This window comes from Moschus berezovskii, chromosome 4 (assembly GCF_049115385.1).
Source record: "Moschus berezovskii isolate FMDL1 chromosome 4, NW_MosBer_1.0, whole genome shotgun sequence".
NCBI classification, from domain to species: Eukaryota; Metazoa; Chordata; class Mammalia; order Artiodactyla; family Moschidae; genus Moschus; species Moschus berezovskii.
The window spans coordinates 112962139-113106317 of record NC_142463.1 but is presented as its reverse complement, the minus strand read 5'-3'; the positions used below and the strand labels follow the sequence as shown (position 1 = coordinate 113106317).

Below are 144179 nucleotides of genomic sequence, written 5' to 3'. Positions count from 1 at the left end.
CGAATGCACAAAATTTCTGCCTCCTGCTGCCATTGTCTGGTCCAGGCCCACAGGAATGATTCTGGATCCTCACAAAATCCAATCCCCCTAAAGCTCCTGTCAAAGAGCTTCCTATGGCCTTCCCAGAATGCACCCCACAACTTTCTATGACCTGGATCACAAAGGGGTCTGTGTAAAGGAAAACAGAAGTGAACTTATTTAAATGCAAACAACAAAGAGAAGGATGGGGAAAAGGCATAGGACTTTAGTTTTCAGTGGCGAGAAAGGTCTGATGTGAAATGATAACTCAAAAACCAATTGCATTATTCAGGACTTTTCAGAAAGAAGAGCACTGGGGAGAGGTATGCATATCATAAATGGTACGGTTAGGCCCTTTTAAGGACATACAATAGGCAGGAGGGGAGAAGAGGCAACGTGTGATGGAGTCAGAAGTGCAGCATTCCATGGTGTAGGGAATGGTTACATGTAGAGAAGGGATTGGGCAACAGATGCTTGAAGACATTGATTAGAAGAGTAGGAAGTCACACTTTACATCACTTAGGCACAGAGTAGAAAAAGGAGGCTCTTCTTTGGAGTTTTAGAGAAGCAAGTTACTTGCAAGCAAACCAGGAAATGGCTACAAAGGAGGAAATGCATGTGTCACACAAGAATGCAAGAAATAGGAAGAATCTGCAAGACTGGGTGGACATGTGGAGTCAGAGCTGGAGACATTCTAGACAAGTGTGTACATGCAGTTGGATAAAGAGGGGAAAGGAGAGTAGTAGCCTGAACCAAGGGAGAGAAAAGGCATTGAGAGTGTCTTCAGGTCAGAGCACTGTACTCACATTCCAACGAGAATTCACTAATGTGGTCCTGCACTTCCTGGGTGAATCTGATGAAGTAGACTCAAAACAGGTCCTCCAAATCAGTCATCTCCTCATCACTAAAGTTGCTTTTGGACCAGGGCTTCAGGAAAATGGCAGTGCCTGAGTCACTCTCCAAGTCATGAACCTTCAAGTCATCCAACCAGCCTAAGTCTTGATTGGAACCCAGGTGCTTTTGGCATAGGTCGAAATCCGGTTGAGATAGAAGGCAGTTGGCTCCTGGAACATTGTAGAAGGATGAGAAGAGTGAGGGAAAATGTAGAATCAGTATGGAATGAAAAAGAACCCAGAGTCTGAACAACAATATAGAGCTTGAAACAATTCCCTGCCCCAAAGCTTCTGGCTCCATCCCCAGCCTCCGGAATAGTGAAGAGAGCTTTAGACAGCAAAGCCCAGACCCTTCATGGTAGGTGCAGCGTGCTTTTTATGCAGAAGCCAGAGTTACTCTTACTGCCCTCATTATCACTACCTGGGATGATAAACACTAGTAACAGAAGTGGTAGAAGCAGCATTTCACTGGGAAGCAGAATTTCTAACTCTCAGAACTGGTATTTAATCTCTAATTTCAGCACAACTTTTCCTTGGAATTCTAAAGTGACTTCCTCTTTTCCCTAACTGACAAATCTCTGGCCCACATTGCACACCACAGAAAAACTGTATCTTCCACCGCTCTCTAGACTCCCACTCTGCCTCTCATTTTCACTCCTTGGCCTCAGCCTCCTTTATAGTTACTACCTTGGAAAAGCTCCCATGTGATGTTGAAAAGTTATTTCACCTTCTGAATCTTTTATTTTCACATCTGTTAAATAGGAGGCTGTTGATGGGTGGGCTGTGTTCCTTCCCTGCTCTTTACCTGGGACCAAACTATGGTGGAGGTAATGAAGATAATGCTGACCTCCTTCAAAAGGTCCCATGCATGTACCGCTACACTCAGTGCCCCCAACCCTGCAGCAGGTCACCACTGACCCATGCCTCCACCAAAGTCTCCTGGACACTTATAGGCAAGTCTGGGTCAGTCTCTTGTGGGGTCACTGCTCCTTTCTCCTAAGTCCTGGTGCACACAAGGCTCTGTTTGTGCCCTCCAAGAGTCTGTTTTCCAGTCCTTCAGACTTAGATTGAAGAAAGACTTCAGTCCTTCAGACTCAGATTGAAGAAAGTAGGGAAAACCACTAGACCACTCAGGAATGACCTAAATCAAATCCCTTACAATTATACAGTGGAAGTGAGAAATAGATTCAAGGGATTAGATCTGATAGACAGAGTGCCTGAAGAAATATAGGTGAAGGTTCGTGACACGGTACAGGAGGCAGGGATCAAGACCATCCCCAAGAAAAAGAAATGCAAAAAGGCAAAATTGTTGTCACAGCTATTTCACAAATAGCTGTGAAAAGAAGAGAAGCAAAAGACAAAGGAGTAAAGGAAATATATACCCATTTGAATGCAGAGTTCCAAAGAATAGCAAGGAGAAATAAGAAAGTCTTCCTCAGTGATCAGTGCAAAGAAATAAAGGAAAACAATAGAATGGGAAAGACTAGAGATCTCTTCAAGAAAATCAGAGATACCAAGGGAACATTTCATGCAAAGACAGGCACAATAAAGGACAGAAATGGTATGGACCTAACAGAAACAGACGAGATTAAGAAGAGCTGGCAACAATACACAAAAGAACTATACAAGAAAGATCTTCATGACCCAGATGACCACGATGGTGTAATCACTCAGCTAGTCAGACATCCTGGAATGTGAAGTAAAGTGGGCTTTAGGAAGCATCACTACAAACAAAGCTAGTGGAGGCAATGGACTTCCAGCTGAGCTATTACAAATCCTAAAAGATGATACTGTGAAAGTGTTACACTCAATATGCCAACAAATTTGGAAAACTCAGCACTGGCCACAGGACTGGAAAAGGTCAGTTTTAATTCCAATTCCAAAGGGCAATGTCAAAGAATGCTTACATGCTAATAAAATAATGCTCAAACGTCTCCAAGCCAGGCTTCAACAGTATGTGAGCCATGAACTTCCAGATGTTCGAGCTGGATTTAAAGAAGGTAGAGGAACCAGAGATCAAGTTGTCAACATCCGTTGGATCATCAAAAAAGCAAGAGAGTTCCAGAAAAACATCTACTTCTGCTGTATTGACTATGCCAAAGCATTTCACTTTGTGGATCACAACAAACTGTGGAAAATTCTGAAAGAGATGGGAATACCAGAACACCTGACCTGCCTCTTGAGAAATCTGTATGCAGGTCAGGAAGCAACATTAGAACTGGACATGGAACAACAGACTGGTTCCAAACTAGGAAAGGAGAACATCAAGGTTGTATATTGTCACCCTGCTTATTTAACTTATATACAGAGTACATCATGAAAAATGCTGGGCTGGATGAAGAACAAGCTGGAATCAAGATTGCTGGGAGAAATATCAATAACCTCAGATATGCAGATGACATCAACTTAATGGCAGAAAGTGAAGAGGAACTAAAAAGCCTCTTGATGAAAGTGAAAGAGGAGAGTGAAAAAGTTGGCCTAAAAATCAGCATTCAGAAAGCTAAAATAATGGCATCTGGTCCCATCACTTCACGACAAATAAATGTGGAAACTGTAGAAACACTGACAGACTTTATTTTGGGGGGCTCCAAAATCACTGCAGATGGTGATTGCAGCCATGAAATTAACAGACGCTTGCTCCTGGGAAGAAAAGTTATGACCAACCTAGGGAGCATATTAAAAAGCAGAGAAATTACTTTGCCAACAAATGTCTGTCTAGTCAAGGCAGTTTTTCCAGTAGTCATGTATGTATATGAGAGTTGGACTATGAAGAAAGTTGAGTGCCAAAGAACTGATGGTTTTGAACTGTGGTGTTGGAGAAGAGTCTTGAGAGTCCCTTGGACTGCAAGGAGATCCAACCAGTCTATTCTAAAGGAGATCAGTCCTGAATATTCATTAGAAGGACTGATGCTGACGCTGAAACTCCAATACTTTGGCCACCTGATGTGAAGAGCTGACTCATTTGAAAAGACCCTGATGCTGGAAAAGATTGAAGGTGGGAGGAGAAGGGGACGACAGAGGATGAGACGGTTGGATGGCATCACCAACTCAATAGACATGAGCTTGAGTAAACTCCAGGAGTTGGTGATGAACCTGGAAGCCTGGCATGCTGCAGCCCATGGGGTCACAAAGAGTTGGACACAACTGAGCGACTGAACTGAACTGAAATATTACGCTGCTGCTGCTGCTGCTGCTGTTGCTAAGTCACTTCAGTCGTGTCCAACTCTGTGTGACCCCATAGACTGAAGCCCACCAGGCTCCCCCTTCCCTGGGATTCTCCAGGCAAGACACTGGAGTGGGTCGCCATTTCCTTCTCCAATGTGTGAAGGTGAAAAGCGAAAGTGAAGTCACTCAGTCATGTCTGACTCATAACGAACCCATGGACTGCAGCCTACCAGGCTCTGCCATCCATGGGATTTTCTAGGCAAGAGTACTGGAGTGGCTTGCCATTGCCTTCTCCGGAAATAGGACGCTAATAATAAGCAATTGCTCAGCTTCCAGGCTGTTTTAATGTAAAAGAACTCCTTTGGTTTGTTCACCTATGTCATCCTCCCTCCCCACTGCCTTCAGTCCCCCAGAACTTTGTCATTACCTCTTCCCAATGCCTCACTTGACCCTCTTTCTTATCTCATTCTTCTTACCTGGACTCTTTAATTCCACATTATTGTTTCTGAGAGTGGGTATGTGTTGATCATACACCTTTTCTATATTTGATTCTGGAACCCAAATCCCAGAATCAAATATGATAATGAGCAAAATTCTCTTACACCATAAGAATTTTTGAGATTGAAAATTATATTTACTACTGACATTACTTTGCCAACAAAGGTCCGTCTAGTCAAGGCTATGGTTTTTCCAGTGGTCATGTATGGATGTGAGAGTTGGACTGTGAAGAAGTCTGATCGCCAAACAATTGATGCTTTTGAACTGTGGGTGCTGGAGAAGACTCTTAAGAGTCCCTTGGACTGCAAGGAGATCCAACCAGTCCATTCTAAGGGAGATCAATCCTGGGTGTTCATTGGAAGGACTGATGCTGAAGCTGAAACTCCAATACTGTGGCCACCTCATGTGACGAGTTGACTCACTGGAAAAGACTCTGATGCTGGGAAGGATTGGGGGCGGGAGGAGAAGGGGACAACCGAGAATGAGATGGCTGGATGGCATCACCGACTCTGTGGACATGAGTTTGAGTGAACTCCAGGAGTTGGTGATGGACAGGGAGGCCTGGCGTGCTGTGATTCATGGGGTCACAAAGAGTCGGACACGACTGAGTGACTGAACTGAACTGAACTGCTATATGACCTTCCCTTCAGTCGCTCTTCACCTCTAGCATTTTCAGTAACTAAACTTCATGAGACAAGTAAACAGGAGTTATAATATGTGCAGCTTTATCCAAGTCAAAGATTGCATTTTTTAGTAGGCTCATTAGCAGTAAAACTTCCTTCTCCTTTTGTAACATTTCATAATCTCTACTTACAGTTTGCTCTTTCCTATCAACAAATAAAGTATTGCTAGGTGAGAAACGGAGAAGGCAACAGCAAGCCACTCCAGTACTCTTGCCTGGAGAATCCCATGGACGGAGGAGCCTGGTGGGCTGCAGTCCATGGGGTCGCTAAGGGTCGGACACGACCAAGCGACTTCACTTTCACTTTTCACTTTCACACATTGGAGAAGGAAATGGCAACCCACTCCAGTGTTCTTGCCTGGAGAATCCCAGGGACGGGGGAGCCTGGTGGGCTTCTGTCTATGGGGTCACACAGAGTCGGACACGACTGAAGTGACTTAGCAGCAGCAGCAGCAGCAGCAGGTGAGAAAAGAACCAGTTCAGCAATGTTTGTCCTAAAGTGTGATTTTTCATATTCTCTTTATATGCCTTTGGCAAGTTTTAACAATATATTTATCATTAACTGGAGAAATGTTTGGACTCAGCCTTCTTTATGGTTCAACTCTCACATCCAAACAAGACTTCTGAAAAATCATATCTTTGACTGTATGGACATGTGTTGGTAAAGTAATGTCTCTGCTTTTTAATACATTGTATAGGTTTATCATAGCTTTTCTTCCAAGGAGCAAGCATCTTTTGATTTCATAGCTGCAGTCACCATTGGCAATGATTTTGGAGCCCCCCAAAATAAAGTCTGTCAGTGTTTCCACTGTTTCCCCACCTATTTGCTGTCAAGTGATGGACCAGATGCCATGATCTGGGCTTTCTGAATGATGCACTTTAAGCCAACTTTTTCACTCTCCTCTTTCACTTTCATCAAGAGGTTTTTTAGTTCTTCTTCATTTTCTGCCATAAGGGTGAGGTCATCTTCATATCTGAGGTTATTGATATTTCTCTTGGCTATCTTGATTCGAACTTGTGTTTCATCCAGCCCAGCGTTTCTCAGGCTCTGCCATCCCTGGGATTCTCCAGGCAAGAACACTGGAGTAGGTTGCCATTTCCTTCTCCAATGTGTGAAAGTGAAAAGTGAAAGTGAAGTCGTTCAGTCTTGTCAGACTAGTAGCGACCCCATGGACTGTAGCCCACCAGTCTCCTCTGTCCATGGGATTTTCTAGGCAAGAGTACTGGAGTGGCTTGCATTGCCTTCTCCGGTTGTACTTTGCATACAAGTTAAATAAGCACAGTGACAACATACAGCCTTGTCTCAATTTTTTCCCAATTTTGAACCAGTTTTTTGCTCTTTATCTGGTTCTAATTGTTGCTTCTTGACCTGCATAAGGGTTTCTCACCTGCAGGTCAGGTGGTCTGGTATTCCCATCTCTTGAAGAACTTTCTATAATCTGTTCTACTCCACACAGTCAAAGACTTTAGCGTAGTTAATGAAGCAGAGTAGGTATTTTTCTGGAATTCTCTTGCTTTTTCTATGATTCAATGGATGTTGTCAATTTGATCTCTGGTTCCTCTGCCTTTTCGAAATTCAGCTTTTACATCTGGAAGTGCTAGGTCCACATACTGTTGAAACCTAGCTTGGAGAATTTTGAGCATAACCTCGATAGCATGAGAAATGAGTGAAACTGTAAGTAGTTTGAAATTCTTTGGAATTGCCCTTCTTTGGGATTGGAATGAAAACTGACATTTTCCAGTCCTGTGGCCAGTGCTGAATTTTCCAAGTTTGCTGGCATATTGAGTGCAGCACTTTCACAGCATCATCTTTTAGGATTTGAAATAGCTCAGCTGGAATTCCATCACCTCCACTAGCTTTGTTCATAGTGATGTTTCCTAAGTCTCACTAGACTTCTCACTCCAGGATGTCTAGCTGTAGGTGACTGATCACACCTTTTGGTTATCCAGATCATATTCGTGTAGTTCTTCTGTTATTCTCGCCACCTTTTCTTAATGTCTTCTGCTTCTGTTAGGTCCATACCATTTCTGTCCTTTATTGTGCCCAACTTTGCATGAAATGTTCCCTTGGTATTTTTATTTTCTTGAAGACAGCTCTAATCTTTTCCATTCTATTTTTCTCCTCCATTTCTTTGCATTGATCACTTAGAAAGGTTTTCTTATCTCTCCTTGTTCTTCTTTAGAACTCTGCATTCAGATGGGTATATCTTTCCTTTTCTCCTTTGCCTTTCATTTCTCTACTTTTCTCAGCTGTTTGTAAGGCTTTCTCAGATAACCATTTTGCCTTTTTGCATTTCTTTTTTTTTTTTTATCACTGCCTACTGTACAATGTTACAAACCTCTGTCCATAGTTCCTCAGGCACTCTATCTGTCATATCTAATCCCTTGATCTATTTCTCACTTCCACTGTATAATCCTAAGGGATTTGATTTAGGGCATATTTGAATGACCTAGTGGTTTACTCTACTTTCTTCAATTTAAGTCTGATTTTTGCAATAAGGAGTTCATGATCTGAGCCACAGTCAGATCCTGGTTTTGTTTTTGCTGGCTGTATAGAGTTTCTCCTTTTGTTGACCATGATGGCTACTCCATTTCTTCTAAGGGATTCCCACAGTAATAGATATAATGGTCATCTGAGTTAAATTCACCCATTCCAGTCCATTTTAATTCACTGATTCCTAGAATGTCTATGTTCACTCTTGCCATCTCCTGTTTGACCACTTCCAATTTGCCTTGATTCATGGACCTAACATTCCAGGTTCCTATGCAATATTGCTCTTTACAGCACCGGACCTTGCTTCTATCATTGGTCACATCCACAACTGGGTATTGGTTTTGCTTTTGCTCCGTCCCTTTATTCCTTCTAGAGTTACTGCTCCACTGATCTCCAGTAGCATACTGGGCACCTACCAACCTGGGGAATTCCTCATTCAGTATCCTATCATTTTGCCCTTTGATACTGTTCATGGGGTTCTCAAGGCAAGTATACTGAAGTGGTTTGCCATTCCCTTCTCCAGTGGACCACGTTCAGCTGTAGTCCATGTGATCAGATCAACTAGTTTCCTGTGATTATGATTTCAGTGTGTCTGCCCTCTGATGCCCCCTCACAATACCTATCGTCTTATCTGGGTTTCTCTTACCTTGGTTGTGGAAAATCTCTTCACAGCCACTCCAGCAAAGTGCAGCTGCTGTACCTTACCTTGGACGAGGGGTATCTCCTCAAGGCCGCCCCTTCTGACCTTGAAGATGGAGTAGCTCCTCTCGGCCCTCCTGCGCCCGCACAGCCACCGGCTGTTGGACGTGGGGTATCTCCTCTCAGCCACCGGCCCTGGCTTCAGGCGTGGGGTAGCTCCTCTCGGCCGCACCTTTTTGCGTGGTTGGTTGCACCGGGGCCAGCCTCTCTCGTGTCTGCGTTGCCGGGGCCGGTGTCTCTCGCGTCTGCACCGCCGGACCTAACAGAAGCAGAAGATATTAAGAGGTGGCAAGAATACACAGAAGAACTGTACAAAAAACACCTTCACGACCAAGATAGTCACGATAACGTGGTCACTGATCTAGAGCCAGACATCTTGGAATGTGAAGTCAAGTGGGCCTTAGAGAGCATCACTACGAACAAAGCTAGTGGTGGTGATGGAATTCCAGTTGAGCTATTTCAAATCCTGAAAGATGATGCTGTGAAAGTGCTGCACTCAATATGCCAGCAAATTTGGAAAGCTCAGCAGTGACCACAGGACTGGAAAAGGTCAGTCTTCATTCCAATCCCAAAGAAAGGCAATGCCAAAGAATGCTCAAATTACCACACAATTGCACTCATCTCACAAGCTAGTAAAGTCATGCTCAAAATTCTCCAAGCCACGCTTCAGCAATATGTGAACCATGAACTCCCAGATGTTCAAGCAGGTTTTAGAAAAGGCAGAGGCACCAGAGATCAAATTGCCAACATCCGCTGGATCATGGAGAAAGCAAGAGAGTTCCAGAAGAGCATCTATTTCTGCTTCATTGACTATGCCAAAGCCTTTGACTGTGTGGATCACAATAAACTGTGGAACATTCTGAAAGAGATGGGAATACCAGAACACCTGACCTGCCTCTTGAGAAACCTGTATGCAGGTCAGGAAGCAACAGTCACAACTGGACATGGAACAACAGACTGGTTCCAAATAGGAAAAGGAGTGCGTCAAGGCTGTATATTGTCACCTTGTTTATTTAACTTATATGCAGAGTACATCATGAGGAACGCTGGGCTGGAAGAAGCACAAGCTGCAATCAAGATTGCCGGGAGAAATATCAATAACCTCAGATATGCAGATGACACCACCCTTATGGCAGAAAGTGAAGAGGAACTCAAAAGCCTCTTGATGAAAGTGAAAGAGGAGAGTGAAAAGGTTGGCTTGAAGCTCAACATTCAGAAAAAAAGATCAAGAAATCTGGTCCCATCACTTCATGGGAAATAGATGGAAAAATAGTGGACACAGTGTCAGACTTTATTCTTTTGGGCTCCAAAATCACTGCGGATGCTGATTGCAGCCATGAAATTAAAAGACGCTTACTCCTTGGAAGGGAAGTTATGACCAACCTTGATAATATATTAAAAAGTAGAGACATTACTTTGCCAACAAAGGTCCGTCTAGTCAAGGCTATGGTTTTTCCTGTGGTCATGTATGCATGTGAGAGTTGGACTGTGAAGAAAGCTGATCGCCGAAGAATTGATTCTTTTGAACTGTGGTGCTAGAGAAGACTCTTGAGAGCCCCTTGGACTGCAAGGAGATCCAACCAATCCATTCTAAGGGAGCTCGATCCTGGGTGTTCATTGGAAGGACTGATGCGAAAGCTGAAACTGCAATACTTTGGCCACCTCATGCAACGAGTTGACTCACTGGAAAAGACTCTGATGCTGGGAAAGGTTGGGGGTGTGAGGAGAAGGGGACGACCGAGAATGAGATGGCTGGATGGCATCACCGACTCTGTGGACATGAGTTTGAGTGAACTCCGGGAGTTGGTGATGGACAGGGAGGCCTGGCGTGCTGTGATTCATGGGGTCGCGGAGAGTCGGACACGACTGAGCGACTGAACTAACTATAGAGTTTCTCCATCTTTGGCTGCAAAGAATATAATCAATCTGATATCAGTATGACCACCTGATGATGTCCATGCGTAAAATCATCCCTTGTGTGGTTGGAAGTGTTTCTTTGCCATGACCAGTGTGTTTTCTTGGCAAAACTCTGTTAACCTTTGCCCTGCTTCATTTTGGACTCCAAAGCCAAACTTGCCTGTTACTACAGGTATCTCTCAACATTCTACTTTTGCACTCCACTCTCCTATGATGGAAAGGATATCTTTTTTGGTGTTAGTTCTAGAAGGTCTTGTAGGTCTTAGAACCATTCAACTTCAGTTTCTTTGGCATTAGTGGTTGGGGGGTAGACTTGGATTACTGTGATACTAAATATTCTGTCATTTTTGAGATTACACCCATGTACTGCATTTCAGAGTCTTTTGTTGACTATGAGGGCTACTCCATTTCATCTAAGGGATTCTTGCCCACATTCTTGCACATTTGAATTAAATTCGCCCTTTCCAGTCCATTTTAGTTCACTGATTTCTAAAATGTCAATGTTGACTCGCCATCTCCTGTTTGACCACTTCCAATTTATCTTGATTCATGGACCTAACATTCCAGGTTCCTATGCAGTACTGCTCTTTACAGCATCAGACTTTAATTTCACCACCAGATACATCCACAGCTGGATGTTTTTTTCTGCTTTGGTTCAAACTTTTCATTCCTTCTGGAGCTATTTCTCTGCTCCTCTCCAGTAGTATATTAGGCACCTACTCTCCTGTGGACTTCATCTTTCAATGTCATATATTTTTGTCTTTTCATATTGTTGTTCATGGGGTCCTCAGGACAAGAATGCTGAAGTGATTTGCCGTTCCCTTCTCCAGTGGACAACATTTTGTCAGAACTCTCCATCACGACCCATCCGTCTTGGGTGGCCCTATATGGCATGCCTCATAGTTTCATTGAGTTAGACAAAACTGTGATCCATGTGGTCAGTTTGGTTAGTTTTCTGTGATTGTGGTTTACATTCTGTCTGCCCTCTGATGGATGAGGATAAAGGCTTGTGGAAGCTTCCTGGTGGGAAGTACTGACTGGTGAAAACTGGGTCTTGCTCTGATGGGCAAGGTCCTGCTCAGTAAATCTTTAATACAATTTTCTGCTGATGGGTGGGCCTAAGGCCAAACTATGGTAGGGGTAATGGCAACCTCCTCCAGGACTTATGCAAGCATGCTGCACATGTCAGGACTATTGCACTCAGTGTCTCTGGCCTGGGGCAGGCCAATGTCGACACGTACTTCTGCCAGAGACTCCCAAACACTCACAGGCAAGTCTGGTTCAGTCTCTTGTGGAGTCAGTGTTCTTTTCTCCTGGGTTCTGGCTCACACAATGTTTTGTTTGTGTCTTCCAAGAGTCTGTTTCCCTAGTCCTGTGGAAGTTCTGTAATCAAATCCCACTGGCCTTCAAAGGCATACCCTGGGGGTTCTTAGCCCCTCTGCCAGATCCCAGCTTGTGAAATTTCCTGTGGGTCCCAGAACTTTCACAGTGAGAAAGGACTGTTGTTAAATTTGTTATACCAGAACTCCTTTGGTACTCCAGTTTGTGAGTTGCATGCTCAGTTGCTCTATTCAGTTCAGTCACTCAGTCATGTTCGACTCTTTGCAACCCATGGAATGCAGCACGTCAGGCTTCCCTGTCCATTACCAACTCGCAGAGCTTGCTCAAACTCATGTCCATCAAGTCAGTGATGCCATCCAATCATCTCATCCTCTATTGTCCCCTTCTCTTCCTGCCTTCAATCTTTCCCAGCGTCAGAGTCTTTTCAAATGAGTCGGTTCTTTGCATCAGGTGGCCAAAATATTGGAGCTTCAGCTTCAGCATCAGTCCTTCCAGTGAATATTCAGGACTGATTTCCTTTAGGATTGACTGGTTTGATTTCCTTGCAGTCCAAGGGATTCTCAAGAGTCTTCTCTAACACCGCAGTTCAAAAGCATCAATTCTTTGGTGCTCAGTTTTCTTTGTGGTCCAGTTTTGACATCCTTACATGACTACTGGAAAAATCACAGCTTTGACTAGATGCACCTATGTCAGCAAAGTAATGTTCTGCTTTTTAATATGCTGCCTAGCCTTGGACTGCAAGGAGATCCAACCAGTCCATTCTAAAGGAGATCAGTCCTGGGTATTCATTGGAAGGACTGATGCTAAAGCTGAAACTGCAATACTTTGGCCACCTCATGCGACAAGTTGACTCACTGAAAAGGAGTCTGATGCTGGGAGGGATTGGGGGTGGGAGGAGACGGGGACGACAGAGAATGAGATGGCTGGATGGCATCACTGACTTGATGGACGTGAGTTTGAGTGAACTCCGGGAGTTGGTGATGGACAGGGAGGACTGGCGTGCTGTGATTCATGGGGTCGCAAAGAGTCAGACACAACTGAGCGACTGAACTCAACTGAACTGAGGTTGGTCACAGGTTTTCTTACAAGGAACAAATGTCTTAATTTCATGGCTGCAATCACCATCTGCAGTGATTTTGGAGACCAAGAAAATAAAGTCTCTTACTGTTTCTATTATTTCCCCATCTATATGCCATGAAGTGATGGGACTGGATGCCATGATCTTAGTTTTCTGAATGTTGAGCGTCAAGTCAAATTTTTCACTCTCCTCTTTCACTTTCATCACAGACTCTTTAGTTCCTCTTTACTTTCTGCCATAAGGCTGGTGTCATCTGCATATCTGAGGCTCCACAGTGGGGCTAATGGTGACCTCCTCCAAGAACACTTATGCCACACACTGCAACTCCCAGGACTGCTGCTGCCAAAGTCCTGGTCACCATGACAGGCCACTACTTACCCTCCCACCTCCACAGGAGACACCCAAACACTCAAAGGCAGGTCTGGCTCAGTCAGCTGTGTCCTAGGTCCTGGTGCACACAAGGTTTCTTTTGTACTCTCCAAGTGTCTCTGGAGGGTATGAGGTTTGATTTTAAGTGCAGTTGTGCCACTCTTACCATCTTGTTTCAGGTTCTCCTTTGACCTTGGACATGAGGTATCTTTTTTTGGTGGGATCCAATATTCTGTGTATGCTTTTTCAGCAGCTCATTGAAATTTTGGTGTTCTTGCCAGAGAAATGAATGTGTGTCCTTCTACTCTGCCATCTTGAGGGTATGAGATGGCAAATAGAAAGGGAAATAGAAGTGGAAACAGTGAGACCTTTTTTTGTGTGGGCTCCAAAATCACTGCATACTGTGCCTGCAGACATGAAATTAAAAGGGGCTTGCTCCTTTGAAGGAAAGCTATAACAAACTTGTACAGCATGTTAAAAAAAAAAAAAAAAAAAACAGAGATATCACTTTGCCAACCAAGGTGCATACAGTCAAAGCTTTGGTTTTTCCAGTAATCATGTACAGATATAAGAGTTGGACCACAAAGAAGGTTGAGCACCGAAGAATTGATGCTTTTGAATTGTGGTGCTGGAAAAGACTCTTGAGAGTTCCTTGGACTGCAAGGAGATCAAGTCAGTCAGTCATAAAGGATATCCACCCTGAATATTCATTAGAAGGACTGATGTTGAATCTGATGCTCCAATAATTTGGCCACATAATGTGACGAGCTGATGCACTGGGAAAAAAAAAAAACCTGATGCTGGGAAAGATTGAAGGCAAAAGGAGAAGAGGCAGCAGAGGATGAGATAGTTAGCATCATCAACACAGTGGACATGATGTGAACAAAATTCAGGAGATAGCGAATGAGAGGGAATAATACTAGCATGCTGTAAAGTCCCTGGGATTACAAGGAGTCAGACACAACTGAGTGACTGAACAACAACAAATCGTAGCCATTGTTCCTTGAGGCTCAAACTGCCCCAACTGTGACATGGAAGCCTTTTCACACCAGTCATTTGTGAATCCTTTCAACATACCTTTTTCATTGAGCTTCTCTATACCTTATGGCATGACGAAGTTGTTCCAGACTCTTGAAGAATCTTTCTGCCCCAACTAGAAATCAGCCATTTCTTCAAGGTGCTTTGGTTCCGTTAGTGTGAAAATATGTCAAAGCCATAATGTGAGCAGTAAGTCTTGGTTTTGGGGTTTTTAAGTGGCCAGGACATTTTTAACCCTAAATATTATGATGTTGTAATCATGCTTGCAATTCAAGTTTAAGATTACAGAGTTTAATATTACATCTATCTCACATCAAATTCTCTAGGCAGAAAATCTTGGTTCCAAGTGAACCAACACAACTATATCATCACTTAAACTATATACTATCCACCTGTCCACCACTACACTATATACCATCCACCTGTCCCACTGTATACTATATTTCACTAGCCTATACAAACATGACAGTCTTATAATAACAGTAATAACTCTACCACAAGAAATAAGTTTTCGACAGGGATCCACTGAGAACAAGCCATTCTCTCAAGGAACTCATAAGTAGAAGAAAAAGAAAATATACTGCTGTGTTTTGGGTACAGAATAAAGTGGATCTCTGCATGATACCAGTCAAGGGAGAGTTACTTCCACTCTAACAGTAAGGAAGGCTATCTGGAGAAACAAGCTGCTCAGCTGACCCTCATAGTTAGAAAATCATCCAAATAAAGAGAGTGAAATTATGTTAAAAATGCTCAGCAATTCTGCAAATACAATTACCTCAGCATAATTACAGTTGGTTCAGTTTGAAACATGATATTTCAATAGAAACAACAACAAAAAAAAGTTTTAAATAAGAAGTCAAAAGAATGTTACCATGAAGTTGTATACATCATTTCATTTATTCCAAGGTATATTCTTTCTCACAAATCACATCTATGAAATCTGAGTGGATCCTGCTAGTTATATTGTCTCATAATAACAATTTTCTTTATGTTTCTGCTAGGGTATAAATTATGATTTATCTTACAACCTAAAGGAACAATGATTTGATCAAATATGATGATCATTTGATGAAATATGATGAGATTGACTCCTAGGCTGACAACTTGAGTTTCAGGGTTCCTGAATACTTATTCCAAATGAAAAAGGAGACATGGTCAGGGCTCACAAGATATTCTGATATGACCTGTTAAGAACATAAGCAAAAAAAATGCTCAACTTAAGTGATATTTGTACACTATGTTCATAGCAGCATTATTCACAACAGCTAAAATGTGAATTAACCCAAGTGTCTGTTGAGAGAAGAACAGGTAAACAAAACAACATTTAAAAGGTAAGAAATTCTAATACAGGACACCACATGAATGAATTATGAGGACATAATGCTAGGTAGAATAAGCCATTCACAAAAAGACAAATGATTTCTTTTATCTGAGGTACTTGAGTAGACAGATTCATATAGACAGAAAGTAGAACGGTGGTTGGCAGGGCCTGAGCGAGAAAGGATTGGGGAAAATGGTTTAATGGGCATAGACTTCTAGTTTTTCAAGATGAAAAAAGTTCTAAGGATTGGCTGCATAAAATGTGAATGTACTTAATACTACTAAACTATATGTGTAAAAATAGCTAATGCAGTAAATTTTCCATGATGTATTTTACTGCAGTTTTTAAAAAATGAATTTACTTACAGATGGGAGTTGGGGACAAAAGGCAAATGTTCTAGCAGAAACTTTGAGACTAAAGAGATGTAATATTAGTAGATAAAAAGATTAAAAAATGAAAACTCACCAGCGTCTCCAAAACCATAATGCAAGGCATATTGAAAGAATCAAGGAGGGCACTATTATTGCCACAAGTATCAAGCCAATAGATTTGGGGTGTCCTGGCAATTGGGAGAAGACAAAGGAATGTCACTTCAAACCCATTCTCTAGTTCTCCAGGCCTTCTTGGCCATCTGAGTGTCAACACCATCATTAACTGCTTCTGCTGCATGGGCATCTCTGGTTCCCATTCTCAGATTCCCAGAGGTCTTAAACTCACAGCCACCCTTAGTCTCTCCTTCTTGCTGCATCCCACCCAGACTACAGTGGGACTACTACTACTGTAGTAGTGAAGACTACTCCTTTCTTCTCAATTGTACAGCTTAGATCAGCTGTTCTCATGCCTCTGGCACTGTAGTCCTAGAAATAAATCTCAAACTCTGCCTCTCTGACTCTCTTTCTGTCTCCCTGATTCTCTCTTTCCTTCCCACTTTTCCTCTCTCCATGCCTGTCTTCCTCCCTCCATCCTTCTCTTATCCATCAAACCCCTCCCCTTCCCGAGGCCCTCCCTCTGTTCTTGAGGACCTCCCCCTCCCGTCCCCAGCTGGGCCCCCGTTCCTCCTCACCCCAGTACAGGATGAGGTCCTGGTCTCCCAGACTGCTGTGCCTCACTCGGCAACTCAGGCCAGCCGCCTCCCCAGCCGCCACATCCAGGGTTACTCGCAGATACCAAGTCCAGTCAGCATTGGGCATGACGTCTCCTTGCTGAGTGCCAGGCTGCTCCTGCTCACCCCTCATCCACATCACCTTCACAGGTTTTGGGTAGAATCCTGAGACGTGGCACACCAGCAGTAGGCGGCCAGGCTGGGGAGTGGGGCCACTGGACAGCCAGGCCTCAGGCTTCACTGGGGTAGGAAGGAGCAATAAGAATGTCAGATTATGACTCCAATTCACAGGATAGGGACTGAGAAACCCACAAATTTGGACAGTTACCTCTTCCACTCCTATGGGCACCAAATGACTTATTGATTAATCATTTCTCTAGGTACTTCTCACTTTTGAATTTAAAGAAAGTGATCGGAGAATAAATAGAAGCATCTTGGGGAGAGCATAAGACTAACCTTGCCTCTGCAGTTCTGCCTTCCCTGCATCGAGGACACCCAGGAGATATCGAGGACAGGTTTCTGAGAGGAGTCTTTCAATGATATCGGAGATGCCTTGATACTGATTCATGAGTGCACAAAACTTCTGCCCCCTGCTGCCACTGTCTGGTGCAGGCACACAGGAATGATTCTGGATCCTCACAAAACCCAATCCTCCTAAAGCTCCTCTCAAAGAGCTTTCTATGGCCTCCCCAGGATGCAGCTCACAGCCTGCTATGACCTGGATCACAAAGGGGTCTGTGTAAAGGAAAACTGAGACAAGTTATTCAAAAGCAAACAGGAAAGAAAGAAAGAGATGGGAAAAGGGAATAAGACTTTTGATTTTAGTGGTGACAAGTTGAGAGGTGAAATTATTGACATAAAACCAATTGCAGAATTCACAACTTTTCAGAAAGAGCATTGAGGGGAGGTATGCATATCATCAATGGTGGGGTTAAGCTGTTTTAAGGATGTAGAGTGGGCAAGAGGGGAAAGGGGCAATGTGTGATGGAGTCAGAAGTGCAACATTCCAGGGTGAAGGGGAGGGTTACATGTAGAGAAGGGATTTGGCAGCAGATGCTTGAGGACATCAGTTGGAGGAGTAGGAAGTCACACTTAAGTTCACTCAGGTACAGAGTTGGAAAAGGAGGTTCTTCCTTGGGGTTTTAGAGAAGCAAGTTACATACACACAAATAAGAAATGACCTCAAGAGTGGTCACTACACAGAAGAAAGCAAGAAACAGGAAAAATCTGGGATACTGGGTGGAGGTATGGAGTCAGGGTTGAAGGCTACTCTGGACGAGGGTGTATATGCAGTTGGATAAAGAGGGGGAAAAGGGACCATCATCAGAGGGAGCAGTAGCCTGACACAAGAGAGAGAAAAGTCATTGAGATTCTCTCCAGATGACAGGACTATACTCACATTCCAACTGGAACTCATTGACTCGATCCTGCACTTCCCGAGTGAATCCAATGAGGTAGGCTCGGAAGAGGTCCTCCAGCTCAGTCATCTCCTCATCACTAAAGTTGCCCTTGGACCAGGGCTTTAGGAAAATGGCAGTGCCCGAGTCACTCTCCCAGCCATGAATCTGCAAGTCATCCAACCAGCCCGAGCCTTGATTTTGAGCCCATGTGTTATTGGCAAAGGTTGAAATCTGCTTGAGATAGAAGGAGGTTGGTCCCTGGAACACTGTAGTGATGGAAAGATAAGAAGAGTGAGGGGAAAGTGTAGAATAGGGATAGAATGAAAAAGAACCCAGAGTCTGAACAACAGTACAGAGCTTGAAACAGTTCCCTGCCCCCAAAGCTTCTGGCTCCATCCCAGCCTCCAAAATAGGGGAGAGGGCTGGAGACAGCAGAGCCCAGACCCTTAGTGGTAGGTGTGGCATGCTTTTATCCAGAACCCCTGAACCTGTGCTGGGAGCAGCCAGAGTTATTCTTACCCTCATTGTCACCACTTGGGAGGATAACTCCAAGTAACAGAAGTAGTATAAGCAGCATTTCACTGGAAAGTAGAACTTCTGACTGACTCTCAGAGCTGGTATTTGATCTCTAATTTCAGCAGTTCTTTTTTTTTTTTTTTCAGTACTCTAAATTGACTTCCTCTCTTCCCCAACTGACAAATCTTTGACCCACATTGCACATCTCAGAAAAACTGTTCCTCCCACAGCTCTGAACTCCCACTCCACCTCATTTCCATTCTTTGGTCTTCATCTCCTTTATACTTACTACCCTGGAAAAGCTCCCTTATGATGCTGAAGAGTTATTTCACCTTCCCAATCCTTTATTTCCACATCTATTAAATAAGAGGGTAATACTAAACAATTGCTCAACTTCCAGTCTCTTTTAATCAGGAAGTATTCCTTTGGTTCGTCCACTCATCTCATTCTCTCATACAGCAAATATAGCACTGACAGTGAGGTAGCAGTAACAGAAAGGTAGTGCAGGTAGTCTTGGAGAGAACACCAAATGGATCGGTGTGAGTGGCCACACTACCTTGGTGTACATTCACAGAGAGACCTGCTCCGAGAATGGAGACGCACCAGAGAAAGGGAGATTCTGAGAACTCCAGCCCCCATTTCAGGGAGTCAGACACTGGAAAAGTGAACCTATGCTCTCTATACCACTTTTATCATTACCATTAGTATCTCCTGACTGGCTAAAACTTGGCTAAAGGTACTGACAGACTCACTGGGACACGAAGATGATGTCCAGGAAGTATGGCACTCAGAGCTTGATTTTTACTCTGTACTAATACTATAAAGGCTCTTCTCTCAATGGCCCATGGTACCAAAGTGAAAACCTGAGTGGAAACAAATTATTTCAAAACCTCAATTACTCCAATCAAGAGGATCAGTAAACAAGACCTTGCCTTTATTGGTGAAAATTAGACTGAGATGGTAGAGATAAAAAGGTGAAAATTTACTTCTGATTCCCTTACGTTCCCTACAAAAATAAATACAAGTACCTTAAAGTCTACTCCAAAAGGAAGGAAGACACACACCTCAAGTCCAGAAGTAAGATTTCTGAAAGTCTGAGGACACCAGAGGACCTTCCACTGAAGTACAAAGCAGTTGCCCAAGTGAGCTTGTATCTAATGGTTGCCTGAGGACAGCTACTGTGCCATCCTGGACAGTCTGAGTGGTGGTCATAGTATCTAAAGAGTATTAAAACTGCATACACATGGAGTACGGATGTGAGAATTTCCCGAACAGACAAAAAAGTTTAAGCCATGTAAGAAAACTAAAACCAACTTATTTCACAAAAGTTAGTGAAACTCAGGCTAGGTTTGTTTTGTAAATAGCTCTGACAATCATAAAAGAAAGAGAAGTCAACTACTTAAAAATGGCAAGAGAAATTTCTACTGTAGTAACCAATCATGTAAAAATTAATAACTGCCTCATTTTTACTCTGTAAGTCATTCTGTAATTTCATGTCCCTAAACTTCACATCAGTCTTTTAATTTGGAATCTGCCAATTTGTGAATTGTTTTTATATCCACAATAAGCTCTTACTAAATATTACTCACTGATTTGGTGGTTTTAATTTTTCCATTTCTGGATTTGGGGCATGTTGATAAACTAAACAAAGGAAACTCAAGCAACTGTGTAGCCTGTGCTATAACTTTTTGTTTTTAATGTTGTAATTTAAACCATGTGCCAAAAGTTAACTTCTAGATGTTCAAGCTGGATTTAGAAAAGGTAGAGGAACCAGAGATCAAATTGTTAACATCTGCTGGAACATAGATGAAGGGAATTCCAAAAATAAAAAAGAGTATTAAAACTACATACACATGGAGTATGGATGTGAGAATTTCCTTCTGCATCATTGAGGCTTTCCCTTGTGGCTCAGCTGGTAAAGAATCCACCTGCAATGCAGGAGATCTGGATTCAATCCCTGGGTTGGGAGGATCCCCTGGAGAAGAGAAAAGCTACCTCTCCAGTATTTTGGCCTAGAGAATTCCATAGACTGTATAGTCCATGGGGTGGCAAAGGGTCGGACACAACTGATCGACTTTCACTTTCTGCTTCATTGACTATGCTAAAGCCTTTGACTGTGTGGATCACAACAATTTTTCAAAAATTCTTCAAGAGATGGTTTGAGAAACATGTATGCAGGTCGAAAAGCAAAGATTAGAACCAGACATGGAACAACAAACTGGTGAAAACTGGGAAAGGAGTACATCAAGGCTGTATATTGTCAACCTGCTTATTTAGCTTCTATGCAGAGTACATCATACAAAACACCAGGCTGGATGAAGCACAAGCCATAATCAAGATTGCCAGGAGAAATATCAATAACCTAAGATGTGCAGATGACACTACCCTTGTGGAAAAAGTGAAGTGCAACTAAAGAGTCTCTTGATGAAGGTAAAATAGGAGAGTGAAAAAGCTGGCTTAAAACTCAAATTCAGAAGACTAAGATCATGGCAGCTGATCCCATCACCTGACAACAAATAGATGGGGGAAAATGGAAACAGTGGCAGATTTCATTTTCTTGGGCTCCAAAATCACTGTGGACAATGACTGCAGCCACAAAATTAAGACACTTGCCCTTGGAAGAAAAGCAATGACAAACCTAGACAGCATATTGAAAAGAAGAGACATCACCTTGACAACAAAGATCTGTATTGTCAAAGCTATGGTTTTTCCAGTAGCCATGTACAGATGTAAGATTTGGACCATGAAGAAAGCTGAGTGCCTAAGAATTCATGCTTTCAAACTGTAGTGCTGAAGAAGACTCTTGAGAGTCCCTTGGACAGCAAAGAGATCAAACCAGCATATCTTAAAGGAAACCAACCTTGAATATTCATTGGAAGGATGGATGTTGAAGCTGAAGTTCCAATACTTTGGCCACCTGATGTGAAGAGTCGACTCATTGGAAAAGACCCTGATGCTGGGAAAGATTGAGGGCAAGAGGAGAAACGGGCAACACAGGATGAGATGATTGGATAGCATCACTGATTAAATGGATGTGAGTTTGAGCAAACTGCAGATTTGTGATGAACAGGGAAGCCTGGTGTGCTGTAGTCCATGGGGTCACAAAGAGTCAGACAGGACTGAGAGACTGAACAACAACAACAATGTATGGATGTAAGAGTTGGACTGTTCAGAAGGTTGAGTGACAAAGAATTGATGTTTTCTAACTGAAGGGCTGTCCTTTATCGAGCCCATCTTTGCATGAAATATTCCCTTGGTATCTCTAATTTTCTTGAAGAGATCTCTTCTCTTTCCTATTCTGTTGCTTTCCTCTATTTCTTTGCATTGATCGCTGAGGAAGGCTTTCTTATCTCTCCTTGCTATTCTTTGGAACTCTGCATTCAGATGCTTATATCTTTCCTTTTCTACTTTGCTTTTCATTTCTCTTCTTTTCACAGCTATTTGTAAGGCCTCCTCAGATAGCCACTTTGCTTTTTTGCATTTCTTTTCCTTGGGGTTGGTCTTGATCCCTGTCTCCTGTACAATGTCACGAATTTCCATCCAGAGTTCATCAGGCACTCTATCTATCAGATCTAGTCCCTTAAATCTATTTCTCACTTCCACTGTATAATCATAAGGGGTTTGATTTAGGTCATACCTGAATGGTCTAGTGATTTTCCATACTTTCTTCAATTTAAGTCTGAATTTGGCAATAAGGAGTTCATGATCTGAGCCACAGTCCGCTCCTGGTCTTGTTTGTGCTAACGGTATAGCGTTTCTCCATCTTTGGCTGCAAAGAATATAATCAATCTGATTTTGGTGTTGACCATCTGGTGATGTCCATGTGTAGAGTCATAGCATATTAAAAAGCAAAGACATTACTTTGCCAACCAAGGTCCATCTAGTCAAGGCTATGGTTTTTCCCATGGTCATGTATGGATGTGAGAGTTGGACGGTGAAGAAAACTGATCGCCGAAGAATTGATGCTTTTGAACTGTGGTGTTGGAGAAGACTCTTGAGAGTCCCTTGGACTTCAAGGAGATCCGACCAGTCCATTCTAAAGATCAGTCCTGGGTGTTCATTGGAAGGACTGATGCTAAAGCTGAAACTCCAATACTTTGGCCACCTCATGGGAAGAGTTGACTCACTGGAAAAATCTCTGATGCTGGGAGGGATTGGGGGCAGAAGGAGAAGGGGAAGACAGAGAATGAGATAGCTGGATGGTATCACCAACTCGATGGAGGTGAGTTTGAGTGAACTCCAGGAGTTGGTAATGGACAGGAAGGCCTGGCATGCTATGATTCATGGGGTCGCAAAGAGTCAGACATGACTGAGCGACTGAACTGAACTGAACTGAAGGGCTGAATAAGACTCTTTAGAGTTCCTTGGACTGCAAGGAGATCAATCCAGTTGGTCTTAAAGGAAATCAACTTTGCATATTCATTGGATAGACTGATGATGAAGCTGAAGTTCCAACACTCTGGCCACCTGATGCAAGGAGCCGATGAATTGGAAAAGACTCTGATGCTGGGAAAGATGGAAGGCAAAAGCAGAAGGGAGTGACAGAGGATGAGATGATTAGATAGCTTCACTGATTCAATGGACATGAATTTTCACAATCTCCAGGAGACAGTGAAGGACCCTGAAGCCTGGCATGCTGCAGTCCATGGGGTCACAAAGATTCCACACAACTTAGCTATTAAACAACAACATCAAATCCTAGCCATTGATTCTCTTGAGACCCAAACTGTCCCAATTATGACATGGGAGTTTTTTTCAACCCAGTCGCTTATGAATCCTTTTATCATATATAATTCATTGAACTTCCCTTTACCGTCTGGTATGGCAAAGGTGTTCCAGACTCTTGGAGAAACTTCCTGCTCCAAACTAGAAATCAGCCACTTCTCCAAGGTACTTCGGTTCCTGGTAGTGGGAAAATCGGAGAAGGCAATGGCAAGCCACTCCAGTACTCTTGCCTAGAAAATAGCATGGACAGAAGAGCCTGGTGGGCTGCAGTCCATAGGGTCGCTACTAGTCGGACACGACTGAGCGACTTCACTTTCACTTTTCACTTTCCCACATTGGAGAAGGAAATAGCAACCCACTCCAGTGTTCTTGCCTGGAGAATCCCAGGGACAGCGGAGCCTGGTCGGCTGCCGTCTATGTGGTCGCACAGAGTCGGACACGACTGAAGTGACTTAGCAGCAGCAGCAGCAGCAGTGGGAAAATATTATGTGAAAGCCTTAATCTGAGTTCAAAGCCTTCATTTTAGGGTTTTTTAAGTGGTCAGGACCTTTTTTTAAGTCTTAATATTATGATTTTTTTTTTATTTATACTTGCAATTCAGGTTTAAAACTAGAGTTTTGCTCATTTACTCACATCAACTTTTCCACATAGAAAAATTCTAGTTTCCTGTAAATCAACACAATTATGTACTCACTTAAACCCACTGTATGCTATACTCCATACTATCCACCTGTCTCACTATACACCATATCTCACCAGCCTATACACACAAGATAGCTTTAGAATAACAATAAAAACACTACACACAAAAATATGATTTGGGCCAGAGATCCACCAAAAGCAAGCTCTTCTCTCAAGGAACTTATATGTAGAAAGAAAAGAAAAACAATAAGAACTGTAGTGTTCTGGGTATGAGTAAAGTGGATCTATGCAAGCACAATTGCACTCATCTCACACACTAGTAAAGTCATGCTCAAAATTCTCCAAGCCAGGCTTCAGTAATATGTGAACCGTGAACTTCCAGTTGTTCAAGCAGGTTTTAGAAAAGGCAGAGGCACCAGAGATCAAATTGCCAACATCCACTGGATCATGGAGAAAGCAAGAGAGTTCCAGAAAAACATCTATTTCTGCCTCATTGACTATGTCAAAGCTTTTGACTGTGTGGATCACAATAAACTGTGGAACATTCTGAAAGAGATGGGAATACCAGAACACCTGATCTGCCTCTTGAGAAACCTGTATGCAGATCAGGAAACAACAGTCAGAACTCCAAATAGGAAAAGGAGTACGTCAAGGTTTTATATTGTCACCCTGCTTATTTAACTTATATGCAGAGTACATCATGAGAAACGCTGGGCTGGAAGAAGCACAATCTGGAATCAAGATTGCCGGGAGAAATATTAATAACCTCAGATATGCAGATGACACCACCCTTATGGCAGAAAGTGAAGAGGAACTCAAAAGCCTCTTGATGAAAGTGAAAGAGGAGAGTGAAAAGGTTGGCTTGAAGCTCAACATTCAGAAAACCAAGATCATGCTGTCTGGTTCCCTCACTTCATGGGAAATAGATGGGGAAACAGTGGAAACAGTGTCAGACTTTATTTTTTTCGGGCTCCAAAATCACTGCAGATGCTGATTTCAGCCATGAAATTAAAAGATGCTTACTCCTTGAAAGGAAAGTTATGACCAACCTAGATAGTATGTTAAAAAGCAGAGACATTACTTTGCCATCAAAGGTCTGTCTAGTCAAGGCTATGGTCTTTTTCGTGGTCATGTATGGATGTGAGAGTTGGACTGTGAAGAAAGTTGATCGCCTAAGAATTGATGCTTTTGAACCGTGGTGCTGGAGAAGACTCTTGAGAGTCCCTTGGACTGCAAGGAGGTCCAACAAGTCCATTCTAGAGGAGATCAATCCTGGGTGTTCATTGGAAGGACTGATGCTAAAACTGAAACTGCAATACTTTGGCCACCTCATGCGACAAGTTGACTCACTGGAAAAGACTCATGCTGGGAGGGATTGGGGGTGGGAGGAGACGGGGACGACAGAGAATGAGATGGATGGATAGCATCACCAACTCGATGGACATGAGTTTGAGTGAACTCCGGGAGTTGGTGATGGACAGGGAGGCCTGGGGTGCTGTGATTCATGGGGTCACAAAGAGTCGGACACGACTGAGCGACTGAACTGAACTGAACTGAACTGATGCAAGATACCAGTCAAGGGAGGGTTACTTCCACTGTAGCACTGAGGAAGGCTTTCTGGAAAAATAAGCTGCTCAGCTAACCATTATAGTCAGGAAATCATCCAGGCCAAGATGGAGAAATTTTGTTAAAAATGTTTGGCAGCTCTGCAAATACAATTATCTCAGCATAATTACAGTTAGTTCCATTTGAAACATGATATTTCAGCAGGCAGAAGCAAAAAAAAAAAAAAAAGTTTTAAATAAGAAGTCAGAAGAATGTTACCATGAAGTTGTGTACATCATTTCATTTATTCCAAGGTATATTCTTTCTCACAAATCAGATCTATGAAAACTGAGAGGATCCTGCTAGTGATATTGTCTCATATCAATAATTTTCATTTATGTTTCTGCTAGGATATAAATTATGATTTATCTTACAACCTACAGAAACAATGATTTGATCAAATGTGATGCTCATTTGATGAAATATGATGAGATTGACTCCTAGGCTGACAACTTTAGTTTCAGGGTTCCTGGATACTTATTCCAAATGGAAAAGGAAACATTCAGGACTCATCAGATATTCTGATATGACCTGTTAAGAACACAAGCAAAAAATTGCTATTCTTAAGTGATATGTATACACTATGTTCATAGCAGCGTTATTCACAACAGGCAAAAGATGACTGTTGAATTAACCCAAGTGTCTGTTGAAAGATCAACAGGTAAAAAAAAAAAAAAACAATTTTTAAAAGGAAAGAAATTCTAATACAGACCACCACATGAATGAATTATGAAGACATAATGCTAAATGTAATAACCATTCTCAAAAAGGCGAATGATTCCACTTCTAGAGGTACCTAGAGTATAGAGATTCATATAGACAGAAAGTAGAATGGTGCTTGGCAGGGCCTGAGGGAGCAAGGATTGGGGAAAGTGGTTTAATGGGCACAGACTTTTAGTTTTTCAAGATGAAAAGAGTTCTAGAGATTGGCTGCATAAAATGTGAATTCACTTAAGACTACTAAACTATATGTGTAAAAATGGCTAATGCAATAAATTTTCCATAATGTAATTTACTGCAATTTTAAAAAAACTAAATTTACCTACAGATGGGACTTGGGGAAAGTTTCTAGTGGAAATATTGAAGCTAAAAGGGCATAGTATTAACAGATAAAATGGAGGGAAAGAATAAAAGGATGAATAGAAAAGAAAGATTAAAAAATGAAAACTCACCAGCGTCTCCAAAACCATAATGCCAGACATATCGAAAGGATCAAGGAGGGCACTATTATTGCCACAAGTATCAAGCCGATGGATGCGGGGTGTCCTGGCAATTGGGAGAAGACAAAGGGATATCACTTCAAACCCATTCTCTAGTTCTCCAGGCCTCCTTGTCCACCCGACTGTCAGCACCCACTGTTCCCTGCTTTTGATGATTGGACATCTCTGGTTCCCTTTCTCACATCCCCAGATGTCACATTCTCACAGCCACCCTCAGTCTGTCCTTCTTGCCCCATCCCACCCAGTTTATAGTCCTTCATTCTTACCTATTCCCTGCCTTAGATCAGCTATTTTCATGCCTCTGGCACTGTAGTCCTAGAAATAAATCTCAAACTCTATCTCTCCTTCTTTGTCTCTCCCTTCCTAACTCTCCCTGTCACTCTTTCTTCCCCCTCTCCTTCCCTCCCTCCATAGCTCATCCATCAAGTCTCTCCCCTTCCTCAGGACTGTCCTCTGTTCTTGAGGACCTCCTCCTCCCGTCCCCAGCTGGGCCCCCGTTCCTCCTCACCCCAGTACAGGACGAGGTCCTGGTCTCCCAGACTGCCGTGCTTCACTCGGCAACTCAGGCCAGCCGCCTCCCCAGCCGCCACATCCAGGGTTACTCGCAGATACCAAGTCCAGTCAGCACTGGGCATGACGTCCCCTTGCTGAGTGCCAGGCTGCTCCTGCTCACCCCTCATCCACATCGCCCGCACAGGTTTTGGGTAGAATCCTGAGACGTGGCATGCCAACAGTAGGCGGCCAGGCCCAGAGGTGGGGCCACTGGACAGCCAGGCCTCAGGCTTCACTGGGGCAGGAAGGAGCAGTAAGAATCTCAGACTATGACTCTAATCCAGAGCATGGAGACTCAGAAACCCACAAATTTGGATAGTTGCCTCTTCCACTCCTATGGGAATCAGATCATTTATTGATTAAACACCTCTCAACTTAGGTATTCTCCACTTTTGAATTTAAAGAAAGTGGTGGGAGGTAAAATAGAAAAGTCTTGGGGAGGGAACAAAACTAACCTTGCTTCTGCAGTTCCGCCTTCCCTGCATCGAGGACACCCAGGAGATATCGAGGACAAGTTTCTGAGAGGAGCCTCTCAATGATATCAGAGATGCCTGGGTACTGAGTCATGAGTGCACAAAACTTCTATCCCCTGCTGCCACTGTATGGTGCAGGCACACAGGAATGATTCTGGACCCTCACAAAATCCAATCCTCCTAAAGCTCCTCTCAAAGAGTTTCCTATGGCCTCCCCAGAATGCAGCTCACAGCCTTCTATGACCTGGATCACAAAGGGGTCTGTAAAGGAAAACAGAGACAAGTTATTTAAAATGCAAACAACAAAGAAAAGGACGAGGAAAAGGCATAGGCCTTTGGATTTTAGTGGCAAGAAAGGTCTGAGATGTGAAATGATAACTCAAAAACCAATTGCAGTATTCAGGACTTTTCAGGAAGAAGAGCATTGGTTAGAGGTATGCCTATCATAAACAGTGGGGATGGGCTCTTTTAAGGACGTACAGTGGGCAAGAGGAGAGAAGAGGAGCAATGCGTAATGGAGTCAGGAGGGCAGCATTCCAGGGTGAAGGGGAGGGTTACACTGGGAGAGGAGAATAGGCAGCAGATGCTTGAGGATATGAATTGGAGGATGGGGAAGTCATACTTTAGTTCATTCCATCACACAGCAGGAAAAGGAGTTTTTCCTAGGTTTTGAGAGTGGCAAGTGACATACACACAAAACAGGAAATGGCTACAAAGCAGGAATATCATCTATTACACAAAAGTGCAAGAAACAGGAAGAATCTGGGATACCGGGTGGAGGTAAGGAGTCAGGGTTGGAGACTACTCTGGAGAGCTGTGTGCATGCGGTTGAGTAAAGAGGGAAGGAGTGGACCATGATCAGAGGGAATAGTAGCCTGACCAAGGGAGAGAAAAGTCACTGAGAGTCTCTCAAGATCAGAGGACTGTACTCACATTCCAACTGGAACTCACTGACATGGTCCTGCACAACCCGAGTGAATCCAATGAAGTAGACTCGGAATAGGTCCTGCAGCTCGGTCATCTCCTCATCACTAAAGTTCCCCTTGGACAAGGGCTTCAGGAAAATGGTAGTGCCCAAGTCACTGTCCCAGCCACGAATCTGCAAATCATCCAACCAGCCTGAGCCTTGGTTTTGAGCCCAGGAACTGTTGGCAAATGTCCAAATATGGATGATAGGGTAGGAGTTTGACCACTGGAACACTGTGTTGGTGGAAAGTTGAAAAGAATGAGGAAAAACGTAGAATCAGGATGCAATGAAAAAGAACCCAGAGTCTGAACAACATAGAGCCTGAAACAGTTCTCTCCCAAGGCTTCTGACTCCATCCCCAGCCTCCAGAATAGGGGAGAGGGCTGGAGACAGCAGAGCCCAGACCCTTAGCGGTAGGTGCGGCATGTTTTATCCGAACCCCTGCACCTGTGCTGAGAGCAGCCAGAGTTACTCTTACCATCTTTATTGTCACCAAATGGGAGGATAACCGCTAGCAATAGAAGAGGTAGAAGCAGCATTTCACTGGGAAGTAGATCTTCTGACTCTCAGAGCTGGTATTTAATCTCTTGTTTCTGCAAACCTTTTTCTCAGTACTCTAAAATGACTAAATGGAGAAGGAAATGGCAACCCACTCCAGTGTTCTTGCCTGGAGAATCCCAGGGACGGGGAAGCCTGGTGGGCTGCTGTCTATGGGGTCGCACAGAGTCGGACACGACTGAAGCGACTTAGCAGCAGTAGCAGCAGCAGCAAAATGACTTCCTCTCTTCCCCAGCTGAAAAATTTCTGACCCAAATTGCACACCTCAGAAAAACTGTACCTCCCACAGCTCTAGACTCCCACTCTGCCTCTCATTTCCATTCCTTGAACTCAGTCTGCTTTATACTTACTACCTTGGAAAAGCATTTTTCCAAGGTAGCAAATGATGATGAAAGGGTATTTCACCTTCCTAGCTCTTATTTCCACATCTTTGAAATAAGAGGATAATATTAAACAATTGCTCAGCTTCCAGTCTTTCATCTAGAATCCCTTTGGCTCTACTTATCTTGTTCTCCTTCCCCATTGCCTTCTCACCCCTGGCACTTCATCATTACCTCTTCCCAATATCTCAATGGCCCTTCTTTCTTATCTCATTCTTCTTACCTGGCTTTTTAATTCCATGTTAAATTTTCTGTGTGTGCATGTGTGTTAACAATCACTGTCTTTTTTATATTTGATTCTTGGACCCAAGTCCCAGAATTAAATATAATAAATAGTTTATATTCTGAGCAAAATCCTCTTACACCACAGGAATTTCTGAGGTTGAAAATTACGTTGGCCAATGGTATGTCACGTTCTTTTCAGTAGCTCTTCTCCTCTACTACTTTCAGTACCCAATCTTCATGAGACAAATAAAACTGCAGGAATTATGCCCCAGCTTCAGGCCAAGTCAAAATACCTTTTTGTAGTAGGCTCATTAACAGTAGAACTTCCTTCTCTTTCTCTAATATTTTATAATCTCCGTCTATATTTTGGTCTTTCCTATTACCAAATAAAACATTGCTATGTCAGCAAGTAACTTGGCATTTTTTCACCAAAAGTTCAGAGATGTTTGTCTTAAGATGTCATATCCTATGTCCTCTTTATATACATTTGGCAAGTTTTAATAATACATTTAGCATTCACTGGAGAAATATTTGGACTGTAATCAGTATGTTGGATCTCAGGATAATTCTTGGTTTTCTCCACTCAGGAAAAATATTCCAAATTTTTGGATATATATCATCTACATTTTGAGTATAAGGAGAGGTTTTCACTAAGTCATCTTATTTACATAGAAAAGAAGATACAAAATGAGTCATAAAACATTCTTTTTTCCTGGAAATAAATCAGAATAAACTTCACCAAGATTTTCACTACATAATTATAAAATCAAGAATAAAAAATTCCAAAGTAAGGAAGTTTGAACAATATTCCCAGAATCCAGTACATAGTATAATCTAATTCAGTTTTTGTGTAACAACCACAGACAACAGCATTCACACAACATTCACTGCCTGTACATCATGACATCGCCTCATTGTTTGTTCTTTGTAACCATTGAGTTGGACACTCAAGATTCAGTTTATACAACCTACTGTAGATTCACTGGCAAGAACACATTTTATGTATGGGCATAATGAGTAGGTAATTCTCTCATACAGCAAATATAGCACTGACAGTTAGGTAGCAGTAACAGAGAGGTAGTGCAGGTAGTCTTGGAGAGAACACCAAATGGATCGGTGTGAGTGGCCACACTACCTTGATGTACATTCACAGAGAGACCTGCTCCGAGAATGGAGACGCACCAGAGAAAGGGAGATTCTGAGAACTCCAGCCCCGATTTCAGGGAGTCAGACACTGCGAAAGTGAATCTGTGCTCTTGTACTGTTGTTACCATCACCATTAGTATCACCTACTTGGCTAAAACTTGGTTAAGGGTATTGACAGACTCACTGCAATGTGAAGATGATGGCCAGGAATAAGGGCCCTCAGAACTTAATTTTTGTTCCACGTTAATACTATAAAACACAGTCCAGTTTTCTTGGTCTCCCCTAGTGGCTCAGATGATAAAGAATCTGCCTGCAATGCAGGAGACCCATGTTCGGGTCCTCGCTCAAAAGCCCATGTTGCCAAAACAAAAACCTGAGTGGAAACAAATTATTTCTGAATCTCAGTTACTCCAATCAAGAAGCTCAGAAGACAATGTCCTGTCTGTATTGGTGAAAAGCAGAGTGAAAGGGTAGCGATGAAAAGGTAAAAATTTACCTCTGATTCCCATAAGTTCCCTACAAAAATAAATACAACAAACATCTTACAATCTACTCCAAAAGCAGGAAAAGCATACACCCTGGGTCCAGAATCAAGATTTCTAAGCCTGAGGACAACAGAGGACCTTCCACTGAAGTACAAGGCAGGTACCCAAGTGAGCTGGAATCTAATGAGCTGGAAGCTACTGTGTGCTGTCTTATAGAGTCTGAGTGGTGGTCACAGTATCTAAGAGTATTAGCATTAAATACAAATGGAGTCTGGGTTTGAGAATTTCCTGAGCAGACAACATTTAAACCATGTAAGAAAAACTAAATCTGGCTTATTTCATGAGTGTAAGTGAAATTCAACCTAGATTATTTTTTGTAAATGGCTCTGACAATCATAAAAGAAACATAGTCATCTTCCTAAAAATGGCATGAGAAACTTCCACTGTAATAACCAATCACTTTAAAAATTAATAACGTCCTCATTTTTCCTCTGTAAGTCATTCTATAAATTCGTGTCCCCAAGCTTCACGTCAGTCTTTGAATTTGGAAGCTCCCTGTTTGTGAACTGTTTTTATATCCACAATAAAGTCTTACTGAATATTACTCATTGATTTGGGGGGTTTAATTTTGATATTTCTGGTTTTTTGGCAAGATGTTACACTAAACAAAAGAAATTGAAGCAAATGAGTAGCCTGTGGTATTACTTTTTGTTCTTAATGTTGTGATTTTAACCAAGTGCTAATAGTTAACAGTAGACCCAAAAATGACCAGTATATTTTGACCTACTTATTTATGTATGCACTCTTTCATTTTTTTTAACAAGTACTTATTGAGTGCCTATTGTGTGCACATATAATAGCTCTACACTACCTCCTCACCACCCAAATTGTCATCACCCACCCCAACTTAGGGTTTCCTTTGTGGTCCAGATGGTAAAGAATCTGCCTGTGATGTAGGAGGCCCGGGTTCGATCCCTGGGTCTAGAATTTTCCCTAGAAAAGGAAATGGCAACCCACTCCAGTATTCTTGGCTGGAGAATCACATGGATGGAGGAGCCTGGTGAGCTACAGTCCATAGGGTCCAAAGAGTGGGACACGGCTGTGCACTAACACATCCCACATTATGCCAAACTTGAAAGTGAATTCACAGACTCCCTTTTAGCTCAGGAACATTGCTTGGCTTAGTCTTGTCCAGGATTCATAGATTCTTTTTTTTTTCTTAATATATATATTTTATTGAAGTATAATTCACTTACAGTGTTTCATGTACACAGCAAGGTGATTCAGTTATACATATACAGATATATTATTTTTGAAATTATTTTTAATTATAGGTTATTACAGATATTTACTATAGTTCCCTGTGCTATACAGTAAATCTTATTGCATATCTATTTTTTAAATTAGAAATCTACCATTCTATTCATACGAAGTCAAACAAGTGGAAACAAAATGTCATCAATTTTTTAATTAGGCAAAAATTCATGCTTTCTAAATTATATATATTATGCACATTATTTATATATATGCATGCAAAAGTTTTTCTACTACTCTTGAAAAAGGTTTGACACAATAAACTGTGGAAAATTCTGAAAGAGATGGGAATACCAGAACACCTGACCTGCCTCTTGAGAAACCTGTATGCAGATCAGGAAGCAACAGTCAGAACTGGACATGAAACAACAGACTGGTTCCAAATAGGAAAAGGAGTACGTCAAGGTTGTATATTGTCACCCTGCTTATTTAACTTATATGCAGAGTACATCATGAGGAACGCTGGGCTGGAAGAAGCACAAGCTGCAATCAAGATTGCCGGGAGAAATATCAATAACCTCAGATATGCAGGTGACACCACCCTTATGGCAGAAAGTGAAGAGGAACTCAAAAGCCTCTTGATGAAAGAGAAAGAGGAGAGTGAAAAGGTTGGCTTGAAGCTCAACATTCAGAAAAAGAAGATCATGGCATCTGGTCCCATCACTTCATGGGAAATAGATGGGAAAACAATGGAAACAGTGTCAGACTTTATTTTGAGGGGCTCCAAAATCACTGCAGATGCTGATTGCATCCATGAAATTAAAAGACGCTTACTCCTTGGAAGGAAAGTTATGACCAACCTAGATAGTATATTAAAAAGCAGAGACATTACTTTGCCAACCAAGGTCCATCTGCTCAAGGCTATGGTTTTTCCCGTGGTCATGTATGGATGTGAGAGTTGAACTGTGAAGAAAGCTGATCACCAAAGAATTGATTCTTTTGAACTGTGGTGCTGGAGAAGACTCTTGAGAGTCCCTTGGACTGCAAGGAGATCCTACCAGTCCATTCTAAAGGAGGTCAGTCCTGGGTGTTCATTGGAAAGATTGATGCTAAAGCTGAAACTGCAATACTTTGGCCACCTCATGCGACGAGTTGACTCACTGGAAAAGACTCTGATCCTGGGAGGGATTGGGGGTAGGAGGAGAAGGGGACGACAGAGAATGAGATGACTGGATGGCATCACCGACTCGATGGACATGAGTTTGAGTGAACTCCAGGAGTTGGTGATGGACAGGGAGGCCTGGCGTGCTGTGATTCATGGGGTCTCAAAGAGTTGGACACGACTGAGCGACTGAACTGAACTGAACTGCTAGTCTACCTGTTACTACTTTATATGCAATTTATCTCTCCAAAGATTTTCCATCTTTTCTTCCATTATTATATAATAAACCATCTTAGACTCTAGAGTTTCTATTATAGTGTGCATATCTCACAATTGTTTATTCATTTATCACTGAGGTGACACATAACAAAACTTACTAATCTTAAAGTGCACGATTCAGTGGCATGCAGTATACTACTATGCTGTGCAACCACCAGCTCTAACAACTTCCAAAACATTTTCTTCACCCCAAAATATCATGTACCCATTAAACAGTGACAATCCCCCCATTTTTCCTTCACCTCAAACCCCTACCAAAAATCTTTCTGTCTCTATGGATTTACCTATTTGAAATACATCTTATAAATGGAATAGCATATTATGTATCTTTTGGTGTCTAATTTCTTTCACTTAGCATAATACACTGATCATAATATTTTTGGAGTACCCCAAGGCTGCATCATGTATTACTCCTTCATGCTTTTGGGGGCTGAATAATAGTCCATTGTGTATACATAACTTTTTTTGTTTGTTTATTCACTCATCAATGAGAAGACATTTGGCTATTTCCTCCTATTTACTATTCACTACTGTGAACAGTGCTTTTATGTACCTCCATGTACAAATATTTGTTTGAACATCTGTTTTCAGTCATTATGGGTATTACACCTAGAAGTGGAATTGCTGAGTGAAACGATTTCCTCAGTGTCTAATTTTGTGTAATATTCAGTTTTCCATAGCACCTGTACAATCTTACATTCCCACAAACAATGTGTGAGGGATGGAATTTTAGATGGGTGGATAGATACATACATACATATATAATAGATGCATACCACATTAGGGGTAAAAATTAACATTTTAAAATATACATTATTAACTATTCAAAATAAAAATATAGTAATAGAGAACTTTTAAATGCTCTTTGCAATTCTCTTGAACATCTGACTTAGTAGAACACAGCTATATTTCCATATCTGCTGTCAAATACAATCTGATGTCCTATAGTCTCTGGAAAACAATGTACACTAAAATAACATCTTGGTGTAGGTATAAAAAATAGCTTTGAACTCATGTCAGGAGCCGGCAAGTGTCCCTGAACAAACCTCAGGAACAACTGACCTAGATCTGGTACTTCTTTAGGGGATGTGTGAAGGTGTCATGTCTTCCAAGTTAGAATATTTCTAAAAAAGATTCATTTTAAAAAACTAGCTCATTACCCTGAGGTAACCAAAGGCAGAATGAGTACTTGATTCTTTCCATATATTTATCAATTTTCAAGATAATGAATTGTTTACACCGCTTCCTAGGAGAAAAATGGGTAAGCTTTTGCATTATTGAACACTCATGAATTTCAGCATATTAAAAATACTTGAATCTATCCTGGCCATTGTTTTTCTTGAGGTTCAAACTGTCCCAGCTGTGACATGGGAGCCTTTTAAAGACAGTCACTTATGAATCCTTTCAACATGCCTTTATCATTGAGCTTCCCTTTACCTTCTGGTACAGCAAAGTTGTTCCAGACTCTTGTAGAAGCTTCCTACCCCAAACTAGAAATTAGCCATTTCTCCAAGATGCTTTGGTGACTTTCAATGGGAAAATAATATGTGGAAACCATAATCTGAGTCCTAAGCATTGGTTTGGGGGACTTTGAAGTAGCTAGGACTTTTTTCTAAAGTCTATATATTATGATTTTTTAATTTATACTTGCAATAAATATACTTTATACTTTTATGTATATTTCAAGTTTAAAACTACAGTTTTATTCATCCATCTCACATCAACTTCTCTTCTCCACAAAGAAAATCCTGGTTCCCAGCGAATCAACACAATTATGTACTCACCTAATCTCACTATACACTATACCATCTACCTGACCCACTGTACACTATCTCACTAGCCTATATACACATGATAGTCTTAGAATAACAATAAAAACCCTACCACCAAAAATATGATGTGGGGTAATTTAAGACTTGTTTTCTTACCCTACAGTGTATCCCCTGGAGACAAATAAATTTTTATGCTTTAAATCACCCTTCTGGGTGTGTTACAAACGTTTTAAGCAGTTATGCTCCTTGTTGCATTTCGCTTTAATTTTTAGGAATTGAAACTCTTTTCGTTCAATTTATCATGTTATTAAATGTCTGTGTGGAGCAGGACATCCTGAATATCAGAGTTAGGAGCTCAGTAAATCCTTTCTCCAAATATTGATAATAATAGTTGGACAAAATTTTCAAAATAACCAATTTTAGATTTCTAGAAAATCACCAAAGATACGAAACAAAAGCTATTCCAAGAACTACCTGAACCTCAGCAAGAACAATGGGAGGGGCAACTTAACATGGGGTTGTTTCCATGCTTTCCTTGACTTCTGGATACAGATATTTGGCAACCTCTTTGAGCTCCAAACACCTCCAAGAACCAAACGCAATTTAAGCCCCACCCAAATCACTCACAAGCATCAGATCTTATCTTTATTGAATCTTCTTGTCATTAGCAAGCACTTAGTTTGCGATTTTAGGAAGCTATAGCTATTAATGCTACATGTTAACCATATTTTCTGCCTAGTGACCTACTCTTAAAATGCCTCTGTTTTTCTCTCTTGTAATTGACTCAAGGCCATGTTACTGAGTTCTGAGCAATGAAATGCAGTGTGCTGGAGATGTAGCTTCCTCCAAGCCTGACTATGTAAGCAATGGCGGCTGATCATCTTGCCATGCAGTGCCAGCCTGCAGGTCACCTGTTCCAGATGGTAGATACAGGAAAAAGGGCTGTCCGGCCTACATGAGGTTTGCTTGCATGAGAAATATACTTTGTTGTCTTTAGCTTCTAAGATTTTCAGATTTATTTACAACTGCAACACAACTAGCTTTACTGGTTAATATTGTTACCAAACCAAACTTGGGTCCACTTGTCCAACTCACAGTAAAATCAGTCTACTGACATTGAGTGAAATGGTGAAGGAAAATACAGCATTTATTGCAAGGTGCCCAGCATGAGACCAAGCAAGGAGAGAATGGGCAACTCATGCTCGAAAGACCTGAACTCCCTGAAGGCTTTCAAGGAATGATTTTTTAGAGACTGAATGAGGGAGGAGGTCTCCAGGTGCATGATCAGCTTGTGCACACCCTTCTGACGGGTTGATGATGAGGTAACTGGGTGGCATTTCAGCAATTAAAATCATCAACCTCTGGTTCCAACTAGTCTGGGATTTACCTGTTGGTGGTCAGCCTGCAGTTAACTTCTTCCACCTGACAAACGTTTGAGCATCTGCAAAATTGCACAAGGATATGGTTTGGAATATTATCTATGTCCCTTGAGGAGGAATTAAAGGTTGTTGACTTTGTTTTATAGCTAAACTATAATATTATCTTGTCATGCTTGACTATTTTCCTTTGTTTCTGCATTTCCTCACTTCTCCAATTAAGTTTGCCCTTGGGAATTCAGAGACGGCCTAGGAGGCGAAAGCTTTTCTACAGACAAAAAGCAGAGAACACCCGGGTTGTTCGCAGAAAGGCCTTGCAGGGTCCTGCTCAGTTACAACATTATAGAACCCAGTAACTAGTATTGTTTCCCTCCTCCTGAATTCAGAACCAAATGAGATACAGATACAGAGGATGAGATATGTGGATCTTATGTCAATTTAATTTCTGGTAGACTTTCTAGAGAATTTTCCTTAAGTGTGTAGTCCAAGTAATCTTGCTGGCACTGAAAATTGAAGTGTCCTTACTCACTCTTATAAATTGCTTTTGTTCAAGCCCCAAAATCCACATGTTGAAGCCTTAACTTCCTTATGGCTATATTTAAAAATGAAGCCTCTAAGAAAGTATTGATAATTGAGGTTAAATAATGTCCTGAGTGTGGGAACTTTTAAGAAGAGACACCAGAGAACTCTCGCCTTCTCTCTCTCCCTCTCTCTCTTTCTCCTCTCCCTCAACCCCGCTCACCACGTGCACTGAGGAAAGGTCACATTAGCACATATCAAACAGGTGGCTGTCCATAAGCAAGCCAAAAAGAGAACCTTCACCAGACTTCTCAAGAATTATGAAAAAATACGTCTGTGGTTTTATGCAACCCAGGTTGTGTGTTTTGCTATGCAGCCTAGGCAGACTAATACACTCATTTAGTCCAGGCAATTCTGGAAAATCTCCAAGCACCCCCACCTGAGGGTCTGTTTCTGATCAAGTCGTGGGATGGAGGAGAGACCAGAGCTGCCACTTCTGAGAGCAGCTTGGATCCAGAGACAAAGAGCAGGAAGAAGCTGTTGAGACAAATCACAAACCCAGTTTCTCTCCTGGAGTCACCAGTGAGCTAATTCACTCTATTGTCATGGGAAAGAATAGGAATAAGAAAAGAAACAAAAATATTTAAGGGAAATAAGATGGCATCAGCTCCACCCCCTGACATGACAATACCCATCCACTCATCCAAACAGAAACCTAGAAACCTGCATTTTTTGAAAACTTATCTCTCCTTTACTCTTCACAGTCACCACGGCAGTTGTCTCCATAATCTATAAAAGATGCCCCTTCCTCTCTAACCTCACTATTGTTTAGTTTTGCTTTCATCATACGTGACCCAGGTCAAGGCCACGACCCCTTATCTGGACAATGCAATCTAAACCCTCTCTCTATCTCTTCAGCCCTCTGGTCATCCTTGCTATAAAAAAAAAGCAAACCTCATCATGTCAAGGTCATGCTTTAAATAGCTCATTTACTTTCATAAAAATAATCCAAACTCCTATATATGTCAGTTTTATACACAAAGGTTCATATATTAATGTATCATTACCCAACAAAAAGGGCTGAGGCTTCATATCAGGGAACATTTATAAACATATATGCAAGAGTTTGAAATCTGTATGAAGGGGAACAGAGAGAGAACGAGGTGGTTATATAAGCTCTCTAGGCACACATGATCCCCACAGAATAATCTGATATGGGTGGGACATCCTGATTAAAATCCAACCTGGGACTTCCCTCGTGGGCCAGTGGTTAAGAATCCACCTTGCAGTGCAGGAGACATGGTTTCAACCCCTGATCAGGGAACTAAGAGCCCACATCCTGCAGAGCAACTAAGCCCGCACACCACAACTAGAGAGTCCATGCACAGAAACAAAATATCCCACGTGATGCAACGAAGACTCACACACCACAAGGAGGAACCAAGGTAGCCACATAAGCAAATAAATATTAAAAAGAATGCATCCTGCCTAAGGGTCCTTGCCCATCGTGGGGGATCCCAGTGCTCTTCCTCTGTCACCAGCATTCCCCACGTTCCCTCTTCTCACCCCATTGGTGCCTAGGCCACTGGTGTCCTCACGCTCAGCTTTGCCTGGGCTCTTACCTGGCCCTCCACCAAGCTCACGTCAGTGGGTGGTTTCCCCGCTAGAGATCATTGTCCTCAGCACTCCACTGTCACGTGCCCACCCCACAATGTCACAGTCTACTCCAGCATCCCCTCTTTGCCAGCAGAAACCTCACCCTCTGCCCACTTCCCTGCTCAAGAAACCACACTTCCTCCCATAACACATGCCTTTTACCGGTCTTTCATTTCACCATCAGCACTTCTTCAAGTGATTCTCTCCCCTTCCTGGCTTCCAGCAGCAGTCTCTGCTTCTGTTCTGGGTCCTCCTGCCTCTCACATCTACAGCAGTGGGAAGGGTACCACCCTGAGATCCAGGATAAACTTCTTACTAGAATACACTGATTATTGCCCAGGGTCTCAGTGTCTCCCACTGTAAAATGACTGCACTAAAAGAATTTTACATTCTCCAATTCCGCTTCAAATCTAATATTTTTTGACTTGGTTTGTATTTACATTTATTTTTATTTACATAGTCTTTTCTTTCTCTACCTCCTGGACCTCTTTTCTATGGTTCTATAATATTCTCTATTTACCTTTAACCTGAGTGCCCTGGACCTCTTCTCTCTTTTATCACCACTCTTTCCTATCCAATCCATTCTAAGTGCTGCCCACCACCTTGGTTAAATTTTGAAACCTAAAGCATTGCCTTATCACTGGACCTTAAGTTTTCTTTGTGTAAATATATTAACAACAGGCAAAATGCTTTTTTTATAAAATAAAAGCCAAGAAATGAACAAGAAAAAACTACCACAAGACAGAGGTATATCAAGTAAGCTATAGCTTTGTAAATTATTAATACATGCATATGCTGACCTCACAAGATGAATAAAATCTTTAAGAAGGAACTCAAATAAGACATTGAAGATAAGAGTGGGAAATGGAAGCTGACACTTAGGCTTCCCAGGGCATTGTCATGAGTTGGTTCCCAAGATTTATGTCTATAGTAGCCACATGGGTGAGGAGGTAACGTCTTGAGATCACCCCCCCTCCCAAAATGAAAGTTGTCATGGGACATTTTGGGGCTTCCCAGGTAGGACTAGTAGTAAAGAACCCAGCTGCCAATGTACAAAACATAAGAGTCGTGCATTTGATCCCTGGGTTGGGAAAATCCCCTGGAGGAGGGCATGGCAACCCACTCCAATTTTCTCACCTGGAGAATCTCATGAACAGAGAAGCCTGGTGGGCTACAGCTCATGGGTATGCAAAGAATTGGACATGACTGAAGTGACTGAGCATGCACAGAATGCACAAAACCTTTTCTAAACAACCAATTAAAAAAGAAAAGCAATTCTGATCAACTTATGCTAAACAACAGATTGAATTACCTTGCCATGCTCTCTAAGTAAGATGATAATTTTTATATTTCCTTATTTCTTTGGATGATATATTACTTCTGGTATTTTTTCAGCTTTTTTAAAAAACTGAAGTACAGTTTACATAAAACTGTATATAAATCACAGGCATATGATATAGTGATTCAGAATTTTTATATGTTATACTCCATTTGTAGTTATTATAAGATATTGGCTATACTCTCTGTGTTGTACAATATATCCTTGTCAGCCTTTCAAAATAAAAAGTTATTGTCATTTCTGTTGTGTCTTTTAAACATTAAGTATCTCATAGCCAATTTTTTAAAAGGTTTCAGAGCCTTCACTTGGCAAAAGTAAACACAGAGCTGAATTCAAGGGATCCATAACCAACACAATTTTTTTTTAATTTTTCTAATATATGCTGTCCTTGCTTTATGCAATTTCAATATATAAAGATTTCAGCTACCATGGTTTATTTAAATAATGCCAAATCCCCAACAACATGGTTCAAATTTCAGTTACCACAGTATATTAAATACTAGTAATTGAATAAAGCACACACTTTACTAGTAGCTCTTCACTCTGTGAAAGACAGTGGAAATAATAAATGTGCAATCAGTAACCAATGACATCAGTGATCAATCACAACACTTCTTTCAAAGCTTGTCAGTGCCTATTGATTCCACACACAGATAGCAAAGTGTATACAGTTGGCCCCGGAATTATGTGATTTGAGCTACATGAGTCCACTTACAGGTGACTTTTTTTTCCCGTTAATACAGTCTACAGTACTACATGATCAGAGGTCAGCTGAATCTGCTCGTGTAGAACTGTGGTTTTGGAGGGCCAACTGTGAAGTTATACATGGATTTTCAACTGCAGAAAGAGTTGGCCCCCTAACTCCAGATTGTTTAGAAGTCAACTGTACCTACATTATTTCCTTGTATTCCAATAATAAATCCATGTGACATTTAGATGGACAAAAATAGAAAAAAGAAATCAGCCAACATAGATGAAAATGAAAATGCTAGAAGTGAGATTTGAATTGAATCTAAATGAAGCCACAGGAAATATAGCAGACCTGGGGAATGTTGATACCGCCCCTGGTTGAGAAATTATAGATATGAACCTAAAGGAACTTAGTGAAGGTAAACTTATCAACATAAATGAGGAAAATAATTGTGACAATAGGATGAAGGTGTCCCAGATTAAGTGATGCCTACAGAAAATTTCACATTTGAGGAACCCTCAGTGTACCAAAAAGTCAGTGTTAATTGGAAACTGATCCATTCTTAGAAGGAATTGTGAAATTTCACCAAGGCCACATGCCATAACTAAGACCTAGTGCAGCCAAATAAATAAATATTTTAAAAATTTTTAAATTGCTTGATCTATAACATCTACCATAATTTCAATTGATGGTTTCATATTTCATCCCCTAAATAATGTGCTACTATGATATTTGTTGTAAATATTAGTCTTCCGCATAAATGTTCTATCATACTGATAGTGTTGGCATAATTTATGTAGAATCTGCCAAATGAAGTGAATGCTAATACATTTTCTTGGATGGTGCTCTGAATGCTTGATTTTGTCCTATCAAGCATTCAATCATGCATATTATGTATTCATTTACAGCATGTCAATATTTTCAAAATAGTCATAGCCCCACAGCACTTACAGTTTCATAATTGATCATATTTCATTTTTATTCAAAAATTTATTATGTATTCAAACATTGTTAAGGAATTTTAACTTCCTTTTGCTATTAACATGATAACTCTGCTGATCATCTACTCATTTCCTTTATTAGATAATTTTTTCATCACTAAAAGATTTTCAGTATAAATTTTTAAATAATAATAAAGTAATACATATAGAGTTTTAGAAAACAGAATCTAGTTATTTTTCACCAATTGAAAAAATTATATCAATTGATGTTGCAGAACCTCCTATCTTTTCTTTATATATATATTTATTTATTTATATATATATATATATTTATCGGAGAAGGCAATGGCAAACCACTCCAGTACTCTTGCCTAGAAAATCCCATGGATGGAAGAGCCTGGTAGGCTGCAGTCCGTGGGGTCGCTAAGGGTCAGACACGACTGAGCGACTTCACCTTCACTTTTCACTTTCCCACACTGGAGAAGGAAATGGCAGCCAGCTCCGGTATACTTGCCTGGAGAATCCCAGGGACGGGGGAGCCTGGTGGGCTTCCGTCTATGGGGTCACACAGAGTCAGACACGACTGAAGTGACTTAGCAGCATATGTATATATATGTATGTATATATATATATACTGACTATAGTCACTATACTGAGTGGTGAACACTACTCAGCCATAAAAAGGAATGAAATAATGCCATTTGCAACAACATGGTAGGAACTAGAGGTTACCGTACTAAGTGAAGGAAGTCAGAAAGAGAAAATCAAACATGGTATGATATCACTTACATGTGGAATCTAAAAATGACTCAGATGAATGTATCTACAAAGCAGAAACAGAATCATGGAAATAGAGAACAAACTGTAGCTACCAAGGTGGAGAGATGGAGTGGGAGGTTGGAGTTAGCAGATATAAGCTTTTATATAGAGAGCTCTCCGTTCTATATATAAAACAAGGTCCTAATATATAGCACAGAGAACTATATTCAATATCCTATAATAAATATTTTTAATATTGCATATATATGTATAGCTGAATCACTTTATTGTACAGCAATAATTAACACAACATTGTAAGTCAACTATACTTCAATTTTAAAAAGAAGGAGGAATTGCTTTTATTTAAGAAAAAGTCTCCTATCTTTTCTTAATCTTTTTGCTGAGCTTTCAAAAATGTACCCAATCATATAGTTCATTGATATATCACAAATAGAGCACATCTATATAATGTAATTCAGATCAACATGTAGAATATCACTAATACCTAGGAAGATTCCGTATGTCACTCCTTACTGCATCTCTCATTCCTAAAGGTAACCACTATTTTGACTTTTAACATCATAATTAGTTTTTCTATCCCACTGTAGTATCTTCTGCCTAAAGAATATATTTCAACATTTCCTTTTCTAATAACAAATTGCTTCAGTTTGCTCTTGTCTAAAAATAAGAACAGTATTTACCTTCAGTTGTTTTTTTTTTATTTAATTTATTTGAAGGCTATTGACTTTACATTATTGTATTGGATTTTCCATACATTGACATGAATCTGCCCTGGGTGTACATGTGTTCACCATCTTGAACGCCCCTCCCACCCCCCTCCCCAGCCCCGAGCATCCTGTATCATGCATCAAACCTGGACTACCGAGGAAACCAGAATTGAAAGAGACACATGTACCTTCAGTTTTGATGGATAGTCTCACTTACTACAGGATTCTAGATTTTCAATTTCATTGTCTTAGAACTCTGAAAACAGTATTGTATGCAATTCTGGCCTCCATTGTTTTCTTTGAGAAGTCAGATGCTAGTTTAGTGATAGAAAACTAGTCTCTAGTCTCTGGCTATTGTTAAAATATTCTTTGTTTTTGGTTTTCGGTAGTTTTACTGTGATGTAGTTGGTATGACTATACACAGGAGGTGATGAATAGATTCACAGATTAGATAAGTCTGGTAGACGAGTGCCTAAAGATGTTTGGATGGACCTTTGTAACATTGTACAGAGGCAGAGACCAAAACCATCCCAAAGAGAAAGAAATGCAAGAAGGCAAAGTGGTTGTCTGAGGAGGCTTTATAAATACCTGAGGAAAGAAGAGAAGTGAAAGGCAAGGGATACAGGGAAAGATATACTCAACTGAATGAAAAGTTCCAGAGAATAGCAAGCAGAGAGAGAAAAGAAGGCCGTCTTAAATGACTAATGCAAAAATTAGAGAAAAACAATAGCATGAGAAAGATTAGAGATCCCTTTAAGAATATTGGAGGTAACAAAGGAATATTTCATGCAAGGATCGGCATGATAAAGGAAAGAAACCATAAGGACCTAAGAGAAGCAGAAGATATTAAGAAGCTGTGACAAGAATACACAGAAAAACTATACAAAAAGACCTTAGTGGCCCAGATAACCATGATGGTGTGATCACTCATCTACAGTCAGACATCCTGGAATGTGAAGTCAAGTGGGCCTTGGGAAGCATCACTACAAACAAAGCTAGTGGAGGTGATGGAATTCCAGTTGAGCTATTTCAAATCCTAAAAAATGATGATGCTATGAAAGTGCTGCATTCAATATGCCAGCAAATTTGGAAAACTCAGCAGTGGCCACAGGACTGGAAAAGGTCAATTTTCATTCCAGTCCCAAAGAAAGGCAATACCAAAGAAATCTGTATGCAAATCAAGAAGAAGCAGTTAGAACTCAATATGGAACGATGGACTGGTTCGAAATTGGGAAAGGAGAGTGAAAGGGCTGTATATTGTCACCCTGCTTATTGAACTTCTATGCAGAGTACATCATGTAAAATGCCAGGCTGGATGAATCACAAGTTGGAATCAAGATTTCCAGGGGAAATATCAACAACCTCAGATATGCAGATGATACCACTCTAATGGCAGAAAATGAAGAGGAACTAAAGAGTCTCTAATTGTTCATGTATCCAATCAATTAATATCTTGACTGAAAAAAAAAGAAAGTGAAAAAGGAGAGTGAGAAAGCTGGCTTAAAACTCAACTGTCAAAAAACTAAGATCATGGCATCTGGACATATCTCTTCATGGCAAATAGAAGGGAGAAAAGTGGAAGCAGTGACAGATTTTATTTTCTTGAACTCCAAATCACTGCAGACAATGAGTACAGCCATGAAATTAAAAAACACTTGCTCCTTGGAAGGAAAACTATAACAAATTACTCTGCCAACAAAGGTCCATATAGTCTAAGTCCATATGATTTTTCCAGTAGTCATGTACAGATGTGAGAGTTGGACCACAAAGAAGACTGAATGCTGAAGAATTGATGTTTTCAAATTGTGGTGCTGGAGAAGACTTGTGAGAGTTCCTTGGACTGCAAGGAGGTCAAAAACAGTTAATCCTAAAGGAAATCAGCCCTGAATAGTCATTGGAAGGACTGATGCTGAAGTTGAAGCTCTAACACTTTGGCCAACTGATGGAAAGAGCCAACTCATTGGAAAAGACCCTAAGGCTGGGAAAGATTGAGTGCAGAAGGAGAAGGGGGTTACACAGAATGAGATGGTTGGATAGCATCATTGACTCAACATGAACTCCAGGAGTTAGTGGAGGACAGAGGAGCCTAAAATACTAGTCCATGGGGTCGCAAACAGTAGAATATGACTTAGTGACTGAACAACAACACTTGTTATGACCTTTTTGTTGTTGTTGTTCATTTTCTCCTCCTTCACTGGAATTCTTGATCCCATTTTTCTATTTTGGAGAGTTCTCACCTATTATTTCTTCTCTACCATTTTCTTCATTCACTCTTCAGTCACTTTGTGACCAGCTGTGCATATATTTGACCTTCATATGGTATTTCCTCAGCTGCATACTTTGTCTTTTCTGTATTTTCTACCCTTTGTTCCTTCAAAATTCATTCTAGATATATTCTTCTAATCTATCTTCCAGTTCACTAATTCCATCTTTAATGAGGTCTTATCTGGTATTGGCTTCCCTGGTGGCTCAGACAGTAAAGCATCTGCCTACAATGCAGGAGACCTGGGCTCGATCCCTGGGTTGGGAAGATCCTCTGGAGAAGGAAATGGCAACCTACTCCAGTATTCTTGCCTGGAAAATCACATGGTTGGAGGAGCGTGGTAGGCTACAGTCCATGGGATCACACAGAGTTGGACACGACTGAGCTACTTCAGTTTCAGATATCTGGTACTATATTCATCCATTTTTTAGCTACTATCATTTTATTTTTCTATTACAGAATTTTCATTTGCTTCTCTCTAAGAATAACTTCCATTTAGCTGCCAAAACTCTCAGTCTTGTTTTTATCTTCTTGGGTGTGTTAAGCTTACTCATTTTAAAGTCTGAGCCTGATTGCTTCATTATCTAGGATGCTAGTAAGCCTGTATCAGTTCTCTGTTGCCTTAAAAAAAAAATTATTCATTTTGCCTTGTCTCTATGTTTCTTGGCATTTGGGTTTTGTTTTTGTCTTAAATTTTGTTTTTTAGTGTTGATCATTTATACTTCAAAAATATACAGATAATTTGGAGCTTAGGAAAATGTTCGGTTCAGTTCAGTTCAGTCACTCAGTCGTGTCCAACTCTCCGCGACCCCATGAATCACAGCACGCCAGGCCTCCCTGTCCATCACCAACTCCCAGAGTTCACTCAAACTCATGTCCACAGAGTTGGTGATGCCATCCAGCCATCTCATTCTCTGTCGTCCCCTTCTCCTCCCGCCCACAACCTTTCCCAGCATCAGAGTCTATTCCAGTGAGTCAACTCATCGCATGAGGTGGCCAAAGTATTGCAGTTTCACCTTTAGCCTGCTCCCAAAATCATTTGTGGGTATTGACAATACAAAATCAGCTTATTAATTTCAGAAATTACAATAAGCTGAAACTTGGTTACAGTCTCTGCAAAGTTACACTCCTTCTGATTTACACTGACTTCAGATGCAGCCCTTTAAGACTGTAACCCAAAGTTTAGGCCATGATATGTTTAAAGATTTGTAAGTCTATTGAAAGCTTTGATGAGCTTCTCAGTGTGTTTTTTGTTTGTTTTTTTAAGAAAGAAATGGAAAATTTTATTCAAGCCAAATTTGAGGATTATAACCCAGAAAAAGTTCTCAGAAAGTTCTGAGAACTGTTTCACCCATTAGAAGTCAAGGCACAGTTACAGAAGATTTTGGAAACAAAAGAATGTGGATTAAATGATGTATTATTGACAGTTTACATGATCCAGATCTAAGTGTCATCCTGGTGGGACATGTGACCCCTTACAAGATCAAGAAGGAATGAACACTTGCTGAGTACTGTGGAGTAAAATGCATATTTTATGGCAAAACAAGTGATATTTAAACATAAAAATTTGGCTCTGCCTTTTGGCCTCCTCTCTGCCTCCTACTGTGCATTGTATATCTGCATTATATATTGACCAAATATTATCCATTGTCAGAAATACTTGCTCAACTATAAAAAGCAATATTCTCCTAACATCAATAAACAACTCCTTAAAACATAGCTTTTTCAGTATTTTCAGCACCTCTCATGGAATCAGAAGATGCTCGCAGTGGAAAAGCAGCCCAACTATAAGACTCATTCTGTGAATTTCTCTTTTCTCCTAGATATTAAGCCAGGAATTTATTTCTCCTTTGTTAGTTCCTCAATGTCTTGAGGCAGATTTTATTTCATATTTTCTTGTTTTTTCTACTTGTCCTTGACAAAAGAGTTGGTTCAAATTGGATAGTCTACCATTTCTAGAAGCAGAAGGCCTCTGAAAAAAGTGAAAGTGTTAGTCATTTAGCTGTGCCTGACTCTTTGTGACTCTCTATTCACTGTAGCCTGCCAGGTTCCTCTATTCATGGAATTCTCCAGACAAGAATACTGGAGTGGGTAGCCATTCACTTCTCCAGGGGATCTTCCTGACCCAGAGATCAAACCCAGGCTTCCTGCACTGAAAGCAGATTCTTTACTGTCTGAGCCATCAGGGAAGCCTTTAAAATGTTTATTAATAAAACCTACCATCCTTCCTTCTATAGTTGTCACCTTGCTTATTTAACTTATATGCAGAGTACATCATGAGGAACGCTGGGCTGGAAGAAGCACAAGCTGGAGTCAAGATTGCTGGGAGAAATATCAATAACCTCAGATATGCAGATGACACTACCCTTATGGCAGAAAGTGAAGAGGAACTCAAAAGCCTCTTGATGAAAGTGAAAGAGGAGAGTGAAAAGGTTGGTTTGAAGCTCAACATTCAGAAAACAAAGATCATGGCATCTGGTCCCATCACTTCATGGGAAATAGATGGAAAAACAGTGGAAACAGTGTCAGACTTTGTTTTTTTGGGCTCCAAAATCACTGCAGATGCTGATTGCAGCCATGAAATTAAAAGACGCTTGCTCCTTGGAAGGAAAGTTATGACCAACCTTGATAGTATATTAAAAAGCAGAGACATTACTTTGCCAACCAAGGTCCGTCTAGTCAAGGCAATGGTTTTTCCCGTGGTCATGTATGGTTGTGAGAGTTGGACTGTGAAGAAGGCTGATCGCCGAAGAATCGATGCTTTTGAACTGTGGTGTTGGAGAAGACTCTTGAGAGTCCCTTATACTGCAAGGAGATCCAACCAGTCCATTCTAAAGGAGATCAATCCTGGATGTTCATTGGAGGGACTGATGCTAAAGCTGAAACTGCAATACTTTGGCCACCTCATGCGACGAGTTGACTCACTGGAAAAGACTCTGATGCTGGGAAAGGTTGGGGGCGGGAGGAGAAGGGGACGACGGAGAATGAGATGGCTGGATGGCATCACCGACTCTGTGGACATGAGTTTGAGTGTACTCCGGGAGTTGGTGATGGACAGGGAGGCCTGGCGTGCTGTGATTCATGGGGTCGCGGAGAGTCGGACACGACTGAGCGACTGAACTGAACTGAACTGAACTGAACCATCCTTCCATGTGTAACCCTCAATTTCTGCCTTAGAAATCCTGGCAACAACTGAGCTGGACCAAACAAGTTGAGACTCTATAGTGGGTAATATAGTAAAGGAACAAAACTTGGGGTATATTATCTAAGCTCCCACCTAGTCCAAACTGAAAACAAGGGCAAAAACTGGTACCAGTGTTTTAAAATAGCCCATATCAAAGAGTCTCTGGTTCCTTTAACAGATTCTTTGCCTCAGCCATTCCTCAAAAAGGCAACCTAATTGAAAGCCATTGCTTATAGAATCTCATGCACATTTTCTTAAGCTTTGCTTTGTGGCCTGTGCCCCTTCAAGATAAGCATGCATGTTTTCTCAGTGTCAGGGAGTGTTGGCTGCTGACAGCTCACAGACATGCTCCTCTCTGGGAATTGCCTTCACTGGAAGAGGTGATTTGTCCAAGGGATAATCCCTTCCCTGGAGAAAGCACTATCAAATATGTGAGTAAAAAGTATGTCACATTACCTACCCTTAGGAAGTCTCTGAAGGGTCCTCCTAGCTCCAGAAGTCTCTGTGAGTTTGATTAAATCCTCTACTGAATCTGCAGCACAGTTCAGCCTCACCCTCTCCTCAGTCCTGCTGTTGCTGAGAGCATCCCCAGCAAGCCTCCTGAATGCACCTGAGTGTGTTTCCTTAGAAACTGACCTAGTACACTCATCTGTATAAAAAATAGCCACTTGACTTGGACAAAGCCATCCTAAGTAGCAGCATCCTAGCACAGTAATCCTCAAGTGGACACTAGAAGCAAAGTCTTTCTAGAGCCTGTCCAGGCCACAGCAATAAAAAGGCTACACAGCATACAAAAATCTCTATGCTGGGAATAGATAAAGAAAATGTGGCCCATATGTTCAGCCATTTAAAAAAAAGAGAGAGAGAGCAAAATAATGTCATTTAGAGCAACAGGGATGGAACTGAGACTGTCATACTGAGTGAAATGTCAGACAGAGAGACAGCATACAATGCTGCTTGTATATGAAATCTAAAAAATGGTAAAAATGAACATATTTACAGGATGCAAGTAGAGTCACAGATGTAGAAAGCAAACTTATTTTCACCAGGGGAAAGGGGAAGGAATAATCTGGGAGACTGGGATTGACATATACACATTGCTATACATAAAATAGATAATTAATTAGAATCTACTAAATAGCACAGGAATATACTCAATACTCTATAATGACCTATATGGGAAAATAATCTAAAAAAGAGTGACTATATGTATACATATAACTGACTCACTTTGTGATACACCTGAAACTAACACAATATTGTAATGAACTATGCTACAATAAATTTTTAACTAAAAATTTCTTAAAAACTCCATGTTAAACCACATGAACCACTGCATACTAGCAAGATCAAAATCTCATGTTGTCATTCCCTGATTTCTAAAGCCAAACATTTCTCATACATTAATTTATTCTCCATTTCCATAATGATTTTTTCCTCCATGCTTATCTTCTAACAAAGGCCCCAGTAACCTTCATTAATTCTCTCATGAATTAAACTCATTATCCTAAACCATGGACATCCATTGACCCTCCATTTTATTTAAAATGATTGAAAATGTGTGTTTAAACTTTATTCTAACTTTGTTTATAAGTTATAGACTTTTCTTGGTTTTAAGTTACAGCTCTTTTCTGAGTTCAACACAGAGAAATTTCCTTTTTCTATTTTGGATTTATCTCAGTGAGATAAATTATGAAATATTTCTTTCTACCATTTTCCCAGAAGTTCACACTGATATCTAACATGTTTCTTTTCATATAGATTTTGGAATGGCTAGTTGCATTTTCTCCTTTGCCTTAGAAAACATACAGATAAAAATAAAATTAGATACAGGTAACATCACTGCAGATGCTGATTGCAGCCATGAAATTAAAAGATGCTTACTCCTTGGAAGGAAAGTTATGACCAACCTAGATAGCATATTAAAAACCAGAGACATTACTTTGCCAACAAAGGTCCATCTAGTCAAGGCTATGGTTTTTCCAGTGGTCATGTATGCATGTGAGAGTTGGACTGTGAAGAAAGCTGATCACCAAAGAATTGATGTTTTTGAACTGCAGTGTTGGAGAAGACTCTTGAGAGTCCCTTGAACTGCAAGGAGATCCAACCAGTCCATTCTAAAGGAGATCAATCCTGGGTGTTCTTTGGAAAGACTGATGCTAAAGTTGAAACTCCAATATTTTGGCCACCTCATGCGAAGAGTTGACTCATTGGAAAAGACCCTGATGCTGGGAGGGATTGGGGGCAGGAGAAGAAGGGGATGACAGAGAATGAGATGGCTGGATGGCATCACTGACTCGATGGAGGTGAGTTTCAGTGAATTCCAGGAGTTGGTGATGGACAGGGAGGCCTGGCATGCTGTGATTCATGGGGTCACAAATAGTCGGACACGACTGAGCGACTGAACTGAACTGAACATAGGTGTTATTGTGAAAAAATTTAATTTAGCCTTAGCAAAATTTTTTTTTAATCAAATTTATCAACCTTTTTTTTTTCTTTTTAGGCAGACAAAGACTTGCTTTATTGAATGAATGATCTACGTAATTGCCAAGGCCACCATGTACAGACAAGAAAGGTAGAACCTATTTCTTGCTCTCTTCCTCCTTGGACAGAATCTTGATGATTTCCTCCTTCCTGGCCTGGAGCCCTCTTTATAAAGTCCTTTCTGCTTCTCTAGTCTTAGATCTGAAAGGCCTAAGCCTTGTGGGCCTGAAGCTTCTTACAAGCATTGTTCACCTTCAGCTTATGGATATGTTCCGTGAAAACACACTTGATTTTGAATATATTACTCTTCACTTTCAGGTACAGGCTTTGATACGTATGGCAGTCATTCTTCTTAGATTTGTGGTATTTTCTGAGTAGTCTGTGAGCAGTTCTCATCCTTCTCATCCTCTTCATCTCATTCTCTTCATACCTTATTCAGCATTGGATACCCTTTCACATACCTATGCCCATATGCCTACCCTTTCAGCAGCTCAAGGTGTTTTTTCCAGCTTCAAGCCCAGAAATGAATAGTGACAGTGACAGGCTTCTGGATAGTTAGCCTATCTAGAATCAGCTTCTGGATTTGCTGATGGGAGTTGGCATTGGATATTTCATTAGTCTCAATGGGGTCCAACCAGCACTTTTTCTTGCATTGGAGGACACTGAAGCCTGAGCATGATCGTGACTGTTGTCACAGTGGCAAAAGGAAAGCCAAAGTTATCAACCTTTCATTGATATTCAGGAACATCTGGATTAGTTAGGATCAAGTTCGGCTGTAAGTGACAGAAAATTCAGATCAACAAAATCCTTAAAAACATTCAGTTATATTTCTTGTGTAGGCAGCTCAGTGTTGTTATAACGTTTCATCATGTGGGGGACTTGGTTCCAGTTTGCTCTTTTGTTTGGGGGGCTTGGGGTTTTGCTTTTTTGTTTTCTTCAGGTCTTTACCATGCTTGGTCCTCATTCCAAAGGTCATCCTGTTCTCTGAAATGGTTCAAGAGGTTCTTTCATCAAATCCTCCTTTTAGTCAGCGTAAGAAAAATGGAATAAGCCAAGCATACTCACCCCACACTGCCTCAGTTCCACTTTGCGGTAGCTGTACACCACGCTGAACAGACCACAGGCACATGACCACAGCCAGCTAAAAGGTTGCCTAAGAGGTGCAGTCTTACTCTGCTGGCTATAATTGGGAACTGATTTATTCTTGAGGAAGTACAAGATAGATTCTTGGAGACAATCACTAAGTCTCTTCCATATAACCAAATTTGGCAATATCTATCTATTTAAGTACTAAATGGGGAGAAGGAAATGGCAACCCACTCCAGTGTTCTTGCCTGGAGAATCCCAGGGACGGGGGAGCCTGGTGGGCTTCCGTCTATGGGGTCACACAGAGTCGGACACGACTGAAGTGACTTAGCAGCAGTAGCAGCAGGTACTAAATGTATAGTTAATAACTTAAATAGGTTATCTGGAAATATCATTGTTCAAAAACCGTGGATGTTTGTCTCAGGACAATTTATACCCAAATTAGGGCTAATACTCATTTTAAATATTTCTCTTTCTAAAGTCTTTGGCATTCTCTTTAAAGTGCAATTGGTCGCATATTAGAGTTGGACAGAGTTGTAGGTAGATCAAGAAAAGCCTCTGTATTAGAGCAGAAACAAATTATGTTTCGAGAAGAATATTGGTCCTCACCACAGATACTATCAGTCTCCTCGGAGCAAACCTGAGTTCAAACAACTGTCCTGGAGTAAGTATCCAAAAGCCACAAAAATTTCCAATTGCAAATTCCATCTGTATTAGTAATAATCCACTGATTATTAATATTACTTCTCTGCATTTAATAGATAATATGAAACTGTTGTACATAGGTGCATGTTAGAGTACATAACTTAAAAGTCTGTAGTGATAAAAAAACATAATTCAAATTATTTCAACATAAACAATATTTATGGGAGACTTACAATCTACTCACTTATGTAGGTTATGCAAAACTGCCACTGAGTTTTCCAGAACATCAGAGAGCTGCTCCCATGGACAGATCCTGCATGTTGTGTAAAAATAGTTTTGTTTTTTTTTTTTTAGGCTGACATGATTACCTTACTTTAAGAAACTTAAACATACCTGTGAACCTCATGAAATTTACTCAAAGAATACTTCTTGAGAACATCTTTTATTATACCAAATAGCTTCTCCTCTATGAGAACTAGTGAGAGAACTTGCCTTGTGGCCTCATGACCAAGAAAGGTGAGGAGGTTTTGTGCGTGTTTTTGTAAGTAATTTTCAATTATTTTTAGATATAAAAAGTTATTATGTATTTAAGCATGAGTTTGTAAGCTGTTTGATGATGTCGGGGCCTTGAAAGTGAAACAAGTGTTAGTCGCTCAGTCGTGTCTGACTCTGTGACCCTGTGGACTGTAGCCTGCCAGGCTCCTTTTGTCCATGGAATTCTCCAGGCAAGAATACTGGATTGAGTAGCCATTCCCTTCTCCAGGGAAATTTCATCATGCAGGGATCAAACCCATATCTCCTGTATTTCAGGCAGATTCTTTACTCTCTGAGTCTAACACTTCTAATTTTTGAATAACTAAGATGGGGTCACAAAGAGTCGGGCATGACTGAGCGACTGAACTGAAGATGCTGAAGCTGTTTTCATCTCTATTGCCACCCAGTGGTAAAATATAGAAACTTATCTCTATCTGTAGCTTTGCTGATTACAAAAACCTTGACATTTTCAACCAGTGTTTTGATATTGCAGATATTTCTATTCTGTTCTTATAGGGCGCCTTACATGTGCTCACAACAAGATGGCGCCTGACAGATGTCAGGAGGGCGCGGCCCCAGATAACCACATAAAATTCTGATTGGCTCCTGAACGCCTCCCCTTACATGCTTTAATGTGTTTGGAAAGCCTTTTTCAAAAACCCCGAGCTTGCCCCGCGCTTGCCTATAGATAGGAGGAGCTTACACCAATAAAACTGAACTGCCTTGACAGAACCCCCGCTGCGTCTGAGTGTCTCTCTCCCGGCGAGGGAGGCTGTGGGGCGGGCGGTCCGCCCACCTCTTCTTTGGGGCTTGCTCCTTCGGACCTAGACCCCCGGAGGGGCTAATCCTGGATGGCTCTCTTGCCGAGACAGAGGCTCCCCTCAATCCCTGGCTTCCGTCTTGGAGCGCTACGGGGCGGGAGAAGGGAAAGGGAGAGAGGGGTTCCCACGCCAGGAGCAGGAAGGACCCACAGTTCTTAGACATACAAGTACTTTATACAATATTATACAATTATACAATATTTTTCCCTGAGAAGAAACTACTCATGGTGTAACCCCTCATCCTAACTCTTTCATTAAATATTTTCCAATGTTTATTTTTCTGTGCTGTGTTTTGCCTTTGAAATCGTAAGTACAGATTGTTGAGTTAATCATTCTCCTCCATTATGGCCTCATGGACATCGTTTGGTCCAGCAGTCTTTCTCTGTGAAATATTTGATTAATCTGTTTATCCCCATATCCTTCTCTTTCCCACATTTTAATATATAAATATGTTATCCTGTTAGGTATTCTTATAAAATGTACTATATTTGATATGCGCAACTTTAATTTCCACAAATGGTATTACACTGTATATACTTCACCTATTAATATTATTTCATTCAGCACTCTTTTAAAGATCTTCCGTACTACTCTGTGTTGAGTCTGTTGTTTCTACTTGCTACATAGAATCCCATAATAGAGATGAACATCTATCATGCTTCCAACACCTCACTACCATAAAAACTCTGAGATAAACATCTCTACATATATTTCCTCTTGGAGCTGGGTAAATATTTTCCATTACTCATAATCAGAAGTAGGATTTCAGGGTCAATATGATTGTCATTAGACAAGTTACTACCTCAAACTCTCCAGAATTACCTCATCACCATCAATTCACGGGAATTTCCACTTACTGGGTTGGCCAAAACGTTCTTTCAGGTTTTCCATGACATTAAAAACCCAAACGAATGTTTTGGTCAACTCAATTATTTCACATCCCTGAAAACAGTGGGGTGCTGCAGCTTTTTAATTTTGCAAATTAAATGGTATAAAATGAGATCTTGTCTTAATTTGCATTTCTGTAGCTATTAAAGTTCACCTCTGATTTCAACAAAGTATTATATGTGTTCCTTATTAATGTAATTCATTCAGCACTCTTTTAAAAAGTTTCCCATATTTTCTCATATGTACAAAATGCATATACGCATTTTTTTTTAATTTTAAATACTTCCCTCAAGTTTTTGCCCACTAATTTTGTTGGGTATATACATTATTGAGGAGAAAGTCTTACTTTTAGAAAACTAAATTCAACAATTTCTACTTTTAAATTAGTCCTTTTTTTGGGGGGGAGAAACATCCATATAACTTGTGGCACAGAAGAAACTATGCAAACAGTAGCACACTTACATTGCCCCCACTCCTCCTGGACATGCCCATTCCTATCCCCTGCTGCTGCTGCTAAGTCACTTCAGTCGTGTCCGACTCTGTATGACCCCATAGATGGCAGCCCACCAGGCTCCCCCGTCCCTGGGATTCTCCAGGCAAGAACACTGGAGTGGGTTGCCATTTCCTTCTCCAATGTGTGAAAGTGAAAAGTGAAAGTGAAGTCGCTCAGTCATGTCTGACTCATAGCGACCCCATGGACTGCAGCCTACTAGGCTCCTCCGTCCATGGGATTTTCCAGGCAAGAGTACTGGAGTGGCTTGCCATTGCCTTCTCCTTCCTATCCCCTAAGAAGTGGCAAACCCAGGACCACTGCCCAGCAGGACCTAAGTTAGTTACAGGCTCTGATAGGAAGCAAGCCTTTAGGAGTCAAGGCTGGGAAGGAGAGACACCAGCACTTAGGCCCCCTTGTGTCCACTAGTTAACTAGTCATATATATGGCAAGGGAGGAGCAACCCACCATAGGCCAGTTCTCCCAAGGCTCTAGAGTTTCAAGTTTGGAAATTTAATTGAAGAAATTATTCTGCACTAACAGTATGGCACTAATATTCTGCCATATTATATACTGTTAACTTTCTAGTATTATCTTTTGCATTTAAGACTTTATTCCATTATGAACAAAACTCCACTCTTCTATTTCCAAAAATGATTTAGACCTACATAGTCAAAATCATTTTATTAAGCACCTAGAAAAATTCACCTGGAATTTTAACTGGGAATTTACTGAAGTTATAGAATAATTTAAAGAAAATTGCAATTCCTTGTAATAATAACTTCTTCCATTCAACTTCTATTAATTGGAAATACTCTCATGATCTTTATAGTTTTTAGAATTTCTCTGCACAATACTGTTATATTCTCTCTTTATCTGATTTTTAGCTATTTCATAGTTTTTGATGTTATTATAAATGGTAAAGAAAGAAAGTGAAGTCGCTCACTGATTCTTTGTGACCCCATGGACTATAGCCTATCAGGCTTCTCCGTCCATGGATGGTATCTTATTGCATTTGTTTATTACTTATATTTTTTAAAGTTTATTTTTTAATATTTATTTTGTGTCTACATTCTTTGCTAAAATTTCATGTTAGCTCTAATGATTCACTTTTTATTCAATTAGTTTTATAGGTAGAAATTTTATCATCTGAAAGAAAACCAATTCTCTTGAAATCCTTTCAGTTTATATTTGCTCATTTTTAGATAATTCCTGAGCTCTTTTTATTCCCAATATTTTACTTATACACAGTCATACAATTCTTCAAATAATACTTTTTTTCATTTTAATTTTATTTGTATTGAATTATAGTTGATGTACTATCATATAAGTAATAGGTATACAATATAATGACTCACAATTTTAAAGGTTAAACTCCGTTTATAAAATATACAAAATTTACACAATTACATTTATAAAATGTATAAACTCAATTTATGAAATAATGGCTATATTCTTTGTGTTGTACAATATATCTTTGTAGCTTATTTTTTTATTTATTTTAAATGAAGCAAAGATGAATATTTTTTTCTGACAAAAGGTAAATTCACAAAGAAGATAAACATCATAAATCATTAGACACCTTAACAATAAAGATACATAAACCAAAAATCAGAAGAAACATGAAAAGGAAAAAATATAACCATAGTGAGACATTAACATTTCTCTGAGAATATTTTATCAAGTGCAGACAAGATAAGAATAGGAGCATCTTGAATGATGTCATTAATAATTTTAATATAATAGATTTATATTTAATTAACTTATATTAATCATATCCTACACAAATATATTTAAAATTTTGCATCTCATGTGTTGTTATTAGATGTACATAGGACATTTAGAAAAACTGGCAAAAAGATAAGCATTACTAAATTTCAAAAAAAAATTCATTTGTGTTTGTGTGATTCAGTTATACATGTACACATTTGTTATTTTTGAAATTATTTTCCATTATAGGTTATTATAAGATATTGACTATAGTTACCTGTGACATACAATACACCTTTGTTGCTTATTACATATCTATTTTTTTTAACTAGAAATCTAGCATTCTAATCATACTAAGTCAAACAAGTGGAGTCAAAATATCATTAATTTATTAGTTAGGGAAAAATTCATAAGTTTTATAAAATATATGTATGATATATATGATTTCTATATATGCATATAAAAGCTTTTCTACTATGCTTGATAAAGGCTTAAGAAAGAATACCAAAAAAAAAAAAAAAAGAGAGATGTATAAATTGGAAAACACAAACTAAATGAAATGGGAGCACTGAACATGAAATTTGAAAAGTGATACAAACTAGATAAAGGTAAAAGATCCTCATACAGTCCAGTTGCTTTTAAAAATGACTGCTTACTAGAAACATATTTGGAGCTGTGGCAAGAAAAAGGCATACCTGGGCAATTGTATTTTTTTTTAACGCCAAGATAATTCTGATATGCATCTGGATTTTGAAAAGTGATTACAGGTTTTTCTATTAAATGGTAGTTTTGGTGATATAGAATTCTACAATTTTTCTGTTGACCATGATACAATGGTATTAAGTGAGTAATAACTATATAATCACAAGAGTAAAAGATGCCTATCAGTTTTCACAATCGATAGCCAAACAAAACATAAAAGATAATTACAATTGCGAGTCATAATGGGAACATGATTAGCTTAACAACATAAAATAATTACATACAATTTGGGGGGTCAAGCAGAGTGATGTGGTAAGTGGAAATGCACACAAGCACAGTTTTCATCTGCTCACCCAGTCTATGTCTTTGGTTGGTGCATTTAATCCATTTATATTTAAGGTAATTATCAATATGTATGATTCTATTACCATTTTCCTAATTGTCTTGGGTTCATTTTCTATAGGTATGTCTTTTCCTTATACTGTTTTCTGCCTAGAGAAGTTCTTTCAGCATTTGTTGTAAAGCTGGTTTGGTGGTGCTGAATTCTCTTAACTTCTCTGGTAAACTTTTGACTTCTCCATCAAATCTGAAGGAGAGTCTTACTAGGTGCTGAATTCTCTTAACTTCTCTGGTAAACTTTTGACTTCTCCATCAAATCTGAAGGAGAGTCTTACTAGGTAGAGTATTCTTGGTTGTAGGATCTTCCCTTTCATCACTTTAAATATGTCATGCCATTCCCTTCTGGCTTGTATAGTTTCTGTTGAGAAGTCAATTGATAGCCTGATGGGAGTTCCCTTGTATGTTATCTGTCATTTTTCATTTGCTGCTTTTAATATTTTATCTCTGTCTTTAATTTTTGTCAATTTGATGCCTGTATATCTGGGTATGTTCCTCCTTTGATTTATCCTGCATGGGACTCTCTGTGCTTCCTGGACTTGGTCAATTATTTCCTTTACCATGTTAGAGAAGTTTTCAGCTATTATCTCTTCAATTATTCTCTCAGGTCCTTTCTCATGCTCTTCTGCTTCTGGGATCCCTACAATGTGAATATTCACACATTTAATGTTGTCCAAGAGGTCTCTAAGGTTGTCTTCATTACTTTTAATTCTCTTTTCTATATTCTGTTCTGCAGCAGTGATTTCTACCACTCTGTCCTCCAGGTCATTTATCTGTGCTTCTGCCTCAGTTATTCTGCTATGGATACCTTCTAGTGTTTTATTCGTCTCTGTTTATTCTTTAGTTCTTATAGGTCTTTGATAAACATTTATTGCATCTTCTCAATCCTGGCCTGCTTTCTTTTTCTGAGATCCTAAATCATATTCACTATCATTAGTCTCTCCAGGTCAGTAGGTGCCCAATATGCTACTGGAGATCAGTGGAGAAATAACTCCAGAAAGAATGAAGGGATGGAGCCAAAGTGAAACAAATACCCAGTTGTGGATGTGACTGGTGATGGAAGTAAAGTCTGATGCTGTAAAGAGCAATATTGCCTAGGAACCTGGAATGTTAGGTCCATGAATCAAGGCAAATTGGAAGCAGTCAACCAGGAGATGCAAGAGTGAACATCGACATTTTAGGAATCAGTGAACTAAAATGGTCTGGAATGGGTAAATTTAATTCAGATGACCATTGTATCTACTACTGTGGGCAGGAATCCCTTAGAAGAAATGGAGTAGCTATCATAGTCAACAAAAGAGTACAAAATTCAGTACTTGGATGGAATTAAAGTAAAAGAATCATCTCTGTTCGTTATCAAGGCAAAGCATTCAGTATCACAGTAATTCAAATCTATGCCCCAACCAGGAATGCTGAAGAAGCTAAAATTGAACAGTTCTATGAAGACCTACAAGACCTTCTAGAAAGAACACCCAAAAAAGATGTCCTCTTCATTATAGGGGACTGGAATGCAAACATAGGAAGTCAAGAGACCTGGAGTAAATTTAACCTTGAAGTACAAAATGAAGTAGGTCAAAGGCTAACAGTTTTGCCAAGAGAACGCACTGGTCATAGCAAACACCCTTTTCCAACAATATAAGAGAAGATTCTAAACATGGACATCACCAGATGGTCAATACCGAAATCAGATTGATTATATTCTTTGCAATCAAGGATGGATAAACTCTTTACAATCAGGAAAAAGAAGACCAGGAGATCACTGTGGCTCAGATCATGAACTCCTTATTGTCAAATTCAGACTTAAATTGAAGAAAGTAGGGAAAATCACTAAACTGTTCGAGTATGACCTAAATCAAATCCCTTACAATTATACAGTGGAAGTGACAAATAGATTCAAAGGACTAGATTTGATAGACAGACTTCCTGAAGAACTATAGATGGAGGTCCATGACATTGTACAGGAGGCAGTGATCAAGACCATCCCCAAGAAAGAGAAATGTAAAAAGGCAAAATGGTTGTCTGAGGAGGCCTTAAAAACAGCTATGAAAAGAAGAGAAGTCAGAGGAATAAAAGAAAAGGAAAGATATACCCATTTGAATGAAGAGTTCCAAAGAATAGCAAGGAGAGATAAGAAAGTCTTCCTCAGTCATCAATGAAAAGAAATATAGGAAAACAATAGAATGGAAAAGATTATACATTTCCTCAAGAAAATTAGAGATACCAAGGGAACATTTCATGCAAAGATGGGCTCGATAAAGGACAGAAATGGTATGGACCTAACAGAAGTAGAAGATATTAAGAAGAGGTGGCAAGAATACACAGAAGAACTATACAAAAAAAATCTTCACGACCAAGATAATCACGATGGTGTGATCACTCACCTAGAGCCAGACATCTTGGAATGTGAAGTCAAGTGGGCCTTAGAAAGCATCAGTACAAACAAAGCTAGTGGAGGTGATGGAATTCCAGTTAAGCTATTTCAAATCTTGAAAGATGATGCTGTGAAATTGCTGCACTCAATATGCCAGCAGATTTGGAAAACTCAGCAGTGGCCACAGGACTGGAAAAGGTCAGTCTTCATTCCAATCCCAAAGAAAGGCAATGCCAAAGAATGCTCAAACTACTGCACAACTGCACTCATCTCACACGCTAGTAAAGTCATGCTCAAAATTCTTCAAGCCAGGCTTCAGCAATATGTGAACCGTGAACTTCCAGATGTACAAGCAGGTTTTAGAAAAGGCAGAGGCCCCAGAGATCAAATTGCCAACATCCGCTGGATCATGGAAAAAGCAAGAGAGTTCCAGAAAAGCATCTATTTCTGCTTTATTGACCATGCCAAAGCCTTTGACTGTGTGGATCACAATAAACTGTGGAACATTCTGAAACAGATGGGAATACCAAACCACCTGACCTGCCTCTTGAGAAACCTGTATGCAGGTCAGGAAGCAACAGTTAGAACTGGACATGGAACAATAGACTGGTTCCAAACAGGAAAAGGAGTACGTCAAGGTTGTATATTGTCACCTTGCTTATTTAACTTATATGCAGAGTACATCATGAGAAACAGTGGGCTGGAAGAAGCAAAAGCTGGAATCAAGACTGCTGGGAGAAATATCAAAAACCTCAGATATGCAGATGACACCACACTTATGGCAGAAAGTGAAGAGGAACTAAAGAGCCTCTTGAAGAAAGTGAAAGAGGAGAGTGAAAAAGTTGGCTTAAAGCTCAACATTCAGAAAACTAAGATCATGGCATCTGGTCCCATCACTTCATGGGAAATAGATGCGGAAACAATGGAAACAGTGGCAGACTTTATTTTCTTGGGCTCCAAAATCACTGCAGATGGTGACTGCAGCCATGGAATTAAAAGACACTTACTCCTTGGGAGAAAAGTTATGACCCACATCAGTTCAGTTCAGTTCAGTCGCTCAGTCGTGTCCGACTCTCCGCGACCCCATGAATCACAGCACGCCAGGCCTCCCTGTCCATCACCAACTCCCGCAGTACACTCAAACTCATGTCCACAGAGTCGGTGATGCCATCCAGCCATCTCATTCTCTGTCGTCCCCTTCTCCTCCCGCCCACAACCTTTCCCAGCATCAGAGTCTTTTCCAGTGAGTCAACTCGTCGCATGAGGTGGCCAAAGTATTGCAGTTTCACCTTTAGCATTAGTTCCTCCAATGAACAACCAGGATTGATCTCCTTTAGAATGGACTGGTTGGATCTCCTTGCAGTATAAGGGACTCTCAAGAGTCTTCTCCAACACCACAGTTCAAAAGCATCGATTCTTCGGCGATCAGCTTTCTTCACAGTCCAACTCTCACATCCATACATGACCACGGGAAAAACCATTGCCTTGACTAGACGGACCTTGGTTGGCAAAGTAATGTCTCTGCTTTTTAATATATTATCAAGGTTGGTCATAACTTTCCTTCCAAGGAGCAAGCGTCTTTTAATTTCATGGCTGCAATCAGCATCTGCAGTGATTTTGGAGCCCCCCAAAATAAAGTCTGACACTGTTTCCACTGTTTTTCCATCTATTTCCCATGAAGTGATGGGACCAGATGCCATGATCTTTGTTTTCTGAATGTTGAGCTTCAATCCAACCTTTTCACTCTCCTCTTTCACTTTCATCAAGAGGCTTTTGAGTTCCTCTTCACTTTCTGCCATAAGGGTAGTGTCATCTGCATACCTGAGGTTATTGATATTTCTCCCAGCAATCTTGATTCCAGCTTGTGCTTCTTCCAGCCCAGCGTTCCTCATGATGTACTCTGCATATAAGTTAAATAAGCAAGGTGACAATATACAACCTTGACGTACACCTTTTCCTACTTGGAACCAGTCTGTTTTTCCATGTCCAGTTCTAACTGTTGCTTCCTGACCTGCATACAGGTTTCTCAAGAGGCAGGTCAGGTGGTCTGGGATTCCCATCCCTTTCAGAATGTTCCACATTTTATTGTGATCCACACAGTCAAAGGCTTTGGCATAGTCAATGAAGCAGAAATAGATGTTTTTCTGGAACTCTCTTGCTTTCTCCATGATCCAGCGGATGTTGGCAATTTGATCTCTGGTGCCTCTGCCTTTTCTAAAACCTGCTTGAACATCTGGGAGTTCACGGTTTACATACTGCTGAAGCCTGGCTTGGAGAATTTTGAGCATGACTTTACTAAATGTGGTACATACATATAATGAAACACTGAATCCCAGGGATGGGGGAGCCTGGTGGGCTGCCGTCTATGGGGTCACACAGAGTTGGACACGACTGAAATGACTTAGCAGCAGCAGCAGCAGCAGCAGCAGCAGCAGCAGTCACCCTTAAAAAGAGAATGAAATAATGCAATTTGCAGCAACATGGATGGACCTACAGCTTATCATACTGAGTGAAGTAAGTCAGAAAGAGAAAGAGAAATACAATATGATATCTCTTCTGTGTGGAATCTAAACTATGACACAAACGAATTTATCTACAAAGCAGAAACAGACTCTCAAGCATACAGAATAGATTTGTGATTTCCAAGGGGGAGATAGAGTAGCGAGGGATGAATTAGGAGTTTGGGATTAGCAAATGCAAGCTACTGTTTATAGAATGGATAAACAAGGTCTTGTTGCATATCACAGGGGAACTATATTCAATAAACCATAAGTGATATAATGATATAACCTGTATTCAATAGACCATGATTCCATGTGATAAACCATGATGGAAAAGAATATGAAAAAGAATACAAAATATATATTAATATATATCAATTAACATATATTAATATATTATGAATAAATATAGATAATATGAAATATATATTCTTTTTCATATTCTTTCATATATTCTTATATATATATATATCTGAATCACATTGTTCTCGAGCAGAAATTCACAGAACATTGGAAATCAACTATATTTCAGTAAAACAAATTTTTTTTTTAAAGGAGTGGTCAAAGGAAAATTGCATCTGTTTCAACTCAAAGAAATCACTAAATAACTAAGAAAGTGCAAAATTTCTTGCCCAAGTGATATTTCTAAACAGACAAGCATCAGATACTTCAACAAGACAAAGATGGCAGAAAGGAAAAGAGTTTTAGAAGACTATAAATTTAGTGCAAATTCACCACAGACTTTTACTGAAAGCACAGTGCATACAGGTAAGACAATTTGACAGGGATACAAATAGTAAAAAGAGGTGGATGTTGCTCTCAAAAGCTTAAAAATTAAAAGGGAAAAGGAACTTAAATACCCACAACAAAAGGTCTAAAGTGAGAAGAAGATTTAGCAATATCCAATTAAATTGTGATGGCACTTTAGATGAGGCAGAGATAGCTCCCGCTTGTGAATCAGGGAAGGTCTTCTTCAGGAAGTGACATCTGAAATAAGCCTGATGGTATATTCACATTTGAATACATGAGGGGTCCTTGAACTTAATTCCATTCAGAATTTAAATTATGAATTTTAAAGCCTTATAACACAGGATAGAAGAATAATTCTGCAAAATTACATTTAGCTTATATTGGTCATTCAGTTCAGTTCAGTTCAGTCGCTCAGTCATGTCCGACTCTTTGCAACCCCATGAACTGCAGCATGCCAGTCCTCCCTGTCCATCACCAACTGCCGGAGTCCACCCAAACCCATGTCCATTGAGTCGGTGATGCATCCAACCATCTCATCCTCTGTTATCCCCTTCTCCTCCCTCCCCCAATTCTTCCCAGCATCAGTCTTTTCCAGTGAGTCAACTCGTCTCATGAGGTGGCCAAAGTATTGGAGTTTCAGCTTCAACATCAGTCCTTCCAATGAACACCCAGGACTGATCTCCTTAGGATGACTGGTTGGATCTCTCCTAAAGGATCTGCAGTCCAATCAGTCCAACTGTAAGGAGAATATTGATCATTAAGTAGGAATAAACAACAACCAAAACAGGTATACAGGAGAATGGAAAGGTAATTCTCACTGTCCTATGTCTACATGTGTCCTGAGCTCTTGAGCTGCTGGGATCTCTTTCCAAATGGAGAAGAGTGCTTGGGGGTTCACAGTGTGTCCTGATGAGAATAGAGGTGGAAGTCATTCTACATGGGATGGAGGTGAGAAGGAAGGGGCTGAGAGGTAAGAAGGAAGGGGCTGGGAGGAAGAAAACTGAGAAAAGAGAGAGAAAAAAAAAGATGGGCAAGCAAGTGGAGACTGGGGGTAAAGGTAGGAAAAATGGACACAAAAACTCACCAGTGCTTCCTAAGCCAAAATGCAAGAGCTGTTAGGAGTACCAAGGGCCAAATCACTGCCAAGATGATCCAACCCATAGAGCAGTGATGATCTGTGGATGGATGTGAACACAAGGGTGTCCTCTCAAACTGACCCACTATTTCATTGCATTTCTGTGTTCTGCATTTGTTATTCAAGTATCTGCCTCAACAATCTCCTTCTTCCCTATTCCTCTCTTATCCCTCCTCAGAGATGACTCCATCTAACCTCCTTCCTATATCTATGGAGCTCTCATTTTCAACTCCTGTATTTCTTATTTTTATTCCTTTTGGGTCTGGGCTGCCTAGAAGCCCCAGTTTTTCACCTGGTTCTCTTAGTCTGCTTGAGGACCATCTATTCCCATCCAAGTGGGGCTCCAGTTCTTCCTCATCCCAGTTAAGGATGATGTCCTGGCCTCCTAGACTGCTGTGTCTCACCCAGCAGCTCAGGCCAGATGCCTCACTGGCTTCCACATCCAAGGATATCCGAAGATACCACGTCCCATCAGCCTTAGGCAAGACGTCACTTCTCTGAGTGCCCTGTTGCTCCTGCTCACTCTGCATCCACATCACCCAAATGGGCTTTGGGTAGAATCCAGAGGCATGACAAACTAGCATCGAATGGCCAGGGCCAGGACTGGGGCCAGAGGACAGCCAGGCCTCTGGTCTTGCTGCATAGGACAGAGAAAATAGTCAGATGAGGACTCTAGTACAGATTCAGAGGTTCAGAGCTTCACATCAGTTTAGATGGACATACTTTTCCCACCATTATCAGTCATCACCCATTATCCCCTCCCCCACTTGGCTCCTTGTTAGGAAGATGAGAAGGTGTGATTTTAGAACAAAAAATTTGTGGAGGGAGGGTGCAGGACTGACCTCATCTCTGGAGATATGCCTTTCCTGCCTCAAGAAGACCCAAAAGGAAACATGGGCAGATGTCATCAGCAGCTTACATATTTCCTGGGTGTGTCCATGAAAGCTGAATAGTCTGCTGACCAACATGACTTGTCTGGAAGCTCAGCAGCTCTGATTCTTGATAAGCAAACCACACAAAGTCTATTGAGGCTTCACCAGAATGAAACTCACAGCCTTCTGTTATCTGTATTTCAAAGAGATCTAGGAAAGAAGAGTTACTAATCAGAGAAAAGAGGACATTAAAAGGAAAAAGTGAATCAAAAGATGATGGAAGCAGAAAGAAATTTAGAAGATTTGAGGAAATGAAGCAAGATTGGCTTGATAAAAAGTTCAAAGAAAAAGAAATTGGTGGTAGTTGGAGATTGAGAAAGAGATGAAAGGCATGAGGAGAAAAGTGTTTGAAGAAGGCAATATAAAGGATGTGGATAATTGATAATAATATAATAAGGAAGGGCTTAGTGTGAGACAGTGAGGAGTATAATGATCGAGGGTGAGTGGAATGCAATAGGTTATATTAAGTGTGTAAATAGGGATTGCTGAAGAGATTGAATGGGGAAGAAAAGTCACACTTTGAGGAGTCCATCATAGAGTGAGGAAACTGAAGGTATCTAGTCAGAGTCGAGTGAAAGGGGCTGTCACAGGTGTAATATAATAAACCACAAGCCTACAGTCAATGAGAGGGAAATGTATAAGTAGCAGATGTCTTGAACATTATGGGAAGACAGGATCTAGATTACACCCCTTGTCCAACTGCTGTTCTATGGTAGGGAGAGGTAAGGTTCAGAATAGAGTGGAAATTGATTGGAGGATGTATATTAGAGAAATAAGAAACTCGGAGATACACACACACTCATGCACACACACCTTGCACTGTATCCCCAATCTCCATTGAGGGAAATGAACTTACATTCAAACTGCCATTGATTGGCATTGTGAAATACCTGCAGAACTATAGTGACTCTCCTGTGAGATCCACTTCACAGTTCCATTAGCTCCTCACTGTTGAAGCTGCCCTTGGACCAAGGCCAAAGGTAAATGACTGTGTGAGAGCTGCTTTTCAAGCCATGAGTCTGCAAGTCACCCAACTAAGCTGAGCCCAGATTTTGTACCCGGGAATGGTTGTAAAATGATAAAATCCAAATGAATTAGAAGGAGATTGGTTTCTGGAAGCCTGTGGGAAAAGAACAAAGAGAATGAGAAGGGACATTGGGAAGGAGAATGGAGAAAGAAAGGTACCAAAGAGGGGAAAGTTGGTGTATAATAAAAAAGGCAAGGCATAGATATCTCAGTGGACATTTGGCTGCCCCAGGGTCCCAAGAGTTAGTTATACACAACCTTCAAGAGAGCACAGAGACCTGAAGTCAGGGATACTTAGAGTGGAACTGGGCTGATAACTCTCAATCTCCAGCTTGGGGAAACCATTACGCAAGCACACATGCACGCACGTGCGTGCGTGCACACAAACACACACACACACCTTCCTGGATAAGAGGTCTTACCCTCTTCATTTTCACCACCTGGGATGAGAGTAAGGAACAATGAAAGTTGCAGAAACGGCATCTCATTTGCAGATGTTCTTTCTCACATAAAAGTAGGCCTTTGATTTCTGTTCTAAACAAACCTACCCCAAAACACCTCTGTTCTGACTTCCTCTTCCTGCCAACAGGCAAACCTTTCCTTTAGTCATTGACTGAAAAAAGAAAGCTTGCTCCTTCCCTAAGACCTGGACCACATACTCAGATATTCATTTCCCTTCCAGTTCTGATACTCTCTTTGGATTCCAGTTTCTCTCCTTGTCACCAACATCCATTCTGTTCACCTTTTTATAATTTAGCTGCTATGGACCAAATCTTAAATGGTGTTGGAAAGTCAATGTATTTGTAAGGCCTCTTTTCTCATTCATACAATAAAAGAATGAAACTAAACATCTTAGCATCATATCTAATATTCTCATGCCCCTGCTCTTTTCCATCAGTTAGTCTTTCTCTTGCTTTTCTGAATATTTCCTCAAATATTCTCTTCCTCTTTCTCACCTTCACGCCACCTCATTCGTATTTCTGACTTTTCTTTGTTCCTTTATTAGCTTTTTCAGAATCCCCTATGAGTTCTCTGAGAAACAATATAAACTGACACATATTCTTCATTATTCTTAGGGAATAGCCAGTAGCCATCACAAAGACCACAGGAATATTGAAACATGTAAAGAAAAACCTCTTCTATTTGACCTGTATTGACATATATTCACTCACCAAAGAATCACTTAACATCTGCCTGAAACCAAGCATCTATTACACCTGTGAATTGTGTTATGTAGTGGCAAAAATACAATCACTTTATTCAAGGACGTTTTAAATTCCTTGGGAGAAAAAACAACTGAAAAAAGAATTGTAAATCTTGGCATGCTGAGACTTATTACAAAGTATAAACCCTAAACAAACAACAAAGAGAGAAAAAAAAAAACAGCCTCCTTGAAATATTTGCCAAAATGGTGGCCCTTAACTGTTTTGTTTACCCAACAGGTTCTTGTCTTCAGAGGTTGCCTTGAGGTATTATCTCTATAGCCTGTTTAAAAAATTGTTTTCACTGAGGAAATTTGAAGATCTAATGGACTTTATTTGATGATTCATAAATTGGGCAGCATTCTTTCTAGCAGCTGGAAGGTTACACAGAAGAACAGTATAAAATGGAAGGTTTTTATAGAAAGAAAGGTGGTGCAAGGGAGCAATTTTCAAGAGAAAAGAAAGGGTTATTTTAAGGCAGGACATATTTTTGAGGGGAAGGGAATGGCAAGAATTTTATCATGTAGATTGCCTCTTCTTCCTCTGGAGGGTGGAGAGGGCCTACCTGGAAGATTATCTCATCAGTGCCAATTCAAAATTTCAAAATGATTGATTATGATTACATTTCTGATGAAGGCCAAAACTGTAATTAAGTTAGATATTGAACCAAGGTTTGAACATTCTTTCAACTGCCCTTCTTTGAAACTGTAATGAAAACATCTTTCCAGATCTGTGGCCACTGCTGAGTTTTTTCAAATTTACTGACATATTGAATGCAGCACTTTGACAGCATCATCTTTTAGTTAATAACTCAGCTGGAATCCCATCACCTCCACTAGCTTTGTAGTAATGCTTCTTAAGGCCCACTTATATGTGGGTCAACAGTGAGAGCCTTACATGGTACAACTGACTGGTTCAAAATTAGGAAAGGAATACCATAGGCTGTATATTGTTACCCAGTTTATTTAACTTATATGCAGAGTACCTCATGCAAAATGTCAGGCTAGATGAATCACCAGCTGGAATCAAGATTTCTGAGAGAAATATCAACAACCTCAGATATGCAGATGTCACCACCCTAATGTCAGAAAGTGAAGAGGAACTAAAGAGCCTTTTGAGGAAGGTGAAAGAAGAGAGTGAAAAAGCTGGTGTACAACCCAACATTCAAAAACTAAAATCACGGTATCTGGTCCCATCACTTCATGGCAAATAGAAGAGGAAAAAGTAGAAGCAGTGACAGATTTTACTTCCTTGGGCTCCAAAATCACTATGGATGGTAAATGTAGCCATGAAATTAAAAGATGCTTGCTCCTTAAAAGGAAAGTTAAAACAAACCTAGACAACATATTAAAAAACAAAGACATCACTTTGTTGACCAAGGTCCATATAATCAAAGCTATGGGTTTTCCAGTAATCATGTACAGGTGTGAGAGTTGGACCATCCAGAAGGTTGAGCACCAAAGAATTAGTACTTTCAAATTGTGGTGCTAGAAAAGACTCCTGAGAGTCCTTTGGACAGCAAGGAGATCAAAACCAGTCAATCCTAAAGGAGATCAACCCTGAATATTCATTTGATGGACTGATGCTGAAGTTGAAGCTCCAAGACTTTGGCCACCCGATGCAAAGGGCTGATTCACTGGAAAAGACCCTGATGCTGGGAAAGATTGAAGGCAAAGGGAAAAGGGGTGACAGAGGATAAGATGGTTAAGTAGCATCACCAACTCAATAGTCATGGGTTTGAGCAAACTCTGGGAAATAGTGAAGGACAGGAAGCCTGGTATTCTGTAGCCCATTTGTCCCAAAGTCAAACCCGACTTAGCAACTGAACAAAAACAAAAAACCTTACTTGATAAAATGAGAAATTTTAGGGTTTTTTTTTTTTTTTGGACTAAAATTTTTGGGGGCTCCAAAATCACTGCAGATGCTGATTGCAACTAGGAAATTAAAAGACGCTTACTCCTTGGAAGGAAAGTTATGACCAAACTAGATAGCATATTAAAAAGCAGAAACATTACTTTGCCAACCAAGGTCCATCTAGGCAAGGCTATGGTTTTTCCAGTGGTCATGTATGGATGTGAGAGTTGGACTGTGAAGAAAGCTGATCGCCGAAGAATTGTTGCTTTTGAACTGTGGTGTTGGAGAAGACTCTTGAGAGTCCCTTGGCCTGCAAGGAGGTCCAACCAGTCCATTCTAAAGGAGATCAATCCTGGGTGTTCATTGGAAGGACTGATGCTAAAGCTGAAACTCCAATACTTTGACCACCTCATGCGATGAGTTGACTCACTGGAAAAGAGTCTGATGCTAGGAAGGACTGGGGGTGGGAGGAGACGGGGACGACAGAGAATGAGATGGCTGGATGGCATCACCGACTCGATGGACATGAGTTTGAGTGAACTCCGGGAGTTGGTGATGGATAGGGAGGCCTGGCGTGCTGTGATTCACGGGGTCGCAAAGAGTCGGACATGACTGAGCGACTGAACTGAACTGAACTGAAAGTACATGCTAATATGTATGATGTTTAAACAAAGGATCCTGCTGTAAATCTATTAATGATGTAAAAATTAATAAACAGAAAACCTCAATTAAATAAAGTCAGGAAACCCGAAGTGGGGGTTCTCAGGATTTCACATGGCTCACCATGATTGCAGATGTCAAATTGCAATTCTCTGTTCTTCCTGAATAAACCCATCTTGTCTGGGGATATATCTGGTTATCTATTTGTTTTAGGTCATCACATAATAAGAAACTAGTAATAATATGTGGGAAGTAAAGTGAATAGAATATTCTGGAGTTATTTATACAAGATTCTCTTCTTATTGGTCTTCCGTGAATGTTCCATGATTGCTTTATCATATGCTTCTCTCTGCTGGAAATGCTGATCTCCCTCATTCATGGTGTTTATAACTATTTAAAGTCTCTTAAATATTTGTTTATGCTACTTATCACCTGGATAGATGTATTTAGGCTATTTATTTTCTTATTTCTTGGTATATAACTAATCAGAAATTATCTTGGGCTAATTCAAGGAAGAAAACTTTTTGGAAAATTAAAATTAGAAAATAGAAAGCCGAAAAGAGCTTCAATTGAATACTTGTAATTTTTGAAAGCTAGATAAGCAAAATCACAACTTTTCTTGAAACCATGACAATACTGAAGTATCAGGACCAAAAATTAACCCAAAACTTAAGGAAAGACAGATTCCTCCAAGGAAATAAGAAAAGCAAATCCTTGTTTATTTGGGACAGATGCCAGATGCTGCACAAGACAGTAAGAATAATTCAGCTAAAACTGTTAATAAATTCCTAAATGCTAGTGTGACTATTCAGAACCCTTAGGATTCATAGACAAGAGAAGTTCACTTTTTTCTCTGTACCTCACCAAGGGGTTCTGAAAGACTGGAATCAAGTATATAGACCAGAGAAATCCTTCCTCATGATACAAGCCTGAGATCTGAGAAGGGCAGGAAGTCCCAACCAGATCTTGCCCCACTGTCTCCCACACAGAAAAGGAGGGAGGCTGGGAGCATGGGAGGGGGAAGGGAAGAAAGTTCTATTGTCTTCAGAACAAGGTTGAAGACACACAGCAGCTGCAGGAAGGAGAAAAGTGGAGAAGGGACACTAAAAGAGCCTGTCCTCATCTATTAGAGATTCGATCCTGCTGAGAGCAATGTGGGAACACTTGGAAGTTTCAAGTACCTTAAGAATAAGACAGAGCCAGATTAAGATAATGCCCCTACTTCCTCTTCCAAGCAGGTGAGCGAGCAAGGAGTAGTAGGAACTTTGCACTAATGCAAGAGAACAAAGGAAATACCAAAGCCTGCAAGAGAACCAGGAAAGGCGTTTTCCCCCTGCTTTTTAAATATGAGGTCCCACATTTATATTTGGTGCTGGACTCCAAAATTGTGTAGCCACCAGTGCTTATACCATTCACTGTAGACTGGGGAAAAGCAAGGAGAAGGCAATTTGAGGTTGGGTGGGAAGAAGAGTTAACTACCTGAGGAATGGAGGCTGGAAACAACCGGTTGGGAGCAGGGCAGAGAGAGACCAAGGACATAACAGATGGAGGAGGAGAGGAGGAAGCCCAGAAGAGGAAGAAGAAGAGGGGAGGAGGGAGGAACAAGAAGAAAGAGTAGCAGCAGCAGCAGAGGCTGGGATGGGAGGAGGAAGGAGAGGAAGCTGCAAGGGACGAGCAGGAGGAGGGAAGAGAAGTGGACCAGAGCCGCTGATTCTTCAACTCAGCTTCTGTGGGCAACAATGGTCCGAATCAGGGAGCAGGAAGCAGCTGGTACTGGAGTTGTGGCCCCACTGTGGGCCTGCAGCTTCCCAGGGAGCTCCACTCCCGAGCATACACTCAGCTGTGGTAGATGAAGGACAGCTCTGAAGGAGGAGAAAGGATAGGGGTTTCTCAGGAGCTGACTGAGAAATACTGAGAAATGGGGGAGCTGAGATAAATCAGAACTGGAAGTCAAAAGCAAGCGATAAGGTGGGGGCAGGGGTGAGATGACTGTGACCATAGGGGGAAGAAAGAAAGAAAAGAACTAAGAGATCTGCTCCCTGGTCCTGTAAAACCTAGAAGAGAAATCTGGGCATGTTATAATCATACCTTGATTATAAATCAAGTTGGTTGGATATCCTAGGGGATTCCGGTATTCTCCCTTGGGTCACCAGACCTCCGTGATAATCCTTCTTGATTCATTGGTCAAGACTTAAATCATTGGTGCTTAGGCCACCAGCAATCTCATATTCTTTCTAACAATCGTCTCTTGGTGCTCTTCCATACACCATCTCAGCTCTTTCATTCCATCTCCTCAGGACCCAGGCGTGAGCTCCCTCCCTACACTACCTCACAGGCTTATCCTACATCTCCTCCCCACCAAAAGATACCTCAGCTTCCCTGCTAGAGAAATCTGCTGCCTCTTACAATGACGTGCCTTTTACTGGCCTCATTTTCCCTCCCACTCGGCTTCAAGATTCCCCTTCGCTTTTCTGGCTTCATGCATCTGGTTTGTTTGCTTCTCACCCCTCACAGCAAATACTTTGCACTCCTGGTGGCTCAGATGAAGAATCTGGTTTCAATGAGGGAGACCCCAGTTTCATCCCTGAGTCAGGAAGATCCCCTGGAGAAGGGAATGTCTGCCCACTCCAGTATTCTTGCCTGGAGAATTCCATAGAGAGAGGAACCTGGCCAGCTACAGTCCACAGGGTGGCAAAGAGTCAGACACGACTGAGTGACTGTCACTTCACACTTCAAAAGGAGCTTTGGACTGGGAACAAGATGAACTCCTGGATAGACACTTGCTGGATATAGCAGTATATTGGAGCGATCATAGCATTCTGGTCTTAGTTTTCTTGTCTGTAACATGATTAAGTGAAAAGAACTGAATATGTCCCAGCAACACTTTTGGCTCCAACATTTTTGTGCCTTAATGAAAAGCGGAGACATTACTTTGCCAACAAAGGTCCTTCTAGTCAAGGCTATGGTTTTTCCAGGAGTCATGTATGGATGTGAGTTGGACTATAAAGAAAGCTGAGCACTAAAGAATTGATGCTTTTGAACTGTGGTATCGGAGAAGACTCTGGAGAGTCCCTTGGACTGCAAGGAGATCCAACAAGTCCATCCTAAAGGAGATCAGTCCCAGGTGTTCATTGGAAGGACTGATGTGAAGCTTAAATTCCAATACTTTGGCCACCTGATGTGAAGAGCTGACTCATTCAAAAAGACCCTGATGCTGGGAAAGATTGAGGGCAGGAGGAGAAGGGGACGACAGAGGATGAGATGGTTGGATGGCATCACCGACTCAATGGACATGGGTTTGGGTGGACTCTGGGAGTTGGTGATGGACAGGGAGGCCTGGCGTGCTGCGGTTCATGGAATTGCAAAGAGTCAGACATGACTGAGAGACTGAACTGAACTGAACTGATGCTTCTATGCCTTCTGATCAGTGTGTTTTCCCCTTTCACTACTCTGCGACTCCCTCCTGTCTCATTCTTCTGTGTCTTCCCTTCATTCTCCACTAAGCCTTTATCTCAACTCTTGGTCTTCCTCTCCATTATTTCATAATCCCTACCCTACAACCTAATCTCACCTTTCTTTTTGACTCATTTTGAAATCTAAAACATTATTTTATCAGGTGATTCTTGGATTCCAGTGTTCAGTTCAATTCAGTTCAGTCGCTCAGTCATATCCGACTCTTTGCAATCCCATGAATTGCAGCACGCCAGGCCTCCCTGTCCATCACCAGCTCCCGGACTTTACCCAAACTCATGTCCATCAAGTCGGTGATGCCATCCAGCCATCTCATCCTCTGTCGTCCCCTTCTCCTCCTGCCCTCAATCTTTCCCAGCATCAGGGTCTTTTCGAATGAGTCAGTTCTTCACATCAGGTGGCCAAAGTATTGGAGCTTCAGCTTCAGCATCAGTACTTCCAATGAATATTCAAGACTGATTTCATTTAGGATGGACTAGTTGGATCTCCTTGCTTCTCAAGGGACTCTCAAGAGTCTTCTCCAGCACCACAGTTCAAAAGCATTAATTCGGAAGGAACAAGATGGCGGAGGAATAGGACAGCAAGACCACTCTCTCCCCCACAAATGCATCAAAAGAACATTTGAACACGGAGTAAAGTCCACAAAACAACTTCTGAATGCTGGCAGAGGACATCAGGCACCCAGAAAAGCAGCCCATTGTCTTCAAAAGGAGGTAGGAAAAAACATAAAGATAAAAAGAGAGACAAAAGAAGTAAGGACGGAGCTCCATACCGGGAAGGGAGGCTTTAAAAAGAGAGAAGTTTCCAAACACCAGGAAACACTCTCACTGGTGAGTCTGTGGCGAGCCTTGGAACCTCAGAGGACCACATAACCCCCCCCCCTTTTTTTTAAGATGTTTTTAAAACCGCCAAACGGTAACTCCCAGAAGAAGCAGCGCAGATGCCTGCATATGCCATTAGCAAGCGGGGGCTAGGCAGGGAGGAGCCTGCTGAACTGCTTAGAGAGAAGACTGGGCTTGAATGCCGTGAGAACAATCTGAGAGAACTGGTGATAGCAAAGCAGACTGGGATAGCATCCCCACAAAAAGGCGGAAAGCTCTAACCTAAGACTCCTCCAGCCCCACTCATAGAAAAAAGGACTGAGCAAAGTGAGCCGGCTGCAGTCAGCCCATCCCACATCCCCACGCTGAGACAGGCAGGGAGGGCAGCCAGAGCCGGAGGGGGCAACCGCGGCCCCAGAAAGGCATCCAATACAAACTGCAGGCAGGCTTGTTGCTAATCAAGACTTCTTGGGCTGGGGCCGGTCGATATCCGCCTGAGAAGGTGCACCGGTTGTACACCCAGAAAACCAAGTGGCAGGGACTGGGGAGGCGATAAGTCGCAGTGACTGCGTTCTCCAAACACCTGGTCACCTGAGCTGCTCAGACCGGGGAAGGCACAAAACGCAGGCCCAACCAAGTCTGCGCCTTTCTGGAGTACCCAAGAATCTGAACTTCAGCCTCTCAGACCTGGGAAGTGCATACAACCCAGCGCAGGCCTCGGACAGTTCCCGGCAGAGCAACCTAGAGCCTGTGCAGTGTAGACTGGGACAGCACACGCGATGTGAGTGGGGGCAAACCCAGTGTGGCCGAGACGCTGCGAGCACTCCCCACAGACGCCAGAGATATTTGTCTGCAGTGTTCCTCCCTTCCCAGAAAAGAACTGAACAACTGAGCCTTTAAAAAGTGTCCACCTGCACCCTAGTGTCAGGGCGGAAATTAGACACTGAAGAGACCAGCAAACAGAAGCTAAAACAGAGGGAACCACCTTGGAAATGACAGATAGAGAAGTCTAGAGGCTACTCCAAGAATAAGACCAAAAACCAGAGGCAAGAGGCTTAAGCCAGAATCCTGAGAACACCAGAGAACTCCTGACTCCAGGGAACATTAATCAATAGGAGCTCATCAAACGTCTCCATACCTACACTAAAACCAAGCACCACCCAAGGGTCAACAAGTTCCAGAGCAAGACATACCACACAAATTCTCCAGCAACACAGAAAAATAGCCCTGAGCTTCAATATACAGGCTGCTCAAAGTCACTCCAAACCCACTGACATCTCATAACTCATTACTGGACACTACATTGCACTCCAGAGAGAAGAAATCCAGCTCCACCCACCAGAACACCGACACAAGCTTCCCTAACCAGGGAACCTTGACAAGTCACCCGTCCAACCCCACACGCAGCGAGGAAACTACATAACAAAGAGAACTCCACAAACGACCAGAAGAGGGAAAGGCCACCCCAAGCAAAGCAATATAAACAAGATGAAGAGGCAGAGAAATACCCAACAAGTAAAGGAACAAGATAAATGCCCACCAACACAAACAAAAGAGGAAGATTTAGGGAATCTACCTGATAAAGAATTTCGAATTTTGGTGGTGAAAATGATTCAAAATCTTGAAAGGAAAATGGAGTTACAGATAAATAACCTGGAGAAAAGGATTGAGAAGATGGAAGAAAGGTTTAATAAGGACTTAGAGGAAATAAAAAAGAGTCAATATACAATGAATAATGCAATAGATGAGATCAGAAACACTCTGGAGGAAACAAACAATAGAATTTTAGAGTCAGAAGACAGGATAAGCGAGCTAGAAGATAGAATTGTAGAAATAAATGAAACAGAGAGGAAAAAAGAAAAACGAATTAAAAGAAATGAGGACAATATTAGAGACATCTGGGACAATGTTAAATGCTCCAACATTCGAATCATAGGAGTCCCAGAAGGAGAAGACAAAGAGAAAGACCATGAGAAAATACTTCAGGAGATAATAGTAGAAAACTTCCCTAAAATGGGGAAAGAAATAATCACCCAAGTTCAAGAAAGCCAGAGAGTCCCTAACATGATAAACCCAAGGTGAAATACTCCAAGGCACATATTAATCAAATTAACAAAGATCAAACACAAAGAACAAATACTAAAAGCAGCAAGGGAAAAGCAGCAAATAACACACAAGGGGATTCCCATAAGGATAACAGCTGATCTTTCAACAGAAACTCTTCAGGCCAGGAGGGAATGGCAAGACATACTTAAACTGATGAAAGAAAATAACCTACAGCCCAGATTACTATACCCAGCAAGGATCTCATTCAGATATGAAGGAGAAATCAAAAGCTTTACAGACAAGCAAAAGCTGAGGGAATTCAGCATTACCAAACCAGCTCTCCAACAAATGCTAAAGGATCTTCTCTAGACAGGAAACACAGAAAGGGTGTATAAACTCGAACCCAAAGCAATAAAGAAAATGGCTACAGGATCGTACTTATCAATAATTACCTTAAACGTAAATGGGTTGAATGCCCCAACCAAAAGACAAAGACAGGCTGAATGGATACAAAAACAAGACCCCCATATATGTTGTCTACAAGAGACCCACCTCAAAACGAGGGACACATACAGACAGAAAGTGAAGGGCTGGAAAAAGATATTCCATGCAAATAGAGACCAAAAGAAAGCAGGAGTAGCAATACTCATATCAGATAAAATAGACTTTAAAACAAAGGCTGTGAAAAGAGACAAAGAAGGAAACTACATAATGATCAAAGGCTCAATCCAAGAAGAAGATATAACAATTATAAATATTTACACACCCAACATAGGAGCACCGCAATATGTAAGACAATTACTAACAAGTATGAAAGGGGAAATTAACAACAATGCAATAATAGTAGGAGATTTTAATACCCCACTTACATCTATGGATAGATCAACTAAACAGAAAATTAACAAGAAACACAAACTTTAAATGATACAATAGACCAGTTAGACCTAATAGATCTCTATAAGACATTTCACCCCAAAACAATGAATTTCACCTTTTTCTCAAGCGCACATGAAACCTTTTCCAGGATAGATCACATTCTGGGCCATAAATCTCAGTTCAGTTCAGTTCAGTCGCTCAGTCGTGTCCGATTCTCCGCGACCCCATGAATCACAACACGCCAGGCCTCCCTGTCCATCACCAACTCCCGCAGTACACTCAAACTCATGTCCACAGAGTCGGTGATGCCATCCAGCCATCTCATTCTCCGTCGTCTCCTTCTCCTCCAGCCCCCAAACTTTCCCTGCATCAGACTCTTCCAGTGAGTCAACTCGTCGCATGAAGTGGCCAAAGTATTGCAGTTTCAGCTTTAGCATCAGTCCTTCCAATGAACATCCAGGATTGATCTCCTTTAGAATGGACTGGTTGGATCTCCTTGCAGTATAAGGGACTCTCAAGAGTCTTCTCCAACACCACAGTTCAAAAGCATCGATTCTTTGGCGATCAGCTTTCTTTACAGTCCAACTCTCACATCCATACATGACCACGGGAAAAACCATAGCCTAGCCTTGGTAAATTCAAAAAAATTGAAATCATTCCAAGTATCTTTTCTGACCACAATTCAGTAAGATTAGATCTCAATTACGGGAGAAAAGCTATTAAAAATGCCAACATATGGAGACTGAACAACACGCTTCTGAATAATGAACAAATCATACAAGAAATCAAAACAGAAATCAAAATATGCATAGAAATGAATGAAAATGTAAACACAACAACCCAAAACCTCTGGGACACTGTAAAAGCAGTGCTAAGAGGGAAGTTCATAACAATACAGGCACACCTCAAGAAACAAGAAAAAAGTCAACTAAATAACCTAACTCTACATCTAAAGAAACTAGAAAAGGAAGAAATGAAGAACCCCAGGGTTAGTAGAAGGAAAGAAATCATAAAAATTAGGGCAGAGATAAATGCAAAAGAAACAAAAGAAACCATAGCAAAAATCAACAAAGCCAAAAGCTGGTTCTTTGAGAAGGTAAATAAAATTGACAAACCACTATCCAGACTCATCAAGAAACAAAGGGAGAAGAACCAAATCAATTAAATTAGAAATGAAAATAGAGAGATCACAACCAACAACACAGAAATACAAAGGATTATTAGAGAATACTATCAGCAATTATATGGCAATAAAATGAATAACATGGAAGAAATGGACAAATTCCTAGAAAAGTACAACTTTCCAAAACTGAACCAGGAAGAAATAGAAAATCTGAATAGACCCATCACAAGCATGGAACTAGAGGAAGTAATCAGAAATCTTCCAGCAAACAAAAGCCCAGGTCCGGATGGCTTCACAGCTGAATTCTACCAAAAATTTAGAGAAGAGCTAACACCTATTCTACTCAAACTCTTACAGAAAATTGCTGAGGAAGGGAAACTTCCAAACTCATTCTATCAGGCCACCATCACCCTAATCCCAAAACCTGGTAAAGACCCCACTAAAAAAGAAAACTACAGGCCAATATCACTGATGAACATAGATGCAAAAATCCTTAACAAAATTCTAGCAATCAGAATCCAACAACACATTAAGAAGATGTGGGCTTTATCCCAGGAATGCAAGGATTCTTCAATATCCGCAAATCAATCAACATAATACACCACATTAACAAACTAAAAACTAAAAATCATGTGATTATCTCAATAGATGCAGAGAAAACCTTCGACAAAATTCAACATCCATTTATGATCAAAACCCTCCAGAAAGTGGGAATAGAAGGGACATATCTCAACATAATAAAAGCTATGTATGACAAACACACAGCAAACATTATTCTCAATGGTGAAAAACTGAAAGCATTTCCCCTAAACTCAGGAACAAGACAAGGGTGCCCACTCTCACCACTACTGTTCAACATAGTTCTGGAAGTTTTGGCCACAGCAATCAGAGCAGAAAAAGACATAAAAGGAATACAAATTGGAAAAGAAGAAGTAAAACTTTCACTGTTCACTGATGACATGATCCTCTACACCAAAAACCCTAAAGACTCTACCAGAAAACTACTAGATCTAATCAATGATTACAGTAAAGTGGCAGGATATAAAATCAACACACAGAAATCCCTTGCATTCCTATACACTAATAATGAGAAAACAGAGAAATTAAGGAAACTATTCCATTCACTGTTGCAACGAAAAAAATTAAACACTTAGGAATATATCTACCTAAGGAAACAAAAGACTTGTACATAGAAAACTATAAAACACTAGTGAAAGTAATCAAAGAGGACACTAATAGATGGAGAAATATACCGTGTTCATGGATTGGAAGAATAAATATTGTGAAAATGAGTATACTACCCAAAGTAATTTATACATTCAAGCTACCTACATTCAAGCTACCTACCCTATCAAGCTACCAACGATATTTTTCACAGAGCTAGAACAAATAATCTCACAATTTGTATGGAAATACAAAAAACCTCGAATAGCCAAAGCAATCTTGAAGAAGAAGAATGGAACTGGGGGAATTAACCTGCCGGACTTCAGGCTCTACTACAAAGCCACAGTCATCAAGACAGTATGGTACTGGCATAAAGACAGAAATATAGATCAGTGGAACAAAATAGAAAGCCCAGAGATAAATCCACGCACCTATGGACACCTTATCTTTGACAAAGGAGACAAGAATATAAAATGGAGAAAAGACAGTCTCTTTAACAAGTGGTGCTGGGAAAACTGGTCAGCCACTTGTACAAGAATGAAACTGGAACACTTCCTAACACCATACACAAAAATAAATTCAAAATGGATTAAAGACCTAAATGTAAGACCAGAAACTATAAAACTCCTAGAGGAGAACATAGGCAAAGCACTCTCCGACATAAATCACAGCAGGATCCTCCAAGACCCACCTCCCAGAATATTGGAAATAAAAGCAAAAATAAACAAATGGGACCTAATTAAAATCAAAAGCTTCTGCACAGCAAAGGAAACTATAAGCAAGGTGAAAAGACAGCCTTCAGAATGGGAGAAAATAATAGCAAATGAAGCAAGGATTCAGATGATTAGGATTCAAATGATAAAGGATTAATCTCCAAAATATACAAGCAGCTCCTGCAGCTCAATTCCAGAAAAATAAATGACCCAATCAAAAAATGGGCCAAAGAACTAAACAGACATTTCTCCAAAGAAGACATAAAGATGGCTCATGTGTTCATTGCAGCACTGTTTATAATAGCCGGGACATGGAAAAAACCTAGACGTCCATCTGCAGACGAATGGATAAGAAAGCTCTGGTACATATACACAATGGAGTTTTATTCAGCCATTAATAACAATGCATTTGAATCTGTTCTAATGAGGTGGATGAAACTGGAGCCTATATAGAGAGTGAAGTAAGCCAGAAAGAAAAACACCAATACAGTATACTAACGCATATATATGGAATTTAGAAAGATGCAAATGATAACCCTGTATACAAGACAGCAAAAGAGACACAGATGTATAGAACAGTCTTTGGGACTCTGTGGGAGAGGGTGAGGTTGGGATGATTTGGGAGAATGGCATTGAAACATGTATGTTGTCATATGTGAAATGAATCTCCAGTTCAGGGTCGACGCATGTTACAGGATGCTCGGGGCTGGTGTGCGGGGATGACCCAGAGGGAGGATAAAGGGAAGAGGGAGGTGGGATGGGGGTTCAGGAGGGGGAACTCATGTACACCCGGGGCGGATTCGTGTCAATGCATGGCAAAACCAACCAATATAATATTGTAAAATAATTAGCCTCCAATAAAAAATAAATAAATAAAAAGAAAATACATATTTTTCAAAAAAGCATTAATTCTTCGGTGCTCAGCCTTCTTTATGGTCCAATTCTCATATCCTTACACAACTACTGGAAAAACCATATCTTTGACTACATGGATCTTTGTCACCAAAGTGATGTCTTTGCTTTTTAATGCACTGTCTAGGTTTGTCATATCTTTTCTCCCAAGGAGCAAGTGTCTTTTAATTTCATGGTTGCAGTTACCACCTGTAGTGATTTTGGAACTCCAAAAAATAAATTCTGTCACTGTTTCCCCATCTATTTGCCATGAAGTGATGGGACCAGATGTCATGATCTCAGTTTTCTGAATATTGAGTTTTAAGGCAACTTTTTCAATCTCCTCTTTCACTTTCATCAAGAAGCTCTTTAGTTCTTTGTTTTCTGTCATAAGGGTGGTGTCATCTGCTTATCTGAGGTTATTGATATTTCTCCCAGCAATCTTGATTCCAGCTTGTGCTTCATCCATCCAGCATTTCTCATGATGTACTCTGCATATAAGTTAAATAAGCAGGGTGACAATATACAGTTTTGAAGGACTTCTTTCCTGATTTGGAACCAGTCTGTTATTCCATGTCCAGTTCTAACTGTTGCTTCTTGACCTGCATACATATTTCTTAGGAGGTAAGTCAGGTGGTCTGGTATTCCCATCTCTTGAAGAATTTTCCACAGTTTCTTGTTATCCACACAGTCAAATGCTTTGGCACAGTCAATAAAACAGAAGTAGATGTTTTTCTGGAACTCTCTTGCTTTTTTGATGATTCAGGGTATGTTTGCAATTTGATAGCTGGTTCCTCTGTCTTTTCTAAATCCTGCTTGAACATCTGGACGTCCCATGTAGGACCACCCAAGACGAACAAGGCATGGTGTAGAGTTCTGACAAAACGTGGTCCACTGAAGAAGGGAATGGCAAGCCATTTCAGTATTCTTGCCTTGAGAACCCCATGAACAGTGAAAGTGAAGTCGCTCAGTTGTGTCAGACTCTTTGCGATCCCATAGACTGTAGCCTACCAGGCTTCTTTGTCCATGGGATTTTCCAGGCAAGAGTACTGGATTGGGTTGCCATTTGCTTTTCCAGGGGATCTTCCTAACCCAGGGATCAAACCTCGGTCTCCCACAGTGCAGGCAGACGCTTTACCCTCTGAGCCACCAGGAGAGATCCCGTGAACAGTAAGAAAAGGCAAAAAGATAGGACACTGAAAGATGAACTCCCCAGGTCGGTAGGTGCCAAATATACTGCTGGAGATCAGTGGAGAAATAACTCCAGAAAGAATGAAGAGACGGAGTCAAAGCAAAAACAACATACAATTATGGATGTGACTGGTAATGGAAGTAAAGTCCAGTTCTGTAAAGAGCAATATTGCATAGGAACCTGGAATATCAGGTCCATGAATCAAGGCAAGTCGGAAGTGGTCAAACAGGAGATGGCAAGAATAAAGATCAACATTTTAGGAATCAGCGAATTAAAATGGACCGGAATGGGTGAATTTAACTCAAATGACCATTATATCTACTACTGCGGGTTCCAGTGTATAAATACATAAAACACCATTATGGATTTTATTTCTGGAAAGATGGCACAATATATAGTTTCAAAACACCCAGAATTCAAGATTAAAAAATACTTTTTAATTCTTTTTTAAATACATAGCTGCATTCATGAAGAAATAAGGGAACCAAGCATAGAAGAAATGGAAACCCAGAGATGCAAACAGGAAATGATACTTGAGCATACAAGACAACATGTAGGTTCCGTTAAGGATTTGGCTATTGTGGTTACTTATATCAGGAAACAGATCCTTGAGACCAGATAAATGAGGTGAAATTTGCAACTGAGTTTCCCGCTACACAGTCTTCTAAGTGACAAGATGGACTAGAAAGAATCCATTAATTAATTAATTAATCCAGGGAAGAAAGTTTGCCTGGCTATGTATTCACTGAACATTGACTTGTTTGATTCTCATTCTGAGAATTGCTAATCACAAAACTGATACTAGAGATCAAAAATATTTCTTTTGTGTTATTCTAGAAAGCACAATCCAATCAATTAAAACAAAATGTTGTTCCAAGTTTATACTATCTCTGTGACACTTGGTGGATTTTTTATTTTATTTTATTTTTGGCTGTGTGATTTGCAGGATTTTAGTTACTGGGCCAGGGATCAAACCTGAGCCTTGGGCTTGAAAGGGCCCAATCATCACCACTAGACCATCAGAGAATTCCCAACATTTAATTCCCCCCAACCCAAAATTACAGGACACAGAAAGAAAGAATTCAGCAAAAGGAAATTTGGCAGGCAAACAAATAAATGTTAGATTCCTCAAGAATTCACACTGACTGTGTGGTTCATGGGGTCGCGGAGAGTCAGACACGACTGAACAACTGAACTGAACTGAATATGACCCTGATGCTGCTGCTGCTAAGTCACTTCAGTCGTGTCCAACTCTGTGCGACCCCATAGACAGCATCCTACCAGGCTCCGCCATCCCTGGGATTCTCCAGGCAAGAAAACTGGAGTGGGTTGCCATTTCCTTCTCCAATACATGAAAGCAAAAGTGAAGTCGCTCAGTCGTGTCTGACTCTTCACGACCCCATGGACTGCAGCCTACCAGGCTCCTCCATCCATGGGATTTTCCAGGCAAGAGTACTGGAGTGGGTTGTCATTGGCTTCTCCACAATATGACCCTATTAACATGAAATTCAAAAAAAAATCTAAACTCTGGTCATAAAAATTAGAATATTTGTCATCTTTAAAAAGATACTGAATAAAAAATGAATGTTGACTGAAAAGTAGAAGCATGAGGGAGAAAAAATCTGGGGCTGAAAATATTCTATATCATAATCTAAGCATATATATATATATGCTTAGATTCCTTCCAGACCTAAAGCAGACCTAAATCTGGAGAGGAGAGAACATCAAAATAAACTATATTGAAATGAGAAATGTTGTATATAGCATACTATCTATATGGAAAGATATGGAAAATGTGAGAAAGGAACTAGACTTGTAGATTCATGAGATGATGACCAGTTTTAATTTGTTTTTATTTTGCTGGGTCAGGTCCTGATTGTGGCACGCAGAATCTTTTCATTGCAGCACCCAGGCTCTCTAATTGTGGTGCATGGACTTAGTTGCTCCGTGGCAAGTGGGATCTTAGTTCCCTGACCAGGGGTGGGACACATGAAACCCATGCTCTCTGCATTGCAAGACATATTCTCAAAAATCTGTAAGAATGTGTTCTATGTAATCTCTTCGCCTTGACCTCACTTCAACCTCAGGATCCACATTCTTACTCTCTTTTCTTGATCATCTTCTTTTCTTTCCAGGGACACACTAGCACTACTACCTCTCAGATGTCACCCATATCAGTGCTTCTCAAATTTTAATGCATTTATAAACCTTGCTGATTTTGCTGAAATACAAATTGTGTTTCAGGAAGTCTCAGCTGAGGTCCAGGATTTTATATGTCTAACAAGGTGATAACTCTGTTCCTTATCACTGAAACACTTTGGATAATATGAGTCTACATTCTGCCTTCTGCTTTTTATTTAGAATACTTATAAATCAATTTGTTCAATCGCTGTTATGTCCACTTTGCGACCCCATGGAATGCAGCACGCCCAGGCTCCCCTGTCCTTCCCTATCTCACTATTGTTCAAACTCATGTTCATTGAGTCGGTGATGCCATCCATCCATATCATCCTTCGTCATCCCTTTCTCCTCCTGCCCTCAATCCTTCCCTGGATCAAGGTCTTTTCCAATGAGTACACTCTTCGCATCAGGTAGCCAAAGTATTGTTGCTTCAGCTTCAGCATCAGTCCTTCCAATGAACATTCAGGATGGATTTCCTTTAAGATTGACTGGTTTGATATCCTTGCTGTACAGTGGACTCTCAGTATAAAGAAATATTTTCACCCAAATTAATCTCTAGAGTTAAAAAATAAGAATGGCCAAATATAAAACTGTGTTTCTCCTCAAGGGCTCAGAGAAATCACTAAAAACTAAGATCACTAAGTGCAGTCTCTTGGCCAAGTGAAAAGACTTTTAATCAGAAGAGCATCAGATGTCTCAACTACTACAAAGATGACGGGAGGGAAAAAATTTTTTTAAAGATCATAAATTCAACCCAGATTTTTACTTACAACATACTACATACAGATAAGATATTTTGCCATAGATACAAATCGCAAAAATACATGGATTTTGTTCTCAAGAAGCTTATAAAATAGAAGGGAAAGGGGAAATAAATAGCTACAACAAAGGGTCTAAAGTGAGGAGGATTTTTAAAAGTTCACTTAAATTACAAAGACAGTTCAGGCGAGGCAGAGACAGCTTCCACTTGTGAATGAGGGAAGACCCTCTGGAGAAAGTAACATCTGAAATAAGCCTGATGATGCACTCACATTTGAATACATGAAGGATCCTAGGACTTTATTCCATTCAGAATTTAAAATCCCCAACCCAGGTTAGAATGACAAATTCTGCAAAAATGCATTTAGCTGAATTGGCAACTGATCATTAAGCAAAAAAACACAACTGAAAACTCTCTGTAAAGACAGTGGAAAGGCCATCATCACGTAAGTCTGTTTAGATGTGTCCTGAGTTCCTGGGCAGCTGGGATCTCATTCCAAAGGGAGAATAGAGCTTGGGGATTCACAGTGTGTCCTAATGAGAAAAAAGATGGAAGTTACTCTACATGGAGTGGAGGTAAGAAATGACAGCTGAGAAGGAAGAGGACTGGGAAGAGGAAAACTGATGAGAGAGAGAAGAAAAAGGATGGACAGACAAGTGGGGACTTGAAAAGGGGCAGGAAGGATGCACACAAAGAACTCACCAGTGCTTCCTAAGCCAAAATGCAAGACCTGCCATGAGCACCAGGGTCACAATCACTGCCAAGGCGATCCAGCCCATGGAGCTGTGATGATCTGTGAATGGGACACACACAAATGTCCTCGCAAACCCACTCACTCTTTCACTGCATTTCTGTGCCCTTCCTTTGTTATTGGAGTGTCACCTCACCATCTCCTTCTTCCCTATTTCTTCTCTCATCCCTCCTTCATCTAACCTCAAGATTTCCCTATGTCTCTAGGGTTCTCATCTTCAACTCCCATATTTTTTATTTTATTTTTATTCCTTTTGGGTCTCGAGTCCCTAGAATCCCCAAATTTTTCATCTAGTTCTTCTGCTCTGCTTGAGAACAACCTACTCCCATCCCAGTGGGGCTCCAATTCTTCCTCACCCCAGTAGAGGATGATGATCTGGCCTCCTAGACTGCTGTGCCTCACCCGGCAGTTCAGGCCAGATGCCTCACTGGCTTCCACATCCAAAGAAACTCGAAGATACGATGTCCCATCAGCATTAGGCAAGATGTCACTTCTCTGAGTGCCCTGTTGCTCCTGCTCACCCCGCATCCACATCACCCAAATGGGCTTTGGGTAGAAGCCAGAGACGTGACAAACCAGTGTCAGTTGGCCAGGGCCAGGGCTGGGGCCAGGGGACAGCCAGGCCTCTGGTCGTACTGCAGAGGACAGGGAAGATAGATGAAGACTCTAATGCAGACCCAGAAGTTCAGATTTTCACATCAATTTAGATAGACACACTTTCCCACATTGACCCTGGCCTGATTCCTGGATCAGGAAGATCCTCTGGAGAAGGGATAGGCTACCCACTCCAGGATTCTTGGGCTTCCCTTGTGGCTCAGCTGGTAAAGAATCCACCTGCAATGCAGGAGACCTGGGTTCAATCCCTGGGTTGGGAAAATCCCCTGGAGAAGGGGAAAGGCTACCCACTCCAGTATTTTGGCCTGGAGAATTCCATGGACTGTAATAGACCATGGGGTTACAAAGAATCAAATACAACTGAGCAACTTTCACTTTCCCATATCTAGGACTGTCATCCATTATCCCCTCCCCCTCTTAGCTCCTGGTTAGGAAATGAAAAGGTGTGATTTTTAGAACTAAATATTAATGGAAAAGGCTGTGGGACTAACCTTGTCTCTGGAGATATGCCTTCCCGGCATCAAGAAGACCCAAGAGGAAACGTGGGCAGGTATCACTAAGCAGCTTGTGTATTATTTCCTGGGTTCCTTGGAACAAATTGAATAGTCTTCTGAGGACATGAGCCCTCTTTCCACCCTCTGGAGAAGACACCCATGACTTGTTCTGAAAGCTCAAGAAGTCTGATCCTTGATAAGCAACCCGCATAAAGCCTACTGGGGCTTCCCCAGCATGCAGCTCACAGCCTTTTGCTATCTGTACCTCAAAGGGATCTGGCAAAGAAAATTAGAGAAAAGAGGGCACAAAAAAGATAAAATTAATCAAAGAATGATGGAAACAGAGGGAAAATTTCAGATGATTTGAGGAAATGAAGCAAGATTGGTTTCATCAGATATTCAGAGAAAGGGGAATTATTGGCAGTTGGGAATATAGGAAGAAATGAATGACATAAGGAGGAGGGTAAAATTTTTAAAGAAGGCAGTGTAAATTATGTGAGCAAGAGAATAAGAAAGGACTTAATGTGAGAAAGTGGGGGTTAAAATAACCCAGGATGAATGAAATGCAATAGATAACACTGAATATACAGACACAGAAGCTTAGTTGGAAACTGGGGAAAGGGGCTGTTGCAAGTGACCAATGATGCGAGATAATAAAGCACAAGTCTTCAGTCAGTGAGAGAGGAGTCTGTAAACAGCAGAAGTCTTGAACCTTCTGAGAAATCAGGGTCTGGATTATACCCTCTGCCCAAAAGGATACAATTGCAATTCTATGGTGTGGAGAGTTAAATTTCAGAATTGATTGGAGGCTGTTTCTTAGAGAAATAAACTCATTAAAACCCACACACCCCCTACCATATCCCCAATCCTTGTTAAGGAAAATGAACTTACATTCAAATTGCCATTTCCTGGCATGGCTGTAAAATGCCTGAACAAATCTAATCAAGCTCATGTGAGAAAAATTTTGCAGTTCCATCAACTCCTCATTGCTGAAGTTGCCCTTGGACCAAGGCCACAGATAAATAACAGTGCCAGGGTTGCTCTTCCAGCCATGAGTCTGCAACTCACCCAACCAGCCTGAGCCCAGACTTTGCACCCAAGAATTGTTGTGAAAGGATAAGACACAGATGACTTTGAAGGAGACGGGCTTCTGAAAGCCTGTGGGAAAAGAACAAAGACAATGATGAGGGGCATTGGGAAGGGAGATTGGAGAATGAAAGGTGCCAAAGAAAGGAAACTCAGAATCTGGATGAAAGGCAAGGTATCTCAGCAGACACATGCCTGCCCCAGGGCCCTGTGTGCTGTATATGCATATAATCTTCAAAAAAGCACAGGGGTCTGGAGTCAGGGATACTCAGGATGAAACTAGGCTGATACTCTCAATCTTCTGGTTTGGGAAACCACCCCATACACACAGGCATGCGCGCACACACATACACACACACACACACACACAAACACACACACATTCACACACACATATACCTACCTTCTGGAACAGAGTTCTTATTCTCTTCATTGTCTCCACCCACGAGGAGAGCCAGGAGCAATGGAAGTTGCAGAAACAGCATCTCATTAGCAGATGTTTTTCTCTCTCAGAAAAGTTGGTCTTTGATTTCTGTTCTAAGCAAACTTACCACACAACACCTCCACTCTGACTTCCTTCTCCTACCAATGAACCTTCCCTTTATTCACTGTCTGAAAACACACACACACACACACACACACACACAACAATCTGTTCCTTCCCTAATCCCCAGACCGCCTACCCAAATGGTCATTTCTCTTCCAGTTCTGACTCTCTTCTCTGGCTTCCAAGTTCTCTCCTTGTCGCCAGCTCCCATCCTATTCATCTTCCCCAATCTAACTGTTATGGACCAAGTCTTATGTAGTATTGAAATGTCAATGTACCAGTAAGGACTTTCTCAACCATGAAATAAAAGCATGAAACTAAATGTCTTCCCAGCAACCTACTTAAAGTTCTCATGCCACTGCTCTTTTCTGTTACTCTGTCTTTCTGTTGTTGGGTTGTTTTGTTTTTTTTTTAATATTTCCTTAAATATTCACTTCCCCTTTCTCACTCCCACCCACCTCATTCACACCTCTGAGTTCTCACTCATTGCTTTATTAGTTTTTTCAGGATCCCCTATGATTTCCTTGAGAAACAGTATAAACTGACACATATTCTTCGTTATTCTCAGGGAGCAGCCAGCAGCCATCACAGAGACCACAGGAGCATTGCAACGTAAAGAAAACCCTCCTCTGTTTGACTTGCACTGACATATATTCACTTATCAGTCACGTAGCACCTGCCTGAGAACAAGCATCTGTTACACTTGTGAATCGTGTAACACACAATGCAATAACCGTATTCAAAGAGCTTTTAGATCCTTTGGGGGACAAAACACTGAAAGAAGAATTGTAAATCTTGCTGTGCTGAGACTAATTATAATGTATAAACTCTAGTCCAAAAAAAAAAAACACAAAAAGCATTCTTGAAACAACATTTTCCAAAATGGTGACCCTTAAATGTTTTGTTTACCCAACAGGTTCTTGACTTCAGAGATTGTCCTGGGGTGTTACATCTATAGCCTGTGTGGGGAGGAAAAAAAAAAGTTTTAACTGAGTAAATTTGAAGATCTTCTGGCTTTATTCAATGACTCATGAATTGGACAACATCCCGTCTAACAACTACAAAGGCATTCAAAGAAACAGCATAAAATGGAAGGTTTTTATAAAAAGGGCAGGTCAGATGAGCTATTTATCAAAAGAAAAGAAAAGATTATTTTAGACCAGGATATCTTCTTTTTGAGGGGAAGGGAATAGCGAGAATTTTACCATATAGATTGCCTCTTCTTCCTCTGGAGGATGGAGAGGGCCTCACAGGGAGGTTATCTCATTGGTGCTGATCAGAAAATTCCAAAATAGTTTATTAAGATTACATTTCTGGTGAAAGTTGGAAATGTAGTTAAGTCAGATATTGCATCTAGATTTGGCATCACACACTTTAGCCAAGTGACTCCGCTATGGGCCTGTGGTTTTCTCTTCAACAAACCCTACTGTACTGGATCCCCAATATCTAACAGAGTGCCTGGCAAGTGGTAGGTGCTCAGTGAATATTTTTGAGTGTTGGCATAATTTGATACAGGCATCAAATGACATTGTACGTTATAGTGATCTTCAATATAAAATTATTCAAGACATAGAAAACATTACTTACCCCTACTTGATGAAGGGAAAAACTTTAGAGTTTTTCTTCAGATTAAAGTATATGCTAATAAGCATGAAGTTTACACAAAGGGTCCTGTTGTAAATCTCTTATTAATGATGTAAAAAAATAATAAACAGAAACCTCAGTTAAATAGAGTTGGGAAACCCAAAGTGGGGGCTCTCAAGCTTTCACATGGGTCACTGTGATTGCAGATGCCAAATTGCAATTCTCTGCTCATCTGGAATAAACCCGTCTTGTTTGGGGATAAATCTGGTCATCTACATAATAAGAAGCCACTGAGAATATATAGGAAGTTAATAGAATATAATGAAGTCATTTATCCAAGATTCTTTTCTTCCTGGTCTTCCCTGAATGCTTCATGTTTGCTTTATCATATGCTGCTCTCTGCTGGAAATGCTGATCTCCCTCATTCATGGTGTTTGTAACTGTCTAAAGTCTCTTAAATATTTGTTTATGCTACTTATCACCTGGATAGATGCATTTAGGCTATTTATTTTGCTATTTCTTAGTATATAAGCAAACAAAAATTATTTCAGGCTAATTAAAGGAAGAATTTTTTTTTTAAATTAAGATTAGAAAATAAAAAGCTAGAAAGCTTCACTTGGATATTTGTAATTTTTAAAAGCTGGACAAGCAAAATCACAACTTTTCTAGAAACCACCACAGCACTGAAGTATCAGGGCCACCAATTAACCCAAAACTTAAGGAAAGACAGATTCCTCCAAGGAAAAACGAGATGCAAATCCTTGCTTACTTGGGACAGATGTCAGATGCTACACAAGCCAATGAGAATAATTCACATAAAATTGCTTATAAACTCCTAAAGGCATGAGTATCTACACACTGAGAGTCACAGATAATGGAAAGTCACTCAGTCGTGTCTGACTCTTTGCAACCCAAAGGACTACCAGGCTCCTCCATCCATGGGATTTTCCAGGCAATAATACTGGAGTGGGTTGCCATTTCCTTCTCTGTACAGATAAGGGAAATTCACTTTTTTCCATGGACCTCACCAGGGTCTCCTGAAAGATTGGAATCAAGGATATAAGCCAGAGAAATCCTTCCTCACAGTACAAGACTGAGATCTGAGATAGGCAAGAAGTCCCAACCAGATTTTCTCCACTGTCTCCCACACAGAAAGGGACAGAGGGTGGGGGTGTGGGAGGGGAAGGCAGAAAGCTCTGTTGTCTTCAGGACATAGGTGAAGACGCACAGCAGCCTGTCGGTAATTTTTAGAGGTTGCATCCCACTGAGAGCAAGGTGGAACACTTAGAAGGCCTAACCCCCAAAACTGAAAGACTAGGCACCTGCCTAAGAATGAGACTGAGTCAGAATAAAAATAATGCTCTTACTCAGTCTCCCAACCAGATGAGCCAGCATGGAGTAGTAGGAACTTTCCACTGCTGCACAAGAGGCAACAGTGTGGCCATAAATCTTGAAGTACCTCACAAAGGAAATACCAAAGCCTGTGAGTGAAGCAGACATTAAGAAAAACTCTCTATCCACACTGAACAAAGGAGTGCTAGAGGAATTTGAAGACTGTTAAACAACAACAAAACACGAATCCAGTTAACACCTAACTGACAAATCTACACACTCAGTGTTTCACAAAAGTCTATTTCAAGACCAAAAAATTAAACAAAACACTGTCTGCTTCAGTGTCTCTTGTACACAATATGATGGCATTTTAACCTGGAGTTATTAAACACACACACAAGAGTCGTGAAAGTAAAGCAGCCAAGCAACTAAGATAGTCTACACTTGCTGTAAGATTTCCTTTGCCCTAGAGGCAGTGACTCTAACCAATTAAAACAGACAAACAAACCAGAAAAAAAAGAAAAAAAGAAAACCACTAAACAAACATAGCTTGAAAGACAGAAAGATAGACAGAGAAGAAAGTTGACTTTGAAACAAAGGGAAAAGATTTATGTCTTAGAACCATTAAACACCTTTTTTCCCTGCTTTTTACATATGAGGCCCCACATTTACATTTTGTTCAGTTCAATCTTTCAGTCGTGTCTGACTCTTTGCAACCCCATGGAATGCAGCACACCAGGCCTCCCTGTCTATCATCAACTCCTGGAGTTTACCCAACTGAGTCGGTGATGTCACCCAACCATCTCATCCTCTGTCATCCCCTTCTCCTCCTGCCTTCAATCTTTCCCAGCATCAGGGTCTTTTCCAATGAATCAGCTCTTTGCATCAGTGGCCAAAGTATTGGAGTTTCAGTTTCATCATCCGTCCTTCCAATGAACACTCAGGACTGATTTCCTTTAGGATGGTCTGGTTGGATCTCCTTGCAGTCCAAGGGACTCTCAAGAATACTGGACCCCAAAACAGTGTAGCCACGAGTGCTTACACCCTTCACTGTGGACTGGGGAAAAGCATGGAGGAGGCAGTTTGAATCTGGATAGGTAGAAGAGAAACAAGAGTTAATTAACTGAGGAATGCAGTCTGGGACCAACAGGTTAGGAGCTGGGCAGAGTCACCAGGGGACATAACAGGTGGAGGAGGAGAGAAGGAAGCTCAAAAGAGGAAGAGGATGAAGGAAAGAGGTGGGAGGCAGAGGCTGAAAGTGGAGGAGGAGGGAGAGGAAGCTGAACGGGAAGACTGGGAAGAGGACTGGAAAGAGAAGTGGAGCAGAGCCACTGATTCTTCAGCTCAACTTCTATATCAGAGTTGGTCCTAGTCAAGGGGCAGGAAGCAGCTGGTAATTGAATCGTGGTCCCACCATGGATCTGCAGCGTCCCTGGCAACTCCACTCTTCAGCATAAACTCAGCTATGGTGGATGAAGGACAGATCTGAAGGAGGAGAAAGGACAGGTGCTTCTCAGGATCTGCCTAAGGAACTCTGAGAACTAGAGAAGCTGAAGAAAAGCAGAACTGGAGGTCAACTTCAAGGGCTAAAGTGGGGCCAGAGGGAAGGTGACCATGAAATGGGGGGAAAAAAAATTGGGAGAAAATAAGGTGGTCATATAGGTCACTGATAACTATGTGCTCCCTGGACCAAGAAACCCCCGAGGAGAAAACCAGAATAGGTGAGATAAACCCTGATTAGAATCCAAGTTGACCAGATACAAGGGAGTCAAGTATTATTCCCTGGGTGACCAGACCTCCCCGGGTTCCTCCCTCTTGATTCATTGGTGCTTAGGCCATCAGAATTCTCCTGTTCTTTCTAACATCTCTAATTTAGTGCTCTTCCAAACACCGAACACCATCACAGCTCTTGAATTCCTTCTCCTCAGGACGCACATGTGAGCTTCTCTCCCCACACTGTCTCACAGGCTCATCTTACATCCTTCTCCCTCGCCGAAAGAAACCCCAACTTCCCTTCTAGAGAAATCCACTGCCGCTTATACCAATTTATCTTTTACTGACCTCATTTTCCCTCCCACTCTGCATTAAGTTTTCCCTTGCCTTTTCTTTCTTCAAGCATTTGGCCTGTGTGTTTCTCACCCACCTCAACCCCCGTCACAAAAAATATTTTCCCAAAAGGAGCTTTGGACTGAGAGTCAAGATGAACTCCTGAATGGATATCTGCTGGACACAGTGTATTGGAGAAATCATATCAGCATTCTGAGCTCAGTTTTCTCATCTGTAAAAATGACTGCGTGGAGAGAACTGAGCATTTTCTAATATGAAATTTGGCTCCAGCGCTTTTGTTCCTTACTGGACTCCCGCTCTTTCCCACTTGTGTGTTCTCCTGTTTCCCCACTCTACTCCCTCCTTCTTTCTCACTCTTCTGTGTTTTCCTAGTCCTTCTCCACTAAGCCTTTATCTCAGCCGCAGTCCTCTTCTCCATCTTCTTATTGTCCCTACCCATTCAAGCCAATTACAGTATTCCTTTCTAACTCACTTTCAAATCTAAAGCATTGTTTTATCACATGATTCTTAGATTTCTGTGTAACACAGTTATGAATTCTTTTTTCTTTTTGTTAGAAATATTTTTCAACAAATGCCGGTACTATTTTTTAAAGTTTTGTTTGTTTATTTATTTGACTGCGCTAAGTCTTGGTTGCTTAGCATGGGCTCTCACTAGTTGCAGCGGGTGGGGGCTCTAGGTGTGAAGGCGTCAGAAGTTGCAGCGCATAGGCTCAGTAGTTGTGGCACATGGTCTTAGTTGCTCGGTGGCATGTGAAATCTTCCAGGACCAGAGACTGAATGTGTGTCCCCTGCACTGGAAAGCAAGTTCTTATACATTGTGTCGGCAGGGAAGTCCACAGTTATGGATTTTGTTTCTGGCAAGATGGCACATTGTGCAACTTGAATGGACTAAGAAATTCAAGATAAAAAATGTCTTTTCATTCTTTTTTGGAATACATAGCTATGCTCTTGATAAAATAAGGGAATCAAACATAGGAAAAAACGGAAACCCAGAGATGCAAACAGGAAATGATGCTCAGGCATACAAGACATCCTGTGTATTCCCTAGGGTTTGGATGTTGTGGTTACTTGGATCAGGAAGCAAGGCCTTGGGACTTTCCTGGCAGTCCAATGGTTAAGACTCTGTGATCCCATGTATGGTGAATGAGTTTGATTCCTGGTTGGGGAACTAAAATCCCACATGCTGCACAGACAACCAAAAAATTAAAAAGGAGACAAAGCCTTGAGACTTTGTCTCAAATAAAGTGAAAATTGAAACTAAGTGTCCTGCCATACACTGGTCTCAGTGACAAAATGGTCTAAAAAATATCTATCTAATTGTCAGGGAAGGAAGTGTGCTTAGCTCTGTATTCACTGAACATTGGCTTCTTTGCTCGCTTCTCATTCTGAGGATCACTAATCACAAGTCTGAGACTGGAGCTCAAAACTATTCTCCTTGTGTGATCTTAGAATACGCAAACCAAAAAATTAAAAGGTGATTCCAAGTTTGTGATATCTCTGTGACACTTGGTGAATGAAAATTCTGGGGGGCCTATCTGCTTGTGGGATTTTAGGTCCCAGGCCCAGGATAGAACCTGAGCAGTGAGACCACCATTCCTAACCACCACACTACCAGGGAATTCCCCACACTAGGTAAAATTTAAAGCAAGTTTGTTTTGAGAACACTCAATACAGTCTGTAAAAAATTCCTACATATAAAGCCTTTCCTAATGTGAGTGCATAATCCAAAATTACAGGATATGGAGAGAAATAATTCAGCATAAAAGAAAGTAGACAGACAAACCACTTTGCGTGAAAAGAAACACCAGAAGAGAAAGAGACATCAAAAAAAAATACCAGGAAGATTAAGCTTCTAGGCATGAATATTCCAAATATCGTAATTTAAAAATTGATTCATGGATTAAGCAAAAATCAGAGAAAGCAATTTTTTAATATTTCTAAATTGAGAGAGCTGAAGAATTTTTTACAGCATAAGACAGAGCTAAATAGCTGTTGAGTACAAACAAAAAAGTTAAGAGATATGAACACTAACATGAAACCCAATATAAGTCTAACAGGAAATTCATTAGGAGACAAAACAAATAACGAGCAGAGGAAATATTTGAAGAAACGGTGGCTAATAATTTTACAGAATCAATGAAAGGTATAAATCTTTAGATCAGGAAGGAAAAAAGCTCCAAAGCAAATTAAAAAATTTGAAAAACAATGTTTATTTTTCAAAGTGAAGAGAGCAACACAGAGTTTTAGGCAGCTTAGAATATAAATCAATTTACCAAAGTTCTTTCCTATAGATTTACATATGTCTTAATTCAATCAGTATTTAATGGGCTTCCCTGGTGGCTCAGAGGTTAGAGCGTCTGCCTCCAATGCGGGAGACCAGCTTCCATCGCTGGGTTGGGAAGATCCCCTGGAGAAGGAAACGGTAATCCACTCCAGTATTCTTGCCTGGAGAATCCCATGGACGGAGAAGCCTGGTAGGCTACAGTCCACGGGGTCGCAAAGAGTCGGACACGACTGAGCGACAGAACGGAATAGACGGAAGGGACATGCTAGACAGACCTTGGTTGGCAAAGTAATGTCTCTACTTTTTAATATGCTATCTAGGTTGGTCATAACTTTCCTTCCAAAGAGTAAGTGTCTTTTAATTTCATGGCTGCAATCAGCATCCGCAGTGATTTTGGAGCCCAAAAAAATAAAGTCTGACACTGTTTCCACTGTTTCCCCATCTATTTCCCATGAAGTGATGGGACCAGATGCCATGATCTTCGTTTTCTGAATGTTGAGCTTCAAGCCAACCTTTTCACTCTCTTCTTTCTCTTTCATCAAGAGGCTTTTGAGTTCCGCTTCACTTTCTGCCATAAGGGTGGTGTCATCTGCATATCTGAGGTTATTGATATTTCTCCCGGTAATCTTGATTCCAGCTTGTGCTTCTTCCAGCCCAGCGTTCCTCATGATGTACTCTGCATTGAAGTTAAATAAGCAGGGTGACAATATACAACCTTGACGTACTCCTTTTCCTCTTTGGAACCAGTCTGTTGTTCCATGTCCAGTTCTAACTGTTGCTTCCTGACCTGCATACAGGTTTCTCAAGAGGCAGGTCAGGTGGTCTGGGATTCCCATCTCTTTCAGAATGTTCCACAGTTTATTGTGATCCACACAGTCAAAGGCTTTGGCATAGTCAATGAAGCAGAAATAGATGCTTTTCTGGAACCCTCTCGCTTTCTCCATGATCCAGCGGATGTTAGCAATTTGATCTCTGGTACCTCTGCCTTTTCTAAAACCTGCTTGAACATCTGGGAGTTCATGGTTCACATATTGCTGAAGCCTGGCTTGGAGAATCAAAAGTTTTACAGACAAGCAAAAGCTGAGAGAATTCAGCATCACCAAACCAGCTCTTCAACAATGCTAAAGGACCTTCTCTAGACAGGAAACACAGAATGAGTGTATAAACTCGACTCCAAAACAATAAAGAAAATGGCAACAGGATCATACTTATCAATAATTACCTTAAATGTAAATGAGTTGAATGCCCCAACCAAAAGACAAAGACTGGCTGAATGGATACAAAAACAAGACCCCTATATATGTTGTCTACAAGAGACCCACCTCAAAAAGAGAGACACATACAGATTGAAAGTAAAGGGCTGGAAAAAGATATTCCACAAAAATAGAGATCAAAAGAAAGCAGGAGTAGCAATACTCATATCAGATAAAATAGACTTTAAGACAAAGGTTGTGAAAAGAGACAACGAAGGACACTACATTATGATCAAAGGTTCAATCCAAGAAGAAGATATAACAATTATAAATATATATGCACCCACATGGGAGCACCACAATATGTAAGACTAAAGCTAAAAAGTATGAAAGGGGAAATTAACAATAACACAATAATAGTGGGAGACTTTAATACCCCACTCACACCTATGGATAGATCAACTAAACAGAAAATTAACAAGGACACACAAAAGTTAAACAATACAATAGATCAGTTAGACCTAATAGTTATCTGTAGGACATTTCACCCCAAAATAATGAATTTCACCTTCTTCTCAAGCGGACGCGGAACCTTCTCCAGGATAGATCACATCCTGGGCCATAAATCTAGCCTTGGTAAATTCAAAAAATTGAAATCACTCCAAGCATCTTTTCTGACAACAATGCAGTAAGACTAGATCTCAATTACAGGAGAAAAACTATTAAAAATTCCAACATATGGAGGCTGAACAACACGCTGCTGAATAACCAACAAATCATTGAAGAAATCAAAAGATAAATCAAAATATGCATAGAAATGAATTAAAATGAAAACACAACAAATCAAAACCTCTGGGACACTGTAAAAGCAGTGCTAAGGGGAAGGTTCATAACAATGCAGGAATACCTCAAGAAACAAGAAAAAAGCCAACTAAATAACCTAACTCTACACCTAAAGCAACTAGAAAAGGAAGACATGAAGAACCCTAGGGTCAGTAGAAGGAAAGAGATCTTAAAAATTAGGGCAGAAATAAATGCAAAAGAAACATAAGAGACCATAGCAAAAATCAACAAAGCCAAAAGCTGGTTCTTTGAGAAGGTAAATAAAATTGACAAACCACTAGCCAGACTCATCAAGAAACAAAGGAAGAAGAACCATATTAATAAAATTAGAAATGAAAATGGAGAGATCACAACCAACAACACAGAAATACAAAGGATCATTAGAGAATACTATAGGCAACTATATGCCAATAAAATGGACAACTTGCAAGAAATGGACAAATTCTTAGAAAACTACAACTTTCCAAAACTAACCAGGAAGAAATAGAAAATCTTAACAGACCCATCACAAGCATGGAATTGAAACTGTAATCAGAAATCTTCCAGCAAACAAAAGCCCAGGTCCAGATGGCTTCACAGCTGAATTCTACCAAAAATTTAGAGAAGAGCTAACACCTATCCTACTCAAACCTTTCCAGACAATTGCAGAGGAAGGTAAACTTCCTAACTCATTCTATGAGGCCACCATCACCCTAATCCCAAAACCTGACAAAGATGCCACATAAAAAAGAGAACTTCAGGCCAATATCACTGATGAACATAGATGCAAAAATCCTTAACAAAATTCTAGCAATCAGAATCCAACAACATATTAAAAAGATCATACATCATGACAAAGTGGGCTTTATCCCAGGGATGCAAGGATTCTTCAATATCCGCAAATCAATCAATGTAATACACCACATTAACAAATTGAAAAGTAAAAACCATATGATTATCTCAATAGATGCAGAGAAAGCCTTTGACAAAATTCAACATCCATTTATGATCAAAACCCTCCAGAAGGCGGGAATAGAAGGAACATTCCTCAACGTAATAAAAGCTATATATGACAAACCCACAGCAAACATTATCCTCAATGGTGAAAAATTGAAAGCGTTTCCCCTAAAGTCAGGAACAAGACAAGGGTGCCCACTCTCACCACTACTATTCAACATAGTTTTGGAAGTGTTGGCCACAGCAATCAGAGCAGAGAAAGACATAAAAGGAATTTAAATTGGAAAAGAGGAAGTAAAACTCTCACTGTTTGCAGATGACATGATCCTCTACACAGAACCCTAAAGACTCTACCAGAAAATTACTAGAGCTAATCAGTGAATATAGTAAAGTTGCAGGATATAAAATCAGCACACAGAAATCCCTTGCATTCCTAACACTAATAATGAGAAAATAGAAAGAGAAATTAAAGAAACAATACCATTCACCATTGTAACGAAAAGAATAAAATACTTAGGAATATATTTACCTAAAGAAACAAATCAGTAGAAAATACTGAAAGAGATGGGAATACCAGACCACCTGACCTGCCTCTTGAGAAACCTGTATGCAGGTCAGGAAGCAACAGTTAGAACTGGACATGGAACAACAGACTGGTTCCAAATAGGAAAAGGAGTACTTCAAGGCTGTATATTGTCACCCTGCTTATTTAACTTATATGCAGAGTACATCATGAGGAACGCTGGGCTGGAAGAAGCACAAGCTGGAATCAAGATTGTTGGGAGAAATATCAATAACCTCAGATATGCAGATGACACCACCCTTATGGCAGAAAGTGAAGAGGAACTCAAAAGCCTCTTGATGAAAGTGAAAGAGGAGAGTGAAAAGGTTGGCTTGAAGCTCAACATTCAGAAAACAAAGATCATGGCATCTGGTCCCATCACTTCATGGGAAATAGATGGAAAAACAGTGGAGACAGTGTCAGACTTTATTTTTTTGGGCTCCAAAATCACTGCAGATGCTGATTGCAGCCATGAAATTAAAAGACGCTTACTCCTTGGAAGGAAAGTTATGACCAACCTAGACAGCATATTAAAAAGCAGAGACATTACTTTGCCAACCAAGGTCCGTCTAGTCAAGGCAATGGTTTTTCCCGTGGTCATGTATGGATGTGAGAGTTGGACTGTGAAGAAAGCTGATCGCCGAAGAATTGATGCTTTTGAATTGTGGTGCTGGAGAAGACTCTTGAGAGTCCCTTGTACTACAAGGAGATCCAACCAGTCCATTCTAAAGATCAATCCTGGGTGTTCATTGGAAGGACTGATACTAAAGCTTAATCTGCAATACTTTGGCCACCTCATGTGACAAGTTGACTCACTGGAAAAAATTCTGATGCTGGGAAAGGTTGGGTGCGAGAGGAGAAGGGGACGACAGAGAATGAGATGGCTGGATGGCATCACCGACTCTGTGGACATGAGTTTGAGTGAATTCTGGGAGTTGGTGATGGACAGGGAGACCTGGCGTGCTGTGATTCATGGGGTCGCAGAGAGTCGGACACGACTGAGCGACTGAACTGAACTGAACTGAAAGCAACAGAAGACCTATGTATAGAAAACTATAAAACATTGGTGAAAGAAATCAGAGAGGACACTAATCGATGGAGAAATATACTGTATTCATGGATTGGAAGAATAAATATTGTGAAAATAAATATATTACCCAAAGTAATTTATAAGTTCACTGCAATCCCTATTAAGCTACCAACGGTGTTTTTCACAAAGCTAGAACAAATAATTTCACAATTTGTATGGAAATACAAAAAACCTCGCATAGCCAAGGCAATCAAGAAAGAAGAGTGGAACTGGGGGAATCAACCTGCCGGACTTCAGGCTCTACTACAAAGCCACAGTTATCAAGACAGTATGGTACGGGCATAAAGACAGAAATATAGATCAATGGAACAAAATAGAAAGCCCAGAGATAAATCCATGCACCTATGGACACCTTATGTTTGACAAGGGAGGCAAAAATATTCAATGGAGAAAAGGCAATCTCTTTAACAAGTGGTGCTAGGAAAAGTGGTCAACCACTTGTAAAAGAATGAAACTAGAACACTACCTAAACCATACACCAAAATAAACTCAAAATGGATTAGAGAACTAATTGTAAGACCAGAAACTATAAAACTCCTAGAGGAGAGCGTAGGCAAAACACTCTCTGACATAAATCACAGCAGGATCCTCCATGACCCACCTCCCAGAATATTGGAAATAAAAGCAAAAATAAACAAATGGGACCTAATTAAAATCAAAAGCTTCTGCACAGCAAAGGAAACTATAAGCAAGGTGAAAAGACAGCCTTCAGAATGGGAGAAAATAATAGCAAATGAAGCAACTGATAAAGGATTAATCTCAAAAATATACAAGCAACTCCTGCAGCTCAATTCCAGGAAAATAAACGATCCAATCAAAAAATGGGCCAAAGAACTATACAGACATTTCTCCAAAGAAGACATACAGATGTCTAACAAACACATGAAAAGATGCTCAACATCCCTCATAATCAGAGAAATGCAAATTAAAACCACAATGAGGTACCATTTCATGCCAGTCAGAATGGCTGCTATCCAAAGTCTACAAGCAATAAATGCAGAAGAGGGTGTGGAGAAAAGGGAACCCTCTTACACTGTTGGTGGGAATGCAAACTAGTACAGCCACTATGGAGAACAGTGTGGAGATTCCTCAAAAAACTGGAAATAGAACTGCCATACAACCCAGCAATCGCACTCCTGGGCATACACACCGAGGAAACCAGAATTGAAAGAGACACATGTACTCCAATGTTCATTGCAGCACTGTTTATTATAGCCAGGACCTGGAAGCATCCTAGATGTCCATCAGCAGATAAATTGATAAGAAAGCTGTGGTACATTTACACAATGGAGTACTACTCAGCAATTAAAAAGAATACATTTGAATTCGTTCTAATGAGGTGGATGAAACTGGAGCCTACTATACAGAGTGAAGTAAGCCAGAAAGAAAAACACCAATACAGTGTATTAACACATATATATGGAATATAGCAAGAGGATAACGATAACCCTGTATACGAGAAAACAGCAGAGACTCAGATGTGTGGAGCAGTCTTTCGGACTCTGTAGGAGAGGGAGAGGGTGGGATAATTTGGGAGAATGTATTGAAACATATATTTATCATAAGTGAAACGAAAGACGTGGTTGGGGGCTCCCCACCTCAACACTGTGGATTTAAGAGGCCGTTCCTTCCGGAAGTGTATAAATTAGCCTGGGATAGAACCTGCACGCTGAATTTACTAATTAAGAAATGAGAAACCAGAACTATAAAGGTGGCATAGAAATACAAGAAACTATTCTTAAGTAATCTTTTAAAACTTTGAACAGAGTTACAGATTTTACCATTTGTTATAAACTGGTATATATAATTTAACCAGAACCATAAGAAAATTAGTATTGTGTGAATTTTGAAGCACTTTCAACATGTTGTAGGAATAATGTGGACTTTCTTGAGTTTTACACATTCATAAGTAAATGGTCTGTATCTCGTGCCTTTGTTAGTTTTCTGTGAGCTGTAGTTTCTGGGAAGTGAGCAGCTCTCATTCCTGTAACTCTTGTAATCCAGTCATTCGTGTCCCTCCTTCACAAGGATTCAGTACTGCTGTGGTGCTGTTATCCCTCTGATAGGAACTCTACCTCTGTGTAAAGCCCCAAAGGTCTGCTATTATTTTTATTTTATATTGTACTATATTTTATTTACAGTGTTGTGTTTGTTTCAGGTGTATAGCAAAGTGATACAGTCATATATATATGAATTAACAAAAGCAGTTCCCATCTTTTGATGGGGTGTTCATGGTTTATAACATAAATGGCATTATTTTGAGAGAGGGATAACTTAGGTATGGCATTGGTTTTGTGGTGTTTTTTTTTCTTTTTGCAGCTTGAGGCAGTTGTAAAATAACTTAATGTGGCTTTTTACAACTGTGTATTCTATAGTATTTTTCATTTGGTGAAATTTTAACTGTTAATGTTTTTGGCATTGTGCCTTGTACAATTTATTAAATAAAAAGAAAAAAGAAAAACCATATCTTTGACTATATGGACCTTTGTCAGCAAAGTGATGTATTTGCTTTTTAATGCACTGTCTAGGTTTGTCATAGCTTTTCTTCCAAGGAACAAGTGTCTTTTAATTTCAAGGCTGCAGTCATTGCCTGCAGTGATTCTGGAGCCCAAGAAGATAAAATCTGTCACGTTTCCAATTTTTACCCTTCCATTTGCCATGAATTGATGTGACCAGATGCATGTTCTTAGCTTTTTGAATGTTGAGTTTTAAGCCAACTTTTTCACTCTCTTCTCTCATGTTCATCAAGAGGCTCTTTAGTTCCTCTGCACTTTCTGCCACTAGGGTGGAAAGTTCTACGTAGCTCAGCTTCACTGCATTCTGAATCAAAAGCCCTCTGCCCATGTGGACAATCACCTGAAGGAACAGCCATTCAACTGTTAGGATACTTGTCTTAACCCACCGCTTTAAGAAAAGCAGGCAAACTCACTTTGGTACCTTGCAAGTAAACTATTTATAAGTTGGACCATAAAGAAGGCTGAGCATCAAAGAACTGATACTTTTGAACTGTGGTGCTGGAAAAGGCTCCTGAGAGTCCCTTGGACAGCAAGGAGGTCAAACCAAACAATCCTAAAGGAAATCCACCCTGAATATTCATTCAAAGGATTGATGTTGCAGCTGAAGCTTCAATATTTTGGCCACCTGATGTAAAGAGTCAACTCATTGGAAAAGACCCTGATGCTAGGAAAGACTGAAGGCAGGAAGAGAAGGGGACAACAGAGGATGACATGGTTGGATGGCATCACTGACTCAATGGACATGAATTTGAGCAAACTCTGGGAGAAGTTTCCCCAGAGGAGAAAAGCAAAACACTTACCTAGTGAAGGACAGGGAAACCTGGTGTGCTGCAGTCCATGGGGTTGCACAGAGTCAGAGAGGACTTAGTGACTGAACAACAATCCCTAGTTTTTAGGAAAAAATTACTGGGAGTTTTTGTCATAAAGAGGTGTTGAACATTGCAAAAATGTATTTGTATCCATTGTTTATTCTCCCATATTCTGTTAACATAGTGAGTTATGGCTAATGATTTTTGTGTTCAAGTTTTTAAGAAGTATTAACATATAATTTTTCCAAGATTTAAGCTTTTTATTTTGTATTGGGGTATAGATGACTAACAATGCTGTGGTAGTTTCAGGTGAACAATGAAGGGCCTCAGTCATATATATACACATGTTCCATTCTCCCCAAGCTCCCCTCACACCCAGGTTGTCACATAACATTGACGAGAGTTCCATGTGCTATACAATAGGTCCTTGTTGGTTATCTATTCAAAATAGAAGTGTGTAAATGTCCATCCCAAACTCCCTAACTATCCCTTCCTCTGGCAACCTTAAGTTCGTTCTTTGAGTCTATGAGTCTTTCTGTTTTTTAAGTTCATTTGTATCATTTCTTTTTAGATTCCACATATAAAGGATGTCGTGCAAGAATTTTCCTTCTCTGACTTACTTCATTCAGTATGATCATCTCTAAAAACATCCACATTGCCACAAATGACATTATTTCGTTCTTTTTAATGACTGAGTAGCATTCCATCATATCTATGTACTAAATCCTTATCCATTCCTGTGTTCATTGATATTTAGATTGCTCCCATGTCTGAGCTTTGTGAACAGTGCTGCAAAGAATATCGGGGTGTGTGTGTCTTTTCGGATCATGTTTTTCTATGGATATATTCCTAGCAGTGGGATTGCAGGGTCATATCGTAGCTATATTCTTGGTTTTTTAAGGAATCTCCATACTGTTCTCCATATTGGCTGTACCAATTTACATTCCCACCAACAGTATAAGAGGGTTCCCTTCTCTACACACCATGTTCAGTATTTATTGTTTGTGGATTTTGATGATTGCCATTCTAGCTGGTGTGAGATGATTGTAGTTTTGATTTACATTTCTTTAAAAATTAGTGGTGTTGAACATCTTTTCATGTGCCTCTTGTCCATCTGTATGTCTTCTTTGGAGAAACATGTATTTAGGGCTTCTGCCCATTTTATGATTGGGTTGTTTGTTCTGATGATGTTAAACATCATGACCTGTTTGTAAATTTTGGAGACTAATCCCTTCAGTCACATCATTTGCAAATATTTTCTCCCAATCTGTTAGTTTTCTTCTCATTTTGTTTACTGTTTCCTTTGCTGTACAAAAGCTTTTGAGTTTAACTAGGTCTATTTGTTTGTTTTTTTTTTATTTCTATTATTCTGGGATCAAAAATGATACTGCTGCAATTTATATTAGAGAGTGGTCTGACTATGCTTTCCCCTAGGAGTTTTACAGTGTCCAGTTTCACATGTAGGTCTTTAATCAATTTTGAGCTTATTTTTGTTTGTGGTGTTAACAAATGATGTAACTTCATTTTTTACATGTAACTGTCCAGTTTTCCCAGCATCATTTGTTGAACAAACTGCCTTTTCAACATTGTGTAGTCTTGCCTCCTTTGTCATAGATTAATTGACCATAGATGCATGAGTTTATTTCTGAGTTTTCTATCCTATTCCATTGATCTATATTTCTGTTTTCCTGCCAATGACTTATTCTATTTTTATTGTTTTCTTTTCAATTCTATTGCTCTTTATATCATGAATTTTGAAATTCTGTTATTAGGTACATTGGCAACTAGGATTTTTGTGCCATTTTTATGATCTGATCACATTATCATTATGAAATACACATTTTATTTACTATTTCTAGTTCTTCAGCCTCTCTTGTCTATTTGAGTTTACACTATTTGTATCATTTCTCTTCATGCTGAAGGACTTACTATGGCATTTCTTAGTAAGTCTTTTGAAAACAAATCTCAACTCTCATTTATTAGAAAATATCTTTGCTTCATCTTTCTTTCTTTTTTTTTTTTTTTTTGGCCATGCCACATAGCTTGCAGATTGCAGAATCTTAGATCCCCAACCAGGGATTGAATCATGCTCTCAACAGGGATAGTAGAGAATTTTAAAAACTGGACCACTAGGGAATTATCTCATCTTAATTTTTTAAATGTACTTTTGCTTGATATAGGATTCTAAGTTGACATATTTATTGGGTTCTTTTTCAACACTGAGAAGATGCCATTCTATTTTTCTTCAGATTAATTTTCTAATGAGAAGGTAAATTTCATTCTTATCATTCCCTTGTATGTATTATATCTTCTGATAGGGATTGAAAAGAATAGGGGGCTTCCAAGGTGGCACTGGTGGTAAAGAATCTGCCTGCCAATACAGGAAACATAAGAGACAGGGGTTCAATTCTTGAGTCAGGAAGAATCCCCGGAGGAGGACATGGCAACTCACTGCAGCATTCTTGCCTGAAGAATCCCATGGACAGAGGAGCCTGGTGGGGTACAGTCCATAACGTCGCACAGAGTAAGACAGGACTGAAGCAACTTAGCACGCATGAAGACAAGCAGAAAAAAATAATAAATAGTTTAAAGAATCCCACTAGGAGATTAAATTCAGAGAGGGGATCTAAGGGAATTTCGGAGAGTGTAGTAAGCAAAGGACCACTCCAAAAAAGAATCTAGTAAATTAGCAACAATATACACTATCTTGAAGGAAGACGAGGCACATTTAAGTAACATGCACACTCAAACCACAAATTCTGATTGTTAAAACACATGATAATGGGCATGGAGTCTGAATCTTGTTACATGTCAGGGCACTTGAATAGTAACATCTCTGTATGGAGCTTGACAGGAATATAAGGTGAAAGGGGAAAGACATTGGTGAAAGGGGACATTATACTAAAACCTGAGAAGAATTAACCATGCTTAATATACATGGACATCATCAGATGGTAAACACTGAAATCAGATTGATTATATTCTATGCAGTCAAAGATGGAGAAACTCTATACAGTTAGCAAAAACAATACCATGAGCTGACTGTGGATCAGATCATGAAATCCTAATTGCCAAATTCAGACTTAAATTGAAGACTAGGGAAAACCACTAAATGATTCAGATATAACCTAAATCAAATCCCTTATGATTATACAGTGGAAAGTGAGAAATAGACTTAAGGGATTAGATCTGATAGATAGAGTGCCTGATGAACTCTGGACGGAGGTTCGTGACATTGTACAGGAGACAGGGACCAAGAACATGCCATGGAAAAGAAAGGCAAAAAAGCAAAATGACTGTCTGAGGAGACCTTACAAATAGCTCTGAAAAGAAGAGAAGCAAAAAGCAAAGGAGAAAAGGAAAGATATAAGCATCTGAATGCAGAGTTCCGAAGAATAGCAAGGAGAGATAAGAAAGCCTTCTTCAGCGATCAATGCAAAGAAAGAGAAGAAAGCAACAGAATAAGAAAGACAAGAGATCTTTTCAAGAAAATTAGAGATTTTTCTTGAAAGGGAGCATTTCATGCAAAGATAGGTTTGATAAAGGACAGAAATGGTATGGACCTAACAGAAGCAGAAGATATTAAGAAGAGGTGGCAGGAATACACAGAAGAACTGTACAAAAAAACTTCATGACCAAGATAATCACAATGGTGTGATCACTCACCTAAGCCAGACATCTTGGAATGTGAAGTCAAGTGGGCCTTAGAAAGCATCACTATGAACAAAGCTAGTGGAGGTGATGGAATTCCAGTTGAGCTATTTCAAATCCTGAAAGATGATGCTGTGAAAGTGCTGCACTCAATATGCCAGCAAATCTGGAAAACTCAGCACTGGCCACAGGACTGAAAAAGGTCAGTTTTCATTCCAATCCCAAAGAAAGGCAATGCCAACGAATGCTCAAACTACTAAACAATTACACTCATCTCACACGCTAGTAAAGTCATGCTCAAAATTCTCCAAGCCAGGCTTCAGAAACACGTGAACCGTGAACTTCCAGATGTTCAAGCAGGTTTTAGAAAAGGCAAAGGCACCAGAGATCAAACTGCGAACATCTGCTGGATCATGAAGAAAGCAAGAGAGTTCCAGAAAAACATCTATTTCTGCTTCATTGACTATGCCAAAGCCTTTGACTGTGTGGATCACAATAAACTGTGGAACATTCTGAAAGAGATGGGAATCCCAGACCACCTGACCTGCCTCTTGAGAAACCTGTATGCAGGTCAGGAAGCAACAGTTAGAACTGGACATGGAACAACAGACTAGTTCTGAATAGGAAAAGGAGTACGTCAAGGTTGTATATTGTCACCCTGCTTATTTAACTTCTATGCAGAGTACATCACGAGGAATGCTGGGCTGGAAGAAGTACAGGCTGGTATCAAGACTGCTGGAAGAAATATCAATAACCTCAGATATGCAGATGACACCACCATTATGGCAGAAAGTGAAGAGGAACTAAAAAGCCTCTTGATGAAAGTGAAAGAGGAGAGTGAAAAGGTTGGCTTGAAGCTCAACATTCAGAAAACAAAGATCATGGCATGTAGTCCCATCTCTTCATGGGAAATAGATGGGGACAGTGGAAACAGTGTCAGACTTTATTTTTCTGGGCTCCAAAATCACTGTGGATGTTGATTGCAGCCATGAAATTAAAAGACGCTTACTCCTTGGAAGGAAAGTTATGACCAACCTAAATAGCACATTCAAAAGCAGAGACATTACTTTGCCACCAAATGTCCATCTAGTCAAGGCTATGGTTTTTCCCGTGGTCATGTATGGATGTGAGAATTGGACTGTGAAGAGAGCTGATCGCTGAAGAATTGATGCTTTTGAACTGTGGTGTTGGAGAAGACTCTTGAGAGTCCCTTGGACTGCAAGGAGATCCAACCAGTCCATTCTAAAAGAGATCAGTCCTGGGTGTTCATTGGAAGGACTGATGCTAAAGCTGAAACTCCAATACTTTGGCACCTAATGCGAAGAGCTGACTCATTGGAAAAGATTATGATGCTGGGAGGGATTGGGGGCGGGAGGAGAAGGGGACGACAGAGAATGAGATGGCTGGATGGCATCACCGACTCGATGGACATGAGTTTGAGTGAACTCTTGGAGTTGATGATGGACAGGGAGGCCTGGCGTGCTGTGATTCATGGAGTCGCAAAGAGTCGTACACAACTGAGCGACTGAAATGAACTGAGTATATGATACTACTCTTTTGCTACCACACATATGATTTAAATAGCATCATGACAGTCCTGGTTAAACCATACAGGGTCAAAGGAAGAACTAATGATGTAAGGTTTGACATCTGCCCAAGAATGAGGAAGAAGGTGGTCTTCTACCCCTCCTCACTTTCTTTTGTTTTTAATAATAAAGTCCTCTCAGTCCTCTGGGCAGCGCCCTCTCACCTGTTCACTTGTATCCCTCACAAGCATCATATGCTAATAAACTCATGCTTTGTCTGACACTTTGCCTTTTGCTGAATTCTTTCTGCAACAAGACAAAAGAAACTGAGCTTCAGTAAGTCCTGACACCAAGTGAGGACTTTCTTTTTAAAAACTGTGTGAGCAAGTCCCCTCCTTGGTCAGGGATTGTGGATTCTAATCCCAGTCTGAGAAATAGCTTGGTTGTTTCAAGCTTTATACCCCACATCAGAGCATCAAAGATAGAGAATTTGCTGGTGGTCCAGTGGGTAAGAATCCATCTTCTGGGGGAACACGATGGCGGAGGAGTAAGTGGACATGGAATACATCTCTCTCCATGGATGCATCAGGAATACACCTTCAGACACAGAAGTGCATGCAAAACACCAGCTGAGAGCAGACAGGAGTACCTGACCAGTGGAAAAGAATATATAGAGCCACAGAAAATCTCAGTAGGACAAAGGAAACAGGGGGGGAAACAGGAGTCTTAGTAGGACTGGACGGACCTGCCCTCAGCTGGTGGGGGAACTGGAACAGGGGTCCGATTTCCAAATCAGGGCAATTGTCTGAGTCAGAGGAGAAACATTTAAGGCTGAGAGTGAAACAGCTGATCTGTGGCAGCCTAAATGAAACAAGAATCAGTCTTTGTCGCAGCCATACATACCCCAGAAAGGGATGCAAGTGCCCTAGAAGGTGCAGCGGCTGGGAGTCAGCGTTTAGGGATTGTGGAGCAACTCCAGGGGAAGGGCTGTTGTTGCCTGTGGAGAGACAGATGGAGGGGTTGTGAGGGGAGAAGACTGTGGTGGGAAATTCCTGCGGAGGAAGGCCAGGCAGACATGGAAGCAAGGTGATACTGCTGAGTTACGTGTAAGGGATGCAGCTATCACTATAGCCTCTCTCTACCCACACGCTTAAATCTCAACATTCAGAAAACTAAGATCATGGCATCCGGTCCCATCACTTCATGGCAAATAGATGGGAAAACAGTGGAAACAGTGGCTGGCTTTATTTTTCTGGGCTCCAAAATCACTGCAGATGGTTATTGCAGCCATGAAATTAAAAGACGCTTACTCCTTGGTAGGAAATTTATGACCAACCTAGACAGAATACTAAAAAGCAGAGACACTGCTTTGTCAACAAAGGTTTGTCTAGTCAAGGCTATGGTTTTTCCAGTGGTCATGTATGGATGTGAGAGTTGGACTATAAAGAAGACTGAGCACCGAAGAATTGATACTTTTGAACTGTGGTGTTGGAGAAGACTCTTGAGAGTCCCTTGGACTGCAAGGAGATCAAACCAGTCCATCCTAAAGGAGATCAGTCTTGAATACTCATTGGAAGGACTGATGCTGAAGCTGAAACTTCAATACTTTGGCCACCTCATTCGAAGAGCTGACTCATTTGAAAAGACCCTGATGCTGGGAAAGATTGAGGGCAGGAGGAGAAGGGGACGACAGAGGATGAGATGGTTGGATGGGATCACCAACTTGAAGGACACGGGTTTGGGTAGACTCTGGGAGTTGGTGATGGACAGGGAGGCCTGGCGTGCTACGGTTCATGGGGTCACAGAGAGTTGCACACGACTGACCGACTGAACTGAACTGAACCCACACGCCAGCATCAACAGCTAAACAATAGAAAGACTGGCCCATCAAACACACTGAACTACAGAGTAGGACCCCAGCCAGGGGGGCCCCCTCTATATACCTGATACACCGAACAACAGAGAAGGACCCCAGATAAAGGAGCCCTCTCAGTGCCTGAACCTGAATGGACAGAGCTACAGAGAAAGACAGGCCAAAGAGGCCTTCTGATCACCAGCTATAAGAGACTCAAAAAAAGACTCTAATAGGGCCATAATTTCTTCAGTGGAAGCAGTCCATGTCCTTGCACCTGGCACTGCCAGGGTCCCTGCAAGCCAAGCAGCTGTGCCACCTTCATGATCAACCATCACTGAGGCAGAGCTGCCACAGGCAAAAAAAAGTTTTGTATCTGTGCATGTAGAGTCACTTCGGTCATGCCCAACTCTTCACAACCCTGTGGACTGTGGCCTGCCAGGTTTCTCTGTCTGGGGATTCTCAAGATAAGAACACTGGAGCATATTGGCCAATACTAGTTGCCATATCCTTCTAGAGCACTATATTTCCTACTGCCCTATCCACCAACTCCCCTGAATACATGGTACTTACTGCCAGAACGTGACCCAAGCAGCTGAACCACCTCCACACCTGGCCCTCACAGGGGCAAAACCAAGTCCTCCAGGGCAGCCTCAGGAGCAAACCCCAGCTGACGACTCAAATGCAGAGGTGGAAATAAAACCACAATTGAAACCCACTGCCATATGATCCAGCAATCGCACTCCTGGACATACACACTGAGGAAACCAGAATTGAAAGAGACACATGTACTCCAATGTTCATTGCAGCATTGTTTATAATAGCCAGGACATGGAAGCAACCTAGATGTCCATCTGCAGACGAATGGATAAGTTTTGGTACATATACACAATGGAATATTACTCAGCCATTAAAAAGAATACATTTGAAACAGTTCTAATGAGGTGGATGAAACTGGAGCCTATTATACAGAGTGAAGTAAGCCAGAAAGAAAAACACCAATACAGTATACTAACGCATATATATGGAATTTAGAAAGATGGTAATGATAACTCTGTATATGAGACAGCAAAAGAGACACAGATGTATAGAACAGTCTTTGGGACTCTGTGGGAGAGGGTAAGGGTGGGATGATTTGGGAGAATGGCATTGAAACATGTATGTTGTCATATGTGAAATGAATCACCAGTCCATGTTCGACACATGATACAGGATACTCGGGGCTGGTGCACGGGGATGACCCAGAAGGAGGATAATGGGAGGAGGGAGGTGGGAGGGGGATTCAAGAAGGGGAACACGTGTACACCTGGGGCGGATTCATGTCAGTGTATGGCAAAGCCAACCAATATAATATTGTAAAGTAATTAGCCTCCAATAAAAAAAAAAAAGAATCTCATGCAGAACCTTGGCACAGTAGATGGGGATCAAGTGAATGAATGAATCTGCAAGGCTGTCAAATTCCAAATAAAGAATCAAAGCAAATTTAAAAAAAAGAAAGAAAAAAAAAAACCCAAGGGCAGTGTGGCTAAGGAAGATTTAATCTAAGTTGTAGATTAAATCCACATGATCAACTAGTCAGACTTTGTGTCTATGGAATATATAAAAGAACACTGAGAGCTCCCACAAAAGAAAACACATTAGTTCTGATTGCTGCGGACATTGGAGGCAAGAACACATAGGAGTAGGACCCGATTAGAACCTGGTCTCTTCCACAGCTGGTCCGGAGACCAGCACAGTTTTGGAGGGCATCCTAGGGAGGTGAGGTGGACTTTGACTCCCAGAGAGGGAAAGGACTCTGAAAGCAATTACTCAAGAAAAACATTTATTATTCTTATGTTTTGACTTGTTCTATAGATTTTCTTGGATTTTTTTTTCTTTTTTTTTTTTTTTCATTTTCCCCCTCTGTTGTAGTTGTCAATTTTACTGACACTATGAAATCTAATTAAGCTTTGAGCTTTTATTTTCCCCCTCACATTTTTTTTATTGTTGTTATAAAACTCTGCCTCTATGTTGGGCTTTTGCAGTTCTATGGAGTTTTCCTTTTTTTTTTCTTCCTTTTTTTTCCTATTTTTTTAATTTAACTTTTAATGTTTTTAAACCTATTATTTTTTTCTACATTTATTTCTTTGTTTGCTTTTCCTATTGTTATCTTCCCCTTGCAGTTAATCTTTAATGTATATAAATTTTATCTACCTCTATTTAACTTTGCATATCTGTTCTTTCTTTCTTTTCTTTCTTTCCTTTCCTCTAAACATCTTTATTAGTTTTGTTTTCATTGCTTTATTCCCCACTTGGCACCTTGCTTTAGTTTTGTTTTCCAGTTTGTGCTTTAGTTAGTTTTGTTCTTAACTGGTAGATATAATTTTTTATTTCCTTTGTTCACCAGGTCAATCTATTGTATTTTATTTTTGTTGGAATGTTTTGGTTTTGCTTATGGGTATATATGTATATGTCTATATTTAGTCACACTTATTACTGTTGTTATAAACCTCTGCCTCTACACTGGGCTTTTGCAGTTCTGTGGAGTTTTCCTTTTTTTTCTTCTTTTTTAAATTTCTTTGTTTTTTCTTTTTTTTTTTTTTTCTTTTTCCTTCTTTTTTAATCTATTTTAATTTTAATTTTTAGTTTCTTAAACATTATATTCTTTCTCCATTTAGTCCTTGTTTGCTTTTCCTACTGTTCTTTTCCCCTTGAATTTAATCTTTAATGTACATAAATATTCTTCATTTACCTCTACTTAACTTTGCATAACTATTCTTGTTTCAGTTTTGTTTTCCAGTTTGTCCTTTAGTTAATTTTGTTCTTAACTGGTAAATACAATTATTGCTTTCCTTTATTGGCAGGGACAATATACAGTATTTTTGTTGGACTGTTTTGATTTTGCTCATGAGTGTATATGTACATGTGTATATTCCATTATTTTAATTATTATTTGCCTGATTTTTTAACTGCCATTTGTCTGGGGTTCATCTTTGGTTTCTCATTTTGGGGTATTTGTTTTAATCTCACTTACTGCCATAATAGACCACTTGTGGAATCTTCGTTCCTGACAAGAGATCAAGCTCTGAGCCTCTGGAATGGGAGCACTGACTCCAAGACCCAAGGCAACCAGAGAACTAACCCTGGGGAATATCAAATAGTGAGAACTCAAATAAAGGAAAGCACTTGAATACAAAACCTGGCATCACCAAACCACCAGTAGCACCCTGTGTAGGACGCCTCATCTAAACAACAAACAAAACAAAAATACAAAATTAATCATCAGGTTGAATGGTTCTATGAAAACCTACAAGATCTTCTAGAGCTAACACCCAAAAAAGATGTTTCTCTTTTTCATTATAGGGGACTGGAATGCAAATGTAGGAAGTCAAGAAATACATGGAATAATGGGCAAATCTGGCCTTGGAGTACAGAATGAAGCAGAGCAAAGGCTAACAGAGTTTTGCAAAGAGAACGCACTGGTCATAGCAAACACCCTCTTCCAACAACACAAGAGAAGACTCTACACATGGACAACACCAGATGGTCAATACAAAAATCACATTGATTATATTATTTGGAGCCAAAGATGGAGAAGCTCTCTACATTCAGCAAAATCAAGACTGGGAGCTGACTGTGGATCAGATCATGAACTCCTTATTGCCAAATTCAGACTTAATTGAAGAAAGTAGGGAAAACCACTAGACTACTCAGGTATGACCTAAATCAAATCACTAACAATTTATACAGAAAGTGACAAATAGATTCAAGGTACTAGATTAGATAGACAGAGTGCCTGAAGAACTATGGACTGAGGTCCATTGTATAGGAGGCAGTGATCAAGACCATCCCCAAGAAAAAGAAATGCAAAAAGTCAAAATGGTTGTCTGAGGAGGCCTTACAAACAGCTATGAAAATAAGAGAAGCAAAAGGCAAAGGAGAAAAGGAAAGATATATCCATTTGAATGCAGAGTTCCAAAGAAGAGCAAGGAGAGATAAGAAAGTCTTCCTCAGTGATTAATGCAAAGAAATAGAGGAAAACAATAGAATGGGAAAGACTAGAGATCTCCTCAAGAAAATTAGAGATACCAAGGGAAAACTTCATGCAAAGATGGGCACAATAAAGGACAGAAATGGTATGGACCTAACAGAAGCAGAAGAGATTAAGAAGAGGTGGCAAGAATACACAGAAGAACTATATGAAAAAGATCTTCATAACCCAGATAATCATGATGGTGTGATCACTCATCTAGAGCCAGACATCCTGGAATGCGAAGTCAAGTGGGCCTTAGGAAGTCTCACTGCAAACAAAGCTAGTGGAGGTGATGGAATTCCAGTTGAGCTATTTCAAATCCTAAAAGATGATGCTGTGAAACTGCTGCACTCAATATGCCAGCAAATTTGGAAAACTCAGCAGTGGCCACAGGACTGGAAAAGATCAGTTTTCATTCCAAGCCCAAAGAAAGGCAATGCCAAAGAATGCTCAAACTACCGCACAATTGCACTCATCTCACACTTTAGTAAAGTCATGCTCAAAATTCTCTAAGCCAGGCTTCGACAATACATGAACCATGAACTTCCAGATGTTCAAACTGGTTTTAGAAAAGGCAGAGAAACCAGAGATCAAATTGCCAACATCCATTGGATCATCAAAAAAGCAAGAGAGTTCCAGAAAAACATCTATTTCTGCTTTACTGACTATGCCTAAGCCTTTGACTGTATGGATCTCAACTGTGGAAAATTCTTCAAGAGATGGGAATACCAGGCCATCTGATCTGCCTCCTGAGAAATCTGTATGCAGGTCAAGAAGCAACAGTTAGAACTGGACATGGAACAACAGATTGATTCCAAATCAGGAAAGGAGTACATCAAGGCTGCTTATTTAACTTATATGCAGAGTACATCGCGAGAAATGCTGTGCTGGATGAAGCACAAGCTGGAATCGAGATTTCCAGGAGAATATCAATAACCTCAGATATGCAAATGACACCACCCTTATGGCAGAAAGTGAAGAAGAATTAAAGAGCCTCTTGATGAAAGAGGAGAGTGAAAAAGTTGGCTTAAAATTCAACATTCAAAAAACTAAGATCATGGCATCTGGTCCCATCACTTCATGGCAAATAGATGGGGAAACAGTGCAAACAGTGACAGACTTTAATTTTGGGGGCTCCAAAATTGCTGCAGATGGTGACCGAAGCCATGAAATTAAAAGATGCTTTCCCCTTTGAAGAAAAGTTATGATCAGCTTAGACAGCTTATTAAAAAGCAGAGACATTACTTTGCCAACAAAGATCCATCTAGTCAAAGATATAATTTTTAAAGTAGTCATGTATGGATGTGAGAGTTGGACTATAAAGAAAGCTGAGCACAGAAGAATTTATGCTTTTGAACTGTGGTGTTGGAGAAGACTTTTGAGAGTCCCTTGGACAGCAAGGAAATCAAACCAGTCAGTCCTAAAGGAAATCAATCCTGAATATTAATTGGAAGTGCTTGTACTGAGGATGAAACTCCAATACTTTGGCCAAGTGATGCAAAGAGCTGACTCACTGGAAAAGACCCCGATGTTGGGAAAGATTAAAGGCAGGAGGAGAAGGGGATGACAGAAGATGAGATGGTTGGATGGCATCATGGACTCAATGGACATGAGTTTGAGCAAGCTCTGGGAGATGGTGAAGGACAAGTGTTGTAGCCATGCGTTCCGGGAAACAAACTCACTCAGAAGGATGATGCAGATAGTGAAGTGCAGTTTATTACACCGGACCCAAGACAGAGTCTCCTCTTAGCCAAGGACCCTGACCAGCATTTGTGAAAACCTTATATACCCTAAGTGTACGTGCCCAAGCCCACCTCCCCAAATTCCCTGAAACTAGTCTAAACAAAGGAAGAGAAAGATATAGTCAAAGTTAACCCGTGGTTCATATGCCTTAAGCCTACGTAGTTAACAGTGGACAATTATCAATAGGCCTGTGGTCATACCCCAATAAGCATAATAGAATTTATGATCCTATTGGTTACACAGATAATTAGGGTATTCTTTTAGGCAATGGAGAGTCTAGGTATGAGCTCTAGGGTTCTTCCATCGGGGGGTCTGGTTTTCCAGGTGCTAGTCATTTCTATAGATACGGGCATATAGCTCAAAGTCCACAGTCCAGCCCAAGATGGAGCCTGTTCTGTTTCCTTCTTCACAAGGAAGCCTGGCAGGCTGCAGTCTGTGGGGTTGTAGAGTCGGACATGACTGAGCAACTGAACAACAACAAAGAATTGTGAGATTAAATATTTCTTCTAATTCCTTTTTGTACAGAGCTGCATTCATGGTGAAATAAGGGAAATCCCATAGAGAACCAGACAAAGAAGAAATGAGGCAAACAGGAGCTAGTACTTGGGCATATGCGACACTGTCTCCTGCACTAGTAGGTGGATTCTCTGAGCCACCAGGGAAACCAGGAAATTCTCTTTTCAAAGGTTAAATATATTTAAAAAGGAATAATATGAGAAGAGAAAGAGATATTATCAAAAGCAACCAAGCAGATTAAGCCTCTAGAAATAAATATTCTAAGAACTATCATTTAAAACTCAATGCACATAGTAAGCAACAAAAGAGAAAGCAATTTGCAAATATTTGTAGATTGGGGGATCTGAAGAATTTCCTATAAAGCAATACAGAACTAAAGAGCTGTTGAGTATGAATTAAGGGATGTAAAGACTATAATGAAATCTAATATAAGCCCAATAGGAATTTCACAGGAGATAGAACACATAAGGAGAAGAGGAAATATTTGAAGAAATAATACCTGAGAATTTTCCAGAATTAATAAGTCACAAATCTTTAGATTCAGGAAAGGCAAAAGTTACAAAGCAAATTAATAAATTTGAAAAATGATGTTCATTTTTATAGTGAAAAAACATCTCAAAGCTCACACTTCAGAAAGAAACATGTAAACCAACGATAAATGTTGAGTGTTGTGAACCAGCCATAAATGTAGAGAGTGATAATTCTCTTGTGAGAGAAAGTACAGGGATGCAATCAGTCTCATTAAATCCATTTTATCTGAAGAAGTCTTTGGGGCCTAGAAAAGAAAACAACAGTCTCAAAGGCCCTTGCTGAATCACCTAACTTCAGAGAAAACAAAACAGAACTTTAGGTCCCACCCTGATGCTCCAGGCCAGTTGCATATATCTGGGACTTATCACCCCCTGCCCAAAAACTTTCCACTCCCTACACCTGCCCAAAAGACATCATCTCCTGCCCAACTACAAATGCCATCTCAACTAAAGAATACCCAAACCATCCCGCCTGATTAATGTTTCCCTTATCGCTTCCACAAGCCTCCCATAAATATGGAACCTCCCTGATCCCTCTGGGTGCTCAGCCTGTTCGTTAGGCCAACTGTTGCCCCCTCTTTGCCTGAACAAAGGTAAGCTACTTCTGTTGAGGTCGTCTTTCCTTTTTCTGCCTTGCCCGAACTATACCTTACATTATCTATATTTTCACTTCTTACATGGCACTACTCACTCAGAGACCCAAAATATTGACTGTAATAATCATGTAAGACTGAGACAGTGAGACTGTCTATCCTTGAGAATACTTCAAGCGGTTTTTAATTCAGAAATTTATGAAGACAGTAAGATGATTTGAGGAGCTTCCCTGGTGGTTCTGTGGTAAAGAAAACCCCTACCAATGCAGGAGACTCGGGTTCCATCCCTGCATCAGGAAGTTTCCTTGGGAAAGGAAATGGCCACCCACTCCAGTGTTCTTGCCTGGGAAATCCCACAGATAGAGGAGCCTGGCAGTCTACAGTCCACAGCGTCGCAAAGAGTCAAACATGACTTAGCAAACAACAGAAACAACAACAAGAAGATGATTTGAAACTGAATCTAAATAATGAGCACCACAATTAACACTGTTACTGAGTCCAGGCTCATATTGCTCGCCATAAGACAGGCCAATAAATCAAGAGATGAGCTGTTTGGGCAAGGAATAGCAACTTTATGCAGAAAGCTGGCAGACCAAGAAATACTAGACTCATGTCTCAAAGAACCATCTTGCTTGAGTTAGAACTCAGACTTCTTTATACTAAAAGGGGAAGAAGTAAAGTCAAACATTTCCTGGTTCCTGTCAGCCTTGGTGGGGGGAATGGAGAATGGGAAGTGACATGTTAATTCCGTCCTTCCTGCATTCTTTCACAGGTGGGCCTGGTCAGGATGTTTCTTGTGATGTAAACAAAATCATTTTACTTACTGCTCATAACCTGAAAGACGGGGTTCCCAGTGGGGGTCATTTTGTGCCATTGAAGCCTATAGTAACATCCCTTTAGTACTTCACTTGTAATAGAATACAAAGATTCTTGCCTATTAAAACTCTTTGTGTGTTATAGATTTACTTCTAACTCCTCAACAAGAAGCTAATGAGATTCTTGGACAATTAGACAACATTTTCTTGGCAATACTGCTTAATGCTTCTTACCTGTTTCAGCAATTACTAGATAATACAGGTAGTAGTACCACATCTGTTAAGTGCCTCTTTGTTTACCAATTGTGTTTATACCCTTCTTATTTTCTGAGGACTTTTATAAGATAGAAAGTGGATGAAGTCATTCTTTGCTATACACTTGCTCAATGTTTCCCTTAAGAGCATGCTACAAAAACTATTTTAAGAAGATTTTTATTTTCCCTAATATATTCTGGAAATGTTGCCCAAAATTTAGTTATTATCCTGATTTAATTGTTATATGCTTCTTTACTTGGCTACCTTGCTTAATGCCCAATCATCTAGAAGAAAACTTTACCAACACTTGATCCATTACTTTGTTAGTGTTACTGTAACAACTACTACTGGAGAAGGCGATGGCACCCCACTCCAGTACTCCTGCCTGGAAAATCCCATGGACAGAGGAGCCCCATAGGCTGCAGTCCCTGGTGTCACTGAGTCGGACACGACTGAGTGCCTTCGCTTTCACTTTTTACTTTCATGCATTGGAGAAGGAAATGTCAACCCATTCCAGTGTTCTTGTCTGGAGAATCCCAGGGACGGGGGAGCCTGGTGGGCTGCCATCTATGGGGTCCCACAGAGTCGGACACAACTCAAGTGACTTAGCAGCAGCAGCAGCAACACCTACCACAGACTGGGTGACTCAAACAACAAAAATTTATTTCCCACTGATCTAGAGACTAGAAGTCCAAGATCAAGGTGTCATCAGTTTGATTTCTCCTAAGATCTCTCTCTTCAGCTTGTCGACGGCCATCTGTTTACATCAATGTCCTCACACCATCTTTCCTCTGGGGATGCACATCCCTCTTGACTCTGTGTGTGTCCAAATCTCCTCTTCTCATAAGGATACCATTCAGATTAGATTAGGGACACCCTAACAACCTCATTTTAATTTAATCACCCACTCGATGGAGGTGAGTTTGAGTGAACTCCGAGAATTGGTGATGGACAGGGAGGCCTGGCGTGCTGTGATTCATGGGGTCTCAAAGAGTCGTACACGACTGAGTGACTGAACTGAACTAAACTGAACAGCCTCATTTTAATTTAATCACCTTTTTAAAGGTTCTTTCCAAATATAGCTGTTCTCTGAGATCCTGGGTATTAAGGATTCAGAACATAAATTTTACTGAGACATGATTCAGCCTATCACACTGGATATGTGTGTGTGTGTACTCAGTCACGTCCAACTCTTTAAGACCCCATGGACTGTAGCCCACTAGGCTCCTCTGTTCATGGGATTTCCCAGGCAAGAATACTGAAGTGGGATGCCATTTCCTTCTCCAGGGAATCTTTCTGACCCAGGAATAGAACCCACATCTCTTGTGTCGCCTGAATTGACAGGCAGATTCTTTACTACTGCGCCACCTGGGAAGCGCTTACACTGGATATATTTACTTTCAAAATATTGTTCACTTTACCTCTTTCACTTTTCAAAATCTTATTGGCTTTCAAATGTCTTTTTTAACAAAAGTGCCCTATAGATATCCAGACCTAAGAGACTATTGCTCTGGCTTATAAAAGTAAGCTTTAAAAAAGCTTCCAAAAAGTCTCGATTGTTTTCTTGTTAATAATTGTTGCCCCAGTATTTACATCTAAATAGACAACTCTGCTTTCTAAAATGTAGAAATAAGTCAGACTTTTCTTTATTAAGCCCAAAGATCAACATTATATTTTTCTACATCACTACATTTTAGAAAACAGAAATGTCTATTTAAATATAAAGGTAAAAATTATATTTTTCCTCTCTTTTCACAAGTTATATTAAAAAAAAGTAGAAAGAGTTATACTTTAGTGGTTATCAAGATTTATTATAAACCTAGAATAATTAAGATTACTACACTGAACTGGCACAGGCAAAAAATATAGAAGAAAGGATAAGGATATCCTTTATTCTGACCCATATTCAGATCCATACATATACAAAGGGATTCACATTACAACACATTTGTACTGCATATCAGTGTTAAACAATCAACCAGCATTGAAAAACAGTACAATTTGACCCTTATTTGTCCATATAGTCAAAGCTATGGAGAAGGAATTGGCAACCTACTCCAGTATTCTTACCTGGAGAGTCCCAAGGATGGGGGAGCCTGGTGGGCTGCCATCTATGGGGTCGCACAGAGTCAAACACGACTTGAAGCGACTTAGCAGCAGCATGGTTTTTCTAGTAGTCGGGTACAGATATGAGAGCTGGACCATAAAGAAGGCTGAGTGCCAAAGAATTGATGTTTTTGAAGCATAATGCTGGAGAAGACGCTTGAGAGAGTCCTTTGGACTGCAAAATCAAACTCGTCAATCCTAAAGGAAATCAGCACTGAATTTCATTGAGAGGACTGATGCTTGAAGTCAAAGCTCCAAGACTTTGGCCGCCTGATGCGAAGAACTGACTCACTGGAAAAGACCCTGATGCTGAGAAAGATTGAAGGCTGTTGGAGAAGGGGATGACAGAGGATGAGATGGTTGGATGGTATCACTGACTCAAGGAAATGAATTTGAGAAAGCTGCAGGAGATAGTGAAGGGCAGGGAAGCCTGGCGTGTTGCAGTCCATCGGGTGGCAAAGAGTCGGAGATGACTGAGACACTGAACAGCAACAACAAAAACCCGCATTTCACAGCACACAAAAATCAAATCCATTTGTGTTGTAGGTATAAATGTAAAAAGTAAAATAGTTAAGCTTCTCAAAAATATAAGAGTACAATGGCTTGCAAAATAGGATTCTCAAACCAGAAAAATAAGCGTCTTCTGGAAGTCATAAGAAACGCAGATACTTGAGCCTTTTCCTTGACCTAAAGAATTAGAAACTCTGGAGGCAGTTCCCAAAAATATGTGTTTTATAAAACCTTCCAGATGATGCTGATGCCCACTCAAATTTGAGAACCATAGATTAAGGAGAATATCTCAAGACCTTGGAGTGGGGATAAATAATTTTCAAGAGTAGAATAAAATAGCCATTAAGAAAAATATCAGTAGACTGTATCCCACTAGCAAGAAATCCTTTTAATCATAACTCAACTTTAAGAGAGTGAAAAGTAAACCAAGACTGGTAAATATTCTCAATGCCTAGTCAACAAAGGAGAAGTATGTAGAAATTGTAAATAATTTAAATTTGATAAGAAAAATGCCCTCCCTACCACACCACAGACACATACACACAGCTAACCCTTAAACTTGTACTTCTTAAAAGAGTACATATAAGTTACTCAGAACATATGAAAAGTTGTTAAGTACCATTAGTTAACAGGAGAAAATGAGCCAAAATAATAATTGAATGCTCTATACCCCCACCAGAAAGGTTAAAATTGAAATGATCAATATCAAATATGAGTGAGGATGTGGATAAGATGGAAGGTAAACACTATGAAAACCTGATTGCCAGTGTCTATTAAATACAAAAGCATGCATAATTTCATTTACATATATATTCCCAAAATACATGTAGGTATACATTTATACCTACAACACAAATGGATTTGATTTTTGTGTGCTGTGAAATGCGGGTTTTTGTTGTTGTTGTTCACAAACACATAATAGAAATGTTCAAAACAGCATTGTTCAGCATAGTTTAAATCTGAAAATAATTCAAATGTCTATCCACAGTAGAATCAATAAATTTTGGTATATTCACATAGTAGTAACATTATGAAAAATAATGTTACTGCTGAATGTCACATCGTGAATAAACCTCACCAAAAAATTGTTGAATGATAGAAGTGAAGTGAAGTGAAGTGAAGTCGCTCAGTCGTGTCCGACTCTTTGCGACCCCATGGACTGTAGCCCACCAGGATCCTCCGTCCATGGGATTCTCCAGGCAAGAATATTGGAGTGGGTTGCCATTTGGGCAGACACAAATAGGTCTTACTGTATGATTCTAGTAACATGAAGTTCAAAAACAGAATCAAAATTAAACTCTGGACATAGAGATCAGAATATTTGTTGTTTTGAAAAGATGTTGACTGGAAGAGGCTCCATGAGGGGCTGAAAATATTCTTTATCAGGGCTGGGGGTTGTGTTTAAGTTCCTTCCAGAAAGCAGATCTCAAGTAGGAAAGGCGAGAAAGTCAAAAGACACTGCAATGACAAAGGAGGCTTTATAGGTAAGACTTTACTTAGGGACGTGATACCAGGTATTAGGAGTGGGAGACTTGGTTGGTACAACAGGAGAGAAAGTCCAAACAATGGTGTATTATCAGAGTGGTCACCACTCTGGAAAACTAGGATCTGATCCCACTGGAAGCCTTTGAGGAATTCCACAGATTGTGGCTCATTGCTGTAAGCCTGAGGGCTACAAGGGTATCACATACCCATGACCTGATTCATGTCCCCTAAAAGCCATGTTCCCCAGTGCACCAAGGAGTGTTAATTCCCCCATACTTGCAGTGTTGAGCATCCAAACATGATAAGCAGCTGCTCACAGATGTCCCAACCACATCATAAGAAAAGCCTTAGTGTAAAAATAAGAAAGATAGGCAGTGCTGATGACGTTAGGTTCTCTAACCAGTCGTCTTATTAGCAATGGCTGGGAAAAAAATACTGGGCTGAGAAGATGTGACGCATAAGAAGTGTCTGATGCTACCTGATTTTTCTGAGCAAACAAAAAATATATTCACAAGATCAATCAATTTTTTTCATAGAAAAACTTCCAATACACCAGTCTGGTCAGTAACTGTTTATCTTCCAGTGACATCTAGTGGTGAAATATGAACATTCACAAGATTCAGTTTACAGCTTTTAATGGTATCTAAAAGGAAATTTCTCAGTAAATTCTATGTAGCCTAGTTTCACTCCATTCTGAATCAAAAACTCAGTACCTGATGTAGACAGACACTTGCAGTGACAGCTATTCATCTGTTGAGACACTTATTTTAACCCACCACTTCAAGAAGAGCAGGCAAACTCACTTTAGTACCTTGTAAGTAACTATCAGTACATTAATGTGGGGAGCTTTGTAGTAAGACTTTGCTGTAAGTGGAGACTTTTATCTGATTTTAGGCTAATTCCCCCATATTTTTCCCATGGTTACATTGAGCCTTAAATGTGATCTCTACATTGCATTTGTGATCTAAAAAATCCTAATTTCTCCAGCTTTTGGGAGTCACTCTAGTTAAATCTTCAAATTAAAATATCTATGAGAAAATATACCAAGTAAATTCCTTTAAGCCAATTTAATTCCATTATTCTAAAATAATAGTTAAATAAATCATTGTTTCCAAATTTTATTTATATATTTATTAGAAGCATATTCATTGGAATCAATTTTTTGTATGAAACAAAATTATACATTGTAAAAACTAATTGTAAAGTCAAATGTTAAATATTACCTGTAAAAGTATTGCTTTTATCAGGTTTTCTTTTTTTGTAGCCATTATTTCTACCAAAATCCTCTAATGACATAGGAGAAGGGATTGTTACTAGGGCCTGGGATGAGAAAAATTCATAGAGAGTTGGCCAATTTGAAAGTAGCAATGATCTTTATTTGAGGGACAGAGCCAGCCCCAGCTAGGGCCACAAGTCAAATATATTTATAATACTAGTTTTAAGCTTCTCTGTTAATTCCAATATCTGCCTTTCTATGATAATGTTTCTTTGTTTTGTTTTTATGTGTCCCATTTTTATCCCATATTTCACAGTGCTTCATGATATACTAGACATTGTTTATAGATAGCAGTGGAAATATAATTATACAACTCTTTGCTTTATATTTATTTCCAAGAATGTGAAATCTCTTTCCAATATGTGACTATTAAAGAAGCGATTATTCATATAATCACTATGTGAATCATATTCGTATATCACTATGTAGCAAGTTAATTTTAGCCTAAGGAAGCAATTTTTAATATTGACTTCATCTCTGGTTAGCCTTCTTCCCAGTGCCAGAGCTCTTTCCGTCCAAGTCTAATCTCTTTGAACTTAACAAAACACCAATACTGAGCTCACATGCCACAACTACTGAAGCCCTCATGCTCTGGAGCCCAGGGGCCTGGTGGGAGTCAGAATTTAGTTTCATCATTTTGAATCCATGGTAAAGAGCCCTTTTTTCCAGGCACCTAGTATATCCTCTAGTCTCATGTATTCTCTAGACTAGGTCCACAATCACTGTCCTTTACCCAGCAAAACAGGAAGTGTAAGCCAGGGAGAACTGTTAGTCCAAGTAAATTATTGCTACCTTTGAGAATCTTCAAGACTGCAGTATCTCCAACATGTTCCCTCTATTGTTAATCTTTCATCTATCTCAGTCTTGGCAGGCTTTCTTCTCCAATGCTGCCTCCAGAAACTGCCATTTCTTGATAGTTATGTATAAAGAGCTCTTCTCTCTGAAAATCAGTCCATCTGGGGTTTTCTTACACCCACCTCTCTTCAATAGTTTCATATATAAGTACAAGTTTTATAATATCTAATTTTTTGGTGTTACCATGTGAACAAAGATTTTCTACATCCTCGCATATCCTAGTCAGAAAATTGTTTATTGTATTTAAATTGTAGCCAAAAAGTGAAGAAAATTATGGTTTCTTTATCTATAACTTATCTGGTTCTTTCCATAATTATCTCCTCCTGGGTAAAAGGAAAAGAAAGAAGAAAAGAATATAGTTCTGTTAAAACTCAGTGTGAGATCAAAAATTTCATTTTTCTGTCATGAGCCTAAGAGAGCCTATGACAAAAATATAAACCAGATGGGATATATCCTCTGGGTCTATGATTCACAAAAGTTAAAATATGTCTAACTCCTCTCCTTCAGATAGAAACAAACAAAATGTGTAGAAAATGAAAAAAAAAAAAAGAGTAAAAGACCACCAAAATTTTTAAAACAAATATTAACAGGGCTGAAGGGAAAATAGACAGCAATACAATAGTAGTAGGGAAAATTAGATACTAGGAAGAAGCAAATAAATTTCTAGAAACATCCAACCTACCAAGACTGAATCATAAAAAGTAAAAAATCTGAACAGACCAATAACAACCAAGGAGACTGAATCAGTAATCAAGAACCTCCACAAAAAAAAAAAAAAAAAAAACTCTGATAAATTCTACCTAAGATTCATAAGAGAATTAACACTAATTTTCTCCAACTCTCCTCAAGAATTGGAGAAGGGACACTTCCAAGCTCATTTTATGAAGCCAACATTACTCTGACACCAAAAGCAGAAAAGGATACTACAAGAAAAGAAAACTGCAGGCCGATATCTCTTATGAACAGGGATACAAAATTCCTCAACAAAATAAGAACAAAAAAATTTCAATAGTGTGTTAAAACAATATTACACAGGGTTTCCCTGGTGACTCAATGGTAAAGAATCTGCCTGCCAGTGCAGGAGACATGGGCTCGATCCCTGGTCCTGGAAGATCCCACATGTAGGCCCATGCACCACAACCATTGAGCCTGTGTTCTAAGACCGGCAAGCTGTAACTACTGAGCTCACGTGCTGCCACTGCTGGAGCCCTCACTCTCTGAAGTCCATGCCCCACAACAAGAGAAGCCATTGCAATAAAAGGCTGGGGCACCAAAATGAAGAATGACCCCCACCAGCCACTACTAGAGAAAAGCCCAAGCAGCAACAAAGACCCAAAACAGCCAAAAATAAGTAAATAGAATTATTTTTTAAAAAAGAATATTATACCATGATCAAGTGGAATTTACTCCTGGAACACAAAGATGGTTCAACATACACAAATCAATAAGTGTGATACACAACATTAACAAAATAAAAATTGAAAATTGTATGATCATCTTAATAGATTCAGAAAAGGCCTTTGACAAAATTCAACAACCGTTCATGATAAGGAAAAAAACTCTCAATAAGTTAGATACAGATGGAATATACCTCAACATAGTAAAGGCAGTGTATTACAAATCAACAGCTAAAATCATGCTCAATGTTGAAAAACTAAAAACTTTTCCTCTGTGATTAGGTACAAGACAAAGACACACAATATTGCCATTTTAAGTCAACATAGTACCTGAAGTTTTCTGGCCAGAGTTTTCTTTCCAGATAAGGAAAAATTTAAAGGCATCTAAATTAGAAAAGAAGTAAAACTGTCTCTATTTGCAGATGACAATCTTATATACAGAAAACCCTAAAAACTCAACCAAAAAACTGGAACTGATAAACAAATTTAGTAAAATTGAAAGGTACAAAAATCAATATACAAAATATCATTTGCATTTCCAAATATTAACAATGAACTCTTGGAAAAAGAAATTAAGACAACAATTCCATTTACAATAACATTAAAAATAATAAAATACTTGGGAATAAATTTAACCAAGTAGGTAAAATATCAGTGTATTCAGATCCATGAGACACGAGCCGTGAACTGATACTCTGGCTAAGTGGCCATAACCCTCAGCTCCTCCCCTGGGGCAGAGCACACATTCAATGCAGGGCATCCCTGACTCATCAGGGACCTCAGGATCCAGAACTGGGGGCTCTCTGGTGGATAAAATATTTTGAAACCCTGGAGAAGAAGAAAAATTCTCAAAAGCAGATGAAGGAGTCTTTTGTCAGTGACCACAATGGAACAAGCATGCCGAAAATCACTGAGGGCTTGGGCTTGCCCACACTCCTTATCCTGTGTAGAGGACTCGGGATCATTTTCTCACAGCACTTATCTTTTTCTTCACATACTTGGAGAACTTGATTCTTCATTGACTTTGCTTTCTTGATAGTTCCCCTGGTAACAATTTTGACCATTTCCTCTACATTTGTTCTCCTTGAGCATCTTGTAATTATCTTTTGGGCCGGGCTGTTCTATAAAATATACTGCAAGAGAATTTGATATGTCAAAATGCCTGTCTGGAAAATTCTTGAAAAATTCTTGAAAGTCAGTCTGGAATCCGAATACATTCCAGGCATCTCTTGTTTTCTTGTAATTGACAGTGCATTTACTGTTGTTGCCATTTTGGCTATAGACTTGCCATGTTTTCCTAGAAGACTTCCCCAAATCGGGCTCTATGGGATATGAGCAATGGATTTTGAAATAGGAGGATTTATTTTGAGGACTGCAACGATTTCTCCAAAGATTAGAAGAAAATATACTAAGGGTCCAGATTTTATTTTACAAAGTCACTGTACGCTGGCCATTAGTCTTCCTAGGAATGGGATAATTAATTATTATAAGATCTGTGGGATCTCAGGAACATTTAACTGAGTATGGAGTTCAATGGAACATTTCCTTTACCTTAATAGTTGTGAAATTGGTAGCATCACAGCTTTTGATTATTTTCCCCCTAAATAAACCCTTGATTGTGGCTATCAGCATTACTGTATTATACCAACTAGCCTTGATTTTACCCCATTGAAGAGATTAATTTTGTATGGCACAGGGGTTGGTTTACTAAATGCCAACAGAGAAAAAATAACCTGTGAAAAAATAGTCCTGTGGTGTATCACAGGACTCATGGCTAGTGTTCAAACAGGGTCATATGAACTTAAAAAAAGAAATCACTTATCAAAGACTGGATAAAAGTAACATATAATCTGCTGACATTTGTTGGCCTCTTCATATCACTTTACATAGCTCAGGTAAATGTAGAAGTAGCATCTTAAAGAATGGACAGCTTAGCCTTTTGTATTTGGGTAATTGCTTCTTACCTGATCCTCCTTAGTAGTTTAATACTGGGTGATATAATTTTGAGTTTTGCCAAATTTCTAATTAAGAGTTCAGTATTACCATGTTCTTGGAAATGTATTTCATCACATGCTGCAAATAAAAAGCTTTCAGAATATCTACTCTCTGAAAGAGATGGGAATACCAGACAACCTGACCTGCCTCTTGAGAAACCTGTATGCAGGTCAGGAAGCAACAGTTAGAACTGGACATGGAACAACAGACTAGTTCCAAATAGGAAAAGGAGTACGTCAAGGTTGTATATTGTCACCCTGCTTATTTAACTTATATGCAGAGTACATCATGAGGAACGCTGGGCTGGAAGAAGAACCAGCTGGAATCAAGATTGCAGGGAGAAATATCAATAACCTCAGATATGCACATGACACCACCCTTATGGCAGAAAGTGAAGAGGAACTAAAAAGCTTCTTGATGAAAGTGAAAGAAGAGAGTGAAAAGTTTGGCTTGCAAAGAACTAAACAGACATTTCTCCAAAGGAGACATAAAGATGGCTAACAAACACATGAAAAAATGCTCAACATCCCTCATAATCAGAGAGATGCAAATCAAAACCACAATGAGATACCATTTCACACCAGTCAGAATGGCTGCTATCCAAAAGTCTACATGCAAGAAATGCTGAAGAGGGTGTGGAGAGAAGGGAACCCTCTTACACTGTTGGTGGGAATGCAAACTAGTACAGCCACTATGGAGAACAGTGTGGAGATTCCTCAAAACACTGGAAATAGAACTGCCATATGATCCAGCAATCGCACTCCTGGGCATACACACCGAGGAAACCAGAATTGAAAGAGACACATGTACTCCAATGTTCATTGCAGCACTGTTTATAATAGCCAGGACCTGGAAGCAACCTAGATGTCCATCTGCAGACGAATGGATAAGAAAGTTTTGGTACATATACACAATGGAGTATTACTCAGCCATTAAAAAAAATACATTTGAATCAGTTCTAATGAGGTGGATGAAACTGGAGCCTACAATACAGAGTGAAGTAAGCCAGAAAGAAAAACACCAATACAGTATACTAACGCATATATATGGAATTTAGAAAGATGCAAATGATGACCCTGTATAGGAGACAGCAAAAGAGACACAGATGTATAGAACAGTCTTTGGATCTCTGTGGGAGAGGGCGAGGGTGGGATGAGTTGGGAGAATGTCATTGAAATATGTATGTTGTCATATGTGAAACGAATCACCAGTTCAGGGTCAATGCATGTTACAGGATGCTCGGGGCTGGAGTGCGGGGATGACCCAGAGGGAGGATAAAGGGAGGAGAGAGGTGGGAGGGGGGTTCAGGAGGGGGAACTCATGTACACCCGGGGTGGATTCATGTCAATGTATGGCAAAACCAACCAATATAATATTGTAAAATAATTAGCCTCCAATAAAAAAATAAATTAAAAAAAAAAAAGAAAAGTTTGGCTTGAAGCTCAACATTCAGAAAACGAAGATCATGGCATCTGGTCCCATCACTTCATGGGAAATAGATGGGAATACAGTGGAAACAGTATCAGATTTTATTTTAGGGGGGCTCCGAAATCACTGCAGATGCTGATTGCAGCCAGGAAATTAAAAGACTCTTACTCCTTGGAAGGAAAGTTATGACCAACCTAGATAGTATATTAAAAAGCAGAGACATTACTTTGCCTAGTCAAGGCTATGGTTTTTCCCGTGGTCATGTATGGATGTGAGAGTTGGACTGTGAAGAAAGCTGATCGCTGAAGAATTGATGCTTTTGAACTGTGGTGCTGAGGAAGACTCTTGAGAGTCCCTTGGACTGCAAGGAGATCCAACCAGTCCATTCTAAAGGAGATCAATCCTGGGTGTTCATAGGAAGGACTGATGCTAAAGCTGAAACTGCAATACTTTGGCCACCTCATGCGACGAGCTGACTCACTGGAAAAGACTCTGATGCTAGGAGGGATTGGGGGGTGGGAGGAGAAGGGGACGACAGAGAATGAGATGGCTGGATGGCATCACCGACTCGGTGGACATGAGTTTGAGTGAACTCCGGGAGTTAGTGATGGACAGGGAGGCCTGACGTGCTGTGATTCATGGGATCGCAAAGAGTAGGACATGACTGAGCGACTGAACTGAACTTAACTGAAGCTCAAAGAAAACCCATTCTTTGTTTAATCACAGCAATGAACAGAAACAAATTAATTTTTTATTGCTGTCAAATGTAATAATAACAAAATCAACCTGTTAGTACATACATTACACAGAAGTACATTGTGGGTTTTATTTGTCCTCAACCTCTGTATGTTTCAGTTCAGTTCAGTTCAGTTCAGTCGCTCAGTCGTGTCCAACTCTTTGCGACCCATGAATCACAGCATGCCTGCTTAATTATATATGTACTACACTTCCAAGACAAGACTATAAAATCTTGGTGATCAATAAGGGTAAGATATGTTTTGAGCAATATTATTTTAATGAGGAAGAGAAAACATAAAATGTGAAGAAAATAGGACTTTTGGCAACCCAACGTTAACTATAATTTATTACAAAATTATTTCATTACTACTCTAACAGTAATGATGCTTAATATTTTAAATGTATCTCAACACTATGCAAAACAAACCAATACAGAAGAAACAAAGACTTGTGACTTGTTAGAATATATAAATTCCAATATTTTTAAAAAACTTTTGTGTTTATAGTTGTGACACTAGAAGATTAAAGGAGTGGGAAGGAGGATTTTTACTTTCCATCTTATATTACCTGTTATGAGTCTGTATTTTTATTGTATGAATCACTTTCATAATATTTACATTAAAAACCTCAACTGTGGAATTGTGAAAAAAAATTATAAGACACTGGTAAAAGGAATTGAAGACAAAAATAAATGGAATGATAATTCATATCCATAGATTGGAAGAATAAATAATGTTAAAATATCCATGCTACCCAAAATAATCAATAGATCTTGTGAAATTCCTATCAAAATTTCATTGGAATTTTCATAGGAATACAACAAACAATCCTAAAATTGATATAAAGCCACAAAACACTTTGAGTAGTCAAAGCAAACTTGAGAAAGAACAAAGCTGGAGTCATCACACGTCCTGATTTCAAACTACATTACAAAGTTTTAGTAATCAAAACAGCGTGGCATTGGCATAAAAATAGACACAGAGATCAGTGGAATAGAATAGAAATCCCGGTAGTAATCTCATGCATATATGGTTAATTAATTTTTTATGAAGGCACCAAGAACATACAATGGGGAAAGGATAGTCTCTTCAAAAAATGGTGCTGGGATATCTACCTGCAAAAGAATGAAACTAGGTTTCTATATTACACCACACATAAAATTCAACTCAAAATCGATTAAAGACTTGGATGTAAGACCTAAAACTTTTAAAACCCCAGAATAAAACAGGGATAAGCACCTTAATGTTGGTATTGGCAATAATATCTTTTAATATATTACTGGTAAAAATATCAATAACTTCAGATATGTGGATTCAGGTCAGTTCAGTTCAGTCCACGCTAAAGGCAGAGAGTGAGGAGGAAATAAAGAGCCTCTTGATGAGAGTGAAAGAGGAGAGTGAAAAAACTGGCTAAAAACTCAACATTCAGAAAACTAAGATCGGGGGGGCGGTCCTAAGATGGTGGAGGAATAGGACAGACAGACCACTTTCTCCCCAACAAATTCATCAAAACAACATTTGAAAACTGAGTAAATTCCACAAAAAATTTTCTGAATACTGGCAGAGGACATCAGACACCCAGAAAAGCAAACCATTGTCTTTGAAAGGAGGTAGGAAATAATATAAAAGATTAAAAGAGAGACAAAAGAAGTAGGGATAGAGATCCTTCCTGGGAAGGGAGGCTTAAAAAAGAGAAGTTTTCAAACACCAGGAAACACTCTCACTGGCGAATCTGTAGCGAGTCTTGGAACCTCAGAGGGCAACATAACCGGGAGAAAAATCAAATAAATAATTAAAACCCAAAGATTACGAGCCCAATGGGAACTCCCAGTGGAAAAGCTGCACAGACGCCCGCATCTGCCACTAGCAAGCGGGGGCTGGGCAAGGAGGCGCAGGCTTCATTGCTTAGAGTAAGGACCACTGGGCCTGAATGCCCCAAGGGCAATCTGAGGGATCTAACTTGAGATAGCAAAGGAAACTGTGGGATAGCTACCCCTCAAAAAGGAGAAAAGCCCTAACCTAATACTCCTTGGAAGAAAAGTTATGACCAACCTAGATAGTATATTAAAAAGCAGAGACATTACTTTGCCAACCAAGGTCTAGTCAAGGCTACAGTTTTTCCAGTGGTCATGTATGGATGTGAGAGTTGGACTGTGAAGAAAGCTGATTGCCGAAGAATCGATGCTTTTGAACTGTGGTGCTGGAGAAGACTCTTGAGAGTCCCTTGGACTGCAAGAAGATCCAACCAGTCCATTCTAGAGGAGATCAATCCTGGGTGTTCATTGGAAGGACTGATGCTAAAGCTGAAACTCCAATACTTTGGTCACCTCGTGCGAAGAGTTGACTCACTGGAAAAGACTCTGATGCTGGGAGGGATTGGGGGCGGGAGGAGAAGGGGACGACAGAGAATGAGATGGCTGGATGGCATCACCGACTCGATGGACATGAGTTTGAGTGAACTCTGGGACTTGGTGATGGACAGGGAGGCCTGGTGTGCTGTGATTCATGGGGTTGCAGAGAGTCGGACACGACTGAGCGACTGGACTGAACTGAACTGAAGACACCACCAGACCCACTAACAGTACAAAGGGCGGACTAGAGGTAGCCGACTGTAGATGGCTCATGCCCCATCCCCCGCCAAGACAGGCAGGGGAGGGCAGCCAGAGCTGGAAGGGGGCAATTGCAGCCCTAGAGAGGTATCATCTACCAAACTGCAAGCAGGTTTCATTGCTAACCAAGACTTCTTGGGATTCTGGACGGTCTACATCTGCCTGAGAAGGTGTACCAGTTGTACACCCAGAAAACCGAGCAGCATGGAGCTCACCAAACACCTGGTCACGTGAGCTGCTCAGACCAGGGAAGGGCACAAAACACAGGCCCAAACGAGTCTGCGCCTTTGTGGAGTACCCGAATACCTGAACCTGAATGGCTTAGATCTGCGATGTGCATGCAACCCAGCGCCGGCCTCAGACAGTTCCTGGAAGAGCAACCTAGAGCCTGAGCAGTATAGACAGGGAAAGCACACATGCCGTGAGCAGGGACAAACCCAGTGCAGCCGAGACACTGCGAGCACTCTCCACAGATGCCAGTGATATTTGTCTGTAGCGTTCCTCGCTCCCCACAGCACGACTGAACAAGTGAGCCTTAAAAAAGTAACCACCACCGTCCCCTTGTGTCAGGGTGGAAAATAGACACTGAAGAGACCAGCAAACAGAAGCTAAAACAGAGGGAACCACCTTGGAAGTGACAAATGGAGAAGGCTTGAGGCTACTGCAAGAATAAGACTGAAAACCAGAGGCCAGAGGCTTAAGTCCAAATCCTGAGAACACCATAGAACTCCTGACTCCAGGGAACATTAATCGATAGGAGCTCATTAAACGCCTCCATACCTACACTGAAACCAAGTACCACCCAAGGGTCAACAAGTTCCAGAGCAAGACATACCACGCAAATTCTCCAGCAACACAGGGACATAGCCCTGAACATCAATATACAGGCTGCCCAAAGTCACTCCAAACCCATTGACATCTCATAACTCATTACTGGACACTTCACTGCACTCCAGAGAGAAGAAATCCAGCTCCACCCACCAGAACACCGACACAAGCTTCCCTAACCAAGGAACCTTGACAAGCCACCCGTCCACCCTCACCCACAGCAAGGAAACTCCACAATAAAGAGAACTCCACAAACTGCCAGAAGATGGAAAGGCCACCTCAGACACAGCAATATAAGCAAGATGAAGAGGCAGAGAAATACCCAGCAAGTAAAGGAACAAGACAGAGGCCCATCAACCCAAACAAAAGAAGAAGAGATAGGGAATCTACCTGATAAAGAATTCCAAATAATGATAGTGAAAATGATCCAAAATCTTGAAAACAAATTGCAGTTACAGATAAATAACCTGGAGACAAGGATCGAAAAGATGCAAGAAAGGTTTAACAAGGATCTAGAAGAAATAAAATAGAGACAATACACAATGAATAATGCAATCAGTTCAGTTCAGTTGCTCAGTCGTGTCCGACTCTGCAACCCCATGAATCACAGCACGCCAGGCCTCCCTGTCCATCACCAGCTCCTGGAGTTCACTCAAAAATGCAATAGATGAGATCAAAAACACTCTGGAGGGAAACAACAGTAGAATAACGGAGGCAGAAGATAGGATAAGCGAGCTAGAAGATAGAATGGTAGAAACAAATGAAACAGAGAGGAAAAAAGAAAAACGAATTAAAAGAAATGAGGATAATCTCAGAGACCTCTGGGACAATGTTAAATGCCCCAACATCCGAATCATAGGAGTCCCCGAGGAAGAAGACAAAAAGAAAGACCATGAGAAAACACTTAAGAAGATAACAGTTGAAAACTTCCCTAAAATGGGGAAGGAAATAATCACCCAAGTCCAAGAAATCCAGAGTCCCAAACAGGATAAACCCAAGGCAAAATACATCCAGACACTTATTAATCAAATTAACAAAGATCAAACACAAAGAACAAATATTGAAAGCAGGAAGGGGGAACAACAAATAACACACAAGGGGATTCCCATAAGGATAACAGCTGACCTTTCAATAGGAACTCTTCAGGCCAGGAGGGAATGGCAAGACATACTTAAAGTGATGAAAGAAAATAGCCTACATCCCAGATTACTGTACCCAGCAAGGATCTCATTTAAATATGAAGGAGAAATCAAAAGCTTTACAGACAAGCAAAAGCTGAGAGAATTCAGCACCACCAAACCAGCTCTCCAATAAATGCTAAAGGACTTTCTCTAGACAGGAAACACAGAAAGGGTGTATAAACTCGAACCTAAAACAATAAAGTAAACGGCAACGGGATCATACTTATCAATAATCACCTTAAATGTAAATAAGTTGAATGCCCCAACCAAAAGACAAAGACTGGCTGAATGGATACAAAAGCAAGACCCCTACATATGTTGTCTACAAGAGACTAACCTCGAAATGAGGAACACGTACAGACTGAAAGTGAAGGGTTGGAAGAAGATATTCCACACAAATAGAGACCAAAGGAAAGCAGGAGTAGCAATATTCATATCAGATAAAATAGACTTTAAAACAAAGGCTGTGAAAAGAGACAAAGAAGGACATGACATAATGATCAAAGGATCAATCCAAGAACAAGATATAACAGTTATAAATATATATGCACCCAACATAGGAGCACCACAATATGTAAGACAAATGCTAACAAGTAGGAAAGGGGAAATCAACAATAACACAATAGTAGTGGGAGACTTTAATACCCCACTCACACCTATGGATAGATCAACTAAAGAGAAAATTAACAAGGAAACACAAACGTTAAATGATACAATAGACCAGTTAGATCTAATTGATATCTATAGGACATTTCACCCCAAAACAATGAATTTCACCTTCTTCTCAAGTGCACACGGAACCTTCTCCAGGATAGATCACATCCTGGGCCATAAATCTGGTCTTGGTAAATTCAAAAAAATTGAAATCACTCCAAGCATTTTTCTGACCACACTGCAGTAAGATTAGATCTCAATTACAGGAGAAAAAGTATTAAAAATTCCAACATATGGAGGCTGAACAACACGCTGCTCAATAATCAACAAATCACAGAAGAAATCAAAATGTGCATAGAAATGAATGAAAATGAAACACAACAACCCAAAACCTGTGGGACACTGTAAAAGCAGTGCTAAGGTGAGGGTTCATAGCAATACAGGCACACTTCAAGAAACAAGAAAAAAATCAGCTAAATAACCTAACTCTACACCTAAAGCAACTAGAAAAGGAAGAAATGAAGAACTCCAGGGTCAGTAGAAGGAAAGAAATCATAAAAATTAGGGCAGAAATACATGCAAAAGAAACAAAAGAGACCATAGCAAAAATCAACAAAGCCAAAAGCTGGTTCTTTGAGAGGGTAAATAAAATTGACAAACCACTAGCCGGACTCATCAAGAAACAAAGGAAGAAAAACCAAATCAATAAAATTAGAAATGAAAATGGAGAGATCACAACAGACAACACAGAAATACAAAGGATCATAAGAGACTATTATCAGCAATTATATGCCAATAAAATTGACAACTTGCAAGAAATGGACAAATTCTTAGAAAAGTACAACTTTCCAAAACTGAACCAGGAAGAAATAGAAAATCTTAATAGACCCATCAGAAGCATGAAAATTGAAACTAATCAGAATCTTCCAGCAAACAAAAGCCCAGGTCCAGACGGCTTCACATCTGAATTCTACCAAAAATTTAGAGAAGAGCTAACACTCATCCCACTCAAACTCTTCCAGAAAATTGCAGAGGAAGGTAAACTTCCAAACTCATTCTATGAGGCCACCATAACCCTAATACCAAAACCTGACAAAGATGCCACAAAAAAAGAGAAAGACAGGCCAATATCACTGATGAACATAGATGCAAAAATCCTTAACAAAATTCTAGCAATCAGAATGCAACAATACATTAAAAAAATCATACATCATGACCAAGTGGGCTTTATCCCAGGGATGCAAGGATTCTTCAATATCTGCAAATCAATCAATATAATACACCACATTAACAAAATGAAAAATAAAAACCATATGATTATTTCAGTAGATGCAGAGAAAGCCTTTGACAAAATTCAACATCCATTTATGATCAAAACCCTCCAGAAGGCGGGAATAGAAGGAACATTCCTCAACATAATAAAAGCTATATATGACAAACCCACAGCAAACATTATCCTCAATGGTGAAAAATTGAAAGCGTTTCCCCTAAAGGCAGGAACAAGACAAGGGTGCCCACTCTCACCACTACTATTCAACATAGTTTTGGAAGTGTTGGCCACAGCAATCAGAGCAGAAAAAGACATAAAAGGAATCCAAATTGGAAAAGAAGTAAATCTCTCACTCTTTGCAGATGACATGATCCTCTACACAGAAAACACTAAAGACTCCACCAGAAAATTACTAGAGCTAAGCAATGAATATAGTAAAGTTGCAGGATATAAAATCAACATACAGAAATCCCTTGCATTCTTATACACTAATAATGAGAAAAAAGAAAGAGAAATTAAGGAAACAATTCCATTCCCCTTTGCAAAGAAAAGAATAAATACTTAGGAATATATCTACCTAAAGAAACAAAAGACCTATACATAGGAAACTATAAAACACTGGTGAAAGACATCAAAGAGGGCACTAATAGATGGAGAAATATGCCGTGTTCATGGATTGGAAGAATCAATATTTTGAAAATGAGTATACTACCCAAACTACTCTATAGATTCAATACAATCCCCATCAAGCTACGAACGGTATTTTTCACAAAGCTAGAACAAATAATTTCACAATTTGTATGGAAATACAAAAAACCTCGAATAGCCAAAGCAATCTTGAGAAAGAAGAATGGAACTGGAGGGATCAACCTGATGGATTTCAGGCTCTACTACAAAGCCACAGTCATCAAGACAGTATGGTACTGGCATAAAGACAGAAATAGAGATCAATGGAACAAAATAGAAAGCTCAGCGATAAATCCACGCACCTATGGACATTTTATCTTGGACAAAGGAGGCAAGAATATAAAATGGAGAAAAGACAGTCTCTTTAACAAGTAGTGCTGGGAAAAGTGGTCAACCAATTGTAAAAGAGTGAAACTAGAACACTCCCTAACACCATACACAAAAATAATCTCAAAATGGATTAAAGATCTAAATGTAAGACCAGAAATTATAAAACTCCTAGAGGAGAACATAGGCAAAACACTCTCCGACATAAATAACAGCAGGATCCTCCAAGACCCACTTTCCAGAATATTGGAAATAAAAGCAAAAATAAACAAATGGGACCTAATTAAAATTAAAAGCTTCTGCACAGCAAAGGAAACTATAAGCAAGGTGAAAAGACAGCCTTCAGAATGGGAGAAAATAATAGCAAATGAAGCAACTGACAAAGAATTAATCTCAGAAATATACAAGAAGCACCTGCAGCTCAATTCCACAAAAATAAATGACCCAATCAAAAAATGGGCCAAAGAACTGAACAGACATGTCTCCAAAAAAGACATACAGATGGCAAACAAAGACATGAAAAGATGCTCAACATCACTCATAATCAGAGAAATGCAAATCAAAACCACAATGAGGTACCATTTCACTCCAGTCAGAATGGCTGCTTTCCAAAAGTCTACAAACAATAAATGCTAGAGAGGGTGTGGAGAAAAGGGAACCCTCTTACACTGTTGGTGGGAATGCAAACTAGTACAGCCACTATGGAGAACAGTGTGGAGATTCCTTAAAAAACTGGAAATAGAACTGCCATACGACCCAGCAATCCCACTGCTAGACATACACACCGAGGAAACCAGAATTGAAAGAGACGCATGTACTCCACCCATTGTTCATCACAGAATTGTTAATAATAGCCAGGACATGGAAGCAACCTAGATGTCCATCTGCAGACGAATGGATAAGAAAGCTTTGGTACATATACACAATGGAGTATTACTCAGACATTAAAAAGAATACATTTGAATCAGTTCTAATGAGGTGGATGAAACTGGAGCCTATTATACAGAGTGAAGTAAGCCAGAAAGGAAAACATCAATACAGTATACTAGCGCATATATATGGAATTTAGAAAGATGGTAAAGATAACCCTGTATGCGAAAGAGCAAAGGAGACACAGATGTGAAGAACAGTCTTTTGGACTCTGTGGGAGAGGGCGAGGGTGGGATGATTTGGGAGAATGGCATTGAAACATGTATATTATCATATGTAAAACGAATTGCCAGTCCAGGTTTGATGCATGATACATGATGCTCAGGGTTGGTGCATTGGGATGACCCAGAGGAATGATATAGGGAGGGAAGTGGGAGAGGGTTCAAGATGGGGAACACAGGTACACCCAGGGTGGATTCATGTCAATGTATGGCAAAACCAATATAATATTGTAAAGTAAAAAAATAATAATAATTTTTAAAAAAAACTAAGATAATGGCATCTGGTGCCATCACTTCACGTCAGATAGATTGGGGAAAAAGTGGAAGCAGTGACAGATTTTATTTTCTTGGGCTCCAAATCAATGAGGACAGTGACTATAGCCATGAATTTAAAAGACTCTTGCTTCTTGAAAGGAATGATATGGCAAATCTAGACAGTGTATTAAAAAGCAGAGACATAACTTTTCCAACAAAGGTCCATACTGTCAAAGCTATGGTTTTTCCAGTAATCATGTATGCATGTGAGAGTAGGATTATTACAGAAGGCTGAGAACTGAAGAATTGATGTCTTTGAATTGTGGGGCTGGAGAAGACTCTTGAGAGTCCCTTGGACAGCAAGGAGATCCAACCAGTCCATTCTAAAGGAAATTCATCTGGTATATTCATTGGAAGGACTGATGCTGAAGCTAAAGCTCCAAAACTTTTGCCACCTGATGTGAAGAGCTAACTCACTGAAAAAGATTCTGATGCTGGGAAAGATTGAAAACAAAAGGAGAATAGGGCAGCAGAGGATGAGATAGAATCACCAACTCAATGGACATGATCTGAGCAAACTCTGAGAGATAGTGAAGGACAGGGAAACCTGGTATGCTGCAACTCACGCAGTTGCAAAGAATTGGACACAACTGAGTCACTAAACAACACTAATGGTACCAAAAGTAAAGGCAATAAAAGCAAAAACAAACAACTGGGACTACATCAACTAAAAAGCTGCTAAGTAGCAAATGAAACCATGAAATGAAAATATAGTCTATGGAATAGAAGAAAATATTTGCAAAGGATATATTTAATAAGAAGTTACTATCCAAAATATACAAAGAACTCATACAACTCATAAGCAAAAATAATAATTAAAATAGGCAAAGAATCTGAATATACATTTTTCCAAAGAAAACAGGTATTTTAAAATTTCCTCAACTTGACTTATCATCAAGAAAATGAAAATCTAAATTTTATTTGACCACAGGGCCTGCAGTAACCTTAAACCCATGAAAGCACATGTCCTGATTTGCAGCCCATAGAGTCACGTGTAAATTCCTGATATGACTTCTCCAGCAATGCCTGGGATCAGCAGTTCTCTTTGCTTGCTTCCCAGTGCCTTCCTCTTTGTTGTTGTTCAGTCACTCAGTCATGTCCAACTCTTTGCCACCCAGTGGACTACAGCACGCCAGGCTTCCCTGTCCTTCACTATCTCCTGGAGTTTACTCAAACTCATGTCCATTGAATCGGTGATGCCATTCAACCATCTCATCCTCTGTCACCCGCTTCTCCTACTACCTTCAATCTTACCTTCAATGTTTCCCATCATCAGGGTCTTTTCCAGTGAGTCAGCTCTTTGGACCAGGTGCAAGGTTGATTTCCTTTAAGATTGACTGGCTTGATCTCCTTGCAATCCAAGGGACTCTCAAGAGTCTTCTCCAACACCACAATTCGAAAGTATCATTTCTTTGGTATTCAGCCTTTTTTATCGTCCAGCTTTCACATCTGTACATGACTACTGGAAAAGCCTTCCTCTAGTTTTCCCCTTAATATGACCCTGGAGGGGCTTTTCAGACTCCCACTCTTTTGGTTCTAATTGACCAGTCAGCCTTAACCCGGGAACCCCAAAGCATGCCACCCAAAGACCCTAATAAAGGCATGTACCCCACATCTGTCTCTCTGTCTGCACTCTACCTTGACCTCCTGATGTGGTCCCTCTGCTGCTGCTGCTGCTGCTAAGTCACTTCAGTCGTGTCCAACTCTGTGTGACCCCATAGACGTCAGCCCACCAGGCTCCCCCGTCCCTGGGACTCTCCAGGCAAGAACACCAGAGTGGGTTGCCATTTCCTTCTCCAATGTGTGAAAGTAAAAAGTGAAAGTGAAGTCGCTCAGTCATGTCTGACTCGTAGCGACCCCATGGACTGCAGCCTACCAGGCTCCTCCGTCCATGGGATTTTCCAGGCAAGAGTACTGGAGTGACTTGCCATTGCCTTCTCCAGTGGTCCCTCTAGGCTTACCAAATACCTCCAGGACCTGTGAGTAGTAAACCGCTATTTCAACTTCTCTCCTGGTCTGTTGTTGAACTTCAGTTCACGTTATGCTCCACTTAACAAAGGCAAACTTAAAGAAATCATAGCGAAACACATATAGTGGAACATATTCAGCCTTTAAAAAGAAGGAAATCCTTCCATTTGTGACAGCATAGGTGAGCACAGAGACCATTATGCTAAATAAGCCAGACCAAAACGAGACAAATACTAAATGGTATCACTCATATGTGGAATTTTTTTTAAAGTCAAGTTCATAGCAAAAGTTATTAGCAACAGAGTATAAAATAGTGGTTACCAGTAACTATGGGATGGGGG

General features: G+C 40.3%; 2 protein-coding genes and 6 pseudogenes across 4 annotated transcripts; 2 read left to right on the top strand and 6 right to left on the bottom strand.

Moving 5' to 3' along the window:
- LOC129540432 (T-cell surface glycoprotein CD1b-2-like) overlaps positions 1 to 1375 on the bottom strand; it is a 2905-nt pseudogene extending 1530 nt beyond the window's left edge.
- Positions 1376 to 15065: 13690 nt separating this feature from the next.
- On the bottom strand, positions 15066 to 18673 carry LOC129540880 (T-cell surface glycoprotein CD1b-2). Of its 3 annotated transcripts, none has more exons than XM_088834958.1 (6): positions 18535 to 18673; positions 18015 to 18281; positions 17072 to 17365; positions 16577 to 16855; positions 15979 to 16072; positions 15066 to 15376 (listed from the first exon to the last, which is right to left on the bottom strand). In XM_088834958.1, the coding sequence occupies exons 1-6, from the start codon at positions 18590 to 18592 to the stop codon at positions 15355 to 15357; spliced, it is 1014 nt and encodes a 337-aa protein (XP_088691084.1). In that variant the 5' UTR covers positions 18593 to 18673; the 3' UTR covers positions 15066 to 15354. The 3 variants fall into 3 exon arrangements, with proteins under 3 accessions (XP_088691084.1, XP_055258337.2, XP_088691085.1); XM_055402362.2 differs by having other exon boundaries at positions 17072 to 17350; XM_088834959.1 differs by having other exon boundaries at positions 18015 to 18135; positions 18535 to 18612.
- A 7342-nt stretch (positions 18674 to 26015) lies between these two features.
- On the bottom strand, positions 26016 to 29254 carry LOC148778219 (T-cell surface glycoprotein CD1b-2-like; annotated as a pseudogene).
- A 22760-nt stretch (positions 29255 to 52014) lies between these two features.
- On the bottom strand, positions 52015 to 56382 carry LOC129540431 (large ribosomal subunit protein eL19 pseudogene; annotated as a pseudogene).
- A 3401-nt stretch (positions 56383 to 59783) lies between these two features.
- Positions 59784 to 68386, bottom strand: LOC129540430 (T-cell surface glycoprotein CD1a-like; annotated as a pseudogene).
- Positions 68387 to 86929: 18543 nt separating this feature from the next.
- On the bottom strand, positions 86930 to 123443 carry LOC129541046 (T-cell surface glycoprotein CD1a-like). Its single transcript, XM_088834957.1, has 7 exons — positions 123130 to 123443; positions 90207 to 91309; positions 89609 to 89875; positions 88715 to 88993; positions 87965 to 88243; positions 87560 to 87650; positions 86930 to 87390 (listed from the first exon to the last, which is right to left on the bottom strand). The coding sequence occupies exons 2-7, from the start codon at positions 90286 to 90288 to the stop codon at positions 87348 to 87350; spliced, it is 1041 nt and encodes a 346-aa protein (XP_088691083.1). The 5' UTR covers positions 90289 to 91309; positions 123130 to 123443; the 3' UTR covers positions 86930 to 87347.
- Positions 123444 to 129540: 6097 nt separating this feature from the next.
- On the top strand, positions 129541 to 133088 carry LOC148778218 (glucosaminyl-phosphatidylinositol-acyltransferase PIGW-like; annotated as a pseudogene).
- An 11084-nt stretch (positions 133089 to 144172) lies between these two features.
- The window catches only part of LOC129540429 (deoxycytidylate deaminase pseudogene), a 1496-nt pseudogene continuing 1489 nt past the window's right edge, over positions 144173 to 144179 (top strand).

What these genes read in the sequence shown, in the direction of transcription:
- LOC129541046 (XM_088834957.1), bottom strand. Translation starts at nt 90,288, where the DNA reads ATGCTGTTTCTGCAACTTCCATTGCTCCTGGCTCTCCTCGTGGGTGGA. An exon ending in TAAGAACTCTGTTCCAGAAG is followed by an intron (nt 89,876 to 90,206) that starts GTAGGTATATGT and finishes CTTTTCCCACAG; the next exon opens with GCTTTCAGAAGCCCGTCTCC. An exon ending in CAGGAAATGGCAATTTGAAT is followed by an intron (nt 88,994 to 89,608) that starts GTAAGTTCATTT and finishes TTTCTTTGCCAG; the next exon opens with ATCCCTTTGAGGTACAGATA.
- LOC129540880 (XM_088834958.1), bottom strand. Translation starts at nt 18,592, where the DNA reads ATGCTGCTTATACTACTTCTGTTACTTGGAGTTATCCTCCCAAGTGGT. An exon ending in CCCAAGTGGTGACAATGAGG is followed by an intron (nt 18,282 to 18,534) that starts GTAAGAATAACT and finishes CCATCACTACAG; the next exon opens with TGTTCCAGGGACCAACCTCC. An exon ending in GGACCTCATCCTGTACTGGG is followed by an intron (nt 16,073 to 16,576) that starts GTGAGGAGGAAC and finishes CCCAATTGCCAG; the next exon opens with GACACCCCAAATCTATTGGC.